This window comes from Acanthochromis polyacanthus, chromosome 6, assembly GCF_021347895.1.
Source record: "Acanthochromis polyacanthus isolate Apoly-LR-REF ecotype Palm Island chromosome 6, KAUST_Apoly_ChrSc, whole genome shotgun sequence".
Classification (NCBI taxonomy): domain Eukaryota; kingdom Metazoa; phylum Chordata; class Actinopteri; family Pomacentridae; genus Acanthochromis; species Acanthochromis polyacanthus.
The window spans coordinates 37,674,543-37,783,399 of record NC_067118.1 but is presented as its reverse complement, the minus strand read 5'-3'; the positions used below and the strand labels follow the sequence as shown (position 1 = coordinate 37,783,399).

The 108,857-nt window shown below is 40.4% G+C and overlaps 5 protein-coding genes across 6 annotated transcripts; 3 read left to right on the top strand and 2 right to left on the bottom strand.

Annotated features, from left to right (window-relative positions):
- Nucleotides 1-549: 549 nt before the first annotated feature.
- fignl2 (fidgetin like 2) lies at nucleotides 550-16,993 on the top strand. The gene is given in 12 exon segments (XM_051949134.1): nucleotides 550-2,037; nucleotides 13,765-14,349; nucleotides 14,352-14,684; nucleotides 14,687-14,972; nucleotides 14,974-15,094; nucleotides 15,096-15,134; nucleotides 15,136-15,362; nucleotides 15,364-15,441; nucleotides 15,443-15,510; nucleotides 15,513-15,668; nucleotides 15,671-15,769; nucleotides 15,772-16,993. Coding segments are annotated over 12 exon segments (2,082 nt in total). The 5' UTR covers nucleotides 550-2,012; the 3' UTR covers nucleotides 15,837-16,993.
- Nucleotides 16,994-31,095: 14,102 nt separating this feature from the next.
- Nucleotides 31,096-78,651, top strand: stat6 (signal transducer and activator of transcription 6, interleukin-4 induced). 2 transcript variants are annotated; one of them, XM_022205215.2, is made up of 22 exons: nucleotides 31,098-31,789; nucleotides 48,480-48,625; nucleotides 49,031-49,175; nucleotides 52,644-52,724; nucleotides 54,222-54,381; nucleotides 56,430-56,530; nucleotides 58,248-58,396; nucleotides 59,471-59,587; nucleotides 59,713-59,880; nucleotides 61,623-61,710; nucleotides 61,796-61,918; nucleotides 62,157-62,249; nucleotides 62,468-62,671; nucleotides 62,745-62,839; nucleotides 62,935-63,068; nucleotides 64,359-64,508; nucleotides 64,611-64,671; nucleotides 64,764-64,823; nucleotides 65,800-65,865; nucleotides 75,391-75,456; nucleotides 76,868-76,945; nucleotides 77,050-78,651. In XM_022205215.2, the coding sequence occupies exons 2-22, from the start codon at nucleotides 48,492-48,494 to the stop codon at nucleotides 77,111-77,113; spliced, it is 2,337 nt and encodes a 778-aa protein (XP_022060907.1). In that variant the 5' UTR covers nucleotides 31,098-31,789; nucleotides 48,480-48,491; the 3' UTR covers nucleotides 77,114-78,651. The 2 variants fall into 2 exon arrangements, with proteins under 2 accessions (XP_022060908.1, XP_022060907.1); XM_022205216.2 differs by lacking the exon at nucleotides 65,800-65,865 and having other exon boundaries at nucleotides 31,096-31,789.
- A 292-nt stretch (nucleotides 78,652-78,943) lies between these two features.
- Nucleotides 78,944-88,737, bottom strand: mipa (major intrinsic protein of lens fiber a). Its single transcript, XM_022205217.2, has 5 exons — nucleotides 88,172-88,737; nucleotides 82,235-87,419; nucleotides 81,782-81,946; nucleotides 81,610-81,690; nucleotides 78,944-81,516 (listed from the first exon to the last, which is right to left on the bottom strand). The coding sequence occupies exons 2-5, from the start codon at nucleotides 82,592-82,594 to the stop codon at nucleotides 81,331-81,333; spliced, it is 792 nt and encodes a 263-aa protein (XP_022060909.1). The 5' UTR covers nucleotides 82,595-87,419; nucleotides 88,172-88,737; the 3' UTR covers nucleotides 78,944-81,330.
- Nucleotides 88,738-88,852: 115 nt separating this feature from the next.
- On the bottom strand, nucleotides 88,853-92,849 carry LOC110958606 (prostaglandin E synthase 3-like). Its single transcript, XM_022205214.2, has 8 exons — nucleotides 92,613-92,849; nucleotides 91,629-91,742; nucleotides 91,426-91,495; nucleotides 91,245-91,343; nucleotides 90,867-90,956; nucleotides 90,725-90,781; nucleotides 90,588-90,615; nucleotides 88,853-89,827 (listed from the first exon to the last, which is right to left on the bottom strand). Coding segments are annotated over exons 1-8 (480 nt in total). The 5' UTR covers nucleotides 92,615-92,849; the 3' UTR covers nucleotides 88,853-89,807.
- Nucleotides 92,850-100,051: 7,202 nt separating this feature from the next.
- On the top strand, nucleotides 100,052-107,796 carry dtx3 (deltex E3 ubiquitin ligase 3). Its single transcript, XM_022205212.2, has 5 exons — nucleotides 100,052-100,561; nucleotides 100,787-100,827; nucleotides 101,338-102,140; nucleotides 105,400-105,617; nucleotides 105,846-107,796. The coding sequence occupies exons 2-5, from the start codon at nucleotides 100,815-100,817 to the stop codon at nucleotides 105,919-105,921; spliced, it is 1,110 nt and encodes a 369-aa protein (XP_022060904.1). The 5' UTR covers nucleotides 100,052-100,561; nucleotides 100,787-100,814; the 3' UTR covers nucleotides 105,922-107,796.
- The last annotated feature ends 1,061 nt before the right edge of the window (nucleotides 107,797-108,857 follow it).

Below are 108,857 nucleotides of genomic sequence, written 5' to 3'. Positions count from 1 at the left end.
TAATAGGCGATCAAGCAGCATGTGTAGAACATGTAGAGAGTCCAGGTTTTGCGTCTGTTGGAGTTTAGAGATTTAGATTCAGAAATTCATTCATTGCATTGCGGAACTGTTCAGTTATGAAGCATGGACTGATTTGAAGAACTTTTATAGCTTGACTTGTGTGTTATCTTACTAATGACATGGATTGAATCAGGATCAAAAAATACTTCATTGTGACGTCCCCAGTGAGGATAAAGCGGTTTATAGAGAATGAATGGATGGACGTCCCGAGTGCCAATATACGGCTGTCGAATGCCAAATTTAGAACGTCGTGTTGGTCATATATCCTCACACAATGAGTAGCGGCACTGAGCACACTGCCAGTCAGCAGCATTTCAGTCAAAGCTAAGAAACTCATTTTTGACGAATATTTAGGCTGCTTTCCGAATCATACTTTTTCTTTAACCTTTAGATACCTAATTCAGCTGCCCTCTCAAATTACGTACTGTTTCATGCATATACATGGTACTTCACTATAATATAGTGCCTTAAACTTTGACCAAATCCTCTGTCTGTCTGTGACTTAAGTTTGTTTATACTCGTGTGAGACGCTTATGTGGCGCAACTACGCAGAGGATTGTAGGTCAGAATGGTCAAAAAGCATGCTGGCTTGCACAGTGCAAAGTGCAAGTAGACGTAGCAGGACATGCTGGTCTTTTTGGCGTAGTGCGTTTGACATGCTGTGTTTTGGAACATATACAAAGTTCATATGTAATCTTCTATTATAGATTAACTGAAACGTATTTATCTTTGTTGCAAAAACCAGTCATGAGTTTTGATTCTTTCATTGATTTATTTTAGGTCTTTTGGATATAATACAAAATCGATTGGGTCAAAAATATACATTCAGCAACTTGAATTATCAGTTTTGAGGTGAAAATGGCCAAACCACATTTAACCAAATATTAGAACTGCTGCCAACATATCCATGGTCTTTACAAGTGTATGTAAACTATAGCTACTGGAATGCAGGCTAAATTTGATGTGATTTATTGGGGCGCTAATGGAAGCAGATGTCGTGGTTCAAGTAAATCATGTTGTGTATTTAGTGCCAGCCCGATGCTTTTTTCCCCCCAAATTATAAGTTGTTCAAAAGCTCGACCAACCATGTTGAGTTTGTGTTTCTGCATCCTTGCTGTTGATCTGCCTGCCATAGTCTGGTAACGTATTCTATCTTGGATCAGGGCTTTGCAGTGACTGGACTGCTGGGGGCGCAGGTTTGTGGTTGAGGTAGCTGTTAATCAGTACATACCTTTCAAACCGGCTGGCTGCTAGCTAAACCACATTGTCTTGTTTTGTATTTGTCATTGTGTTAAATACACAAGATGTGATGTGTGGGTGTGGCAGCTTTGGAATTGTTGGAAGGCGCCTTTGAGACGGAGGTGAGTAACAAATGGATTATGTAACTGTTAGTGCAGCATTCCTCCCCTCCTGCAACTTAGTAATTAATTAAGCAGTGTAATTACTTTTTAACTAGTAATTGATTCCATTTTTGTAGCATCATCTGTTTTGGTCAGTCAGAGAGGGAATAAGATTCCCCCCTCGGCGTGTTCTCACCACAATCTGACTGCTGTTGATCTTTCTTAATCCTCCGGGCTCAAACCAAACTTGCACTGGTCAGTTCCCTCCAACCAAAAAACTCTCTCCCCGCTGTCCTCTGTGTCCAGGCTTCAGTTTGAGTCTCCTTCAGAGGATGATTGGTCAGTCCTCCTCCGTCCATACCGCCCTCCCCTCATTCTCTCTCTCTCTACCTACTACTTTAAGCATAAAGAGAGAGAAGGAGGGGAGGCAAAGGGGGATGGGAGATCAGTGGGGGAGGGTAGCTGAGTCCTCACTCTGTTGTCACTGGCCAGAGAGAGAGAGGGAGGGAGGGAGAGAGAGTAGAGTTGTGTCCCATATGTGGGAAAAAAAGCATAGCAGTGCACACACGGGTCTGGTCTGCTCCAGGGATTATCGTACCGCTTTCTGATCTGATGGAGGACATGCAGGCATGGATAGGTAAGGCTGTCTTCTCTGCATCTATGTGTTGATCCGCTGTCAAAGCCCGCTGCTCTCCCTGCTGTTTGACTCTCCAAGTTGGAGGAGGACCAGACAGCTCTCTCCTCTCTCTTTTTTTTTTTTAATTTATTTTTTGGCCGTGAGAGAATTGCCCTGAGAAAACCAGCACTCCTAACGTTGCTTTCTCCCCCCTCAGCCTCCCTCTGAACTGTGCTGTGTTTGTTTTAAGTGGAAGCTGTGGTTTGCTGCTGTAGTGTAAGTTAGTTATTCGGGGCTGAGCGATAAAAGTTGGCTGTCAGTTGGAGCGGAGGGGGGGGGTCGTGGTCGGTAGGAGACTGTTGGTGCCCAGAGACAGCCGTGTGCTCATTGCGTAATTTCTGCTCCATGTGAACGGTACATGAGTGGATGTAAATTGGTTGCTGCCTTGTTTGTTTATATGCAGAAAGACTGCTACCACAGCAATAGGACTGCATTAAGCAAAACATTAGTGGTTAAAAAGTTATTTTACATATTTGAGAGTGTATGATAAACATTGTATGATTGTCGGCACGTTTCCATATTTTAAAAACTAGAATGCTGTTTCAACAGTCAGATTTTTTTCTTCTGTAAACATTGTGGATTAAAACTGCTTTATCACAAATGAATACAGTAGGGAAAAAAATACCTTTTTCATGCACTTGTTTAATCTCATGGACTTGCTCAGAGAGGTGCTTCATATTAGAATCAAACAATCGAAAATGGAAGATTAAACTTAATCTGTGCGTGATTAAAATGTGACATTTACAACTCAAACCAGAACAGAGATTTACCGTGTTTCAGTTTGCCTTATCTTTGAGAACTGACAAGCACGCTTGAATTAATTGCTTTTCTGCGTTTCTAAAAAAAGTACCATTTCGGTCTTTAATGCAACCAAATCAGAGGGTATATTTGTTAAGGTGAGACTTTGTCGTGGCAGGAAACATTTTTCTCCTATGCACAGCTCCAAAAGCATTTAGGCTCCTAATAATGAGGTCTTTATTGCCCCAGTGCACAGAGCAATGGTATGCATGAGTCTTTTTGTGAGGCAGATTTAGAAAGCCCTCTTTAGAGCTGGACGCAGCTTCACAATCAGCTTAATGCCTGCCTATAATGAATGCCCTTGTGTGCCTCAGTTTGGCAGGCTGTGTGTGTATGTGTGTGTGAGTGTGAATTCTGTTTTTGTTACACTGATAGGCTTCTCAGGTTGGTCAGTAATTCTATCATTCTCTGGTTCAGTTCTGCTCGGCGTGTTTGTGTTTCCGTGCGAGTTTTGCCAGAAAGGCTTGGTTGACATGCGGGTGTTTGTCCAGACATTGTGCAGCAGCCAGTAACTGCCTCAACCTCTTTTCTCTATATCTCTTTTTTCTCTCTCTCTCAGGGTTGTTCTGTTGTCAGTGCAAGCTCATGCCAGTGATGGACTACAGCCGGACGGGCGCTAACCTTAGCTGGCACTCACAAAACAGCATTCCTCTTTACTGAGACCAGCTCCACAGAATGCTGAGTCCCATTGTCCCCTATAGTGAGTACACTATACCCTTCTTTCTCTCTATCCTACACACAAAACAGCTGCACTTGACTTAGTTGGACTTTGCCTGAATCAATAAGCCTCCAGTCCAAAAATAGGCAGCAGGAGTGGACACTGTGCTCTGTGGTTTGCAAACCGAATGTGAAAAAAAAAACAAAAAAACACAGGTGACTGAAAATCAGCCTCCGTGCAGAAACTTGACTTTTTCCTTGACGTGCACTGTGGAAACGCTAAACCCCGGGCACTGGCCCTGTCTGAATGTTTCATCAGCAGGCGGAAGACACAGATGGGGGTGGGGGGGGGGGGGGCAGAGGGAGGTTGGAGGGCTGATGGTTTAAGCTGCAGAAACCCCTCTGTTCTGCAAGTGTCAATTTACCAATACAGCTCAGGACTTACCACCGCACATGCTGCCTCCTGCTCTCCCTCCTTTTTCTCCTTCTTTCTCTTCACTCCCTCCAGTGCTGACCTAATAACTGACGTGTCCAGTGTTGCCCCCCCCCCCCCCCCCCCCCCTTTTGCACCCTCCCACCAGGTTTCATTTGAGTCCAGTGCTCTGGCTCTCCAAAACAGCATTGTTTGCCGGCCAGCATGGGGCTGCCTCCGTGGCCTCAGCCTCGAGAGCCCCTTTTTCCCAGCTCTTTAACCCGCCTCAAAGGAGCATTATTGGCATGACAGTTGCAAGAAAAGAGGGAGAAGTCAAACTGAATGGTTAATTTAAAAAGTATGACTTCGAAATTGTTTATAGAAACGTCGGGTTGTGTTTTTTCAGCCTTTACATAAAAGGGTTGCGGAGGCAACTGTGTGGGTGTGTGACTTCAAACCGGACAGAACAGCTTTATTAAAGCATCACAAGCAGATGTTTGACAGTAATCAAGACTCTTTGTTTGCTTTTTTGTAAATACCCCTCTTGAAATGGCCAAATACATAGCTGACCTCTTGTGTTGTTATGAAACATGTCCTCTCACAAGTGGTTGATTTAGCGCCAGTTCTCACAGAATGTTTTTTTCCCATTAAGGGATATTTATAGCTACAAATCCAATTAGGCTGAGTTGTTCAGATAACACTGAAAAATCATTATTTCAAGAATGTGCATATATGTTTGTGCTACCTCCAAACCAGGACCTGTTTAGCTGGTCGTTCCATCAGCTCCCTGTACCCTGCTGGTCCATCCTCAATGCTCTCTGTGCCGCTAAAGTGGACGCACGTCCAAGAATGTCACAGACTGCTGGTGGAATAGTTAGCATGCCTTCAGAGACGGCACACTGCTGGTCCTTCATGGGAATCTTTCAGTACGCTACGCACTAGCCTTTGTGTGTGATTTGCTTTTATGATCGAGGCACACAATGCTGGCTTTCATCTTCTCTGTTCAACAGCTCGATGGATTTCCGTGTGCACGGTGGCTCTGTTCTGCAGTGTTTCTGCAGGTCTGAGATAGTTTCAGAACAGCCTGCTAGTGCATATATTATGTAGACAGAGGGATCGTATGAGCACGCACAGCAGTGTTAGATAGTCACGCCGTTTACTCTCAGATCAGTGACACAAACACACCTCTGTGCTTGCTGGTGACACTGCAGCTCACTGTCTTTTAGTTAAAGACATAATTCTGCTGAGCACAATCAAACTGTGAGGGACTCTGCGTATGTGCAGGACATGCGAAGACTCTCACCTCCATGTTGGAATCCCCTCTGTGGGAATGTACAGCATTCCTGCTTCCTAACGTTACTTCTGACTCTTGCTTTAGGCATTTCTGTTCCTGCATGTAATCGAGTCTCAGTTTATAAATGCACACAAGATGTTATACAGTTAGGACAAACGCACAACAGCGCTCTTTGTTCTTTGTTATCAGGGCTACTCCCATTTATCTAGTGTCAAGGATTCAGATGTTAGACGTTCAGCCGTGGTGTGCGTCTCATTCTTCCTTGGCGTGTCCGGCCTTGGTCCTCGTCTCCGGCCAGTCCAGAGCGCTTCAGGCTGGGGTGAACGGCTATGACCGAACCTGAGAAGAAACCTGAGAGAGATTCCAGGGGCCATAGATACTCCTGGAGGGATTTGGTGCAAAGAATCTGTAATCTGCACTTCAAACACACTCCTAAATCAGTCCCAGGCCGCCAACCCAGGAGTGCCCTAACTCTTGTTGCTGGGGGCCCCCACTGGTGCAGCGATACCTTTTCTTTTAAAACAACGCACAGACGCACACACAGAGCGACTACACACAAGAGTCCAGATCTGGCAGTTTTTATAGCTCTCCTCTGACTGACCCCTCTCCTTTCTCTCTCCGGCTCTGTTTTTATGTTTTGTGTGAGTGTCTTTGTGAATGACTCTTGCTAAGTCATGGAGCGGTTTGTATGGAGAAAAAAGAAGTGGGTCTCATTCTGGTCCCTGAAGGAGCAGGTTGGAGGGCCATGCCAGCGTCTCGCCCTATTGTAGGCAGAGTGGTATGAGTGGTGCAGTAGAGGGAGCCTGTGAGGCCCTTGAGTAAACACACAGCCCGCTAAAGTGTGTGTGAATAAGTGCTAGGATCATTAGTGTGGGTGTGAATGGGCTCTAATTAGCCTCCAGTGTGTGTGAGGTTGTGTGTGTGTGTGTGTATGTGTGTGTATGTTTGCATGCATCTGCATCCACAAGAAAAGAAGGTTAGGGACCCAAGGCCCCGAGAGTCCACGGGCTATGTGCTCTGTATCTCCAAGGGTTTATCAGCTCATTAAGGAGACCTCCGCTCCCATTAAGGGTCCAATTAAGAGGCAGGGTGGTGAGGCTCATTTGGATGGTTACAAAACACTTCAATGGATTCCTGAGCCAGCAGAATTCAGATCTTGACAATGCGACGCGTCTTTCACACCCAGCACAGCTAATTAGTAAATGACTATACTTGAGAAGCAACATATTTTTTTAATCGTTATGCCGTTACGCGTTTGTGTTGCAGTGATCATAAAATGCATCGGCAGGGAGGAGAGTGTTGACCGTTGAATACACTGAGCTTCTTCTAATTTGTGCGTGTACTAACAGAAAACAACAAATCCCAGAGCTGTCCATGTGCTGAGAGTATAAGCTGGGAGCACAGCGAGGCCAGGGGATTTGGACAGAATGGGGGGAATGCAACATGCTCACTGGGAATGGGGGAAATAAGGGGAGGTGGAGAAGCAGAGATAGAAGGAGATTGGATGGAGAAAAGCTAGATCTGAAGAGGAGGAGATAGAGCGAGTGAGAGATTGGGTGAGTGAGACAGATGGAAGGGGTGATTGGTCATCACAGAGCCTTAGGACAGCTGTTCTTTGATATATTAGTGGACACAATGACCTAAAGCCAGCCTGCAGTCACAGAAAATAGGGACCCTGTTTTTCTTGAAGCGAAAGAAAAGGGGGGGGAGGTTGGACAGGCTTCTGCCATTTGTGGACGTGCGTTAGCAGGCACGGGGGATGGGGGAGTTGTTTCTAAAATTACGAGCATGAAGTGACGCATCCAGCAATTATTCCGGAGGCTTTTCTAGTTTTGGAGAGTGCTGTAAAATGAGCACACTGTCAGATGGGACTTTGCCTTTTTGCTGCACTGTCATTAACGATTCTAAACACGTTTGTCAATTAATCAATGTTGAGCGAACGCCATCAAGTAGTTTGGCTGCTGTTGCTCTCCATCCACTTTGCAAAATAACAACTCTGAATGACAGAATATTAATCTGCTGCTGACGAATTGCAGATTTATTGCATTATTTTGGCGTTTTTTTGGTTTTGTTGTTGATTGGTTTTGAATGGTAGTCGTCATTTATTGTTTTATTGCACACAAGAGCAGCATGATTTTATATTTCACTTTCGGAATACATAGCAGAAATTTGTCATACTGTCCTTTTCTTGTAATAAAACAATATTAGCTCCACATGCCGACAAAACCTCTTCTGACAGCTGGCCTGGAACATTCCCAGAGGAGGATGAAACAAAAAATAGAGTAAGTCAAACTGTCATTCTGATACATGGAATACAGATAGCTCTATCCACGGAAAGGCGAAAGTACGCAGATAGGGAGAGAGAGAGGGACTCACTCCCAGAACATCCCTCAATGCCACTGCAGGAGATGGGCTCCTTCCTCCTGGGACTGGACTGGTGAAGCGTGTTTGAAAAGAGCTGCGTCTGCTCACGCCACGGGCAGCAGGTGTGAAAACTCCCCACCAGATCTCCCGCACTCTTCTGTTATTACATCTTTTTAGGGCCATGAAAGCGAGAGCAGATGAGCCAGAGGGTGCGACAGGCAAAACAAGAGTGCGGGATTGTGTTTCTTTTGAGTGACAGCAGGCCCGTGACTAACGCATAGATTTATAATAATTTTCTCTCGCAATGTCCAATTATGCATGGCTGATATATGATGATCCCCGCTGTCCTCCGTGCACATTATCCCTGTCTTAAGGTGGTTTGGCAAGGGCCTACAGGACTGACCTTGCACTTCCTTTAACAGCTTTTTGGCAATACCCCACACGAGAACAGAACCTCTGCGGGGTGGAGTGTAGCACAGCATCCGTAATCCACCATTTGTGTGAGGAATTTATCATCGTTTTTCACTATGTTTTAGTGCAAACTTTGCAGGAGCTAATAAAATGTGTGTTTCACACAAAAGTGAGAAAACATCCAAAGACAATTTGCGACTGTCTCCACCGGCCGCGCTGTGAAATGCGGCCAGCCTCTCAGATTGGTGTTTTTACGACAGGCCGGTGGTATGCAGCGACATATAGCCGAGAAAGAATGTCCTGCTTGATATTAGTGTCATAAATCGCAGTGAACTTGAGAACAGTGGACTTGAGCGGCTCGAAATGACGAATCAAGAAAACAAACATAAATGACAGATTGTGAGTTGCTTCCTTGTTTTCGCAATGAACTGGAGATCATTTATTTCCTGTTCAAAGCAGCTTATTGGATGTGTTTTTCTAAAATGAGCAGTTGAGTTGAAAGATTCCTCAAGAAAGAGAGATGAGCCGTTTTACATATTTATGACCGTCATGCCGGAGTTTGATCCAATAACTCATTGATCAGCTTGTGCTTGCTGAATACATAGCGCCCGATGCAGTCGTCAGAGCATCAACTTTGTGATTTATCAGCACAAATATAGTGTCCGTCACACTCTGCCCTTCTCTCTGTGCTGTGTCTGTGTGCTTTGGATTGTAACTACATCCTTTTCGAGCGTTCTTCTTTAAAGTGGCAGTTTATTTTGTTAAAATTGGATCTCTGACATGCCGACCGCAACAGCCTGAGCAGCATTCTCAAGCAATTTACCTGTGCTCTCTCTCAGCTTTTTCTTTAGAAGTACGTACCTGTTCGTGTTGACATTTTTTTTCCACCTTATATTCTTTACTCCGAGGTCGAACAGACCAAATGACCCTTTGATTATGACAGCCTTTAAGGTGATTTATATAAAGCAGAAAGAAAATGTCATGACTTTCCAGGCAGCTTTTTAGTTCTGCAGCACATTCTTTTCTTTTTAAATGAGCAACCGTCTGTACCGTTCTGTTTCTTAAAGCATGTTGCTCTACCTGATTCGTGCCTCTGTGTGGAGGTGTATGATGGAGTGGTTGTGGATGAGGGTGGAGCTCAGCCCTGAATAGAAGCCTGATTGGATTGATCCACAGCCCTCTTGTTTACAAGCGGCCTCTTCACAATCGGCACAGTTTAATAGCGCGCCGTCCCAGAAGGCTTGTTGCGTCCGTGTTCGTTTTGTTCCTCGGGGCAAGGAAAACAAAAGTGCTGGGAAGGGAGAAGGGGGAAAGCAACCTCAGGGGAGCTGTGAAACGGCACCGGAGCCCTCCGTCTCAGCGCTTCCTGCCAAGATAGCGTTTCACCTCACCCACTGATGCTTCTTTTATAGGAAACCACAACACAGTCCAAAGCAATACCAGCCTTTATGGGCCAAAAGCGACTTCAGTTTCACCCAGCCAGCGGGAGACTCGGTAACTTTATGGGTGGCATATTTGAGGACAGAAATCACAATACCCCCCACACACTCCCTCTAAGCCATAAGTGGATCTAATTTTAATTTTAGGGCCTTCTCAAAGTAAAGCTGCTGAAGAGAACCGTGCCACCGTCTTCATCACGCACTTCTACAATAGGATGCGGCTCACACAGGTCCCTCAATAAATCCCAGGCTGACACAAAAGCTGTCAGTGAACTGCTGCTGAATAGATTAATAAGATTTCCATAATTAGACAGGCCCCTGACAATAGGATCCTTCAGGCTTTGTCTCAGGGCCAACTGGATTGTCCGATCCACGCACGTCTGCTGCACGGTCGTCCGCCACAATGGCCGCACAGACAGTAAGGCGGTCAGCAGAAGAACATCTGTCTCTCCTGGGGCCAAGAGCACACAGACGCACAAACAGTGGGAAGTTTCGTGTGCATACATAGAAGGTTGTTATCAACCGCCCCGCAGCCCGTAAAGCCGTCGGTCAATAGAGGCGCAATCCCATCACATATTTATGTCTACTTAACTTGATCATCACCACAAATTGAACACCGCAGCTGATAAATGATAAAAATCTATTAAATATTTAACCATTCCCAGTGTGTTAGATGACCTAGCAGCTTAAATATATTATTGACATTAGAAAGAAAAGCTTCCAGAAACACTTGAATAAACAGGATCTCCATTTTCAAACATAGGCCAACTATCCATTCTTCATAAATGTGTTTTATATATCCATCTCTAATATGAGTAAATTAGAGTTTATGAGGCTGGAAAAGAAAATGCCACAGTATTGGAGGTGCATCATGATATGAAGAGTTCATTTGCAAAAACAGGTAAGTCCGTTTTATAAATTTTCAGAAAACTCATTTTTTTTATTGTTTCTTGAGATAATAATATAATAACACTAATAATTTATTTTTTCTCTATTTTGTCATTTATTTTTCTGAGTCAAATCCACTCAACTTCACTTTGATTGTTATCTCAAGTAAACAATAAAATAAAAAGTTTTCAGAAAATTTATAAAAACGGACTTATCTGTTTTTGCAAATGAACTCTTCAAATATAAGTTGCAACCTTCTCAAAATTCACAAACTGTGTTCGCAGCATATTGTCTCGTTTCTGTTCAGTAAAGGGATAATTTGGATCTAGCGTCGCACTAAAGCGTACATCCAAGTTAATCTAATGACTGCACTGCTGTCCACACTATGCTCACATTGTCCTGATTTCCTACTTCTAATCTTAGCTTTCTTCCCGTCCCTCCAGTGAATTAATCTACGTGATGGCACTGATTTAAGCAGAAGTGTAAATTAGAGCTTGCTCAGTTCATTGTGGAGCGCCCCTGCTCTAAAAACCACAATCTAGCAGAAGGCAAGATCTGATTACAGGGAAAGGGCTAAACTGCATTTCAACTCTGCTGTTTTCATCAGGGCTGAATGGGCGCCTTATCGCTCATCTAACTCGGTGAAAACACAGCAAGAACTGCGGTGTAATTTACGTTCTTTAAAGGACTTATTGAAAGTAAGAACTCTCAGATTTGTCAGTGAGTTGTTTTCTGCAGGTACGGGCAGCTGGTCATTACAGCGGTCAGGGGGGTAGTGTACGACTCGGTGCTGCTCTGATGATGGAGTGGATAGCAGTTAGCCCGCCTCACTGAGTCCTCTAATGTCTGCTCCAGTCCGCTTAGAAAGGACGAAGCGCCTGCTGTCCACTCTTTCCCCTCCCTCCCTCCATTGCTGCCTTCTTCCATCCCTCCCTCCCCGCTGCAGGTTTTTATGAGCTCCCCTGGGCTCTCATCCATCTCTGTCACACACAGGCCCCATTATTGGGGCTGCTCACAAACTGGTTGGGCTGCAGATGGGAAGGGCCTACAGGACATATATGGTTTCTGCCACCCGGACAAAGACCTGCGAGTCCAAAAAAAAAAAAAAAAAAAGAAAGCGGTCATCTGGGTGTGGACAAGCCAATATCTTCAGCATGTTTGCAAAAAATCCAAGTGAACAGAGTGTGAATGTTCTTGTACATCTTGCTGCAGTGGGTGTGTGTTGCTGTGTGGGCTGGCTGGAGCTTAGGGAAGTACTTGAACTGGTTTGGCCACTGGGAACTTAAGGCAGTGCATTTGAATATGAAGGACATGATAATCCAATGGCCATCTGGTCTGCTGGTCTCATCTGACTGAATAAACAACGAGCGTAATCTGAAAACACACATGGGGAGGTTTGGAAATAGGGACGAGAAGGAGGCCAAAGTTTAGGAGTGAGGCGGCGGAGCAGAATCTCAGGGCTGTGGATATTGAGATTTGATTTTAAATGGCAATAACAATCCTGGCTCCACACACACAGACGGCCATGAATAATGAATCATCAGGCGTCCGCTGAAGAAAAAGGCAGACAGGGCAGTCAGAGAATGCCTTTGCCATATTCCTTTTTCCCTCTTACCTCCCTGTTTCTGGTTGGAGTAATCCTCACCTCGGGGTAAATTGTGACAGTTCAATAATGCCAAGCTATGTGTGGAATGTCAAGCTAATGCCTCAGCAAGAGGCAGCGCTGCTCTTCATGAAATAGACAATTCTGGAGCCATAATATTGAAAGATCTATCTCTCGAGCTATCTCTATCTCACTCCTTCTCTCTCATATAAATATATAGATATATAGAGAGATAAAGCTCTATAGACATATAGATATATTTGGTTTTCAGCTGCTGGTTGTGTGCATCTTGTACTGAAAAATGAGAGCATTGCATCTTTTTGTTCTCTCTTCTGTTAACTCAGCGATGATCAATCAGACCTCAACCAGTGCTGAAGTCAGCCAGAGGAGCAGACATTCCACTTTCCCAATGTTCCATAGGAGACTGTGCTGATGAATAGCACACTATGCTGCATTTCCAACACCCCACCACCCCCTTCTTTCTTTCTCACTCTCTCCACACCACTGTCCACACACACACACACACACACACACACACACACCCTCCTTCACTTCACCCTCCCTGTGTCCGGCCAGCCACTGGGGCTTTGCAGCTCTGGTGTACGGTGGGTGGGTGTGTTGGTGGGTGGTAGGTGGGGGTGCAGGGCGGAAAGAGCAGGCATTCAGAGCAACATGCACACGGAGATAACAATAGCTCCTCTGGGAGACCTGCAGATGCTCGCAGTACGGGGAATAGTAGAGGGATCTTATCGCCAACATAAGCCGGGAAACTGCGAAACAACACATCCAACTCACTGATCTGCTTTCACTCGCTTTCTTTCTGCAGCTTTCTCTTTCCCTCTTCCATCCACCCCCGCCCCTCTACCTTCCTCTCTGTCTTTGGGAAATTTGACCCGCTTGATGCATGATGGAAACACTGAAAAAGACTCTTTCACAAACAGAAGAAAGGCCGTTTCTTGTCGCTGGCTGTGAGGAGAGGTGTGGTTCAGACCATGTGTCTCTGTACACATGATCATGACAGAAACAGTCGTCTGATTTACGGCTCCGTATTCAGATGTTGTAAAGCGCTGCTGCTGTTTGTGGAGGTAAAGAAGTAGTGCTGTTGTTATTGTAGCATGTTGATATGGATCTCAATATCACACCTACTGAGCACAAAACGATACCAATATGTAAAAATAGTTCTGCGATTAAGTTTTTTTCCTTGAACATAAACAATTTCCTTTTTTTTCTTTCACACTGTGAAGAAAGCACAAGCTGATACATGTTGGTGTGTTTTTTATGCCTCTAGCCCACTATAACAAAGGCTTTTTGTGTCTGGACGGGGCTTTTCCATGCCTTTTTTGGGGGGTTATAATTTTTCTGCCTTCCTTTACCCCTTTGATGTGCAGTGTGGGTTAGGAGATACAGATTTTCCATTGGCTGTGGGTCACTTTTGACCCATGTTGTGCATCAAATGGTTAAAGCCCAAGTTTTGCAGAGAGCATTTACTTCAAAATGAAGTTTTATGTTAACATTGAAAGAGTAATTTCACTTGAAAATTAAAAAAATAATAATTTGTGTGATTTTTTTTTTTTTTTTTTTTAGCGATATTGGCAACCTTGGAACATGAAATGCTCTTCAAGGTAAAGAAAACGCTTTGAAAAGTAAAGCTGATGCATTTGAGACGTGACAAATATTCTTTAAAGTAGAGAAAGAAAACATCTCCTCTCCGATCATAATAGTCCAGAAGCAATTGCCAGAGATGTTATGTGGCCATAAATGGATTTATGTCATGACTAGAAGAAGATTATAACTTGGTTTCTTTGTGTGTTTTTTTTGCCAGGCCTGTTAAAGATGCACTGGAACCCTGAGCATGCCCAGCCCCTCAGCCAGTGGCCTGAGCAGCACCTGGACGTCTCCTCCACCACCTCCTCTCCGGCCCATAAATCAGAATTCTACTCTGGACGCGGCCGCGGCTCCTACAACTACGCCTGGGCCAACGACGACATCTCGGCCCTCACCGCCTCCAACTTGTTGAAGCGCTACGCTGAGAAGTACGCGGGTGTGCTGGACTCACCGTACGACCGGCCTCCTGCTGTGGGCACTTACCCAGAGCCGGGGGCCTTCGGGGGCCTCAACGGCCAGAAGACTGAGCCGGAACCTTGGCCGCTAACGCACAGCACTGACGCCTCCTATCCCCTGGTGCCCCCTGGAGGCCACGACAGCCACCCGGGCTCCAAGACTGTCCCCACGTCCACAGGCCCTCCGGGGGTTGGCACTGTGTCGGTGGTGAACAGTAACCTCTCAGACTCTGGCTACAGTGGCAGCAGCTCCTGCAGCGGTTCCAGCGAATACCCCTCGAGCTACAATGGCACCTATCTCTCCTCAGGGTTCTGTCCGCAACCCAGTGCAGCACTTCCCCCCGCCTCCTCCACACTCTCCAGTCCACCCCTACTCTAGTGCCCAGCTACAGCCCCACCACACCGGTCTATAACTACCCCCCAAGCACGTACCCTCCCCAGACCAGCCTCGCTCCCAGCTACAGCCACCCCTCTGCAACTTACCTGCCCTCAGGTCTACCAGCCCCTACTCCGGTTCCCACCAGACCCACAGTGGTAGGAGGCAGCTACAGTTACCAGAGCACCAACCTCGGTACGTCTGAGTCCGGAGGCACATTAAAAAGAAAAGCGTTTGAGATGAGTGTAGAGGAGGATGACAGCGGGGACAGGTCTCGGTACAGAAAATACAGTTATGAGCCCTTAAAGCTGGGGGAAACTCACCCTATAGCGTGAATGACAAAACAGAGTGCAGAGGAAATGGCTACAGCAGTTCAGGCAGCACAGACCCTCAAACCTTTAAGTCCAGCAAGCCCTCCTCCCAGCCCCTGGTGTCTCCTCAGTTTGGGGCAGGGGAGTACAGCCCTCCAGCAGGCATGACGGGGGAGAACGGGGTGTCGGAGCAGGGCTTCACCCAGCAGCAGCAGCAGCAGCAGCAGCAGCAGCAGCGCTCCCAGGCCCTCAAACGCCCTCCATTAGGTTCTTCAACTGTTGAGGACTATGAAGAGCCCAGACCCGCGACTGTTAGACCTCGTCAACGGGGAGTTATTAGACTGCAGCCCTGCACTGGGCTGGGGCGAGCTGGCTGGGCTCACCCATGTCAAGGCTGCCCTGGAGGCAGGACCTGCTGTGGCCCGTGTTGAGGCCCAGTCCCAGTGATGCGGCCACCAAGAACCGTCCTGCTGTTTGGCCCAAGAGGAGGGGGAAAGAAGACACTTACTCGTTCGCTGGCCTCTCAGTTGGGGGCTTCCTTCTACCGCTTGAGTGGAGCCATGCTGGCCTCTAAAGGGAAGCCGGAGGCAGAGCACATTCTGGGGTCTCTGTTGCAGGTGGCGGCGGCTCGGCAGCCCTCAGTGGTGCTGCTGAGCCAGGTGGAGGCCATGGAGGGAGGAGGGGCTGAGTCAGATACTGCTGACCACCCTGGAAAAGCCCAGGTGGGGACCACAGGTCTTGGTGATTCTCGTATTGCTACGGAAGGCCAGATCTGCTGCAAGAAGCCGTTCACCGGAGCTTTGCCAAGCGGTATCACGTCGGCCACCGGATGGGGGATGCGCAGGCAGGTGCTGCTCGCAGGCGCTGCTGCAGGCGCTGTCGCCTCAAGGCTGCAGCCTGAGCGAGAGGGAGTTGGGCGCCGTGCTGCAGCGCACTGAGGGCTTCTCAGTGTGGGAGCTGCTGCAGCTCAGCCAGCAGGCGCCTCTCCTCAGCCTCCTCCCCAGCTGGAGGCCATGCACGGCCTCACCCCATCCTCCAAACCCCCAGACTTCACAGACTTTGAGAATGCCTTCTGCAAGGTCGGCCACACACCACCACAAAAGAACTGGACACTTGTATAGAGTGGAGCAAGATGTATAGCCACTGAGAAGGCAGCCGGTCTCTGCACTCGGACTGCACCGCCGACCCCTGTCTTTGCTTCGACTTCGCAAGCCTCTGGGAATGTTTTGTCGTTGTTTTGTAATTACAGATTATGCAGCCAAAAGAGCTAGAGAAGCTTGACGGTACAGGAGAGCTGACAGAGTTGTTTCACTGGCAGAAGCATGCCCAGGGTGTGCTGTTTTTGTTTTGCTATGAATTACCTGCAATATTTTATTTTCCCAAAGAGAAGAAAGATGAATTGGCCTTGCTGAGTGGGTTAGCGTCTCAGTCGTTTGGCCAATGGGAAAATCAGATATTAGCTATTTGGATGCTCTCAGAGATCCTGATTAGCCTTGCGTCCAGGACAAAATTCAATTATTTGTTGCTAGGTGACGTGGTCCAAGATTATGGATAATCAGGGTTTGGAAAATCCCCCCTTGGCTGCTACTCTCAGGATCCTATTTATTACCAGTCCACTTCCATGTTATCCTAATGTTGGTTTAGTCATTGGATTGCCATTAATCATTCAGTACAAAGGGCTTGGATCAGCAACATTTCAGCCAGCCACCGTTTTTGACCAAAAAACTCGTTTAAACCAAATACATAATCAGCAGTTTACTGGTAAATTTCTCAACAAGGACTGGACCTCCAAATCACAAAGTAATACTCCTTATAGCTTTTAACCAAATCAGAACACAACAGCTTCTCCTGACTTTTCTGAAGAAAAGTGTGTAGAATTCTAACCAGATGAGCTGTTTAAATGAAATCTTGCTGTTACACTGACAACACGTTGATTATAGAAATACATATTAAACTCACCTGTGGCGCCATGTTCACACTTAACACGGTACAATTCACTGTCAACTTAGGTTATTATCAGTCACATTCCACATCGCCGGCAGTTTTCCTTGAGAACCCCACGGTCAGATCGACTCTTTCCCACCTCGTGCACCAGCTTCTCCTACAGCATGTCTGTTTTCTCTATTTCACGTACTCCTTTTGTTTTCATAGCGTGTAGTCTTGTTTGAAATGCTCAGGAAGAATTTCTTTACCTCAGAAATTTGAAATAAAGAATGTATGTAATCTTAGGGTCTTAGGAGAGTGGCGAGATAACGGAGCGAGGAGAAACCTGACAGTAACACCCCGCCGCAGCTGGCTTTTACCTCGGGAAGAGAAACTGAATATGCTACAAAGCAGTAACATTGAATGTAATCAGGTATTCAAAAGGATATTTGATGCCATAAATCCATGTATTATTATATATGAATATATAAATATGTTTCTTTCTGTTCTTTTATCCTTTGTTTTTATTGTAGTTTTTGTGGAGTGATGATTGTCTTAAAGAAAAACGCTATGTAGAAACAGAAAATATTCCTTTTTTGTTGGACAAACGCTCCGTGTTATCCAGTGTTTACATATTGCATGCCCGCTCTTCTAGAAAATGTAAATACAACAATCGGCACTGACGGTGAACATTTGAGCACAAAAATACCATCCAGAATATAAAAAAAACCCAACACAGATGAAAACAACAAAGAAAAGAAGTTTTAGCTTTTAAGAAATCCCAAAGCCTAATGATTCACGTTCATGTTGTGGATGAACCCAACATGGAGACAATCCAAAAACAACAAAAATCCAGCTCCTTTCCCAGCTGTTCCACAGTTCTGCTTTAACAAGCTGGAAAAAGCCGGTCACAGGCCTGTATGTGTTCGACTGTTGCCATGGTCCTGAGGAGGAATACACAGAATGATGTAATATTTCCTACCGTCCTCCCTCCCGCCCTCCTTCCTGCCCCTCATCATTCTTTTTCTCTTTTTCCCTCCCCAATGTAATCTCGTTAGATTGGACTGCCCCCTGGCCACAAGCCCTAGTGGCCATGTGGCGTTGTATCTTCTCCCCGCCCCCCTTCTCTCCCTCTGCCCCTCATACCGATTCCTCCGGAGTGGAAGTGGTCTGATTGATGTCCGGCAATCCTATATCGCGCTGCAGCCTCCCCTCTCCAGCTGGTGGCTTCAGTCACGCCGTACAGCCGGATCAATCAGAGTCAGCCCCACCGTGCATACTGATCGCTGTCTCAGAAAAGGAAAAAAAAAAAACACATTTACAAATTACAGAACGAGCCCTGCCTCCAGCGAGATAACTCCGCCGATTATTCACGTGTAATTACAGGAATGGAATAAGAACGAAGAGCTACGACGTTTGGATTCCTTGCCCCCTCTGCTCCCGACAGTTTGTCCAACAAAACGAGCTTTTATTTTGTACGTTTTTTCGATCTGTTATCGCAGTAACTTTGTTCTCGGTTATTGTACATTTTCTGTAACCATTTCTACCTCATTTTTGCGGCATATTGTACATGAAAGTATTTATTTCATGTCTTTTTTGATGTCTGTTTTAAAAATGATAATAATGTTCTTGAACTGTAATAGTCTACCTCAGAAAAGACTGTATTTTAAGAGAAGAGTATCACACAATATTAAACAGAATTTGTCAATATTGCACTGCGCTTATTTCTTTGTTGTTGTTGTTTTACTTCTTATTTCACCAGCAAAGAGGCTGCAGTTGACCAGAGTGCATAAATTACATAAGGGTGGTGGTCAGCATAGATTACATCATTAGGTTGTGGATTTCTTGTAAAATCAGCTTTAGGAGATTTTTCTGGTCAGCAGATGAGGAAACAGGAACACAGTGATTCAAGTTAACCCTCCTGTCGTCCTGCAGGTCAAAATTGACCCGATTTAAAGTTTGAAAATGTGGATAAAAGAAAATGTTTTGACAGTCAAACTTCTGATGTCCACATTTTCAACATTTTTGGAAAATCTTTAATCATTTTTGGTGGAAAAAAAGAAAAGTTAAAAATGTTTCTTAACATTCAGGCAAAAAAATTGGCTTGAATGTTCTTCAAGAAAATAGAAGTTTTACTGACATGTATGTAATCACTTTACGATTTATTTTTTAGGATTTTTTTTGAAAATTTTTACTCATTTTTAAAAAAATATTTACAAGAATTTTCTTGCCAAATTTGGGGGATTTTTCAAAATAAAACTTTCGAGAGAAAATTTTAAGAATGTCCACATTTTCAGCATTTTTGAGAAATCTTTGAACATTTTTTGGTGTGAAAAGAAAATGTTAAAAATATTTCTTTAAGAGCAATTACAAAAAAAGATTTTTGTGAATGTTCTTCAAGAAAATAGAAGTTTTACTGATATGTATGTGATCACTTTAGATATTTTTAGGACTTTTTTGGAAGATTTTTTTACAAAGTTTTTGAAAATATTTGCAAGAATTTTCTTGCCAAATTTGGGGAACTTTTAAAACTAAAACTCTTAAGGAAAACTTTTAAGGAATTACTGGAATTTTCATCCTGAAGGTTTTGCAAATTTTCAGAAATTTGGGGCATTTTTTTGCTGAATTTTTATTTTTTTTCAGACGAAGAAGTAATATTTTTTGGTGCCCTTAACAGGAGGGTTAAATTAGAAACACGCATTTTTGCAGATTTGTGGGCCGGACAATAAAAAGGAATGAAAACCATGTGTGTGTTTTGGGTCTCTGCACCGCACGTACATGTGTTTTTGTGTGTGTTTTGTGTCTCTGCACTGCACGTATGTGGTTTGTGTGTGTTTTGTGTCTGCACTGCACGTACATGTGCTTTTATGTGTTTTTGGGTCTCTGCACTGCACGTACATGTGTTTTTGTGTGTGTTTTGGTCTCTGCACTGCACGTACATGTGTTTTTGTGTGTGTTTTGTCTCTGCACTTGCACGTACATGTGTTTTGTGTGTGTTGTTTGTGTTGTGTGTGTGTGTGTACGTACATGTGTGTGTGTGTTTTGTGTCTCTGCACTGCACATATGTGGTTTTGTGTGTGTTTTGTGTATCTGCACTGCACTTACATGTGCTTTTATGTGTGTTTTGGGTCTCTGCACTGCACGTACATGTGTTTTTGTGTGTGTTTTGTGTCTCTGCAATGCACTTACATGTGTTTTATGTGTGTTTTGTGTCTCTGCACTGCACTTACATGTGTTTTATGTGTGTTTTGTGTCTCTGCACTGCACGTACATGTGTTTTTGTGTGTGTTTTGGGTCCCTGCATTGCATGTACATGTGTTTTTGTGTGTGTTTTGTGTCTCTGCACTGCACGTACATGTGTTTTTGTGTGTGTTTTGGGTCTCTGTACTGCACTTACATGTGTTTTATGTGTGTTTTGGGTCTCTGCACTGCACGTACATGTGTTTTTGTGTGTGTTTTGTGTCTCTGCACTGCACATACATGTGTTTTTGTGTGTGTTGCAGCATCCCCACCCCTGAGGCTTCAGGCCCGGCACCAGAGCACAGAGGTCCTTCATCCCTGTCACTGTCTGTAAACAACAGCTCGTCCCAGCGGCCTGCCCTGCGCTATTTCTGGCCTTTTCCTGACATCTTTCAAAGCCTCAAAAGTAGCCGAGAGAAGACGTAAATTTGAGCAAAGAAGTGAAAGTTCTTGGTCGGAAGCTTGAAACAGGATCCGTTCCTCCTCAGTTATGGATAGCGGTGTCAAAGCCTAGTTCGAAACATCTGTGACTGAATCCCCCCAGAACGCCGGAGCCAGTTAATGACAAGAGTAATTAATTGTCTAATAATGATGCATAGCTCTGTTATAAGCACAACCTTGTGCAGGAGCCGCCCTTCATCCTCCGGTGAAGGATAATCGTTTCTGCAGCTGTTTGGAAATTATTTTCCTATCTTTTCTCATCATAAACTCAATAGTAATGTGTGGAAGAAAATAACCTCAGAGGTAGAACAGACCAAGTGGAAATGAGACTTTAGAGTATCAGAAGTGTGTTTAACTCTTACATTTCGCTAAATTAAAATATAAACTACAAATCATAGATGTCTGCTGAAGTCAGAACTAAACATGTTTTTGTTTTAGCAGCACCACTGTAAAAAATGTTTGTAATTTTACAGTGAAAACTGTCACAGAAAAGTGTGTTTTTTAGATATTTTTCTCTTGGAAAAATACTTTATCTGAGTCCTGCATAGTTTTTAATGGAAAAATGCCGTAATATGTATAAGAATGCTGTAATTTTTTGCGTTTAATTCTCAAAAAATGCAGTTTTTCCCCAGTTAAATGCACAAATTGTTGTACCGATAATGGAAACATGCTGCAATATTTATAAGAGGTAACATGGCAATTTCTGCATTTATTACATCAAATTGATGTACTTTTATGTTAATAATGGACATATGCTTTAATATTTAGGACAGCTTCAAGTGCAATTTTTGCTAAAAAATATTCCTAATTATGTTAAATACACTAAATGTTGTGCTGATGATGGAAAAATGCTGCAATATTTATAATAAGTTACACAAACCTTATTTTATATGGTATTTTCATGTAAATTTTTCACATTTTGAAAGGTTAAAACCACTTTTCTTACAGAAAAATATGGAATGAAGCACATTTATAAACCTAAAATCAACAATATCAAGACATTTATTTTATTTTATTTTGTGGTTCACTGTAAAAAAAAAAATTCATACATTTTACAGTGAAAATTGTCAAACTGTGATGGTAAAAATCTATAAACTCTAAAACAGTTTGATGCAGTTTATTTAACACTGAATCAAACTGTGATTTTTAGATTTTTTTTCTCTTGAAAAAATACATTTCCCGACTCCTGCACAGTTTTTAATGGAAAAATATTGAAACGTGTATCACACAATTGTAATTTTTGCATTTAATTCTCGAAAACAATACAATTTTCATTCTTTAGTTACAATTTTTGTTGCTAAAAATACAGATATTTAATGTTAAATACACTAAATGTTGTGCTGATGATGGAAAAATGCTGCAATATTTATAATAAGTTGGACAAACTTTATTTTTTATGGTATTTTCATGTTAATTTTCACACTCTGAAAAGTAAAAGCTTTTTTTTTAAAGTAGAATATATAATGAAGCACATTTTTAACCCTAAAATCAACAGCATCAATACATTTCTTTACCTTAAATGTGTAAAATGTTTTACTGTAATTTTGTGGTAGCATTCTGGCCACCACAGGAATTTTACCATAAAAACAACTTCTTCTTCTTTTTTTACAGTGCAGCCACAAATGAAAGGTTTTATACCTGCATCATAATCATATTGCTGTAAAGCTATTTGTGCTTATTAGTCCAAACGCTCAACACTATCAGCTGTCTTCTATCTAGAAACACTTCCATACTCTCACACGTCATGCGAGTCTCTTTCCAAACACCACTTTGTCCTTTTTCGTCCTAAAACGAGTCCTCTTGTCCTCCAAGAAGTCAATCATTTTCTTTCTCCCTGCTGATTGGAGGTAATTAGCCGAGCAGAGTTTGTAATTGGATAATAAAGGATGCTAATGAGTTGCTGTCCTATTTACTCATACTGTGGCGGGGAATCGCAGGACACAGTTTCCTCGCTGTGATGCAGCTCCAGTCTATCAAACGCACATTTAAGAGTAATTAAAAGACATGTTAATTATCAGAGTGATTAGCTGGATTTATCAATTATGGTTATATCAGATTAAATGGCACCCATAATCTGATTATATCAAATGCAGCTAATTATAGAAGCTTCTAATTGTTCCGTTATACTGATGCATGAGCCCACAGTTATTGTGTTTGCGCCATTATATTTTATTATATGATATACTTTATTATACTATTTATTTTACGCTGATGTCACATGTAGGTGCATCCAGTTTAACCCGACAATTTTCTACTATGTCTTCTAATTTTTCACTGCAGTTATAAAATCCTGCACCACCATGGAAACGGCACAACTAGAGCTCAAGAATGTATTTTGTTCAGTCTGACACAGTTTTAATTCCATAAATAATTTGTGGGGGAAAGGAAAGTTACTTGCTTCACAAGAATTGAAAAAGTGGTCAAAAGTGTTACCATAACTGCCTCTATATACTGCAGATATTTTATTACTTACATTTTTTTTCCTTGTATCCACATTTGTCTTCCATCTGCTCCGTGTGAACACAGCCTGCAGTTCAGTCCAGGTCAGCTGAGAACTCTTTGAATCTTGAGTCACGGCTTCATTTTATTCTGTTTTTCTTAACAGAATCTGGTGAAAGCAAGGAGTTCAGTTTGTGAAACTTTGTGGAATAAAGTGATTTTGATCAAATATAATGATATGTTCAAGAACCGTCAGAAAAGCGAAAATCTGCCAGCTCTGTTTTTAGAGTTTCTGGCTGAAAAATGATGTAATATTGCCGATTTTTAAATTCAGGATGCCTTTACATGTCTTCCTTGAGGATGAGGGGGTTAAACATCCGATTTTTTATGATTCATTCACAGCGTGGAGCGTGTGCTTCATTCAGAGCCACCTTGACTAAAAACTTGAATGTCATTTATGGTAACCAACCTTCATAAAAGAAAAGGGCATTCTCTGAATCTCATTTCACACGGACACAGCCCTCCTCCTCGCTACCTTTACCGGAGCTGCCAGCCTTCCATTGTCCGGGCCTTGATACTGACAAGGTTGACATCAGAGGAGAGCTCTGACACGGGGTGAGTTAGGACTGCCAGCTGTTAGCAATCAAGTCTATTTTGAAGTCAGGGACACACAGAGGCCCCAGGGCCAAAGCAGCAACGAGCCCAGCCCCTCACCACCCCCAACTCAGCCTACAACCTCCAAGCCCCCTGGTACCACAGATAGCCAGCACATCTGTATTGGTTCCAGATGTTGCAGGCCTTGCAGCAGAGAGCCCTTTACCTAAGAGCACCCCGAAAAATGGTGACAGACATGAACAGAGCCCGATAACGCAGCGAGGAAAAGAGCTGAAGAACAGTGTGCCAGACCTGGAACAAATGAAGCGCCAACGTCTGGGATAAAACTGAAGCAGCCATTGTGTTTCTTAATTCAAATGTTTCCCATGCATTACTCAGACTGCTGTCCTTGAGGAAGGCGGAGCTGCAGAAAGTGATAGAGAAAGTGTTTGCTCTACAGATTACCTTCTGAGTGTGTTGGTTCTTTTTTCTGGAAGGCAAATCTGTCATCACAGATACGGACCTGAATACGTAACCGTCCTGTTGTCCTCATTTAAGGCACGGAAAAATATTGTTTCCTTGTCTGAAAAAAATCCAAAAATTTCAACAAAAAAATTCCCCAAATTTCTGAAAATTTGCAAAACCTCCAGGAAGAAAATTCCAATAATTGCTTAAAAGTTTCCCTTAAAAGTTTTATTTAAAAAAAAAAACAAATGTGGCAAGAAAATTCTCGTGAATATTTTCAAAAAATTTGTAAAAATCTTCCAAAAAAAAAAAAAAATCCCAAAAATATCTAAAATGATTCCATATATATTTCAGTAAAACTTCTAATATTTCATTCACAAAAAATCAACCAAAATCCAGCGAAATTCGCTGGATTTTGGTTGATTTTTTTTTTGTGAATGTTCTTAAAGAAACATTTTAACATTTCTTTATTTTCCACCAAAAAAATGTTCAAAGATTTCCCAAAAATGTTGAAGAAGTTTCACTGTGAAAATATATTCTTTTTTCGACATTTTCAACTTTAAAACGGATCAATTTTGACCCGCAGGACGACACGAGGGTTAAGAGGCGAACATCAGGCTTCCAAAATGCAGCAGCTTTGAGGAGAGCAAGTAGGAGAGAAGAACAGAGAACATGAATTATTATCATTACATAAAGTTTGCAGCTTCAGCCCACACAGACAAGCTGATCTGAAATCTATATCAGGTAAGAAAAACAGGAGGCACAATGGCAACTTCTCAGGTCAGCAGAAAGGAGAATGATCAAAAACCGGGGCAGCTGCGTTGTTTCAGCGTTAGTCAATCAAAGCTCTCAGGAAATTGGATCCGACAAGTGGAATGTCCCGGTAAAAAGCCCTGGCCTGCCCCCTCTCACATGACTTAAATGTGATCACTGAATAAATAAATAGTAAATAGGTGTACAGGAGAATGAACAGATAGATGTTTAGAGGAGTTTAAACAGAGCGACAGCAGCAGACACTGATAGAAACCGATCAGATGGTTCACATGACAGTTTTCTGCAATGTTACATTTATTTGTGTTGGAAAGAGTGTAGATGATGTGTGGTGTTGCTATGATGACGCCTATCCAAACAGAGACCAGAACATGATGAAGATGGCAGGTTAAAGCAGGTCTATACTCCCCTCATGTGGCCAATCCAGGAAATGAACCCAAGAAAAGACTCTACATAAAACCACGTGATTTTTGAGCGATTTATTTTGTTGTAAACTTCCTTTAAAATATATATATATATATATTCAAGGTTCTTTTAAAGAGGTTCTTTAGTGACTGATGGAATCCGATTTTTCACCACCTACTCATATGACTTGTAGCTCATTAATTACAAAAGACTTCCATGCCTAGAGGTGTAAATGGTTGTGAAACTTCCAGGTAAGGGATGACTCTGTTTGTTTATGGAGGTGGAACGCTCTTCGGAGAGACCTCAAAATGCCATTGTAAGTAGCTGGTAATTGGTGTGGTGGACCCTCCTCTGTTTACAGCTGGTGTTCTGGTTGGACTTACCGTAGAAGAGTACATCAAGAAGTTCTCAGGCTCACCAGAAAACGTCACAGAAGAAGATTGTTCTGGCGTTATTTTTCAGCTCGATCTCCTTTACTCCAGTGCACCTGTTCTGTTGATGTCCAATCACATCCAGATGCTTCTCAAAAGCATGCGTGACTACACTATCACTCTAAAATGATGGCTACACAAGTGGGATTTCAGTTTGGAAATAGATAAAAGTCAGACTGTGCAGGTGGAACTACAGCATCCAGCTCAGAGCTTTCTTCTTCATTTTCTTTGATTGCTTCAAACATTTAAGTTTTATTAGACAGTGATATAATAGTTCACAGTTATTCCCCCAAAATGGGAGTCAGGCAGTATTATTGTATGATGCATTACATGTCTCCGGTATTTACTGTTTTAGTGAGAATTTTGAAGGCCTCTCTGGTCATTGATTAATCTAACAGTTTTTGTTTTATCGGATGCAGACTGCAGGTGGGTCAGTATATCATTACGAGACTTTTGTGTTATCGCTGACAGGTATCATAGTTGACATTTTTGCTGTTTTCAGGCCTAAAATCAACATGGCCGCCTATAACCAAACACCACATGGCATTTTTATAGAACATTCTTCTAAATATTATATATACAATTGAGTAAAACTGAAATTAAGAGTTATTTTAAAAGATATTTTAGTAAACATGTTGACATGCCATAAATCCACACTTGACTCACACACTATATTAAATAACTCAGAAAGCCTTGGAGTCTTTTCTTCAGGAGGAAATGACATCATGTGGAGCAGGTCATGTGATCTGGAATTAACACACTTCCTAGAGAGGTGTTTTTGTGATGGGTAACTTAGTGGAAAGTGATTTCTAGGACACAGATATAATTTATTTTCCATATAAATTTGATATATTGCCAAAAAAGAAATATCTGTCATGATTATCTCAACTGAATAAATCAAAACAATTTCTGCATAAGCTCATTTTATTATTGTTTAGCTCATTAGAAGGTGGTTGTTGTTAAATTGGGATGGTTATTTAGTCGACATTTTAGTGACATCCAGCCATTTTTTTTATTAATAAGTGATTGTTTCCATAATAGGTAATTATGGAATTTGTACAGACATGATCATAATGAACTTTTTTTTTACTTTTAATAAAAATGTATGCAAGTTATATCCTATGGACTTCAAAAATCCTCAATATATATTAACCCAGGTATAAGGCTGCTATTGGCCGTGCTTTAATGCAGTTTCCTCCTCCCCCTCTGCTACCAATGTTTTAAAATCCCTGTCACTGTGAGAAACAACAACAACAACCTCCAGGTAGTTTTTCTGAGGATTTGAATTGTGCAGTAAAGCAGCCTTGCCTCTTTTTATGAATGAATTTGCCATTTTAATGACAGCTTTTGCCTCTGAAAAAATTACAGCCAAAACAATTCCCTCTGTAGCTCTGCCTAATATGGTTGTGATGGTTTTAAGAAACACAAACAGGCCATAACAGTATTAGCTGCTGAAGAATGGCTTTGGCAATGCAAAAATAAACTCCTAAAAAACTCATCTCTCTATCAAAGTTGCATATTCATGAGTTTATTCCATGAGAATAATTCCTTCCAACTTTAAAATGACAAAGATGTAACCCCCACACTGTTGCTTCCTCTAGAAAATGCAGATCTATGCAGCCCCTCTCTCTCTCTTCATACATCCATCACCACTCACTGCCATAAACTGGATTTAAAAGATGGAAGCAGCTACACCCACTGACTCATGGACAAGTGTTTTGAAGCCTCGACTTCGGCCTTTTCCACAAAGACTGAGGGCTGGATCTGACTCAGAGCTTACTGTCGCTGTGCACAGTGATGCAGTATTTTAACAAGCCTTTGTTGTCATAAATAAATTTTTACAGCACAGTGAAATGTTGTTTAATGCCCTTTCCATCACAAGGCAGCCCCACCCAAAACATACCCTGCTTTATTCTCTTACTTCTTTTAAATGGGACCATGATTCACAAATTAAACATCATTCTGTATTGAATGATGTTGCTTTTTTCTGCTTTTATTATTTTTATATGATGTTGTTGTATTGATTTGTTTTAAAATCTCTTATTGTGTTTAAATCTGATTGTCTACATTTGCTTCTCTGGTCTTTTGTCTTTGTTTGGCCTTATCAGCTTTTTGTTATGCGATGGTCTTCTTGTGTATCCTTCTTTTTTGCCCTGTCTGTAAAGCAACTGTAGTTGTTATTGTTCTAAAAAACACAACAACTAAGACCACAAACTAATGAGAATCTTTTGTCTGAGGCCACCAATTAAATAGAAAGTATGACTGATTTCTCACAGACTTCAATACAATCTGGACTTGATTTTGCCACCGGAGGAGTCGCCCCCTGCTGGTCATTAGAAAGAATGAAGGATTACAGCACTTCCATGCTGGCTGCACTTTAGAGGCCTGGAGGTTATGTTTATCTGTTATGTAAAGTCTTTGACAGCAGCCGGAGCACAGCCGTTCACCTGTGACTAAACAAAAAGTCAAGAAAGAATAATGTTATTTACCACATGTACAACTGATGTATAAAGAAATCACAGTGATCATCAATCATTCTGACCACACAATAAGTAAACAGGTGCTCACATTAAGTAGTCCTATGAGTGTCAGCCTACTCTATCCATTATCACCACAAACACAATAACAAAACATGATCAGAAACACCACTGCAGATTAAAGGTGGAAATACTCAGTCATGACTGCTGACTTCATTAATCATATGTCTATCAGTGTGACGACCCTCCACCTGGACACCAGCTGGGTCTGTTCCAGTCGTCACCTGATTGAGCCACACCCACGATCTAGTGGCTCAGGTGCTCTTAATCTGGCCCACTTCCATTCAAACTGGCTCTGTGACAGGAGCTGCTGCCGTGCGGCGCTCCAGCAGCATGATTCTGGGTTTTGGGTTGGGTTTCTAAGGCCCATTTGGTTGTTTTGTGTGGCAATAAACCGTTTGTAGTCACCACACCATTGCGGAGTCCTGGTTTTGTTGCGACTTTTGGAGCAGAGTTGTAACAATCAGCATAAACGAATATATTTTAAAAAAACTTAAGGTTTGTATATATACACTACCATTCAAAAGTTTGGGGTCAACCAGGCAATTTCATGTTTTACAGGAAAATTCATGTACTAACATAACTGCACAAGGGTTTTCTAATCATTAATTAGCCTTTCAACACCATTAGCTAACACAATGTAGCATTAGAACACAGGAAATATTCCTCTGTACCCCTATGGAGATATTCTATTAAAATAAATAAATCAGCCGTTTCCAGCTAGGAAAGTCATTTACCACATTAACAATGTCTACACTGGATTTATCATTAATTTAATGTTATCTTCATTGAAAAAAAAATTCTTTCAATATATATATATATATATATACACTGCTCAAAAAAAAATAAAGGGAACACTAAAGTAACACACTGTAGCTCTGAATGAATGAAATATTTTTATTGAATACTTTATTCTTTCTATAGTTGAATGTGCTGACAACAAAATCACACAAAAATTATCAATGAAAATCAAATGAATCAACCCATGGAGGTCTGGATTTGGAGTTATGCTCAAAATTAAAGTGGAAAAAACACACTACAGGCTGATCTAACTTTGATGCAATGTCCTTTAAACAAGTCAAAATGAGGCTCAGTAGTGTGTGTGGCCTCCGCGTGCCTGTATGACCTCCCTACAACACCTGGGCATGCTCCTGATGAGGCAGTGGATGTTCTCCTGAGGGATCTCCTGCCAGACCTGGACTAAAGCATCCGCCAACTCCTGAACAGTCTGTGGTGCAACTTGACGTCGGTGGATGGAGCGAGACATGATGTCCCAGATGTGCTCAATTGGATTCAGGTCTGGGGAACGGGTGGGCCAGTCCATAACATCAATGCCTTCGTGTTGCAGGAACTGCGGACACACTCCAGCCACATGAGGTCTAGCATTGTCTTGCATTAAGAGGAACCCAGGGCCAACCGCACCAGCATATGGTGTCACAAGGGGTCTGAGGATCTCATCTCGGTACCTAATGGCAGTCAGGCTACCTCTGGCGAGCACATGGAGGGCTGTGCGGCCCTCCAAAGAAATGCCACCCCACACCATGACTGACCCACTGCCAAACTGGCCATGCTGGATGATGTTGCAGGCAGCAGAACGTTCTCCACGGCGTCTCCAGACTGTCACATGTGCTCAGTGTGAACCTGCTTTCATCTGTGAAGAGCACAGGGCACCAGTGGCGAATTTGCCAATCTTGGTGTTCCCTGCAAATGCCAAACGTCCTGCACGGTGTTGGGCTGTAAGCACAACCTCCACCTGTGGACGTCGGGCCCTCATACCACCCTCATGGAGTCTGTTTCTGACTGTTTGAGCAGACACATGCACATTTGTGGCCTGCTGGAGCTCATTTTGCAGGGATCTGTCAGTGCTCCTCCTGTTCCTTCTTGCACAAAGAAGGAGGTATCAGTCCTGCTGCTGGGTTGTTGCCCTCCCACGGCCTTCTCCACGTCTCCTGATGTACTGGCCTGTCTCCTGGTAGCACCTCCATGCTCTGACAGACACAGCAAACCTTCTTGCCACAGTTCGCATTGATGTGCCATCCTGGATGAGCTGCACTACCTGAGCCACTTCTGTGGGTTGTAGACTCCATCTCATGCTACCACTAGAGTGAAAGCACCACCAGCATTCAAAAGTGACCAAAACATCAGCCAGAAAGCATCGGAACTGAGAAGTGGTCTGTGGTCACCACCTGCAGAACCACTCCTTTATTGGGTGTGTCTTGCCAGTTGCCTATAATTTCCACCTGTTGTCTAATCCATTTGCACAACAGCATGTGAAATTGATTGTCAATCAGTGTTGCTTCCTAAGTGGACAGTTCGATTTCACAGAAGTGTGGTTGACTTGGAGTTACATTGTGTTGTTTGTGTTCCCTTTATTTTTTGAGCAGTGTATATATATATATATATATATATACACACACACAAACACACATATATGTATATATACTTTTTTTTTTTTTTACAAAATTGTCCTTTTGAATGAGTGCTGTCATGAGTTTGAGTTGGAAAAAGATCTTTTATTCAAGTAGAAGTCACAATACAGAGTAGACAGTGTATACAAATGTAAAAGATACTCATAATAAAGTTTTTTAAAAAAACTATATTTAAAAGTTCTACTTCAGTAAAAGTACATACTGTAAGTGTTAGAAGCAAAATGCCGTCAAATACCGAAATAAAAGAAATTCCTCGTGGAATTTTAGCTGCTGCAGATGGATTCATTAAATGTTATCTTTATTGGGGGAAAACTGCATTTCTTTCAAAAATGAGGACATTTCTAAGTGACCCCAAATACTATATATATATATATATATATATATATATATATATATATAGTCCATCTAGCTAGCTAGCATTGAATTATTTTATTTATAGTTAATTATAATTATATTTAACAAGCTTGTTACGGGTTTTGTATGTGAAATCCTAATTTGATAGTAAATATTCTACAACTCAGGAAGTACAATGTGCAATACTTGTTTCTGGATTGTGATTTGATTCTACTCCAATCTACCGTTAGTAAACAACTGAGACAAAAACAAGATGTATTGATGTGTTTGTTTATGAGACACCAGAAACAACTTCACAGAATTTAAAAAAAAAAGAAGAAAGGTGAAAAGCTGCTGGATTGTTTGGCCAGCTATGTCTCGGTGAGTGCCGTTGGGAAGCTGTCCTCCTCAGAGCCGCTGCCAGCCGCAGATATGGTATCATGTGTCTCCGCAGAGGCTTACTGGAAGCTGCTGAATGTCGTGAAATGACTCAACATTACTCCGCCTACGACTCGTTCTGTGGAAGTTCACCAAGCCCACTGGTTGTAGTTTCTGTTTTCACGGACAGATAAACGCTCGGAGCCCTGGTGCTGCGTTCACGGTCTAAAGCGGCTTCCCGAGGCTGCAGAGCGCACGGAGCCTGGTCCAAAAGGTGCGCGTTAAACCAACACCAAAGCTCATCCACAGTCACCTCATGAGAGCACAGCAGCCCTGATGTGTGTCACCATTACGAACAGTCATGTGTGGACTTGAACGTGACGGCAGGAAATCAAACTACTCCTCCGCTTCGTGGCCAATCGTGCGCAACAGGGAAGTGAGTCCAACCTACTTTCTGCGTTGCTGAAAGTTGTCTGCGCCCTGTGGGATCTGCTTGGAGCTCAAAGTGCACCTTTATTCTCTTCTTCGGGTTTATTTGACGGTAAATGTCCCAGCTTTCAAGCGGAAAACATCAACGTTCAACTCGGTGATGGAGGCAGGAAGGGTTCAGTAGGCTGCTGGTGCCAGGCGGAGAAGTTGTTGAGGTAGAACGAGGAGGAAGACACGACGACCACAGCGGTTTTTCAATGTGTTGAAATCTCTGTCTAACTGAAGGTAAGATTAAATGTCTGTTTTTAAATCTTTACTTGTGTTTGTCAGTGAAACCCTTCAGGCCTGCAGCTCCGGAGGCCCTCATAGATGAATGCGTAAAGACTCATGCTGTCATGTTTTGGTGCGAAAACAACACACTGTTGCAGCGTGAATGTTGGCCTAAAACACAACCTGGTAGTATACCTGTAATAATACTGCGTTTGTACAAACCATAATAGTTACTTTGTTGATTTATTTTTCTATTTTGAGCACTTGTAAATAAACTTCTGATGTGGTTTTCCATCTTATTACGCGAAAGTGGAAGGAAGTTAAACACAGAACGAATATTGCCTTTATCACGTTCGTCCCTCCCTCCATAACCTAGATTCCACTGTTCCTAGAAACCTCTTACAGCTGAATGCAGTTTATGTGGCATTAAGACTAATGCTGGATAGAAGTAGTCAGGATCTAATATTGTTGGAAGTCCAGTTTATTGAATATTAGAGTGTCTTTAGATGTAATTACCATCAAATCCCGGGAAAATAGAATATGTTATGAAACTTTATGAGCCATCCTCAAAGAAAACAAACTGTATGTGAGTTTGTATTCAGCCGCACCACAACATGCTGCTCCTGACAATGCCTGAGTGTGTGTTGACACAGTAAATGCAGGCCAAGCTTCAAATCCGTGGGTTACATAAACTAGCGGGGACACTCCTGGGAAGCAGATGGACTGAATCTACCCTGAAAATGATCCAAATTCTAAAATACTGGCCGCCTTCCTCTGCTGAGAACAATAATAGCTCAGTGACGAGGCGCCAGGGCTGCCTAGCAGTCCTGGAAAGATCCTCAGTGCTGTTGTGCCTCACGATAGAGGAAGACGGAAGTGTCTGGCTTTCTCTTTCAGATGAAGGCCTATCAGATCGTCTGATTTCTATCAGTGTTGTTGCCGGTGATTGAATTCAGCAAAGACACTTTAACATTTTAACACATTAACCACACGGACATGTTTGCACCGTTGATAATTCTCATCTCAGAGGTGTTTTGTGTTCAGTTTATTGTGTTTATTTCTGTCTAAAATGCCTGCCTCAGTGTTAGAGGAGGAATCTGTCTTCTGTGGCATTCTTCTTTTCACAGCCTGTTGAAAAGCTATTTTTTTGTTTAACCCTTGTGTGGGTCAAAATTGACCCGTTTTATTGTTTGAAACTGTGGAAAAAGAAAGATTTTCACAGTAAAGTTTCCGATGTCCACATATTCAAAAGAAATGTTAAAATTGTTTCTTAAGAACATTCACAAAAGTATTTTATGTGAATGTTCTTATTTGCAAGAACTTTCTTGCCAATTTTTTATTTTTTTTAATAAGACGTCGAAGGGAAACTTTTTAAGATTATTGAATTTTTTTCTTCCTGATGGTTTTGGAAATTTTCAGAAATTTGGGGATTTTTTTGCAGATTTTTTTTTTTTTTTTTCAGATAAGGAAACTGTTTTTTTTTGTGCCCGTAAATGAAGACAACAGAGGGTTAATTTTATTTGGTCAGGATTGAGAATGTTTTTTGTTACACATGTACTAGAGGGTGCTTTTGATGATCTCACTCATTTAGGGAAGTTTAGCCTCACTTATCTGGCAAAGGGTGATTGGGCATTTGACTTCAGCAAAAAAAAAAAAAAACCCTCTGTGTGAAAACCCCTGGTTGGCCGTAGAGGTGAGAAAGGCTCAAACTGGTGCATAGATTATGTGCTTCTTCATGTGAAGAGTGTTTTGTGAATGGGGATGGTTAGGAGCTGATCTGGGAGCAGATTTAAAGGAAACTTTCCTCTGTTCTCTTGAAACTGTCTCACAAGATTCAACTGTAAATTAAAAAATCTAATTTATACTGACGGACGACAGTCTTTAATATTCTATATTTCTCTTTTTAAATGATGCCTGTGTCTCTGTTCTGTTTTAAATATCATGAAATCTCATTGTTGATTAGTAAATTACTCTCATAATTAGTGTTCAGTTTGGTTTCAGAAACAAAACCAACTCTAAAAGCGAAACGTGACAACTGTCGATTTCCATTGAAAACGACAGAAAAGCTCCACACATTTAGGAAAAATGATTTAGATGATTTACATTACTATGTTTTTTACTCTGAGTAGAATAAATTCTTTAACACTTAAATGAAGAAACCGTGCAATCAGATGATTTCTACTCTGGTATTTACTGATGTTTTGCCCTTTTTAAAACATTACAGAATAAATGATTAACAGAAAGAAAGGATCATTTACAGATCAGTGTATCATGGACATATTCGGTAGTCGCTACCATATTTTTCAAGACTGTCGGTGATAAACATCTCCTTTGTTTGCCGTTTTATTGTTTTATGATGCCAACAAGGCCACAATAATAGGATGTAATGCACCTCCTTATTTTTCTTGTCATATTATTGGAATTTCCGAGTTATAAATCAAACGCTTTGTGTATAGCTTAAAGCATTTACACTACAATCACCACATTGAACTCTGAGACTACCAGCGGAAATTACCAGTTGTGTTCTGACTTCCCATTCTCCAGTGACATCAGTTACTCAGCCTGGCATGTAATTCATCTCTTGGCAGATATGATCATATATGGTGAAGTGAACAGAAGCTCTTCTGATTGTTATGATGTTTTTTTCCCCCCGTTTCAGTCGTAAATCTTAGTCCAGACCTTTATTCGCAGTGTCTTCCCTGATTGACATGGAAAGTTCCGCTTTTATTGAGCTCATCAATGTCCTCTGAGATTTATAGACCCTTTAATGACCCACGTCACGAATGACGTCACAGCTTTAGCTGGAGGCAAAAGAGGAAGCCCGCGGCCGTGACTGAAAGGCGAAAGACTGAGGGACTAGGCTCTATCATCTTTTCTAAAATGTCGTCCTGCTGTGTTTTTGGATGCCATAATAGGAGGAATGACATTGGCGAACGCAAATTAAAATTTTATAGGATTCCACCGAACACTCGTGCTCAGAGGGAACGAAGACAGTTGTGGTTAAATGCACTGAGGCGAAAATACTGGACAGAGACGGTCAGCTGCAGTCAATTCCAGCCATTTTCAGTACAAAAAATCGCTAATATTCTATTTGTAAATAAAAAATATGACAAGAAATACAGGGAATATTGGACGCGCATTGCGAGGTGCATTTCCTTGAAAACGACCTATTGGTGGATTTTATACCGACTTCAAGACATGTTTTGGACAAAATAGTTTACTGGCTTGTGTCGTCTGGATGTCCAAGGTTGGATTATGGCCGTTTTTTGTGGAATATTTTCATCTGTGTGTAATAATGAACCCGGAAATGTGAGTCGCGCTGTGTACGTTAAAGCCGTGTACAGAGAAAGAATGGATGGATATTCGTTATTTGTCGGACAAATGTGTTTATATTACCCGCTGTGGTAATCACATCTGAAAGTGGTTTATACCGGCGGATTCATGAGAATCTAAGCTTTCCATCGGCGTATAGTGTTTGTATAATCGCGTTTGCAGCCTTCGGACATTCTTTAAATTCCTATGCAAATTAGTAGGTGTACCGCCAACGGTACACTGAGGTTTAACGGGTTAAAAATGCTCGAGTTTGCAGCGCAAACTCCCAGCGCAAACTATATACTCCCAGTCCTGCTTGACTTCTCGCTCCGCTTTTGCCTCCAGCATAAGCCCCACCCACAAAAAAACATCACAATGTTTGTAAACAAATAAAGGGTCTATTTGGGGAATATAAATAAAACTGAATCAGTTTGACAGGTTTCTTTAGGGACAGTGTATCCCTGAAACGGTGCCACTTTTGAACACATACAAACAAAAACAGGAACTGATATTCCTCAAGGAACAGACTTTTTTCCACTTGCCACAGATGCGTTTGTCAGATCAGCGTAAAACGTCTTTTTTATTCTCTTTTTGTTTGGATTCACTCAGGAAATGAGCAGATAATGAAGTAAGTGCAACAAAATCTTTAAGCATCAAAGGATAACAATAAAAATACTTTAGTAATATAAGGAAGGAAAAAGCAAATACATCCTGATCAGGAGAGGAAAGAAATAAGAAGATGCAAACATAAAGATTTTCAAGATCACACTTTTCCATGTACACTACCATTAAAAAGTTTGGGGTCACTCAGGCAATTTCATGTTTTCCATGAAAACTCACACTTTTATTCATGAGCTAACATAACTGCACAAAGGTTTACTAATCATCAGTTAGCTTTTCAACACCGTTAGCTAACAGAATGTAACATTAGAACACAGGAGTGATGGTTGCTGGAAATGTTCCTCTGTACCCCTATGGAGATATTCCATTAAAAATCAGCCATTTCCAGCTAGAATAGTCATTTACCACATTAACAATGTCTACACTGGATTGCTGATTGATTTAATGTCATCTTCATTGAAAAAAAAAGCTTTCTTTCAAAAATAGGGACATTTCTACGTGACCTCAAGGTTTTGAGCCGTAGAAGACGGTCAGTGAATGATGTGAGTGCTGTCATGAGTTTGAATTGGAAAAAGATCCTTTATTCTAGTAGAAGTACCAATACAGACGTGTAAAAATACTCATAATGAAGTGAAAACAAAAGTCCAATTTCAGTAAAAGTACATACTGTAATTGTTAGCAGCAAAATTCCGTCAAGGTGTTGAAATAAAAGAGTCTCATGTTGGTGTTTTAGCTGCTGTAGATGGAGCAACTTTGAGCAACTTTAGATCCAGATTTACTGACAGTCACAACACATGAAGGAGGGGTTGTCAGCGGGAGAGGAAAGAAGAAAAAACTAAGTCCCGATACACAAATGTGCTTCAGTTCTTTAATTTTTGGTGAGATATTGGATCATTACTGAAATGAAATCATGTGAGACGCTTAGAGAAGTTTAGAAATCACTGTTTGATGGAGTTGTTGGCAACTCATCAGAAATGGAATCCCTGCTTTTTGTAAGATCTCAAAACCAAAACCAAAACATAGGAAACCGCTTGTTTATTCTTCAGCAATGTATTTTAAAAGCTTGTTCTATTATCAGTTGTGTAAAATTTTCATCTTACAATGAACCAAAGCTGTCAAATAAACATAGTAGTGTACAAAAGCATGGTGCTTCCCTCTGAAATGTAGTCAGGTGGAAGCATACAGGAGCATCAAATGGAAGTATAAGCATATCAAAACTTCACTTAAGTACAGTACTTGACTAAATGTACTCAGTAACTTTCCACCACTGTTCAGAAGTTTCAGGCTTTAGTCACTTTTGAGTGTAACGACGTTTGTGTCTGCAGCCTTTAAAATTAGAAATAGATGTCAATCAGTGTTCACACTGACCGCAGGACTCCTTAGTCTAAAGGGGATTTCTACCTGCGGGACATTTTCCAAAACTTTCTGAACTTTTAGCCAGCAAGGACCATTATATACCAGAATAAAGTAGGAATGATGATTTGAGCATGAAGTCATGCATTGTACCTCCAGTATATGCATTGAATTTCCAAACAGAAGCCTGATTTGAATCAAGATTTAGTTCAGTGTTATTCCATGTTGATTGAGAAATGCATGTCCCAAATCAAAACTGAAACTCCTCTGATGCATCGCTTCACTTGACATTTGTCTTTTATCAGAAGTCACAGCGGAAAACAGACCGTGAACATGTGGAAAGGGAGAAGAATGATTTGAGAGTTTGTCAGTGTTCCCCGAGCTGTTGTTGATTCTTGAGGCTGACCTGGAACGAGGGGAGGAACTTGCAAGGCCTGGAAAGCTTGAATTATTCCCATAAGAGATGTTTCATGCAGGAGAGAATGTCTGGGAGGCTTTTCTGCACCATGTTTGTATGTTCTTGACATCCGCTGATGAGGGCTTGACGGAGCAGCTCTGTGCACAGGTGGCCTCATGGTTTATGTTGAACACAGCCAAAGATATTTTGTGATGTGAACACACAGAATGAAGACCTTTGGAGCAGAATATTTCACAGTGGAAAAATGGACTTTGTCACTGCAGTTAGCTGGACAAATGTTGTTCGTTCCAGTCGTTGTATCATTGCCAACAGATGAAATCTTTAATAAAAAATGACCTTAGACTGAGCACAGGCATGTGCTATGTATGTGTACGTTATGTACAGATACCGAATCATGTGAGCTAAATATATAGCAGGCGGCGGGAACTGATGGGACTCAGAAACACCCCCACAATTTAATCAGTTGTTCCATGTATGATTTCCGTCAGATAAGTGCTGATAAGTCCTCAGCGGTGGATTTGTAGAAGGATTGCAATCATGTGATCGACAGCAGGCAGCTGACGTAGCGTTCACTTGTTGTCATGGTTACAGTGACGCCGTGCTGCTATCTCACAGTGATACAGAAATCTGTAAGAAATCCATGGATCCAGACTATAAGCTGCATCACTGCCAAAATCTAATCACTTGGTCCTTGTGTCATTTCTGACCTTCCATGAAAATTTCATCCAAATCCATTAGTCCGTTTTTGAGACAAATAGACCGACATTAAACTTGATTTAAGTAGCTGATTCAACACTCAGCTGTAGATTAATTAAACTCATCGTTTTCTGCCAGAAGATCTAAAATCAGAAACTGGTTTTTAGAAATAAAAATAAAAATGAGGCATTTTTAGGTTGAATTGATTTGAAAGTATCGTCGCTTCAGTGCTTCCATTGATTTACTAGAAAAGATTCCACTAAATCTCTGTCTAATATCTTACAGTGTGTTGCTTGTAAGCATTAGGAGAAGTGGGCAGCGAGTGAAAGCCTGAATGAGACGCCTGACACAATGTTCAGATGCTGCTGTGGATGGGCAGCAACAATGTGGATTTAAATAATAAATGCGCTGCTGATTGCTTCTCTTTCTTGCCTGTTACTCATGCAGTTCTCCAGGAAACAGTTCCTCATTATGTGATGTAAGAGCTGCATGTTGATCAGGAGGTTCAGAGGCACAACAGCATCCTATCTGTGATACAAAAATCTGCTGTGTTCATGTGAAACTGATCTGGCAGAATATTCCTGCATGTTAGAACCAGAAATGTAAGTTTTGTCATTTGGCAGGCAGAGAAACGCCAGTAAATCTACAGCTGTGGCCTCTTTCTGTGTTAGTTGCCTCGTCATTGTTTGGAAGAACAGCTTCGGTGTCGCACCAAGTCTTTTACAGAGGCAGTGTTCAGTTACACTTATGAAACTAGGAAATTGCTCCTCAGCATAATCAACCAAAAATATATTGCCCTTGAGACTATGAGGTGAAGGATTAGATAGTTTAACTCATATTAGAGGAATGTTTGCCACAGGCAGCCAGCGTGTCAATCTAAACCATGGGTCTCAAACTCGCGGCCCGTGGGACGATATTTTGTGGCTCTCTACTTGAGATCAAAGTTCAGCATTGGTGCGGCCCGCCCACTTTTGTCATACACTTCCGCGTAGTTCATAAGACAGCACTTTGATAAAATGTCAAAGAACAGTGACAAAGTGCCACGAGCTGGTCTCAAACTCACGACCGCCGCACCGAAGGCAAGAGCTCAACCTGTTGAGCTAGCGGTGATAGAAGCTAATAAGTCTATCTGCCGACTTGTTCGGTGTCACACATGCCGTGGCCTTTCACCTAATATACAGTGGTCGCTCCTCTGTGGCGGGGATAAGGTTCCTGAATCCCCCGCGACTTTAAATTTATTTTGATGCGCAGCGATCGGACCTCTATGTGAAATGGACAAAGCAAGATGCTGAGCTGCTAAACACGAGACGGAGGAGACTCCTGCTGTGGTCCCTGAGCCAATCAGAGCCCAGCGCTGTATTTATTTCGATTGAATATTATTTTAATATATTTTAATTATTATTTTTTATATTATTTTCAATTTGTTAGGCTAGAAAATGCTTATTTTTCCGGAGAAATATTTAAATAATAAACAAATAAAAATACATATACCGCAAAATAGCTCAGGCTCATGACATTCCGGTGGCGTCAGGTCTCTGGCAGCCAGGAGTAGGCAAGAGAAGCCTGTGTTCTGAAGAACAGGTCATGTTCTGAAAAAATGTTCATGTTCAGCAGAATCATTCACATTCTGAAGAAACCGTCATGTTGAAGAACTGTTATTGATAAAGAAGAAGATTGGATCAGTTGTACTTTTCTTTGGAATACTTGAAACTTGTTTTTGTGGAATACTTGATGCAGCCCAGCCTCACTCTGATTCTACCTTCAGTGGCCCCCAAGTAAGTTGAGTTTGAGACCCCTGATCTAAACAGTGTCTAGAGCTGAGAGCTTCACTCCTCTTTACCTGTTTGTACGTTCTTGGCTGTGTTTGCTGTGAACGCCCACATAAATATGACAGAGGTATATCCTGTATGCTTGCCGGGGCTTGTCGGTTGAAGATCCCACATGGTTTCTTGTTATTATAAACTTGAAGGTGTAAACTTACACTGTTAAGATATGAAGGTTACTCTGTCACTTATCAGGTTCTTTAAGGAGCGCAGCCCTTTACAACAAATGTAGCTGTATTAACATTTACTATAACTAGACAGTTCTTAATATAAATCTCTTTGACTGAGCCTGAACGTCTTCAGTAACAAATGAGCTGCTCTTGTGTCACAAGTTTACTTTTTCCTTAAAAACACACCTGAGTCAATATATAATTGAGGGATTTTTGAAGTCCATAGGATGTATCTTGCTTACATTTTTGTTAAAAGTAAAAATGAAAAAGGTTTTATGTTCGTTATGATCATGTCTTTGCAAATTTCATACCGGTAATTATTTATTATGGAAACAATCACTTATGAGTAAAAAATGATTGGATATCACTAAAATGTCAACTAAATAACCGTCCCAGTTTAATAACCCTTTAAGCTGCAGTCAATTCCAGCCATTTTCAGTACAAAAAAATTGCTAATATTCTATTTTTAAATTTAAAAAAATGACCAAAAATACAGGGAATATTGGACGCACATCGCGAGGTGCATTTCCTTGAAAATGACCGATTCGTGGATTTTATACCGACTTCAAGACATGTTTTGGACAAAATAGTTTACTGGCTTGTGTCGTCTGGATGTAAAAGGTTGGATTATGGCCGTTTTTTGTGGAATATTTTCATCTGTGTGTAATAATGAACCCGGAAATGTGAGTCGCGCTGTGTGCGTTGAAGCCGTGTACAGAGAAAGGATGGATGGATATTCGTTTTTTTCGGACAAATGTGTTTTTCTCACCCGCTGTGGTAATCACATCTGAAAGTGGTTTATACCGGCGGATTCATGAGAATCTAAGCTTTCCATCGGCGTATAGTGTTTGTATAATCGCGTTTGCAGCCTTCGGACATTCTTTAAATTCCTATGCAAATTAGTAAGTGTACCGCCGGCGGTACACTGAAGTTTAAGGGGATAACAACCACCTTCTAATGAGCTAAACAATAATAAAATGAGCTTGTTCAGAATTAGTTTTGATTATGTTCTTTTTTATTAAGTTGAGATAATCATGACAGATATTTCTTTTTTGGCAATATATCACATTTTATATGGAAAATAGCAAATCGTACCTGTGTCCGAGACTTTCTACTAAATTCCTCATCACAAAACACCTCTCAAGGAAGTGTGTTAATTCCAGATCACATGACCTGCTCCACATGATGTCATTTCCTCCTGAAGAAAAGACTGGCAAGACTCCAAGGCTTTCTGACTTATTTAATGATAAGTGTGTGAGTCAAGTGTGGATTTATGGCATGTCAACAGGTTTACTACAATATCTTTAGAAATAACTTTCAATCTCAATTTCACTCAGTTATATATATAATATTTAGAATAATCTTTGTGTGAAAATGCCTTGTGGTGTTTGGTTATAGGCGGCCATGTTGATTTTAGGCCTGAAAACAGCAAAAACATCAACTATGATGCCTGTCAACTATGTTAGAAAAGGTCCTGCAATTATATTACCCAGCTGAAAACTTTGCATTAGTTACGTAGCCGTTTGAAAAAATGGAGGGCAATAACTGGATTCACATGTGACTTGTGTTTTTCACCAGGTGTTGCGCAACGTTAGATTCCTTCAGTCAGATGTAACAGTTCCAGAGTTGTTTCCTGCTGCCCATGAAATGTCATGAATCACTATGAGGAGTTCACTGATTATTTGTCTTAGTCCACTTCCATTTCAAAGAGCTAGTGCTTAACCCTCCTATCATCCTGCAGGTCAAATTGACCCGTTTTAAAGTTTTAAAAATGTGGAAAAAAAAAATTATATATTATATATTTGTGTATATATATATATATATATATATATATATATATATATATATATATATATATATGTATATATTCACAGTGAAAACTTCCATATTTTCAAATTTTTTTAGGAAATTTTTGAACATTTTTTGGTGGAAAAAAAACGAATTAAAAAATGTTTACGAACATTCAAAAAAATCAACCAAAATCCAATGAATTTCACTGTCAAATTTGGGGATTTTGTATTTTAAAAAAAAGCATTTTTAGGGAAACTTTTCAGGAATTGTCTTCCTGAAGATTTTGCAAATTTTTATAAATTTGGGGAAATTTTTTCTGAATTTCTGGACTTTTTTCAGACAAGGCAACAACATTTTTTGGTAAGGACAACACGAGGGTTATATTGAAGCAGCCTGACAACATATCTCTTGTGAACGTCAGCTCACACCGACAATAGAACAAAACAACTCAAAACTGAAAACAAAATACTTGAAAGATGCAGGTGGAATTTTTTTACTGTCAGTCAGGAATCAAGGTATTGGCCGTTTGACCTTTACGCTACCTCAGAACAATGGTGAAGTGTCAGTAGAGTGGTAACACTGAAGGGAGCGCTCCACATGTATGAAGCTGATGAAGCTCACAGAATACACTCGCTGCCAGCAACAGCTGTAAAGCCTGACCCATCAAAACGTAGCCAGAAAATTCAAATTTTTTGGAATTGCCATGTCTAGCACTCCTTTTAACAAAATCAAAAAACAATTTGCCATATCATTTTGTTTATGATGTATTGTTTGTATCATATATGATACATCAGGCTTTTGGGGTAACTTTTTGCTTACAACAATATCCAGGAAAACTCCACTTGCTCCAGTCTATTATTAGCATTGAGTGATCTCAAACACTTCATAACAAAAAATAATATAATAATAGATAAAATAAAAAGAAAGAACAAAACAACAAACTTCAGGAATCTTTTTCTCCATCTCCCAGTAGATTCTCACACTGAACATACACACGTGGACAAAATTGTTGGTACCCCTCAGTTAAAGAAGGAAAAACCCACAATTCTCACTGAAATCACTTGAAACTCACAAAAGTAACAATAAATAAAAATTTATTGAAAATTAAATAATCAAAATCAGCCATCACTTTTGAATTGTTGATTAACATAATTATTTAAAAAAACAAACTAATGAAATAGGGCTGGACAAAAATGATGGTACCCATAACTTAATATTTTGTTGCACAACCTTTTGAGGCAATCACTGCAATTAAACGATTTCTGTATTTGTCAATGAGCGTTCTGCAGCTGTCAACAGGTATTTTGGCCCACTCCTCATGAGCAAACAGCTCCAGTTGTCTCAGGTTTGATGGGTGTCTTCTCCAAATGGCATGTTTCAGCTCCTTCCACATATGTTCAAAGGGATTCAGATCTGGGCTCATAGAAGGCCACTTTAGAATAGTCCAACGCTTTTCTCTCAGCCATTCTTGGGTGTTTTTGGCTGTGTGTTTTGGATGGTTGTCCTGTTGGAAGACCCATGACCTGCGACTGAGACCAAGCTTTCTGACACTAGGCAGCACATTTCTCTCCAGAATGCCTTGATAGTCTTCAGATTTCATCGTACCTTGCACACTTTCAAGACACCCTGTGCCAGATGCAGCAAAGCAGCCCCAAAACATTACTGAGCCTCCTCCATGTTTCACCGTAGGGACAGTGTTCTTTTCTTCGTATGCTTGGTTTTTGAGTCTATGAACATAGAGTTGATGTGCCTTACCAAAAAGCTCCAGTTTGGTCTCATCTGTCCAAAGGACATTCTCCCAGAAGCTTTGTGGCTTGTCAACATGCATTTTTGCAAATTCCAGTCTCGCTTTTATATGAGTTTTTTTCAGCAGTGGTGTCCTCCTTGGTCGTCTCCCATGAAGTCCACTTTGGCTCAAACAACGACGAATGGTGCGATCTGACACTGATGTACCTTGGCCTTGGAGTTCACCTTTAATTTCTTTGGAGGTTGCTCTGGGCTCTTTGGATACAATTCCAACGATCCGTCTCTTCAATTTGTCATCAATTTTCCTCTTGCGGCCACGTCCAGGGAGGTTGGCTACTGTCCCGTGGGTCTTGAACTTCTGAATAATATGAGCCACTGTTGTCACAGGAACTTCAAGCTGTTTAGAGATGGTCTTATAGCCTTTACCTTTAAGATGTTTGTCTATAATTTTTTTTCGGATGTCCTGGGACAATTCTCTCCTTCGCTTTCTGTTGTCCATGTTCAGTGTGGTACACACCTTTTCACCAAACAGCAGGGTGACTACTTGTCTCCCTTTAAATAGGCAGACTGACTGATTATGAGTTTGGAAACACCTGTGATGTCAATTAAATGACACACCTGAGTTAATCATGTCACTCTGGTCAAATAGTTTTCAATCTTTTATAGAGGTACCATCATTTTTGTCCAGCCCTATTTCATTAGTTTGTTTTTTTAAATAATTATGTTAATCAACAATTCAAAAGTAATGGCTGTTTTTGATTATTTAATTTTCAATAAATTTTTATTTATTGTTACTTTTGTGAGTTTCAAGTGATTTCAGTGAGAATTGTGGGTTTTTCCTTCTTTAACTGAGGGGTACCAACAATTTTGTCCACGTGTGTATGTACTAATCCCCCATGTATGTATTTATTTTTCTCTCTTCTTTGTCTAGTCATTTTGACATCTAAAAATTGGTCAGTACAGTATAGCGATTATGATTTCAGAGTAATTGTTATTGTACAAATACTCAAAATGCATTTGAAGATGGCATTTTATTCATTAATTAAGTACCAAAGTGGTGTGTTAATTACATTTGCACTTTAATTTCTTTTTGTCTGTTCTTCCTCTAGTCTTTTTGACATATAAAAATAAGTCAATAAAATACAGCGATTCTGATTTCAGAGAAACTGTTATTGTAAAAATACTCAAAATGCATTTGAAGATGGCCTTTCATTCCTTCATTAAATTAATTAAATAATTAAAATAGTATGTGTTTGTATTTTTACAGGTATAATGTAGATTACATTACAAAAATGGTATATGACAATTCAGGAAAAAAGGTACGTTATAATCCTGTTGTATCATATATGATACAGATAATTTAACATGGTTTAACTGAAACATAAACAATGGATTACTTAGTAAATATGCATTCTTTCAATGCAGAAACTACTTATTTAAAAAAATTAGTAACAATTTAGATGTTATTGTTACCTTTATTTTTTGAAAATTAGCAATGATTTTCTTGAAAAACGTGCATGGACGATTTTATGAAAGCAGCCATTTTGAAAAGGGGCAAAATACGACTTCAGCTGCCAGTAGTGGAATGATAATTCACAAGGGGGCAGAAAACATGTCTCAGGATACATACAAAACGTTTTTAAGGAAACAACTTATCATAATGATGAGATAGAGGTCTCAGAAACTCATGTATCATATATGATACAAACGGCTTTACAGGGTTAAGACTCTGTGTCTCCACGGCTGCACTGCACATGTTTTCCAGATGTGTGCTTGGCATACATCCAGGTAGTTTTTCCTTGTCGCCCACAAATCCTGTAAGAAAGACCACAGCCAAGAATGAGCCTATCTGCTAACCTGTGTTGACGTGTAAATGAAGTAGCAGCAGCTTGATTTTGGAGGTGCTTTGATTTGTTCAGTTCATACCCAGCAGGAAATCCAGAAATCCCATGTCACGTCTGTTATTTCCTGTTTGTTTTTCTGTTTGCAGACTAAGTCCCGCTTTGTCTGATTTGCCACACCAACATGGAACGCATGAATTGATACACACACATAGTTCTAAAATAAAACTAGGTGAGCCCTCAGTAGAGGGCAGAACCACGCCCTCTGCTGCCGAAAACCCTGTCCTGCCTATTCAAATGATGCAATATGTATCAATTTTGATCATCGTACGTATCTCCCTCCCTACTTGATCTGCTGACCTGTAACTCCACAACTGAGCAGGGGATCTTAGACTGATTTTCAGTGCCAAGTTTGATTATCCTGACTTCAGCGGTTGCAGAGATATCGGACCGGACATAGCCACATACATACATACACACGTGGACAAAATTGTTGGTACCCCTCAGTTAAAGAAGGAAAAACCCACAATTCTCACTGAAATCACTTGAAACTCACAAAAGTAACAATAAATAAAAATTTATTGAAAATTAAATAATCAAAAACAGCCATTACTTTTGAATTGTTGATTAGCATAATTATTTAAAAAAACAAACTAATGAAACAGGCCTGGACAAAAATGATGGTACCTCTATAAAAGATTGAAAACTATTTGACCAGAGTGACATGATTAACTCAGGTGTGTCATTTAATTGACATCACAGGTGTTTCCAAACTCATAATCAGTCAGTCTGCCTATTTAAAGGGAGACAAGTAGTCACCCTGCTGTTTGGTGAAAAGGTGTGTACCACACTGAACATGGACAACAGAAAGCGAAGGAGAGAATTGTCCCAGGACATCCGAAAAAAAATTATAGACAAACATCTTAAAGGTAAAGGCTATAAGACCATCTCTAAACAGCTTGAAGTTCCTGTGACAACAGTGGCTCATATTATTCAGAAGTTCAAGACCCACGGGACAGTAGCCAACCTCCCTGGACGTGGCCGCAAGAGGAAAATTGATGACAAATTGAAGAGACGGATCGTTGGAATTGTATCCAAAGAGCCCAGAGCAACCTCCAAAGAAATTAAAGGTGAACTCCAAGGCCAAGGTACATCAGTGTCAGATCGCACCATTCGTCGTTGTTTGAGCCAAAGTGGACTTCATGGGAGACGACCAAGGAGGACACCACTGCTGAAAAAAACTCATAAAAAAGCGAGACTGGAATTTGCAAAAATGCATGTTGACAAGCCACAAAGCTTCTGGGAGAATGTCCTTTGGACAGATGAGACCAAACTGGAGCTTTTTGGTAAGGCACATCAACTCTATGTTCATAGACTCAAAAACCAAGCATACGAAGAAAAGAACACTGTCCCTACGGTGAAACATGGAGGAGGCTCAGTAATGTTTTGGGGCTGCTTTGCTGCGTCTGGCACAGGGTGTCTTGAAAGTGTGCAAGGTACGATGAAATCTGAAGACTATCAAGGCATTCTGGAGAGAAATGTGCTGCCTAGTGTCAGAAAGCTTGGTCTCAGTCGCAGGTCATGGGTCTTCCAACAGGACAACCATCCAAAACACACAGCCAAAAACACCCAAGAATGGCTGAGAGAAAAGCGTTGGACTATTCTAAAGTGGCCTTCTATGAGCCCAGATCTGAATCCCATTGAACATATGTGGAAGGAGCTGAAACATGCCATTTGGAGAAGACCCCCATCAAACCTGAGACAACTGGAGCTGTTTGCTCATGAGGAGTGGGCCAAAATACCTGTTGACAGCTGCAGAACGCTCATTGACAAATACAGAAATCGTTTAATTGCAGTGATTGCCTCAAAAGGTTGTGCAACAAAATATTAAGTTATGGGTGCCATCATTTTTGTCCAGCCCTATTTCATTAGTTTGTTTTTTTAATAATTATGTTAATCAACAATTCAAAAGTGATGGCTGATTTTGATTATTTAATTTTCAATAAATTTTTATTTATTGTTACTTTTGTGAGTTTCAAGTGATTTCAGTGAGAATTGTGGGTTTTTCCTTCTTTAACTGAGGGGTACCAACAATTTTGTCCACGTGTGTACATACATACTTACTTACCCAGCCAGATACCGCACCGAATGCAATAACCCTGCCGAGGTACCCGTCGGGCGTGGTTAACTACGTATTTGTTAGCCTTTTTACCCCCTTGACGCCTATTGCTGCGAATACTAAAATAGCCAGACCTACAGAGTACAAAAATGTGCTACTATCCAAATATTTCAAGAGCTCACTGCATGGGAACATACTATAGTAAAATGCAACAACACAAATTCATTGTTAAACTAATATTCTGCCTCTATAATCATGATTGTGATGGTCACTGTGTCTGATTAGGCTCTGCACAAGAGTTTCCGATGAAGACTTAACACGCCCTCAAACAGACTGCAGCCGAAATAGCGTATCCATTCCACCAATGCCAGTTTGTGCATATTCAGTAACGTACCTCGGAGCCTTTTGCAAGCTCCGGTTTCTCGTAGGACCGATCAGAGTGGGACCTAATTATTAAATATCTGTAATTATTATTATATATCTGTTCTATGTGTAATAGATAAATTAACAATCTCCACTTATTTTAGAATCAGCTGGAAAGCAAAACCCACAAAAATGTTTTTTATTTAACTGTAAATAAATTCAGGCGTCAAGGAGTTAACATTGTGTATCTCTGTGGGAAATATTGTGTTTATGCCAGAGAACCAGAAACAGCGAAGGGAGGTTGGAAAGCATCTGGAATAAGTCCTGCCTTATTTCTTGACACCAGTTAACTGTTTATTCTACATTCTCTGTTTAGTGCCGCTGTATTTTAAGTGAGTAAATAAACTGCAGAGACATGACATTAACGCTCTCTGACTGCGTTTACTTTGTAGCCCTGCTTGATCATGGCCCAGTGGATACACATGTACCAGATGCTGCAGTGTCTGCCTGATGAGACAGTCAACAGCCTTTATCCTCCATCCACCTTCCCCATCGAAGTCCGACATTATGGAGCTGATTGGATCGAGAGCCAAAGATGGTAGGAGACGAGCGCACGCACATACTGTACTTAAAAACATACAGTACCAGTCAAAAGTTTGGATACAACTTCTCATTCAATGCTTTTTATTTATTTGTATTATTTTCTTCATTGTAGATTAATACTGAAGGTTAACACTTTTGTGTTTACAACATAAAACCATGTATTTTATAGCTTTGATGTCTTCAGTATTAATCTACAATGTAGAAAATAACTGCATAAAAACATAGCATGAGAACGTGTGTCCAAACTTTTGACTGGTAATGCACATGCACGTGCTTCCATATAGTTCTGCATGTTGTTCCTTGTAGCATATTGCAACATCTTGCAGGTGCATGGCCTTGTACGTGTGGATCTATAGCTATGTATAGGTGTGGACATTTATGTGTGTGTGTGTGTTCACAGGGAGGACTTTTCTCTGGAAAAGATGGATCAGGAGAGCAAGGCTCAGACTCTCCTGGAACAAACCGTCAGCATGCTGCAGACAATCGCTCAGCAGAAAACCGACGTAGTGGAGAGGATGAAGCTGATGCAGATCAGCAGGAACATGGTAGGAGGACTGCATTAATCACAAGCTCTCAGAATGGGATTTGTGTTCCTCCCCGCATCCCTGAGGAGATGCTAAAAGACAGTGATTCAGTCTCAGTCTCCATCACAAGACCTAAACCCTCATAGACTTAACTGACTTATTGTCAATTCAGAAGTGCTCCAGATGGTGGAAAAAGAAGGAACTGGACTCACTGTCTTGACAGCACATGTTACTTAGAGACAGCACTTCATCTTTAAAAAATTAATATATTTAGACTCAGATCAGTCGATCACTCTCTATTTATGACATAATGTTTCTGCATTTTAGCAAACTACCAGAAATCAGATGTTAGGGAATTCTGTTGAGGGACGAATGAGGAGGCAGATTCAGAGACGCTCTGGAAACTCAGATGGCTTATGTTGAGAATAATGTTTACTGATATCAGGAGAAGTGATACGAGCAACACAGCAATGTGAGCACATATAAGGAGTTCTACTTAGATTACAAATATGGAGACAGCTTATCTGCTCAGGAACACCAAACTAAACAACATGTAATCTTAACCAAGTCATGTTTTTCCTACAGCAGTTCCCCCTCTCTCATATATCTTCTTTTGCAGCATCTGCCTTTCTCAGGGTCATATTAGGAACAGAGAGGGCCTGGATGTGCTCCCAGTGTCAGTTTGGGAGAAGCAAATAGGAACAGAGGTCAAAGGTGATCACACACAGGATAATTTGAGGGGACCTATAGGATCTACAACTTGATTTAAGGTGACTGTAATTGACAGATGCAACCTGCATGATATCTTGGGATGTCTTCAGCTAACAGGAAATACCTCAATAAGGGGAAACAGAGTCATTTCCCTTCACATCAGGACAGCCTTGAACATCTGTAAAAAAAAAAAAAATGGACGTTTGCCTGAAAATACAAACAGTTCTACTTCTATGGAATAAAAGACAGTGAGCAGCCAGACGTTGCTGCTCACAGATGAACTTCCAAGTGGATCTTCTTCCCTCCATTCTTCATGCTTGATTTATGTACACTTTGTGGGGACAGGCACAGTCATGTTTATGCATCTCCAACAACACTGTAAACTATGGGCAAGTCCCAGAGGAAAATATGCATTAGAGCAATGAGGCACTTAATGATTTGGCAGTTTTAAGTTCACTTTAAGTAGGAATTTGCGTGAGTCCATGAGTTTGGATACTGGGATTGAGCCAGTGTCGCTTTGCAGCTCTAGAGCAGCTTACATTCAGTTTCTTAGCAGGTTTAACTAACAGAGACAACGGACAAAGCAGAGGACAAAAGGCTTTTTGTTTTTTTTTGTAAAATGGGAAGTATTGTGTTTCTCATGAGAAATGTGTTTGTGGGACTGTAGCTGTGGGTGAGAAGTGCCCACAACTTCCTTTAGGTTATTTCTTGTGAACTTCAAGCAATTCTTCCTCACATTTTTTCACCACCGTTGGCTCCTTCTTACTGCGGTTGAAAATCTTGCACCTCTGATGGAAACTGCACATGGTTCGAAGAGGCTGCTAAGAAAATTCAGATTCTTTGATTATTTGTTTAACCCCTTAGTCCCTACGGCCCCCGCCGGCGGGGGCTGTAGGGACTAAGAGTAGGTGCCTCACAAACAGGGCTCAGGGACTAAGGGGTTAATTTAAAAAAAAAGGGGTAAAAACCTGGAATCAGCATGTTCAACATTTATCCAAGTGCCCACAGATGTTAACAATACTGGAGAAAAATGGTGACTCTTCATGCTACACATATTTTACTACTTACATACATCCATACATGTGTGCTATTTGCCTGCAGTTCAGCTGAGTTCTGCAGAATTTTTATGACACAAATGTTTGTGACATCTGTCGGTGATTTCTTCCCGTTTGTGCTGAGAAGCGCAGAACCTTTAGTTTTTCTATAGAATCCGTTTAGAAGAAGCTGTTTTGGGCACATTTTCAAATGAAACGTGTAACAAATCGATTTTGGTTAAATATGTGGGCCGGTAGCCGCTTGTGGGGAATGTCAATCATTGTTCCAGTTCCAAAGAAAGGCAACCTTCCTATATGTGACGACTGCAGGGGTATCAGCCTTACCCAGATTGATGCCAAGATCTAAAATCAGATGATCCTCAACAGAATTAGACCAGTCATTGACGACCTACTCCGCCCGGATCAAAATGGATTTAGGAAATCTTGCTCAACTACTGTGCACATCCTAGATCTTAGAAGAATTGTTGAGGAGATATTAAACCACAAGACAGAAGCAAATCTGGTTGTCATTGATTTCAAGAAGGCATTGACTCAACTGACGGAAACAAAATGTTCCAAATTCTACTGGCATATGGAATCCATCTTCCTGTTGTTGAAGCAATCAAAGTTATGTGTGTCAACACTTCTGCGATAGTCAACACTCCTGTGGGCAACACAGATATCTTCTCTATAGACACTGGAATACTCCAAGGAGACCCTCAGACTCGGAGGAATGCAATCTTGCCCTCGATGGTCTGACCCTAAAGTGTCGTCAAAGTAGAAGACACCCTGAAGAAGTCCTCCCAGAACTTGCATTCACAGATGACTTCGCCTTCCTGGAAAACACTCTCAGTGAAGCAGAAGACCTTCTGAATCAGGTAGAGCGAGACACAAGACAGATTGGACTCTTCCTGAAGTTTATGCACCTTAACCCAACACCTGAGGAGACATTGCATGCAATAGATGGGTCAGAAAGTGAAAAAAGTTGATGATTTTCTATATCTTGGTGGCTTCACCAACACAGCACATAATATAGAAACAAAACTGGTAAAGGTTGGGGAGAATTAAACTCTTTGTCAAAAATATGGGGATATATCTCCAATTAAAACGACACCAAAATGAAAATATTCAAGACGTCGGTGGAATCCATCTTGCTCGATGGATCTGACTTCTGGTCGATAACAAAGACACCCTCAAAAAGAATTGATTGGACTTCTGCTAGAATGCTCCGGATGGTACAAAGCATTCCTGGAAATCACGCCTCATCAACAAGTCACTATATGGTCCACATCCATGCTTGTTAACCATCGTTAGGCAACATACACTAGCCCTGGATGTACTATCAGAACATTAGGGAGGTCCTAGAAGAAGACACTGGTCTGTAAGGCAAAGAACTTTTGACTGCAATGCCAGACAGAGGGAGCTGGATGAAGAACTTTATTCATGTCACTGATTCCGTTGGATGCAGTTGACTAACTGACTTATTAAATACTCTGATTTTAATATTAAATTGGGTCACTTTTTTCAAGGGAACCACAGCTGAAAGTTGGAAAGTTGGAAAGTTCTACAATTCCTCCATAAATAAATGAATAAATGGTGTAATTTTGAATTGTGCCAACCTGCTGTAACATCATTTTAGGCTAGGAATGGATTTTTGTGTGACATCGACTGAATAAATGTTTGCATACTAGCAGCTGCACGGTGGTTTTATGCAGTTTTGATGTGACGCGTGCTTCTTTTACAGGCGATGTTTCAGCCGCAGCCTCTGCAGTTTGTAGTAATGGTCAGAGACATCCTCAGGAAGGAAAGGGTTCTGATCAGTGCGGTAAGATTGTTTTAACATCCCATCTACGCTTAACCAAAGCCTTAATCGTAATAAGTTGTATTTCCTGTCACTATTGTCACTGTGTCATTACAAACACACAGATTAACAGGAAAATGTTGCAACTCTGTCGTCAGATTTACCAGCAGCACTCTGAAATCTGTCCTTTGGTGATCCAAGTAGGAAACAGTGTTCAAAGTTTGTCAGTATGTGAGTTTATAGTTATATTTCTGGTATATCTAAAAGTTTCTATGTCAGATTTAATGACATAAAACAAGACAGTCATTGTTTTGTTGTTGTAAAAACAAATCGAGATGACTAAAACTAAGCAAACATGTTATGAAAAGGCTAAAATGAACTCTGAAGTCCTACAAATCAGAGCACTCTTGAATGTGCCAGTAGCAATAGGTTTGTAACAGTTCTGGCTGACAGTTGCATTGCCAGTGATAACTCAGCATTTTTAAGGTTCATAAAGAACCCTGATCTACTGCCTTCAGTTCATTGAGCAAGTGTTTCCACTTTCAGTTTTTAATCTTTTCCATTCTTCACTGAAATGATCTGCCTGAAACACGCTGGTTTAAAAGAATGCTTGGTACAAAGACAGTTGGAGTTATTACTCAGCCCAGCAAGAACACGACACGTGACTTACGTTTCCCCTAGATCAGGGGTCGGCAACCCGCGGCTCCGGAGCCGCATGCGTCTCTTTCAGCCCTCTGTTGTGGCTCCCTGTAACTTTGGAAAAGAAATTGTTCTGCCTTTCAGGCGCGTTTAATGTAGAGAATTTTATTGTGAAATTACCGCTCTTATTTTGACGTGTCACTCCACCGGATGTGCTGCTGGTTTTTCCCCTGGGACACGAGAGCGCAATGCTAACATTACGTAACATATGAGGTCCAAGAGCAAAAATGGCATTAACCAAGTAAGATAAATATTAGTGGAAGGACACAATTAAAAAAATGAATCTATCTAATTAGAGGCTTTGTAATTAATTAATCACGACTGATTAACAAGGGCATAGAGGTACAAAAAAAAAAAAAAGCGATATATCCAGTGTTATCTTCATTTGAAATGCCAAAAGGATTTTGCGGCTCCCGGTGTTTTCTTTTCTGTGGGGAACGGGTCGAAATGGCTCTTTGAGTGTTAAAGGTTGCCGACCCCTGCCCGAGATGATCGTCTTTTAGCAGAAACCTTGTTAGAATCAAAAGTGCAGAAACAGAAGCTGCTGATGCCTAATTCCACATACGTTAAATGGTTTTATTTGGAGGGGAAAAGTGAACAAATGAAATCTTACAAAATGGTCACCATCCTGTTTACATCCTTTAAGCCCCAAATCATGGGAAGCATAGTTTAAAACTTGGTTGGGGAGGCTTTTGAGGGTTGTACATGTACATACTTAGTCATGTTTATTTGTTTTCTGAATCATTTCAACAATTCATAAACCAATTTTTGAACCAGAACTGATGTCTTGTGAGTGTGTTTAATGCAGTTTTGTGTCTGCAGAACAACGCTCCGCAGTACCAGATGTACCCGAGCAGAGACAACATGCAGGACGTGGAGCATCTGGGTGTGAAGGTGCTGGAGGTCCAGGAGATCCGGAAGAAGATGCATCAGCTGCAAGAAGAGCTGAACTGGGAGAGGCAGAACTATGAGAGCTTACAAGGTGACATTTATTTATCCTGTAGCTCTCCTGAGTTAAAAGCATCGTATTTAATCACTGTTTTTTCCATCACAGCGCTTCCATTTTGCAGCATCATCATCTAACACGTTTTTCTTCCCCCTGTAGCTCTTCTGGTGTCACATCAGAATGTGTACATATCCACATGGAAACTTACCATGCCTGGTATATTTTCTTATACTAGGGGTGTTAAACATGTGGCCCGCGGGCCAAAACCCTCCCATCAGAGGGTCAGATCTGGCCCGCGGGATGTGAAAATCAAAAGACATTACCTGCAAATTGTAAATTTGTAAAACTATAAATTTAAAATATTTCTTCATCATGACAAGTTGTTTTGATCATAAAGTAAAATACTAGATTGCTCGTTGTTCTTTTGTCACTTTGTGTCTCATTTTTGTAAAATTTTGTCTTGCTTTTGTTGTTTTTTGTGGTTTTTTGTCTGGCTTTTGTCGTTTGTCTCCCATTTTTGTCGTTTTGTGTTTCCTTGTTGTCTCCCTTGTGTTTTTGTCTTATTTTTGTCATTCTGTGTTTTACTTTAGTTATTTTTTGTGTATCGTTTTGTGTTTTATTTTATCTCGCTTGTGCTGTTTTGTTTCTCGCTTTTGTCATTTTCGTCTTGTTTGTGTCGTTTGTCTTATTTTTAATTCAATTTTTGCCGTTTGTCCATTTTTTTGTCGCTTTGCAACTTTTTTGTCTAATTTTTTTGTCTCTTTCTTTGTTTTGTTTTGTGTCGTTTGTCTCATTTTTTGTCGTTTTGTGTCTCATTTGTGTCATATTTTGTCCTGTTTTTTGTCTGACTTTTGTTGTTTTGATCATAAAGTAAAATACTGTATCATTTACTTCCAGATACCTGTGTCTACATGTTGTGTTCTTGTGTAGACACTCTGTGATCTGTAAGTTGTAATGTGTAAATGACAGACTGAGGGATAATGTTGCTGAAATTGAATTTATTTTTCTAAAGAAATTTCAGGTTGTTCATAATGTTTTATAAAAAGATAATTCCTTAAATCTGAACATTGTTACACTAAAACAAAGTAAAAAATTTGCAGTTGTTGTTATTTGTAGAGTACTATGCTGTGATTTTACTGATCCGGATCACTAGAGATCAAACTGGGCTGAATGTGGCACCCCTGTGTTATACCATATATTGTTTATCTTACCTTACCTTACATGCACACAGACACCCTCATGCACACATACAGGGTGAACACAGATTCCTTCAGTATCACGCTGCGAACACTCTGCCAACACTCACAGTGACGAAACAGCGGCTTACATAAGACCCGTACCACCAACGGAATTTTCAGATGTTTTAGTTCCTCTTTTTAAAAGAATAAATCATTGTTTACTCTTCTTTCTTTCTGTTTAGTTTTCTCAGTTTTTTTCAACCATTTCTTTTTCATTTATTTGGTGTTTTAGAAACCTACACAAGGGATGATTTAGCTGAATTCAGGACTGTATCACTCCATGCTTACTACAGTGTCACATGCAGCATTTTTCAGATGCACTTTGGGAACTGGTGCAGTTTTCACTATTCTCCCTCATGTCAAATACTGTAAATATGGCTTCATTGCTTTTTTTGTTGTTGGAGAATCCCTCATTTTACTCAGTATTTATGTATTAATGGTGAGCTCCACTGTTTAGAAATAGAAGAAATAGATATGTGTGTAGTATTAGAGGATCAACGAAGAAGATGCCTGTTTCGATGTGATGTTCTTTATTTCCTTACCACGCTTGTTCTATTTTGTGTATCTTTGCTTTTCATCTCTCTGTCTGGCCTTGTGTATCCTGGATGTTTTGCTGAAATGCTGTTCAGTCAAACCTGTTTTATTGGTCAGAGTTTTATAACATGTTTTATTCCCCTGTGTTAACTTTTAGGATATTTACATTCCTGTAAATCATCCAGTAAATAAACAAACCAGTTGTTCATGTGTTTATTTATCCCTCTGCTGCACTGAGACCTTTTGACTATTTAAGGCAAAGTGGTAGTACAGAAAGGACTCAACTTATTGTGTATCTTGGTGTTTTAACAGGACCATTCCAGCAGAATGGACTGGATTCAGCACGACCAGAAATCCAGAAGCTCCAGAACCACATCCAGCAGCTGGAGTTCAATGTGAACTCGATGGCCACGGTGAGCGAGCGGCTACAGCTTTCAGTGCAAACTTTAATGGCACCTAAGGGGCTCGACACACGGGAAGCGACAGTTGAGGGGGGAATGCGAAAGTCATCGCAACAGGAGATAGATTCAACACACGGTGCGCGATACTTGGCAGCGGCAGGCGACGGCGACACACGGCGCGCTGTGCAAAAGCACAGATAGCTTGTCTCCCTCACTTCTGATCGGCTGTGAAATTGGAGGGATTTTTTACATTTTCAAAGATTTTCATGACAGAAAAGCATAAAGATGATGAGCCAGAAGATATTGCTTGATTTAGCTGAAATTTTACTATTGACATTGGCTTATAAAAGTTTACCCTGGCACCAACCAACTCCCATGCAGCAGCTTTTTTATTCATATAACGATAGTCATTAAGGGAAGGATCATAAAGACTCGGGAAGTCAATTGCAATGTTGAAAAAGGGCTGAAAACAATTGTTGAAAACCGGAGCGGACCATTAATGTATCGGAGCAGACTGCACTGTGTAACATGCTGTAAGCTCATTGGTCAGTGAGTGAAACTCTCGCTGATTGGACGACAGCGACAAAAGTTGAACATTTTTCAACTTTCTTGTATCGCGTCGCAAGCCAGCGGGTGCTCGTCTACGTGGACGCGCGCGAAATTTCACATGCACGAATGTCGCAGTCGCGTTGTTGGGAGGGGGAAAGCGATGTTCGTCTCGTCGCACAGCAGCCATAGAAAATGAATGGAGCGCGACTGTTGTCGCTTCCCGTGTGTCGAGCCCCTAAGTCAGTTATTTTCATGTAAAGTTCTGAAGACATAATTGTTGCACATCATCCCTCACCGTAGACATATACCAAACGCATTTACCCCACAAATGAGCTTGATGTTGTTCAGTTCTACTTTTCGAGTTGCTGGATTTTACTTCACCCTCTGAACCCCAAAACCCATCCATAATCATCTAAATTACACCATTTATCAAAGATGGAAACTGTAAAAACACAGAGAACTTTTGTTTTTACTTTCCGATGGGCTTCGAATTACTCATCTATGAGGTGCTGGAAACCTAACAAAATCTAATCAGAAAATCTGGATATTTCATCAAAAATCACCTTTTTCTGCTTGCCCCATTTAAAAAAATTGCCAAAAATAAGTCGCCTATAAGAACCAAATTCTGTAAAGCATAAAAAATGATGTGCTGCAGGCTGTGTTTACACTGTGAAAACAAATTCAAAATGGAAAATATCTATTGTATGTAGAGTCAGACCTTTTATTCCCAGTGTTGGGGTCAAATGATAAAATGTTAATTCTTATAACTTTTCCTCTTTTCTATTTTTATGATCAGTGGCATTATAACTGTGTCAGACTGAACAGTTTATATTGACTTTTATTGCAGTGAAAATCAGACCACAGTGAGTTAAAATGGGACAAATAAACAACTGACGTGGTCAGCTTATTTAAATGTGTCTCTGAGCTGTTTTATGTACGAATACTAGCTGTAGCATTTTCTATACTTTACTGTTTTGATAACTAGTTAATTGTTTTCAGTAAATAATCAAATTATGATGGCAAAAATGAGCAGATTTTTTTTTTCCAGTCAACTTTAATTCCATTAGTTTTGTATGAAATCGTGTTTGTCGTGATGATCCTGTGGTGTGTTTGTGTGAGGTTCATTGTTGTGTTTGACCATGTGTTTTGGTGTAATGTGTTTGGATGTTGGGTGTTGTAGAAGCGTTTCCAGCTGCTGAAGGACTGCGTGGACTGTTTGGACCTCTGTCAGAGCCGACTCATCACCCGGCTGAAGGACTGGAGGTGGGAGCAGCACAAGGCAGCCATCGGACATCCCTTCGATGACAACCTCATCCCCCTGCAGAACTGGTGAGATGCACTGCGCGCTGCTTTATCGTTTTTAGAATGACTTAAATAAAGATTGCACTCACATTTGAGCCAGTTGGGGGTGTTTCTTTTGCTGCTGTCACATTTTTAGTCATTGTAGGTTCATTTTTCACTCCAATATAAAGTCATGTATTCTCAGAATAATAGCTTGGGTCTTCTCTGTTCTGCTCTGTGATTGTGTTCACACATTTTAAACAGCTGGCTTTTTTGTGATACATTACAAAAATGTCTCAAAATTTGTCAAAAACGATGTAAAACATGTCCTAAATGACTCAAAAAATTGTCAAAATTACTCAAAAAATGCTCAATATCACAAAAATGTGTCCAAAAATGATTTGAAACTTCTACAAAATGACCCAAAATGGTTCCCAAATAACTTCAAGCACGTCCTAAATTGCTCAGAAATGGTCAAAATACTGTAAAACTCGTCCAAAATACCTTAAAACATGTCCTGAATGACTCAAAAATGGTTATAAATACTTGTAAATGTCCAGAATAACCTAAAACTTATCTTAATTTACTCAAAAATTGTCGAAATTGATTTAATACATGTCCTATATGACTGAAAAATTGTCAAAATTACTCAAAAAAAATGCTCAATATCACTTAAAATGTGTCTTTTTCTTCACTGGCCTGTCAAATAAAGCCAAAAAATAACTTTAAAAAAAGCTAGCCATGGCTAGTTTTCAAAACTCACACATTTTACAGTCGAGTATTTGTGCTAAATGATGATAAATCCATTTCTTGGAATGCTTTTTACCACTAACAGCCAAAGAACCATATATAGTGATGTCACTGACCTTGAATTTCAACATGAAAATGTAAAATTTTTAAAAATGTCACAAAAGTAAAAAAAAAGTCTTATGTCCGCCAATGACACTCTGGGGTTGAAATTTTGAATTTCCAAATATTTCAGTGAGTGCCTTTTAAAGGATTAAGCTTGAAGATTGAGGACTTAAGTCATTCTTGGGCAAACACATGGTACTGAAATGATCGACTCTAATGTTTTTTTGTGTTTTCCTGGTTTGGCTAATTGTGTCTTTCTTTATAAACTAGGTGTGAGCAGCTGCTTGGGATGAACGGGAACCTGAGACAAGAGCTGATGTTGATCGGGGAACGGACCTTAGACCTCCAGGAAAGACTGGGCCAGCTTCTGCAGGTCCTGATTCAGAGGTAGTGCAGTCACAGTCACATCTTCCTTTTTACGTTGTAAGAGAAACCGAATCTGTGCAACTCAAACTGCAGCATACTAAGCAGGAGGCACTTTTCCTAATTGATGGAACTTCCGCCTCTTTCAGCTCTCTTGTAGTGGACAAGCAGCCCCCTCAGGTCATTAAGACTCAGTCGAAGTTCTCCACGACTGTGCGATATCTGCTGGGGGAGAAAGTAGCTCCCGGGAAGCCTGTGGTGCTGAAGGCGCAAATCATTAATGAGCTGCAGGCCAGAAACCTGGGCAGCGTACCAGGGTGAGTCACTCATCCTGCACCACATGGAGGGCTGCACGCTGGCAGGGAGGAGGAAGGAACAGTGCACATTGCTAAGACTCTAACTCACTGATTTTAATTAGTTTTCGTGGTATTAAGCAGTTTCTATGCGTCTATTCCGGTAACAGCCACAGTTGGAGGTAGTGTTTGTCCAACCATCCCAACGTAAGAGGAGTGTTTGGAAGTCATTTAATCAGATTTGACACAAACATCCACTCAGAGTCCAGGGAGAATTCACTAGAATTTATTGCAGAGATCACTGTGACCTTGCAAGACATGTTTTTAGACCATAACTCAAGAGTTTATATTGCAATTATGACTAAATATGACTCAAATAATAGAATACAATGACAGAAGGTGAGCAGACTCATTCACTGTGGCATCATAATGTTCTATAAAAATGCTTTCCCTGCCGTTGTTCAACACCACAGCTCAGGAACAGAAGGAGAGATTGTGACCATATTTCACAATTGATCGGACACTGAATTGATGATACTAATTTTGGGTGTCCGCCTTGAAACTGTGGTGATCGTTTTCCACATTTTAGGATTTGCAGCTTCTTTGCAACAGCCTCTACATTTCAGTGTCACAGCTCCAACTTTGCGTTCTGTCAAAATCAGCGTTTGTCGCCAAGAACATACAGGGAACGTGACTCTTTCTTTTGTTTCTGTCAGTGGACTTGCCATAGATATATGATGTCAGTCTGGACAGTCATGGATGCAAACTGCAACTTGTGCAGCTTGACTGGTTTACAGAGATGCCAAAGAATTCTATAGGAGCTGATGTATGGGTGATAATTTAGAGAGCAAACCTGCACTTCAAAACACAAAATTATTACAGTGTTTACTACGTCACAATAAACTGAAACGCAGATAATGTCAAACATGCAGTTGATTTAGTTAGTAAAACTGTCATTTACACACTTAGGCCAAAAGTCAGAGCAAGCTTAACTGTACAGTTACTATCCTAAACTCACATTAGATCTGTGTTATGTCACTCCGTCTGGCTATTGAACAGCAAAAGATCTGAGTTTGTTGTGGTTGTTTGAAGGCAACACGTTGAAGTGAGCTTTTAATGATTTTTGTTCTGACAAGATTAATAAAAGACACAGAACTTCTTCATTCTAGGACATTTCTGCTATTTAAACTGGCTTTTTATTACAAATACAGGGGGTCCTTCACTTACGCCGGAGTTCTATTCCTACAGTGGGACGTAGTCGATTTTCACCGGAAGTCGGAACTGCAGTGAAAATGTAAACCAAGCCGTTCCGTGCATCACGATATCAATCAGTTTACAGTATTTGTACAACTACAGTAACAACAAACAGTCAGTAGCTCACACTGAAGCACAACTCGGCAGGAAAATACCGACGAGAATGTAAACTGTCAGTCTGACTTACACTTGGGAGCCATAATAAAGTCAGCAAATGTAGCATAATCCAATGTGAACAAAGCCACGCGACTACTGTATTTACAGCATTCATCTGCTCTGCTCGCCAGCTAGTTCCACTGAACCAGTTCAGACGTATTGACGAAACGCGGTACGTTAGACCGAGGACCGGAATTAATTCTGACATAACGGCGAAACAACGTAAGTCGAGGACGACGTAAACCGAGGACCTCCTGCACAAATGAGAATTGTTCGATCTTGTGTTGCTTAGTGTCTCGTAAATTGTCGCGTCAGTAAATCAGATCTAGGTTAACACACTGACACTGACTCTGCAGGGATAATGTTGGGGAGCTGATCAACAACTCGGCCATCCTTGAACACAACACAGCCAGCAAGAGCACATGTGCCACCTTCAGAAACATGGTAGGTCATGTCTTCATTGACTGCCCCGTGTTCGATGATTGCTCTGCCTTTGTAACTCATTTAAACTCTTATTTTCATTCAACAGTCCATCAAGAAAATCAAGAGAGCAGACAGGAAAGGATCAGAGTCTGTGACCGAGGAGAAATTTGCCCTTCTGTTCTCCACAGAGATCACCATCACAGGCTGCGACACTCCTTACAGGATACAGGTCCGGGATGCCATTGTTATGCGTGATTTGAACTGTTTTTGTACATCCTGTTCCTCAGAATGAATCTTGATGATGGACATATGTTCTTTATTGTTTTACATTACATTGAGCACAGTTGCATTTGACCTCCTGGCATTTTATTAGTCAGCTTTCCTGTGCTTAATTGTTGTGATTCAAAATAAACATTCTCAGTGGGAACGGAGCTTCAGCAAACGTAACATGATGTCCTTGATCTTAGATGATCTCTCAGCCGGTGGTCGTCATCGTTCACGGCAGCCAAGACAACAACGCTGTGGCCACCATCATATGGGACTGTGCATTTTCTGAACGAGTAAGTTTAAAATGATTATTTCCTTTACCTGGAAAACGTACACTAATGTGCACACAAGCTCTGTAGACTTGGACAAGCGTCCTGTTTGTTGGGCTTTTTGCTTGAAACGAACCCAGTCTGAAGTCGACATCAGCGACTGTAGTGGATTTCTGCTTCATCTTCCTCTCACATCTTTGTAAAAGCGTATCAGTGTTGAGCCTTTTTGTCGTTGCCATCAGGACAGAGTTCCCTTCGTGGTGCCGGAGCGTGTGCCCTGGAGGATGATGTACAGCACCCTCAACAGTAAATTTACCTCTGAGGTACAGACGCAACATAATCTGGACAACTACAACCAGCACTTCTTGGCCCAGAAGATATTTGACAAGCCCGACTTTGCTGAAGACTTCAGCAACATGATGGTTTCCTGGGGCCAGTTTAATAAGGTACACATAAATCCTCTTGCACAGACTTTCGCTGACTGACGTACAAATCTGACGGTGCGTTTCGACCTCACAGGAGGTGCTCCCGGGGCGACCCTTCACTTTCTGGCAGTGGTTTGAGGGAGTGATGGAACTAACCAAGAAACACCTGAAGACCTACTGGAGCGAAGGGTGAAAAGATCCCGCTGATGTTTCAGGAGTTAATGTTTAGCAGCTTGTGAGAGTCTGATTTAATGACAAGTGTTTTTAATGTTTTGTTCCACCAGGCTGATATTCGGTTTCATTGGGAAGCAACATCTGCACCTGATTCTCAAAGACAGGCCCAATGGGACGTTCCTTCTTCGCTTTAGTGACTCTGAGATAGGAGGCATCACCATCGCTTATGTGTCTGCTACTGAAAGTAAGTGTTGGTGTGGCACCAGTTAGAGTTGGATTAAGTTTAGCTACATTTTTTGATATAAATTCTTCTTTTTCTTCTTTGGACTGTGATGATGTGAAGGGACACCCAGGAAAACCAGTGTTGACGTCATCTAGAGGGAAATTACACAGCCTGCCTTTTGTTTCTGTTTGTCAGTGGACTTAAACACACGACGTCATCTTGTGCCTACATTTAAACAGTATTTTTTATCGTAACATCACTGAAATAGATTTTGACATTATGTCTTTTAATGGACTTGTTACATTGTTGGACAGATACTGTTTTAACCATCTGAACCCCGAACAACAAAATTATCCCATTTAAAAATGAAATAATAGCTTGACTTTCTGACAGTCCTTTAACTACTCATCTGTGACATGCTGTTCACCTGGAAAAACATCCAATTCCAAGCTTTTCATTGGGAGACGTAATTAAAATCACCTAATTCTACAGAAATTGCTAAAAACATTTACAATACCCACTTTTTGTAAAACAAATAAAAATGTTGCACTCATCGGTGCCACCATGAAGCCTTTAATGACTCAGCTGCGATCAACAGTCACATGACAGAAAATTAGGAACGTTTTGGCTGCAATTAGAGGAGACAAGTATGGAAACTAATTCAAAAAGTAAGAAGCTGTGGGGCAATACAGCTTTTTCAAATATTGCTAACACGGGTGGACATTTGGAAAAACGTTGTACCTTTTAATATACAGCTGTACCATTTTTTAAATAATAAATAAACAATACAACAACAACAATTTAAACGACGACAAATTCAACAACAACAATTTCAGTAGTACATTTCCACTGATTTGTGGCACTTTAACTATGATATGCTGCACAGAACACACATTTCAGTCTCTCTACTCCTAGACATGGTTGTGCTGTTTCCAGAGAGGTTCAGGACTTCACATTGTGGTGAAAAATGAGCCCACAGGGAGTAAAAACGTCACAGGAGCAAAACTCGCCCAGCTTGGGGTTCAAAGGTTTAAAGGGAGGGGGATACATTTTAGATTTAGAACTTTTGGAAATGGCTCTAATCAATAGGCATTGATATTATGATTGATATTAGAAATACCAATTTATTTTCTATATTTTCTAGCCCTTCATAGTGCTAGTATCACACATGGTAGTAAAAAAATAGTAATCCTAATAAGAGTAGCAACAATATGTCATCAGCAGTCTTGCTCTTCTCTTTTTACTGCTTTTCTTTCTTTTTTATACAAACACGGTTCTACAGATGTGCTGACAAACTTTTTTTCCTTCCAGACGGGGGACAGAAAATCCAGAACATCCAGCCTTTCACCAAGAGGGATCTTGAGATCCGTAGCCTCGGCGACCGCATCCGGGACATCAGCGGCATCACGTACCTGTATCCCGATTTTCCTAAACATGACGTTTTCAAAAAATACTACTCGGGTAATGGTCTTTGTGCGCAGTCAGCTGTATGTTCTTACGTTTAAGCTCAAACAAGCAGCTAGCAGATGCAGTTCTTTATTTTTTTTCTCCTTTTTCAAACAGAGCCTCAAGTGCCCTCCGTCTTGGGCTACATCCCTGTGTCCCTCCATACTAAAGTCGGCATGTAAGGAGCTGTTTATTACACCGAACTATGTCAGTGCAAGTAATTTTAATGAAAATATCCAGAAAGGAAACATGTTGTTTATTTGTGTGCAGGGATACCACGCTTATGGGTCCTAATATGGCTCCTCATGCTGAAAACTCTCACTTCTCTGTGTAAGTGTCACTTCTACTCATTTCTCTCATTGACTTTATTTCTTATTTAGGTTGTACTTCAGTATTCCGAGCATGGTAGCTGTGTTGTAGATGTTATTTAACAGGGGTGTCACATTCATTTTACTTTAAAACTTTGTGGACAACATTTGTCTGTCAGGTTACTCAAAACTGGAAATGCTGGCATGTCAAAGTGAATTTTATGAAAAGTTAAAAGTTTAAGCGTAGATTTAGAAAATGTTCCTGATGTCATGGCACATTACAGATGAACAAGCAAAGAGCCAATGGAAAGCTTCACATTCAATTATAGTTTATGATTTTGCAGTTTCTGGCTTTGATAAATGGTGCCATTTTCTTTCTTTCTTTCTTTCTTTCTTTCTTTCTTTCTTTCTTTCTTTCTTTCTTTCTTTCTTTCTTTCTTTAAACAACAGGTCTCTCAATCCCTCCAGGGGGTTAAACTGCATTTAAACAGTTTCATTCATTCATGTTGCGTGGTGCTGTCCTTCAATCTCTGCACATTTGACTTTGACCTGTGATCTTCTCTATGATAACCACAGGAACCTTTAGGATAGTTAACAAGTTTCAGACTTGAAGGTATCGAAGGCTCTCAAACGTTTGCTGTTATAAATTTAGAAATGTAAAGTTCGTATTTCAACTCTTTCGGTCATATTTATGCAGTGATTTGAGATAAAAGCATTTCTTTTTATTCACAAAAAAATAAATGTTCCAATATTCTCCTGAAGCAGCCTCTGTTATTCCAGTTACACTTTATGACGCCTCTCATTTTGTCTCTTGCTAAAGCCATGTAATGCAAGTGATAATAATCTAAGCCGGCATTTATTGCACATTACACACCCTTTTTAAATATCAGTGTTGGTTTTTTGTCAAGAAAAATATTCAAAGATACTGTTGCAATAGATGAGTTGTTCCACTTTTTTCAATTTTTTCTTTTACTGAATTGGACTTTGGTTATGTGCAGGGATACATCGGCCCTGGGTGCTAATCTGGCACCCCTCAATGAAAACCATACCAGTGCCTTTCTAGGGTGAGCATCACTTCTACACATTTCTCTTTATTCGTCCTTCAGCAGGAACTTTGTGTCTGCACATTTAGGTTTGACTGTCACCTCCAGGATGCCCACAGGAGCCTTTAAGACAGTCAAACAAATGCTTAAAATTGCATATTTTAGGGCAAAAAACAAATTCTCAGTATGCGGTCCAAAATGTGGACAAAAACGTCATAATTTAGTATGTCGTCCAAAATGTGACAAAAATGTCACTGTTTAGGTGCCCGTATAGCTCAACAGGTTAAGTGGGCGACTAATGTACAGGAACTGGTCTCTGATGCAGCAGCCTGGGTTCGATTCCTGCTCGTGGCTCTTCACTGCATGTCTTCTCCCCCATTTCCTGTGTCTACAACTGTCCAAATAAAAAACAAAATACTTTAAAAATGTCATAGTTTAGTATGTGGTCCAAAATGTGGAAAAAAACGGCATAGTTTAGTATGTGGACAAAAACATCATAGTTTAGTATGTCGTCCAAAATGTGACAAAAACATCATAGTTTAGTATGTGGTCCAAAATGTAACAAAATTGTCACAGTTCAGTATGTGGTCCAAAATGTGGACAAAAGCGTCATAGTTTAGTATGTCATCCAACAAATTTGAACAAGGTGTCCAGATAGCTCAACTGGTTAAGAAGGTGATTTATAAACAGAACTGTGTAAGAGGCGCAGGTTTGATTCCAGCTCGTGAGCCTTTACTGCATGGGTTTCCTGTTTTCCTTTCTATCCTTGGCGGAGGTCTGCACTCTCTGAGTGCTTTTCTAGTTTCGTATGTCGTCCAAAATGTGGACAAAAACGTCATAGTTTAGTGTGTGGTCCAAAATGTCACAAAATTGTCATAGTTTAGTATGTCGTCCAAAATGTGGACAAAAACGTCATACTTTATTATGTCTTCCAAAATGTGGACAAAAACGTCATAGTTTAGTATGTCATCCAACAAATTTGAGCAAGGTGTCCAGATAGCTCAACTGGTTAAGACGGTGATTTATAACCAGAACTGCGTCAGAGACGCAGGTTCGATTCCAGCTCGTGATCCTTTACTGCATGGGTTTCCTGTTTTCCTTTATATCCTTGACGGAGGTCTGCACTCTCTGAGTGCTTTTCTAGTTTCATATGTCGTCCAAAATGTGGACAAAAACGTCATAGTTTAGTATGAGGTCCAAAATGTAACAAAATTGTCATAGTTTAGTATGTGGTCCAAAATATGACAAAAACGTCATAGTTTAGTATGTGGTCCAAAATACGACAAAAACATCATAGTTTAGTATGTCGTCCAACAAATTTGAGCAAGGTGTCCAGATAGCTCAAGTGGTTAAGAAGGTGATTTGTAAACAGAACTGTGTCCGAGATGCAGGTTCCATTCTAGCTCATGATCCTTTACTGCATGGGTTTCCTGTCTTCCTCTCTATCCTTGGCGGAGGTCTGCACTCTCTGAGTGCTTATCCAGTTTAGTATGTGGTCCAAAATGTGGACAAAAACGTCATAGTTCAGTATGTGGACAAAAACGTCATAGTTTAGTATGTCGTCCAAAATGGGAAAAAACGTCATAGTTTAGTATGTGGTCCAAAATGTGGACAAAAACGTCATAGTTTAGTATGTCATCCAACAAATTTGAGCAAGGTGTCCAGATAGCTCAACTGGTTAAGACGGTGATTTATAACCAGAACTGCGTCAGAGACGCAGGTTCGATTCCAGCTCGTGATCCTTTACTGCATGGGTTTCCTGTTTTCCTTTATATCCTTGACGGAGGTCTGCACTCTCTGAGTGCTTTTCTAGTTTAGTGTGTCATCCAAAATGTGGACAAAAACGTCATAGTTTAGTATGTGGTCCAAAATGGGAAAAAAACGTCATAGTTTAGCATGTGGTTCAAAATGTAGACAAAAGCGTCATAGTATGTGGTCCAAAATGTGGACAAAAACGTCATAGTTTAGGATGTGGTCCAAAATGTGGACAAAAACGTCATAGTTTAGGATGTGGTCCAAAATGTGGACAAAAACGTTATAGTTTAGTATGTGGTCCAAAATGTGGACAAAAACGTTATAGTTTAGTATGTGGTTCAAAATGTGGACAAAAACGTCATAGTTTAGTATGTCGTCCAAAATGTGACAAAAACGTCATAGTTTAGGATGTGGTCCAAAATGTGACAAAAACGTCATAGTTTAGGATGTGGTCCAAAATGTGGACAAAAACGTCATAGTTTAGTATGTCGTCCAAAATGTGGACAAAAACGTCATAGTTTAGTATGTGGTCCAAAATGTGGAAAAAAATGTCATAGTTTAGTTATGTGGTCCAAAATGGGACAAAAACGTCATAGTTTAGTATGTGGTCCAAAATGTAACAAAATTGTCATAGTTTAGTATGTGGTTGCCTGGGGACCAGACAGCCTTTATATTGTGTATTACAAATACACATAAAGTCAGTCTGGAACTGCTCCATTGAACCAAATCTAGCCCAGAGGCGGGACTACCAATCACAGCTTGAATTGGAGAGAGCCAATCAGCGTAACGCATGTGTGACGCAATCACTAAGCGACCTAACAACTGCCTTTCCGCCATGATATTTTGTAGTTTTAACAGCTTCCTTCGCCGTACAGGGGTCCTGAGGAAAATCAAAGCTCTCCCTTTCAACAGTGGAGGGCAGCATTACGCATTCTATCGTACAGCCTGCCGGAATTAAAAGAAGAAGAAGAAGAAGTAGTCCAAACAGTTATGGCGACCAGTTTTAAGGACAAATTCAGCCCGTGCAAAACAGAGGAAAGCGCACGAGAGAAACCTCGCTCTGTTGCGGTCGCCATTTCGTTTGTATACGGGAGGTGCACAGGTGTTAGATGGGTAATCTCGGCCCTGAAGATGACGCATCGCTAACTCCCGCCTCTGGTGCTCTGATTGGTTCGGTCTGATCTGCTCGGAGCTTGACAACCTGTCAAAATGTGTCAATGGAGGAGGGCTAGACCGTATTCCCGTATATCCCTTATAACGGGAATACAAAGTCTAGCTAAGCTAGGCTAAGTATGTGGTCCAAAATGTAACAATATTGTCATAGTTTAGTATGTGGTCCAAAATGTGACAAAAACGTCATAGTTTAGTATGTGGTCCAAAATGTGGACAAAAACGTCATAGTTTAGTATGTGGTCCAAAATGTGACAAAAACGTCATAGTTTAGTATGTGGTCCAAAATGTGACAAAAACGTCATAGTTTAGTATGTGGTCCAAAATGTGACAAAAACGTCATAGTTTAGTATGTGGTCCAAAATACGACAAAAACATCATAGTTTAGTATGTCGTCCAACAAATTTGAGCAAGGTGTCCAGATAGCTCAAGTGGTTAAGAAGGTGATTTGTAAACAGAACTGTGTCCGAGATGCAGGTTCGATTCCAGCTCATGATCCTTTACTGCATGGGTTTCCTGTTTTCCTCTTTATTCTTGGCGGAGGTCTGCACTCTCTGAGTGCTTTTCTAGTTTAGTGTGTCATCCAAAATGTGGACAAAAACGTCATAGTTTAGTGTGTGGTCCGAAAATGTGGACAAAAACGTCATAGTTTAGTATGTGGTCCAAAATGTGGACAAAAACGTCATAGTTTAGTATGTCGTCCAAAATATGACAAAAACGTCATAGTTTAGTATGTTGTCCAACAAATTGAAGCAAGGTGTCCGGATAGCTCAACTGGTTAAGAAGGTGATTTATAAACAGAACTGCGTCAGAGACGCAGGTTCAATTCCAGCTCCTGGTCCTTTATTGTATGGGTTTCCTGTTTTCCTTTCTATCCTTGGCGGAGGTCTGCACTCTCTGAGTGCTTTTCTGGTTTCGTATGTCGTCCAAAATGTGGACAAAACATCATAGTTTAGTATGTGGTCCAAAATGTGGACAAAAACGTCATAGTTTAGTGTGTGGTCCAAAAATGTGGACAAAAACGTCATAGTTTAGTATGTGGTCCAAAATGTGGACAAAAACGTCATAGTTTAGTATATCGTCCAAAATATGACAAAAACGTCATAGTTTATTATGTCGTCCAAAATGTGGACAAAAACGTCATAGTTTAGTGTGTGGTCCGAAAATGTGGACAAAAACGTCATAGTTTAGTATGTGGTCCAAAATATGACAAAAACGTCATAGTTTAGTATGTGGTCCAAAATATGACAAAAACGTCATAGTTTAGTATGTTGTCCAACAAATTGAAGCAAGGTGTCCGGATAGCTCAACTGGTTAAGAAGGTGATTTATAAACAGAACTGTGTCAGAGACGCAGGTTCGATTCCAGCTCCTGGTCCTTTACTGCATGGGTTTCCAGTTTTCCTTTCTATCCTTGGCGGAGGTCTGCACTCTCTGAGTGCTTTTCCAGTTTCGTATGTGGTCCAAAATGTGGACAAAAACATCATAGTTTAGTATGTGGTCCAAAATGTGGACAAAAACGTCATAGTTTAGTGTGTGGTCCAAAATGTGGACAAAAACGTCATAGTTTAGTGTGTGGTCCAAAATGTGGACAAAAACGTCATAGTTTAGTATGTCGTCCAAAATATGACAAAAACGTCTTCGTTTAGTATGTGGTCCAAAATATGACAAAAACGTCATAGTTTAGTATGTCGTCCAAAATGTGGACAAAAACGTCATAGTTTAGTATGAGGTCCAAAATATGACAAAAACGTCTTCGTTTAGTATGAGGTCCAAAATGTGACAAAAACGTCATAGTTTAGTATGTGGTCCAAAATATGACAAAAACGTCATAATTTAGTATGTCGTCCAAAATGTGGACAAAAACGTCATAGTTTAGTATGTCGTCCAAAATATGACAAAAACGTCATAGTTTAGTATGTGGTCCAAAATGTGACAAAAACGTCATAGTTTAGTATGTGGTCCAAAATATGACAAAAACGTCATAGTTTAGTATGTCGTCCAAAATGTGGACAAAAACGTCATAGTTTAGTATGTGGTCCAAAATATGACAAAAACGTCATAGTTTAGTATGTCGTCCAAAATGTGGACAAAAACGTCATAGTTTAGTATGTGGTCCAAAATGTGACAAAAACATCATAGTTTAGTATGTCGTCCAAAATGTGACAAAAACATCATAGTTTAGTATGTGGTCCAAAATATGACAAAAATGTCTTCGTTTAGTATGTGGTCCAAAATATGACAAAAACGTCATAGTTTAGTATGTCGTCCAAAATGTGACAAAAACGTCATAGTTTAGTATGTGGTCCAAAATGTGACAAAAACATCATAGTTTAGTGTGTCGTCCAACAAATTTGAGCAAGGTGTCCAGATAGCTCAAGTGGTTAAGAAGGTGATTTATAAACAGAACTGTGTCTGAGATGCAGCTTCGATTCCAGCTCGTGATCCTTTACTGCATGGGTTTCCTGTTTTCCTCTCTATCCTTGGTGGAGGTCTGCACTCTCTGAGTGCTTTTCCAGTTTAGTATGTGGTCCAAAATGTGGACAAAAACGTCATAGTTTAGTGTGTGGTCCAAAAATGTGGAAAAAACGTCATAGTTTAGTATATGGGCCAAAATGTGGACAAAAACGTCATAGTTTAGTATGTGGTTCAAAATGTGGACAAAAACGTCATAGTTTAGGATGTGGTTCAAAATGTGGACAAAAACGTCATAGTTTAGGATGTGGTTCAAAATGTAGACAAAAGCGTCATAGGATGTGGTCCAAAATGTGGACAAAAACGTCATAGTTTAGGATGTGGTCCAAAATGTGGACAAAACGTTATAGTTTAGTATGTGGTCCAAAATGTGGACAAAAACGTCATAGTTTAGGATGTGGTCCAAAATGTGGACAAAAACGTCATAGTTTAGTATGTCGTCCAAAATGTGGACAAAAACGTCATAGTTTAGGATGTGGTCCAAAATGGGACAAAAACGTCATAGTTTAGTATGTGGTCCAAAATGTAACAAAATTGTCATAGTTTAGTATGTGGTTGCCTGGGGACCAGACAGCCTTTATATTGTGTATTACAAATACACATAAAGTTAGTCTGGAACTGCTCCATTGAACCAAATCTAGCCCAGAGGCGGGACTACCAATCACAGCTTGAATTGGAGAGAGCCAATCAGCGTAACGCATGTGTGACGCAATCACTAAGCGACCTAACAACTGCCTTTCCGCCATGATATTTTGTAGTTTTAACAGCTTCCTTCGCCGTACAGGGGTCCTGAGGAAAATCAAAGCTCTCCCTTTCAACAGTGGAGGGCAGCATTACGCATTCTATCGTACAGCCTGCCGGAATTAAAAGAAGAAGAAGAAGAAGTAGTCCAAACAGTTATGGCGACCAGTTTTAAGGACAAATTCAGCCCGTGCAAAACAGAGGAAAGCGCACGAGAGAAACCTCGCTCTGTTGCGGTCGCCATTTCGTTTGTATGCGGGAGGTGCACAGGTGTTAGATGGGTAATCTCGGCCCTGAAGATGACGCATCGCTAACTCCTGCCTCTGGTGCTCTGATTGGTTCGGTCTGATCTGCTCGGAGCTTGACAACCTGTCAAAATGTGTCAATGGAGGAGGGCTAGACCGTATTCCCGTATATCCCTTATAACGGGAATACAAAGTCTAGCTAAGCTAGGCTAAGTATGTGGTCCAAAATGTGACAAAAACGTCATAGTTTAGTATGTGGTCCAAAATGTGGACAAAAACGTCATAGGTTAGTATGTGGTCCAAAATATGACAAAAACGTCATAGTTTAGTATGTGGTCCAAAATACGACAAAAACATCATAGTTTAGTATGTCGTCCAACAAATTTGAGCAAGGTGTCCAGATAGCTCAAGTGGTTAAGAAGGTGATTTGTAAACAGAACTGTGTCCGAGATGCAGGTTTGATTCCAGCTCGTGATCCTTTACTGCATGGGTTTCCTGTTTTCCTCTTTATTCTTGGCGGAGGTCTGCACTCTCTGAGTGCTTTTCTAGTTTAGTGTGTCATCCAAAATGTGGACAAAAACGTCATAGTTTAGTGTGTGGTCCGAAAATGTGGACAAAAACGTCATAGTTTAGTATGTGGTCCAAAATATGACAAAAACGTCATAGTTTAGTATGTGGTCCAAAATATGACAAAAACGTCATAGTTTAGTATGTGGTCCAAAATATGACAAAAACGTCATAGTTTAGTATGTGGTTCAAAATATGACAAAAACGTCATAGTTTAGTATGTTGTCCAACAAATTGAAGCAAGGTGTCCGGATAGCTCAACTGGTTAAGAAGGTGATTTATAAACAGAACTGTGTCAGAGACGCAGGTTCAATTCCAGCTCCTGGTCCTTTACTGCATGGGTTTCCAGTTTTCCTTTCTATCCTTGGCGGAGGTCTGCACTCTCTGAGTGCTTTTCCAGTTTCGTATGTGGTCCAAAATGTGGACAAAAACATCATAGTTTAGTATGTGGACAAAAACGTCATAGTTTAGTGTGTGGTCCAAAAATGTGGACAAAAACGTCATAGTTTAGTATGTCATCCAAAATATGACAAAAATGTCATAGTTTAGTATGTGGTCCAAAATGTGGACAAAAACGTCATAGTTTAGTATGTCGTCCAAAATATGACAAAAACGTCTTCGTTTAGTATGTGGTCCAAAATATGACAAAAACGTTATAGTTTAGTATGTCGTCCAAAATGTGGACAAAAACGTCATAGTTTAGTATGAGGTCCAAAATATGACAAAAACGTCTTCGTTTAGTATGAGGTCCAAAATGTGACAAAAACGTCATAGTTTAGTATGTGGTCCAAAATATGACAAAAACGTCATAGTTTAGTATGTCGTCCAAAATGTGGACAAAAACGTCATAGTTTAGTATGTGGTCCAAAATATGACAAAAACGTCTTCGTTTAGTATGTGGTCCAAAATGTGACAAAAACGTCATAGTTTAGTATGTGGTCCAAAATATGACAAAAACGTCATAGTTTAGTATGTCGTCCAAAATGTGGACAAAAACGTCATAGTTTAGTATGTCGTCCAAAATATGACAAAAACGTCTTCGTTTAGTATGTGGTCCAAAATATGACAAAAACGTCATAGTTTAGTATGTCGTCCAAAATGTGACAAAAACGTCATAGTTTAGTATGTGGTCCAAAATATGACAAAAACGTCATAGTTTAGTATGTCGTCCAAAATATGACAAAAACGTCATAGTTTAGTATGTGGTCCAAAATATGACAAAAACGTCATAGTTTAGTATGTCGTCCAAAATATGACAAAAACTTCATAGTTTAGTATGTCGTCCAAAATATGACAAAAACGTCATAGTTTAGTATGTTGTCCAAAATGTGGACAAAAACGTCATAGTTTAGCATGTCGTCCAAAATGTGACAAAAACGTCATAGTTTAGCATGTCGTCCAAAATGTGACAAAAACGTCATAGTTTAGTATGTCGTCCAAAATGTGGACAAAAACGTCATAGTTTAGTATGTCGTCCAAAATGTGACAAAAACGTCATAGTTTAGCATGTCGTCCAAAATGTGACAAAAACGTCATAGTTTAGTATGTCGTCCAAAATGTGACAAAAACGTCATAGTTTAGTATGTCGTCCAAAATGTGACAAAAACGTCATAGTTTAGCATGTCGTCCAAAATGTGACAAAAACGTCATAGTTTAGCATGTCGTCCAAAATGTGACAAAAACGTCATAGTTTAGTATGTGGTCCAAAATGTGACAAAAACGTCATAGTTTAGTATGTCGTCCAAAATGTGACAAAAACGTCATAGTTTAGCATGTCGTCCAAAATGTGACAAAAACGTCATAGTTTAGTATGTGGTCCAAAATGTGACAAAAACGTCATAGTTTAGTATGTCGTCCAAAATGTGACAAAAACGTCATAGTTTAGCATGTCGTCCAAAATGTGACAAAAACGTCATAGTTTAGCATGTCGTCCAAAATGTGACAAAAACGTCATAGTTTAGTATGTCGTCCAAAATGTGGACAAAAACGTCATAGTTTAGTATGTGGTCCAAACTGTGTAAAAAAACGTCATATTTTTGTATGTCGTCCAAACTGTGGACAAAAATGTCATAGTTTACAAAATTATAAAAAAGAGACACAAAGAAACTGCAAAAAGATTCATAACTGAAATCAGACAAATTGACTTTCATGACAATCAAAATTACAAAAATAGACACAAACCATCTGCAAGGAGACATCAAATAACAGCAATCAGACACAAAATGATTACACCATGAGAGAACCTGACTAAAAATAGACACATCAACTACAATGAGAGGAGAAATGACTAAGAACAGACACAAAACATCTATGACAGGCTAAACAACCACAATAAAACACAAAACAACAACTACACAGGAGATTGTGTAGGTCTGTGCATTCCGGTTCGTCTATGACAGGAAGGGATGAAAAATCTTCTCAGTATCTAACTTTGATATGCAGAGATGAGTTCTTAGTGGTTAAATTTATCCTTAGTGAGAGACTTTTTTCTCTAATTTTAGAGGTCTCTCCAATTTAAATATTTTTGTTGGTATAAGTAGACAGGTAATGTTGTGTTGTGCTGCTTTTACTGACTTGTCTTTGGTTATGTGCAGGGATGCCACGCCCTCGCCTCCCAATATGGCTCCTCTAAATGAAAACTCTCACATGGGCTTCAACGTGTAAGTGTCACTTCCACACCTTTCTCTTTTTCACTTCATTTTCACATCACCTGCTCACCTTGTCAGCATCAACTTGCATAAAATGGCACAAAGTATAAAAATATCTGAGCTGATTCAAGATAAATCACATTTCTCTTTAGTCTCAGTCAAGGACAAATACACTGCCTGGCCAAAAAGAAGCTGCCACCTAGATTTAACTACGCAAATAAGTAAGAGTCTTCCATTGGATAATTACTGCAGTGGTGAATACTTTCAGCTGCAACAACTTATTTAACCCTAGCTGATGCAGTGAGGAGCTCCTCATTTCTTAAACAAGCGTGTTGGAAGACATATCCTGTAGTCATGGAAAGGATGTTAATCTGTCTCACAAGGGTGAAATTATTGGCCTGCATCAAGCAAAGAAAACAACTAAGGATATTTCTGAAACTGCTAAAGTCAGGTTAAGAACCATCCAACGCATTATTAAAACCTGGAAGAATAGTGGAGAACCATCATCTTCCAAGAACAAATATGATCGGTCATGTGGTCTGATGAGTCCAGATTTACCCTGTTCCACAGTGATGGGAGCATCAAGGTAAGAAAAGAGGCAGATGAAGTGATGTCCTCATCATGGCTAGTGTCTACCAGCCTGTGGGGGTTAGGGTTATGATCTGGGGTTGGTCAGGTTCAGCAACGTTATGTTCCCAAAGAATGAGGTCAGCTGAATATACAGAATGAGCAGGTCTTTCCATCAGTGGAGTTTTTCTTCCTTGATGTTCATGGATATGTTCCAAGATGATGATGCCAGGATTCATGGGCTCACACTGTGAATGAGTGGATCAGGGAGCATGAGATGGATTGTCCTCCACAGAGTCCAAACCTCAGCCCCATTGAAAATCTTTGGAATGTTCTGGAGAAGGCTTTGCGCAGCAATCCGACTCTCCCATCATCAATATAAGATCTTGGTAGAAAATTAATACAGCTTTGGACAGAAATAAATGCTGTGACAGTGCAGAAGCTTATTGAAACGATGCCACAGTGAATGAATGCTGTTCTCAGAGATAGAGGCAATCCAACAAAATATTAGAATGTGCAACTTTTGATTTTTTTAAAATAAAGCAGTTGTAATAATGAGATTCAGTAAATAGTAATAAAGCCATTAGTGACTCAGCTGTGACTCACAGACATGTACTTGGCTGAGCTGCAGGCAGTGTTTACACCGTGCAGAAACAGGCAGGGAAACTAAATGTTACGTCTCAAACTTCTGTTCCCATGTTTTCCAGTATTGGTAACACCTTGGGACAATGAGAAATGTGTTACACATATTGACTCCAAATCTTCCTTTTTAAAAAAAAACAACAACAAAATAACTAACTAAAAGAAATTCAGTTTTTGTTGTTGTGTTTATTAATTTAACTACTGTTTCTTGCAGGCATACATTCCCGTCACCGTTCAACTCACCGGAGATTCCTTCAGACATAATTGAATCTCCCACTACCCCTCACCACATGTAAGTTTTCCCCCTGATGTCTGTACATGAAATCCACTGCCTTATGTTATTTTTTCCAAAACTAGCTTTAAACAGGAGGTAACTGTGTTCGTGTGTCTTTCCAGTCCTGAGGGGACCGATATGGACATAGACTTGGAAAGCATTATTAAGACGTTACAAAGCGACTGAAGCCTCATCTGCCTTACCTTCACGTGATGGACGTGCCCTCGTCTGTGCAAAGTCTCTTCTTTCGACACCTACACTTTCATGTACTTTTGAGTTAAAACTCCGGGAGACAAATTTGATTTCTGTGGGACTCAACGTGCTGAGCTGATGCTGCGAGAAAGCAGGAAGTCATTTCAAGGACAAAATGAAACTGAGAACAAACGAGAAGGAAAAGGCTGTCGTAACATCAGCGTCTCCTTGCGCTCGTCTCCGGGAGCCTTTTGTTTCCCTCACCTGGTGGTCGGTTTGTCAGTGTTGACTTCTTTTACTTACTTTGCCTCTGTAGAGCAGTAGAAGCAGGTTGCTGTAGAGATTACAGTGCTCTTTCAACAACAAGCATGGAATATGTTGTATGTTGTCCTCTGTGCTTGCTGTATATTTTTTTAAGTGAAGATGAATCAAGCATATTTCAATAGTATTTCCATACTGTGTATAACCTCAGTCACAGCGTATTGTACACTCAGTGATACTCGGTATGTATGGTGGCTAATCAGTTACGTGTCAAGCAGAGTTTTTGGCCCTTATTTGTTCTATGCTACGATAAAAATTAGGAACACAAAGGAAACAATAAGCTTTTCCATCACTGTTAACTGTGAAATTATCCCACACATATTTACAATGTTTTTACACGTACACAAGGCGTAGACTTAGACTTACAGAAGTGGTGACGGTGGTGGGTAAGGCTTATATAACTGGCTTATATTATTTCTCTATCAATGAAACAGTCATTTGTGTTTTCTTTTATATGTACATACTTACAGCAAGCTTTCGTTGGTTAATTTTAGTCAGTATTTTGTATGTTTATTCTTTCTCAACTACTTAATGGTGAAAATATAAATTTTATTTCTCATTTTGATGCCCTGATGCAGAAAGAAACACACACAAAAAAGACACGCGAGTGATGAAACTGTGATTTTAAAAAAACTAAAAGTATATTCCCTATATGCTGAAACAAAAATTCTAAACTTTAATTTTATTTTTTTATTGTTGTAGTGTTGATTTAAAGGGGGAGTCTGGACAGAGATAGTTTATTTTTTACAAAACTGGCGCTGTGTGTGAGGAATTATTGATTGTATTTGTCAGTGTCTATTGACATTGCGTATTCCACCTTTAAGTATCGCATAACATGTATATTTACAGTTTTGATGTTTTTGGGATATGGTTTTAAAGATTAAATAGAAACTAGAGTAAAGCACCTCTGCAGTTATTAGGAAACATCACAGTAAAGAACAATATTACTCTCAAATTGGTCCTGGGCGTCTTTCAAATCATACTCCTCATAAACTAACTTTTGTTTTTATAGCAGGCTTTGCACTATCTACCATCACTGTCAGCATCATGCATGTAATAATATAACAGTGTGTTGGATGTTTCATGTTCCATATACCCTTATTCAACCTTTTATAACTCGTAGACTGACTTTGGATAAGCAAACCTGATGCTACTACTACAATTCATCTTTCACTGTGGTGACAATTAAAACCTCAGTTTTTCTCAAAATATCCAAAATATTTGTGTGAATTTATTTACAAGAAATTGCTCATTTTCCTCATGTCAAGATTCACTAATATCACAGCTCTTAGTGTCAAATGTGAAATCGCTGCACATGGAGGATTATTTCCTCACAGACAGATGAATTGCAACCTTCACTGCCCGTGTGGCATCACAGATATAACCTCATCTGATTCCTTTATGTAAATGGTTCTAGGTTCAGGTGTCAGAAGTGTAATATGTCACACATAACTCTTGGATGCATGTATGATTTTCTTGTTCAGTTACATGCAAATGTAGGTCTGTCTTGTCTGGAACCATCTATTTATTTTTCTACATTGAGTCTAAAAGAAAACAGACAAAAAGGAATTGAAAACTTTTTCAGATTTTTTTTGACATATAAAAATAATGAATCAATGGCATTTTGATTGGGAAGGTATGCCTGTTACCATGAAGGCTGTCCATTGAATCAAAGCATATTGATGTGTAACAAAACTGGCATCACTTCCATAATCCATCAGCCAAAGAGGAGACATTGTGTCACTAGCATGTCATACTTCCTGTCCATCCAGTTTCAACAATCATGAAATGTGTTTTTTTTTTTTAAAAAAGAAAACTTTACACTGTACATCACAAAGCTTTTCCATTAGAAAACAAATTCTAATTTCAACATGTCATTAAAATGTAATTTCTACTCAACCACTGCCAGGGAAATCACACGGGGGAAAAAAAGGTTATGTAGAAGAAGCAGAAAGAGAATCAGCTTACATGTCTGGTTCAACAACTGCTCGGGTGAAATTTGTAAAACACTAAGTTATCTCAGCGGGCCTGTCCCCTTCCCTCCATCCCAGCAGCTGTGGATGTCCCCTCATTAGAGCAGAACAAGATGGCTGCCTCGTAAACAAAGGGAGGAGGTAGGGTGAGTGAAGGAGGGATGGAGGAGGGAGGGGACGCCAGGCCAGTTCAACCTCAAAGTTCATTCTCTCTGGTGTAGACTGTCTGAAAATGAAGGTGTACGTCTACCACCCTGAACAAACACACTAAAGATTTCCTGGCGATGACCTTCGCTCTTCTCCCAAATATCAAAGAGGTCCTTGTCCAGTGAAACTATCTCACTCCCAAAGAGCCGCCCAGCTCAGTCCAGAAAAGAGAAGGTGTTTGCCAACACCAGCAAGAAGCCATCACACCTCATGCACTCTTTCATGTCTAACCTTGAGTTGATGTACAAAGACCCTTCAGTCATGTCAAACAACACAATTCAACTAGAAAACGCTTGTTCCTTGTGACAGCTTGTCAGGTTTGCTCTCTTTGTTTTTCCATGGCAGGCACGCAAAAGTAAAAGCAAACCAAATATTACACACCTGTACACGAATCTGTGAGAAATGCTGCTCTAAAGCTTTGGCGACAAACTTCTGTCAGTAACCCAACACAAATACTGTATAAGTTGTTAAAAGGAGGTACAAACCTGCAGATCTCCCACAAAGGGGCACAGATTTGGGCGTAAAATTATCATTTTAAGTACCTTCATTAACGACTGAGCTCAGAAAAGACCAAGTAGTTTTGTGTGGTTTTGTTTATTTAAATGAGTGTGTGTGTGTGTGTGTGTGTGTGTGTGTGTGTGTGTGTGTGTGTGTGTGTGTGTGTGTGTGTGTGTGTGTGTGTTTGTGCGTCACTAGATGAGACACAGACTCTGAACTTTTTGATTTTAGCTTTAAGACGTGACTCAGATGTGTAGATTATTTCAATGTCACATAAAAATGGGATCACTCTAAACATGGAATTGGTTGAATTTGTGTATTAAACTTTTGCAGTATCAGTGAGGGCAATGAAAAGGCAGCATCTTTCCCTAAAATAAGCTTGCATGATAAACCAAAAATAAATAAAATAAAATAAAATCATGATACAGACAAAAGGATTGTGGCAATGAAAAGAGAAAAATAAAAATGATCACTTAAAACAAGCACGCAAGCATACACATGCGCACAGACATGCATGCACACTCACACACTCAGTTCTCTCTCTCGCTGTCAAACACACACATACAACTAAAAAAAGGGGAAAAAAAGAGAAGCCAAATAAATACCGGTAAAGTACAACACCTACATGTAATTTACCCAAAGTTCATGAAACAAAACAAACAAAGAGCGAGATCAAAATGGATCAAAATGGAAAAGCATGCAGAAGTCCACTGCTCTACTGTAGCTTCACTCCTAGCAGACTACAAAATAGGGAGAAAAAACAGAAAGAGAGAGAAAAAGGGAGGGAAAGATCGAGATAGCGGCCCCTGTCCTGAGCAGTTAAAGCCACCTGGTCAGCCGGAAGGGGCTGACTCCCCACACCACAGGGCGCAGGGTGCTTCCTTCAGTGGCAAGTCTTCTTCTAACCCATCATCTTTGTCCTGCATTCCGAGGGGGGAAGAGGAGGATGGAGGATGGGCAGAGGTGAGATCAGGAGAGGCGATCAGGGCTGTGGGCGCCCCTTCACTGTGATGCAGTAGGTCCAGTTCTGGATGCAGAACGAAGGGTAACAAAGGTTTCGGGGGCATCTGTGTTAGCATGTGTGGAGGCGGAGAGGAGGTATGTGTGCAAAAACAGTGTGTGGGCTGAGGATGCACCAGGAACTGAGGGTGCAGGGTGAGGCGTGACGGGTGAGGGGTAGGGGGGTCAGAAAGCCGATCTCCTGCTCCAGGCTTATAGGGCCTGTGTCTTGAGCTCGATGGGCTCTCCTCTTGTCTCCTGCTGGCCTTCTGCCTCCGGGGGCCGAGTGCCCTTCAGTGTGGCGAGCCTCTCAGAGAGGCCGCGCATGCGAGGGAACAGCATGAAGTCGTAGAGCAGGGCACCCATGGCGCCGCCGATCATCGGCCCCACCCAGTACACCTGGCAGAAAACACAGGGAGGCGTTCCTGAGTCTGAGGACGTCACATTAATACTGAAATAATTCCTAGTGTGAAGTATTTACAGTTATCTTACCCAGTGGTTGACAAAGTTCCTGACCAGGACAGCCGGGGCGAAAGACCTTGCTGGGTTCATACCTGCTCCGGTGTAGTACATCTAGGAAACAGACACAAACAGAAGTTCATATGTATATGTGATATGATACATAGAGCAAGTTTTTACAGTTTGATTTTGTGTTGGTTCTTACCCCGAGAAGATGCCCCACGAGCACAGAGAAGCCGATGGCTAAAGCAGCAGAGCCCAGGCGTCCGTTGCGCCTCTCATCTGTCACTGCGAAGATGCAGACAACGAGCTGGAGGGTGAGGAAAACCTCCATCGTAGTGGCCATACCAAGGCTGATGCCGGGCTGCAGCTGAATATGAAGAAAAAGAAAGAGAGATGAAATGAAGGCTGCAAGCCAATCAGTTCAAAACACACATGCAGAGTTTAAAATTTTATGTAGAATTGCTGTAACTGCTGTATCTGTATTCACAGATATGCATTTTCATTGTCTCAATTTAGTCTCGTGTACATATGGATTTTACATAGTATAATCCACTGTTAATATTACACTTAGTAAGTGAAAAATGTAAATCTGCAGCCAGAGCTGGTATGTTTAACTGCAGTAATTTATTATTTGAGTGACTGAAGGTGATCTTACCGTGTTCAGTGCCAGGTTGCCCCTCATGTTGCTGGGTGTGACCCCGTAGAGCACAGCAGCACCAGCCAGCGCTCCGAGACACTGAGCCATGATGTAGAAGAAAGCACGGAATAGGGACATCTGAGAACCAATCAGGTAGGCGAAGGTGACGGCCGGGTTGATGTGTCCTCCGCTGATGTGGCCGATGGACTGGATGAATGTGGCAGCCGCCAGCCCAAAGCAAAAGGCAACGTGAAGAACATTGTGCGGCCCGGTGGTCCAGCGGAGGGCCGCCCCGAGCCCAAAGAACACAAAGAACATGGTGCCGTAGAACTCGGCGAACACTGCTCGCCAGAACGACATGGACCTGAACTCCCACATGGTGGCAAAAGGTCAAAAAGCAGCTTCTAAAACAGTGGAGGGAGGAAAAGGAAAACTAACTAATCAACTAAAAAAAAGAAGCTGCTTCTCCACAGCAACAACTGTGTCTGTGACCAAAAAACACAGAGCAAGAGACAAAAATCTGCCCTCAAACAGAAACTGCCTCTCTAAAGCTAAATGCAACGACACGTAACCTGCTCAACATGTAACTCTCATGTGAATTCTCTGCTGCTCTGCCTTCTGAACTCTGATTTCTGTCATAGAGAGCTCCTGAGTGGAGCAGTGCGCCAGTCTCTGTGCATCTATGTAATGCCAACCCCGCTGGTTGTTAGTAGTAGAACATGGATAGACAAACGTTAAGCATGTCCTGCAGACATTCAGCCTCTTTACCAGAGCAGGGGGAGCTCGGAGGCCTTTTTATAACACCCCAGGTCCACCGAAGTGCCACCGAGACCAGGGGAGGGGTCAGTGCACAATGCCACAAATCAAAACAAAGTCATTTAACCCTTCTTTTGCTCTGACCTCCCTCAGCTCAGAGAGAAACCAGCAAACCGGGAATAACAGGCTGCAAATTTAATAAGCACAGAAATAATTAAGAAATGTGTGTTTAATCATATGTGGTTAATCATCTGCTAAATAAAGATGTTTAAGAGCATCACGCTGGATGTTTTCCAGCCTTTTAGAGGTTCAACTACACCTCTGGTTTTACTGGAGGAGGTTTAAATGAAGCACCTAAGCACCTCCAAAAGCCTGACTGAAACATTAACCAGGAGAAGAGGGGAAAAAACACCACCTAGAGCAACTCAAAGTGTGAAACCCCCTCTTGAGAAACTGCAACCCTTTAAATAGAAAAGCAGTGGGTGAAAATCAGTAAGAGGGAAGTGGAGTGCATTAAACTTTTACATCGCTTCCAGTAATGTTGATATTTTCACAAGCACAGCAATTAATATGATTACAGTGTCATTTTCTCAGTGATTTCCCATCATTTGCCTTTGATGACCTCACATTCACTCTAATCAAAACCGCGACCCATGAAGCTCGAGCAATTTCTCAATTTCTCCCACTTGTGATCTGGATTCGTACAAATTAGGTTTGTGGCAGCAGAACTGATTAGGCAGAGTTTTACATTGTGTGCGGTGGATTGGTTTGGAGGCTCAGGTTGGATAAAGCAGTGGAAAATCCACGGCTGGAGAGGAAGAGGGGAGAGCAGGCCTGGCATTGATCATCTGCACTGGAGCATCATGCTGACCAGGGCAGCCAAAGGGACGGCTGTGGTGCTCTGAAAGGATTATGCTGAGCTCGCTGCCTTTCTCCTTTCATGCATGGAAACAAAACGCTGGCAGCCACAGTTTCTGCTCGTTTCTATGATCCGATTGTGTTGCTGTCAGTACTGAAAGTGTGTGTTTGCTGTTCCATAGATAGATAGATAGATAGATAGATAGATAGATACCCTTTGTGCTGTAGATATCCTAGAGTTCGGCGGATGTCAAGAGAAAATACGTTTGTAATTTACATGTCCCAAAAATTAGTTATCTTTTTAAGTTCTGTTTCATATGATGGACAGTTTTTGAGGTTTGCAGATGAAAATAACAATACAAACAGTGATAAATTGTGCTGTTCTGACCCTGACAGTTTATTACTATAATTTGCCAGTGGGCGCATCTCTATTGTGATGAGTGTTATGCCCTTCTCATGACTCCCTAAGCCCCCCATTATGGGTTTAAGCCCACAGTTTAGTTGTACAGGGGGCGGGTGTTGAAAAGGTGCTTGCATTGTGTTTTCCTGTTCTCTAGGTCCAGACTGCTGACACATACATAACATGCAGCTTCTAAACATCTCACTCTGGATTAGAAGCTCTGGCCTGCGTTCACCACACAGTGGTCAAAACATGTACTGCAGAGGTTCACTTTAAAGTTTACACAGCATAAACTATAAAAAAAATATCCTCAGTGTATTTCATTCAGATGATCCATTGACAAAACACACTTTCATTTTAGGAACTTCTGAAACCACTGAATGGGGATCTTTTCAACAACAAGTAATTTCCCTTCAGGGATCAATACAGTATTTCTGATTCTGACCTCAGTGACAATCTACTGTGGTTAATGAACCAGATACAGCCTTTACTAACAGATAATTACTTTCAATACCATAAATCCAATAATAGCTACACAGTAACTCCCTGAACTAGTTCTGTGTTTGTGCTGTATTTACATTGTAAAATTACAGCATAAGGGAATTCCAGGTTTGCACTTCCCTTTTAGTAGTGCAGAGGAGCTGGAAGCCCCTAAAACACCCCAGTGTGAGGTTAAGAGAAGTACACTGCAGTGAATCATTGCACAGTGGTCACAGTGACATTTCACATTTCCATGGAAATGGGTTCTAGAATAACTCCTGAACAAACTTTGATTCTCTTTCCTGTTTTTGTGATGCTCCTCGGCGACCCTAGTAATCGTAATGTTTTTTGAGCAACACACCATACTATGATGTTTTTACAATGATGGTTCCACGATGGAACCAATTTGACATGTTCAGGCGTTCTTTGTGTGAAAACTCAGAGATTTCAGGTATCAGAAGATGGTTTTCAACTTTCTTTAACTTTCTGCTTCAACTTAAAACTAAATTTACTTTACTAAGCCAGCCCTCTGGACTTCCAGTAAGCTGTGTTCCTATTGGCTGTCCAGGTGGCTGCTTGGTGTTATCAGGAACACCTGAGCAGCTCAGTGTCTTCCTGCTTTATGTCTGCAGTCAAACATTTACTCTGTTTCTCTTCACTGAACTGGGTTTGGCTTCATTGCTTTAGTTTGTTCTTTAGGAGTTGCCTTGCAGCTTCCAGCAGTAAAATTGTCTTTAATGTGTTTTTTGGTGTGTTTTAGGGCTTTGTACTGGATAGTTGTCTTGGTAAATGTGGTTCTTCGGCCACAGTTAGCACATGGTGCTAATGTGTGCAGTGATTAGTGGATTTGGTGCAGCTGAGTTGTATCTTTATCTTGGCTGTATTGAGTCTTTAGAGGTTTTTGGTCAGACACATTCTGTTTCTCTGGTAGGCTGCAGGAGACTTCAGTGTTTGGTTTGTGCTAGTTTGGTTTTGTACGGTTTCATTTGGATGACTATCTTGAGGCCCCTCCATGTGGTTTAGTGAGGTTTTCTGGAACAGTTCTACAAAGCAACCTGCAGCAGAAGAGACTTTGAGAGTTTTTAGGAAGTTCTGGAGACCAGACTTTAGAGCAGCAGAAACATTTCAGTAGTTTGAGCAGGAGAAGGTGCGCTTCAGAGTAGAAATGAGAAGGAAACTTCTTGACCCGTGTGGTGAGGTCCTGTACCAAGAGTTTAAGCAGGTTGTGAAGAGTCTGTAGTTCTTTGGTCTGAAAGCACCAGAAGAATGGACTCATTAAAGGAGAAAACTGGAGATATTGTTGGTTCTTCTGTCGCTCTGCAGTTTCCTTAGACTGAATATCAAGTTTCTATTTTAAATGATTTTCTGTGTGAGCCCAAAAAGACTTCAATGAACTCCCTTCATCCCCTGGACACAACATATTTTATGTTAAATCTTTTTTTTTAATTTTTTTTAATGTTTTTGAGTTTTAATTGTGTTTTTTTCTCTTTGTGTAGTTTTGTCATCTGTGTGAACGGTTCTAAACAAATAATGTTGAATTGATAAACTGAATAACTGACTAACTCATGATTGTAACAACAGAAGTATTTTCATTGTGATTTAAGGGTTTTTCATTTTTAAGGTTGGGGTTAAAATATTGACAGAAAAAAAATTAAGAAGCAATTTAATACAATAAAACTTTTAAAAGAAAATTAAACATTAAATACAATTAAATTATATCAGACAAAATATTTATAATTAAACAGAAGATACTAAACATGTAATTATGAAATGGTATGTTTTTTTTAAACAAATATTAAGCATTAAAGATGAAATATTTCAAAGAATTAAACATTTAAAAAGACAAATCATTTAATTAAAAAATTAAACATTTAATTAGAAAATTAAATCTTAAAGAAAATAAAACTTTAAATAGGAATTAAACAGAAAATACAATGAAACATTTAAAAAGAAAATTAAACATTAAAAGGTAATAAAACATTTAAAAAGAAAAACCTGAAAGATTTAAAGTTAAACATTGGGGAAAAAAAAGGAAACTTTTCAAACAAGCCAAGCCGTGAGTCGCTCAGGGCGATAAGAAGAGAGACAACCAAGTGGAAGGTAGCAGGATTGAGTCCCACCATGGGCAATTTTCTTTATTTCTTTGTCTAAGTTTTTCAAAAAGTTTAAGCAAGGTCTGGTCTTGAACCAGCAACCTGCAGCTCTATAGGAAAACCCTTAACTCACTGAGTTACAGATCAGATAAACTCCATCTTCTTTTGAAGAGGCCCTCAGATGCTGCAATCTCTGACCTTAAGGAAGAACTGCTACTTTCACTCTGTAACGAGACGGCGGTTATTTTAAAGACCCAGCTCCTGGTGGCTTTGAGTGAAAATTTAACATCCATCAAAACAGAACTGCAGACAGTTAAATCTGAGCTGTTTGTCAGTATTTCAAACATCAAGTCCGACCCGGGTGACTTAAAGCATGCTGTGGGTGAAACGGAAACTTCAGTCTCCACATCACCAACAACATCGTCACACTCCAAAGCAGAGCACCTGTCTGCTCAACATAGAATAATAAACTGTTGTTCTGTCCTTCTGTAAGTGAAAGTGAAACAGGAAGTGGTTCACTGAGGATATCGTCTATTCAGTCTCCTTCTTCACAACTAGATGAGGTTTTCCTTTTGTTGGCTTCACTCAGAAGATCCTCATAGTCAACATGAGACACCTGAGATGATGAGAGACATCACAGCATCAGCATCAACAGCAGAGGTTCATTTTAAAGTATCCCTGGAGAGATTTCCTGTCATATCTTCCAAGCACTAAAAGACAGAAAGGCCTGTCGTCGCTTTAGCTTTAGGAGAGAGGATTTTATTATCCAGCTTATCTGTGGTGCAATTTAAACGTAATAACTGTAGCGTTCATCATTACTTTGGACACATTCTGGGAGGTTATTTTTCTAATCTACACTGCAGGAATACGTACTACAACATGTTAATCAGTCATTAAACAATGTTAACGACTAGAGAGTAGATTTACTGTTTTCTCCAGCTTAACTTCAGACTCAGCAGATATTCAGGACTACTGACAACACAGAACCTTAACCTTAATGTTTTAAACACAGTTAGGTTTTCTAAACCTCACATTAATGTGAACCAGCGTCTCCACTGATAGTTTTATTAACTAAATGCACCACATTACACTAACACAACTCACTTCAGCTGTTTACATGAAACACAACACAAACACCGTTAGCTTAATGCTACGTTAGCTCTAATCAGGCTACTACTGAGCAGCTAGCTCGGTTAGCATCGCTAACATTGAAGCTAATATTTACTGGATGCCAACTTTCTTCTCTGGTCAATACACACAGAAATAAACTCCACCAACATCTGGAGTGTATGGCACACATTATATCTAACACTACAGCTGCATATAAAATGCACTAAAAGCGGCACCGAGAAGAAGATAAACACTTACCGACCAATCAGAGTCCTTTCGGTGTCTGCTGGTAGAATCAGCCGAAGGTAGAAAACTGGTTAAAATAAGCCAACAGGCAGAAAAACTGTTTGTGGAAGAGGTTCTGCTGCTCCACCGATAAATAAACCAACAATTATTATATCAGAATTAATCCAAACGAGGAGAGCAGAGTCTCGGCGGCCTCCTCCTCCATAGGACCTGTCAATTATTCCAGACCGGGCTGTCAATCAAGTAACCCCGTCCCCTGGCTTTGCAAAACTTTTAACGCTCTATATAAAAAAAAAAAGGGATTTAAGAGCTACAGGTTGCTGCAGCTGTTACTCCTCTCAATATTGGCCTTTGAAAGACTCCTCCCTAATGGAAGTCCACAGCAGGAGTTCTGTGTAAAAATGCATTGTGAAGCTGTAGCTGAAATTTCAATGAAGTCTGTCATTGCAGAATTGAGATCTTTTCCCAAAGATATTTTAATTTCTGTATCAAATTTACTTGTGACATTACCAGAGCTCACCATGGAAACAGAGCACTGTGAAAACCTCAGATTCGCTTCAGCTGAACTTTAGAGAACATCTTTACACAGATCAGGGATTGTTGAGTTTGTGCTTCGTTTGGTTACAAGTGAACTGTTAGAAAGGCTTCGCTTTGTGGCCAGTATGGGCAGGAGAACAATTACAGTGACCAGTATTTCTTCAATGTTCAAGTTTATTAGAAATGTTTACCCACAGCATAAGACAAACGCAAAGGATTTTAAACACGTTGAGTCAAACACACAAGCCTCCAAAGCATTTTTCTGGTGTATATGGTAAACATTTAGAACCTGTTAGAACTGTTTGGGTAAGTCTTGGTAGACTAGAAAGGACTTATGCCATCACCTCAGTACGTATATGGAAGAAAATTAATTTTTATACCTGCTACAATGTCAATGTGTATACTGGCATAGAGAAACAAGCTCACCTTTGTAAAGGCATGACTATGTGAAAATATTGTACCACTCCATTAGCATAATCTCAACATAAGCTTTAAGTTGCACAAGCATATCTGTTTATTTTAAATGCTGAAACATCGTTAAAAAATGAAATTTTTGTTAAATATTTGCAGATGTTGGCATACATCGGGAACAAAAAAAAAACATTTCAAGCGGACCTTCTTTTTAAATTAACAAACAAAATAAGTGCAATTTACAATAAAAACATTAAAGGGGAAAAATCTGTCATTTAAAAAATCTACTTTTTTGGAAAATAGGCATTTTAAGTTGTTTTGTTCATTAGAAATCACAACGTTCAATACATACTCTGACATCGCAAAAAAAAAAAAAAAAAAAACAGAGAGAGAGAGAAGGTGTAAGACATCAGCACATCCCATCACAGTCGTTTAAGTCAATGAACAATAACATTTTTCATTTTAACAGAATTGTCCATGCAGAACAAAACAGCAAAGCACAGCACTGTATGTCGCTATGGATCTCTGTGCATGTCTGTATCCAACAGTCACTCCCTGTCACTCCCTTGAGGGGTTCCGCTTTGGAAACTGCGTAGAGAGATTAGGATCTTCTCCAATGTGGCTGCCAACTCATGTCTAGCCTGTCTTCAACCGACTTATAACTTGCTTTATTAACTATTGAGGTGGCATCCGTGTTTGCCTACTCAAGGTCGGGCATTTCTGAAACACAAGAGGTGAAAATGTATGAGTGAGAAAGTGGTTAAAAGTGGAACCACCCACTATTGAGGAAAGGATTGATATTGCACAAGAGGTTTACATTATGGAAAAGTTGACATTTTCCCTGAAAGTGCAAAAAGAGAAGTTCTACAAGATCTGGACTAAATGGACTGAGTATGTAATAGCCATAAAGCATGATTTTACTTGAATGTACTCAGTTAGATATAGGGTTTTTTTGTCAATTTTTTTTTTTAAATTAAGTTATTTAAATTTGTTTCTTTTAAATGTTGTGAAGAGGACTACAAATGGCTGGCTCCCCTGTTCTGTTGTTCTTCTGCATCAAAAAAGAGTGATATAAAGAAAGAACATATTGGAAAGACAGCATAGTCTTTGCTGCTGTAAATAAGACATGTTTGGAATTGTAATAATTTTCCTTTTCAATTCAAATAAAAAGAGAATTAAAAAAAACAAAAGAAACTGTGTGAGCATGTGATCAGTTGAGTCACTATCATCAGCAAAATTATGTCAAATGGTTAAAATGACGACAAACAAAAGTGATGGCACAAATACAGATTTAGCTCCATAAATCAGCCATATTTTAACTATTATCTGGATGTAATGGGCTACAATATGCCATGTGTGGACCATCTCTTACTCACTATTTACCATTTTTTATAATAAAATCATGAAATAAAATGATTTCTTGGGAACTAAAGACTACAGATTACAAATTACAAGACAGTTCTTTTGTATAAATACTTACTTTCATCATCGCTGTCTGCAGAATCATGCTGCAAAACAAAGCAAAAGCAAAACTTAAAATTGTTCATGTGCTGTTTAGCCTTGATAAAACCTTCTAATAAAAATCTGAACTGTATAAAAGAAGAACTTAAACTGTACCACGTCATCTGCTCCATCTAAATCTGGTAGATCATCCCCTCCCATGCTGTTCATCATCTGGTGAAATGCACAGGAGACAACCAACATGTCAACATATCTGAACGTACCCACTCATCAAACATCACATGTTCAGCATCCTTACCTCTGAGAATTTGTCAAAACTTGACAAATCTTCATCCGAGTCATCTTCCCAGTCTTTCCAATTATTGAAATCCACACTCAGCCAGTTGCACTAAGAGAAGGTGGATTCAAGGGTTTCAATAACATTTACCATCTAATCAACTTATTCAAAACATTAATATTTGCTTAGCTCACGGGCTAAGCAAATATTACCATTCCCTCTTGAGCATTCCATGTTTTTACTCACAATTACCAAAATAAGGCCGTCAGATGTCATATTTATCAAAACACAGATCAGATGAAAGACAGATCTATTCAAAGACTGATTGTCAGTATCTGATTTGTACGGTCAAGTGCTTCATATGTATATACTGACAAATCTGTTTTCAGAATGAGTTACCTTTGTCTTGTCTTTGGTAAGTCGTGGCCATGACTTCCCAGGCTCTACTTTTCGTAAACAACACAACACAGACCGGTCTGTGCGTCTGTGTTTGGATTCCTGTGTGTCAGAAAGAGCATCTGATGAAAGTTTTGATGGCCCTGAGAAGCACAGCAGAACTGTAAGTATGTGACAAACTTACTTTAGGGTCAATCTCCCCGAAAAGTTCCACTGTATTCTGGTGTTTGATATCATCTGTTCCACTGACACAGCTAAACGAAATGAAAAGAGGTAATATTTATTCAGGGTTCACTTCAATAAAGCATCTTAAGGTTTTCTTTAGGATGCTTCTTTGAAATATTGATTGCAAATTTAATAACCATTGAACAATCTGTTAATGCTTACCTGAAATCTAGTTTTGACTTGTTGAAATTTACTTGCACATCTCTACTGTCCTCCAAACAGAACTCTATATATACAGAGTCTCGTCTATCATACCACTTAGCTGTTGCAGGCTGCCTGATGAAAACGAGTAGAAAGAGGAAATAAGTGACACAGGCAATCACTTCATACTTTCTCTATGCAGGAACTGAGCACCCTGCCGGTTAATATTAGGGCGTTTATTGCTAATGTGGCCCACGTGTATAGGCTGCTGTACATTTGAGGTCACGTTTGAGTCATGTTGTGGAAGGCGTCACTCATTCATTCCAAATTAGCATGAGAGCTTCTCAAGTATCCTTCATGTCACTGCCTAAAACTCACAACAATTCACCAAGAAGACCTTAACAATGAGCTTTTTATCCTCGCTCATGCACCTGCAAACAGTATAGTACACATAGTACACAAGCTAAATCTTAAAACAGATTATCATACTGAGAGGGAGAAGGGTAATAGCACATTAAAGGTAAGCTGTGCAGTTATTAAGGAGTGAGCCACTTGATAAAGAGTATTTTTTTTAATTGGAAAACGGGCAGCTTCAGTATTACTGACAAGTCTCTGGAGGTTGGCGTTAGCTCAAGTTAGCTTAAAGTGAAATCTTTCGAGCATGACACCATGCTTTTTCAGGGCTAACCTTATCCTTGGCATGTTGGCTGACATTAGCCTGCTGGCTAACGATAATTGAGCTCCTGCAAGGCGCGTAAACAAAACGTTGCCAGTTTAGGCGCGGTGGTGCCACGTTTTATGACTAGAGAAAGTTATCTGATATTTTATTTAGCGGTGCAGTTTTTGTCTTGACAGTCCCTAAGCATGGCTACACCGCTAGTGCTAACTCGTGTGCTAGCTCAGTTAGCTACCGTTAGCTAGTTGATCCGCATTATACCACACTGACAAGGCTGGTGGCTAGTTAGCTGCGAGCGTCAACGACCACAAAGTAAAAACCAGACTTACATCTTCACTGCTTTTAGCAACTCCCTCGTCGGACAACGATATGGACAACGGTGTTACCCAGCAGCAATGCCCGGCAAAACTGATGACTGAAACCTAAACAGTTAATTCTAAGGTTTACAACAGATGCACTGGAGTCCCTCCAAACATCGCGTGTTTTCCCCGTTCTCCCGTGACGTGCCTGCTCTGAGCGTGGGCACGGAGCTCCGCAGGCCGGAGCCGCTGGAGATCGTTCTAGAAAGACGGATCCGATCCAGAGCAGCGCAAGAGCTCCACCAGCAGAGCAGCTCGACGAAACACCGAGGAACTGTCACAGAGAACACACCTTTCAAAACTCCTCTGTGAAAGTTTTTGAAATTGCTCGAGAAATGTTTTTATTTACAGTTTCTTGATCTTACTAACTTTTGCTTTTTCACTGTCTTCCTAGTCAGATTTTATTTTTTGATACGAGCTTTGTAGCTTTATTTATTGATCTGATCTGTTGACCTACTTCCTGTGACATGTAATTGTGCAATAAAAAAATGACCACTCCTTTATACATTTTCTTTCTATTTTTCACATTGTACTGTGTATTTTTTATAACACTCTATTTTACTCTATTTTGGACTCTTGTGACATTATATTTATTGTAAATACCAACATTTTTTTTGCAAATTTCTGACTCTGCATGAGTACATTGTTTCTTATCTATCTGTATGTAATATGTAAGCTATTTGATACATTGAATTTCCCCAAAGGAATGGTCTATCTATCTATCTATCTATCTATCTATCTATCTATCTATCTATCTATCTATCTATCTGAGTGCTTTATATGTGTTTTTATTTTATTCTTATGTCTATTCTTATATAGCTTGTCTTTTGCTTCTGATTTTCTTTTAATTTTATTTTTAACTTTTATTTATTTTTACAAAGATGACTTTGGAAAAACTCACAAGAATTCCAATTTACCTGAACTGTAATGTTATAGTGCAAACGGCAGTAAATTCTATTCTATTTTATTTCATTCTTTTCTATTCTGGAAAGAAAAGTTTATTAGGCTATTATTATTATTATTATTATTACACTGAGCAAAAATGCCAACACAATTATCTTTTTTTTTCCTGACTTACAAAGTTAAAAAACGTGACTTCTGTTGTTATGGCTGCAAAAGTTTTGTCAAATATGCACAAAAAGTTTATGAGCAGTTCACCTGGTGACATATTCTTGACTGCAGTAATCCACATCCTAATCATGTGTATTTAAAGGACAATGATTAGATAGTGTGACTAGTATCTCGACACTCCTTGAACCAGTGACTATAAAAAGCCTTAGCTTTGTTCAAATGAAACAACATCAAGACGAGTAGAGACAGATGACAACGTGCTGTTGGCATATCAGTTAGGGCCTCAGCCAGGCATTTGAATGTCCCCACTTTCACCATTTGTCATCTAAGAAATCTTTCCAGAGAGCATGACAGAAAGTCTACCTCATAACAGTGCAATGGACAATATGATCTTGTCTCCCAAAATGTCCATCAAGTTACTTTCCTCATAAAAAAAAAAAATTGATGCGAATTGTTAACTAGAATAATTGAAACTATATTTGTAGGGATATCCGATATTTGCATTTTTGCCAATAACCGAGATGTCGATATTGTCCAACTCTCAATTTCCGATATGAATCGATACCAATATATGTGGGCTATTTAACTAATTTATAATTCCAAACCACAGAAATATTGTTAGTCAGGCACAGCAAGCTTGTCACTGCAGCCACACTTGTTTACACGCTTCATGACGCAGTTTGATGATGTCATCATTCATAAGCCGGTAAATGCAGGCGAAATCCAGGCATTATTTTATTGGTTTTCATGATAGGCAAACAAATCCGATAACGATATTGACCGATGTTACATTTGCCAATATTGGACATTCATATTTATTTATTATTACCTGAGGCATAATGTGAAACTGCTGGCAGGTCTCTGAATGGTATCACCTGCATCACGTGCTCCTTCAGAAAAAGCTTGTTTATGTGCAGAATTTTCTGCAGTTGCAGATTTCATCAGTCAGTCATAGTGGTCTTCAGTCAGTGTTGCCTTCATTGTCTTAGTATGAAGCTGGTTTCTTCTGTCCTGGTTGAGTCCGTGATGAGAATATTAGCTTTTTATGAGATTATTCATGTGCCCTCTTCACTCCCCATCCAAATATGTACTAATTCTACTTCTACTTAACCACTGCCTCTATTAAGGGATCGTGGTCATGGTGACACTGTTGTGAGATTCTCCATAAACACTGTTTAAGGGCAGCATAAATTAGACTAAGACCGCAGGAGACTGTAAGTGTAAAATTAAGTTAAAGGCAGTCACCAGTCAAAAACAAATCTTCTCATTTATGAAATATACTTTGACAGTATTATTGGAAAGGCAAAGGACTGAGGGAATTTCTGCATTTAGAGATGATGAAAAAGACACAGGATTCTGGCTTGTGGTTATTTTTTCAGTGGAGATGAGCACAGATACAGTGGTGGAAGCCAAAGCATCTCCTTCACAGCTTGCTTCTCAGCCTGCGTATTAACAGATGCCTCTCTAGCATTGCTGTTGGCTACAAACTCAGAGTGAAGCTTAGCTTTATCAGTTCACGTCCCCATAGGAATAGAGGATGTCAGAAGCACCTGCTGCTGTGGTGTTTGACTTCTTGTGGTTTCCTTTGTGGGCCAAAGTACTCAAGGAGCAGAAAATCACATGGAAACTGACAGATGACTTTAAAGGCAGAGGAGGGGGGAGCTCTAGCTGATGTCACTTTGGGAGCTGCTTCAAGCAGTTGGACTTGGATAACAGAGGAGATAGGCTGAGAGGCAGCATCACCAGCATGAGGCTTGGCAGCTGCATAAAGCACAAATGGAACAATAGCCAATGCATGAAAAAAAGAGAACAGCACAGTCAGATGAGTGGGAAACGTTCACAGTGGACTCAGCCACGGATGACACTGATGATAACTTAAATAGATTAACAATGCCATGCAGAAGCTGCAGAATGTGTGGGACAGGAGAGGTGAAGTTAGAGTGGATGGAATGAAAATATTTGAAAGAATAGGGGTGTGATTCAGGCAGGAATGACACATTAGACATGTATGATGCAGAGGAGAATGAGATAGCAGTCGGTTAGTGGTGACAATTCTTTGTCTCCAGTTTTGTTGGATGCTGATTAGCTAAAAGGAGGGGCAGATCTTATGGGGGTAGAGAAGAAAGACACAGTGAAGATGAGGAACTGGATGTAGTTAACAGACGGGAGAACAGACCATACCATCACTTGTCGGATAATATTAACTATAAGGGCCAGTCTTGTGCATTTACTCTCTTCTCTTATACTTAGTATCAGCAATGAATATTATAGAACTCATATGAACCAATCTAGCAGCTGGCATCAGTCTCTCGATTAAACATTTTCACCTATCCACTTTTTTAAACTGCTACATATCATTAAAAATCCATGCTATTGCCCTCTAAAGATTCCACAAGTGCCCTAAAGCCACTGAAGTCAGTAGCTTTACAATCAGCTAATCTCATTAATTAGTCATTATTAAAGAACAGAAAGTCATCAGTGAAATCTGAATTACCTCCAGGAGCTTTTCTGCAGCTGCAGTGTGATTTGAATAGGAAATGAACAATAGCTAGCTGTGCTGCTGAGTCTTTCTATCTCACTCTCTGGCAGAAACAAAGCCATAATTTGGATGCATTGTTGTGATCTTAAAACCTAATTTCCTTTCCTCACTGTGGTCCAGTCGACTAATTTTCGCCTCCTGCCCTGATTGTCATAACGCCGCCGAGTTTCACAATTGTATTGCTGAAAGTCTGGCTGTGTTTTAGATGGCACAAATGTAACCAAAAGGAAAAACTGGATCAAACTGACTATGAAAACACGGCACATAACAGTGCCTACACATGTCTTTGTATAAGGCCTACAGCTTTGATTACATGCTCATAATGGTTTGTCAATCATACCAGCTCTAATCTGAAATGTGCATTTGATACTCAGAGCATTCTACTATTATTTTCCTACCAAAAATTATTTCTGTTGTTCTAGAATCTCTTTACCATTTATTATGTAGCATCTAACAGAGACACAACACTGTGACTATGCAAGACAAATCCTTGAGCTGCTCCGTTACCAGTGAATAATGGAACAACCCTGTGGACTTTATGCCTGAGGCTATGGGGGCTGTAGCAGGATATGGTGACATTTGAAACAATTCTTTTGATGTGATATCTTGTAAAAGACACAGTTAGTCACGTGGTAGAATGTATGCTGAATTTTTAATCAAAATCAAAGCTCAAACCATCACGATGAATTTAGAATAATAAGGAAGCAGCTGAAATATAACAATATGAGCATTCATTCAACAGAAATAATAAGAAAACTGCTTAATCAGATTTTTTTGGGAAGTGATGTGAAATATATTGCGTGATGCTGCTGACCTAAGCTGCTTAAACTGGTTGATCCAAAGTCTTTGGCCCCCGACAGCCAGAGCTAACGGTCACATCAGCAAAACCTAAATCTAACCAAAAACCAAAATAGTGATGGGAAACAGATTAGATCGTGGTTTCAGTGAACGTTTTGCTGGTGAATTTTCCTCCAGCTGCAGTCTGGAGGGGGATTTCTATGGCCTTGTGTTCACAGTTATTTAATTGGAAAAACTGATTTACCCTTTGCACTTTTTCTTATCAAAACCGAAAACAAGAATCACAGAAATACTGGTTCCTACAGGTCTGATAATGACTGACCCACAACAAGCATCTTAGTAGGAATTACAAAAAAATAGGTTTGTGAAATTCTTACTTACCATTTGAAGGTGTTGAGACATATTGTCAGTTATTACCTCTGCCAAGGAGGTTATGTGACACCTGGCGTTTGTGTGTCTGTCTGACTGTTAGCAAGATAACTCAAAAACGCCTGGGCAGATTCAGATGAAATTTTGAGGGGATGTAGACTATGGTAAGAGGAAGAGCTGATTTAATTTTGGTGGCAATCCGGAAAGGATCCTGGATTCTGGATTACTTTGAATTTTTTAGTATGTTTTAGTATGTGGTCCAAAATAGGACAAAAACATCATAGGTTAGTATGTCGTCCAACAAATTGGAGCAAGGTGTCCAGATAGCTCAACTGGTTAAGAAGGTGATTCGTAAACAGAACTGTGTCAGAGACACAGGTTCGATTCCAGCTCATGATCCTTTACTGCATGGGTTTCCTGTTTTCCTCTCTATCCTTGGCGGAGGTCTTTACTCTCTGAGTGCTTTTCTAGTTTAAAGATGTGTTGCATCTGGAAATCTGCGAATCAGCAGAAAAACTAAGTGTTATATGAGGTCTGTAACATGACAACTAGGTCATGATTTACTGAAACCCAGGTTTACAGTCTCCGGAGGGAGACTGTGTTCATCTAGGGACAATTCCTGTGTTTGCTGTATTTTAACAGTCCCCATAAATGGATCTGATCCTTCCTGATTTCTTTTAGCTCGTTATTTGTTCATTTAAAGCAAACAAAGAGAGCAAACAGCAGCAACTGATTGAAAAATTTCCTGTAATACTGCATAGCTGTCAAGCTGTCATTTAAGGTATATCCCTGTGCAGTGTCCTGTGATACCCTGTGTTCATCTAAACCATAAATACCACCTTCTTGTGTACTTAGCACACGTACACACACTCACACACGCGCATATGTGGTTTATCCGACATCTTATTATCATCATCATCATAGTTTATCATTGTTGTAATTTCCGCTATATCCTAATTTAGTCAGGGTTTGTATCTGCGGCAGTTGTGTGCTCACAATAAATGGTGTGATTTTCCAACATTGGAGTTTCCCCAATGACATTTGTTTACTTATACATACTTCTTGTGCACATACTATATTGATATTCAATTATCATCATTTTACTAGCAGTATTAGTTCATTATTGTTTTAATTTCCGCTAGATTATAATTTAGCCAATAATTGTGTATGTGGCTGTTGTGTGCTCACAATAAAAGCTGTTATATTCCAACATTGGAGTGTGCAGTTACAAGAGATGACATTTGTATACTTAAACATACTTTTTGTGTCCATATTACACTGATAATATTAATAATAAGAAGAAGCAAAATAACAATAAGAAGAAGAAGAAGAAGAAGAAGAAGGAGAAGGAGAAGGAGAAGAAAAAGAATTGAACATTAATGATTCAATACTGACTTAATAAATGAAGACTGGGAATTATTATTATCCATAATATTAGTAGTATTGTAAGTTTGTGTGCTCACAATAAAGTGTAATATTCCAGCACTGGAGTGTGCAGTTTACCAAGATGACATATGGATCAATATATAATGACGGGTCTTTTTGTAGCATAATTGACATGTATCATAGTCGACATTTTTGTTGTTTTCAGGCCTAAAATCAACATGGCTGCCTATAACCAAACCCCACATGGCATTTTAACACAAAGACTCTTCTAAAATATTATATATACAATGGAGTAAAATTGAAATTGAAAGTTATTTGTAAAAATATTGTAGTAAACCTGTTGACATGCCATAAATCCACACTTGACTCACACACTACTTTATATTAAATAACTCAGAAAGCCTTGGAGTCTTTTCTTCAGGAGGAAATGACATCATGTGGAGCAGGTCATGTGATCTGGAATCAACACACTTCCTTGAGAGGCGTTTCTGTAACGGGGAACTTAGTTGAAAGTGATTTCACAATTTGTTGTTTTCCATCTAAAACTAGACATACTGCCAAAAAAAGAAATATGTCATGATTATCTCAACTTAATAAAAAGAACACAAATCAAAAATATTTTTGAATAAGCTCATTTTATTATTGTTTAGCTAATGGGAAGGTGGTTGTTATTAAATTGCTACGGTTATTTAGTTGACATTTTAGTGATATCCATTAATTTTTTATTAATAGGTGATTGTTTCCATAATAAATAATTACGGAATTTGTAAAGAAGTGATCACAATAAAAATAAAAACATTACTTTTTTTTACTTTTAATAAAAACGTATGCAAGACATATTCCATGGACTTCAAAAGTCCCTCAATTATATATTGAACCACATATTTCTTGTGCACATATTATATTGATATTCAATTAATAGCAGTAATTGAACATTAACGACTTAATATTTACAAATAAAAAGAAGACTGATAATAATAATAATAATTATTAGTAGTAGTAGTAGTGTTCGTTTATCATAGCTCTTCTATTAGGCCAGCATTTGTCCGTGGTGCGTTTGAGTGCTCGCCATAAAAACTGACAAACTCCAACATAGGAGTGGGTATTCCCTGGGTGGCGTGTAGGCTGGACTCTTGTGTGTACTTATGGATGCGTATAGAAAACAGTATTCCCGTTAAAGCTGCTCATCACGACAGAAGTATGATTCACGAGAGCATAAAAATACACAGACACGCATAAAAACACCAATTGTGAGCCAATCATGTCAGCTCAGTGACGAACTTCCTGGTCACATTTCTCTCGTAGGTCCCATTATTGTGGCGTGTTTTGCTGCCTTTACGGTCCGCAGAAAAAGGACAACACACGGGTGGAGGAGCGAGGAGTCAAGATGAGCAGGCAGAGCAGATTATCTGTGTGGGGAAGGCAGCCGCACAGCTAGCGTGGTCGGAGCCAGATAAGCGGAGTTACTACAAATGCTATTTACTGAGTGTGACGCCTAGCCCAAGGACGTACGAGCGGAGCAAACAAGAGGCGAGACTGAGGAGGCGCAGGGCTCGGATGGCATCAGCCAGGGCCGGGGGAAGGGCTGCCGAAGACCCGCACAGCTATGGGACGCGTTTGGGTACCATGTCCTGACTACAAAAGAGTAATTATCCGGCGATAAACTGCGGCGGCACGTCAGAAATAAAGGCCTCGGTGCTCTTTAATCCGGCCAGAAAACCTCCCTGACAGGCAGCGACGAGCTACGAGCAAAAGGGTGAGGTACAGAAGAAGTGATCAAATAAGAGGCGAAAAATTAAAGAAAATAAAAACACGCACTCGGATAAATGTTGACGCCAAATGTATGAAAGCTAATGTTGTGAAATCGCTGAATTTCCCTTCTCTGCTGCGGAGAATGGATCAGTGTAAATATCGGCGAGCAGCTGTGATAACGTTTGTTCCAGCCCTTCAGATTCTCTTCCTCTCTTTTTCTGTTCAACAGGACGCTTTATTCGCAATTGAAGGGATTTATGGGATCACAAGGTAAGATCTCAGCCCGGACCAGTGTCTCTCTGGTGTTTGCATGCGGCTGTCAGTGGGCTTTCATGTTGTCCGCCTGTGACAGGCTTTAGTTTCCTTTGTTTACAGTCTGAATCTCTGAACAGCTGATACGTCCTCAGCAATGCCGCGATACTGCCTGTTGTGTTTGTTTGCTGCGGCCGCTGCAAACAGCTGCTCAGCTACAGATATTAGATTTACTCTGACATGCATAAATACGCTGCAGATGCTGCTTTTTAATAACCACGTAGAGAAGAAAGTGAAGGCACCACGAGCCAGCAGAAACAAAAACACTCTTGTAGCCATGTCTGAGCAGAAGACAGCATCACTCCCCATAATGCATTTGTAAATCGCATTATGATCTAGTGCGTCACCTTAGAGTGTAACTTCTGTAACTAGGTTTATATCGAAACACACACGTCGTGGAGTGCACGATGTTCTGTTTTAATGCCTTTGTTCAAACACAGGATGACTTTTGTGTTCCTCTCCGTGCAGTTTCCTCTGATGAGATGAGTGTGCGTGCTGGCCAGGGCAGTGATGAGGTGCTGGTTTCACAGGCGGTGTGGGATTACCTGGCTGCAGCTGGGCGGCCCTGGCTCATTGACTTCCAGCACAAGCAGGGGATGAGCGCTGGCATCATTAGGCGAGGGGAGAGGGGGGGCTGCTGTGCCGTGAGGCTGCAGCCGGTGGACGGCTCCAGGAGCGCTGGAGCTGGGGTGATGGATGGACCCATCTCCAGCGAGACACGGAGAGCCTTCATTGACTTATGCCGCTGTGCCCGCAAAGAAATGAGCAAACAGGAGGGGGGATCCAAGAGGAAGAGGGCTCTGCTGCCCTGTGTGGGGGTCCTGGAACCCAATGGAGAGGGGAGCCTGCTTCAGCCTCCACCTCCCCAGCCTCGGCGTTCCCAAAGACAGCAGCAGAGGTTCAGGAAATCTGCTGATGAGGAGGCCTGCGCCATGCTCCACGAGGTGACCCACAGGAAGGACATGGACCCCAGCCTGGCTTCCCACAGCGAGGCAGAGGACAATAACACTTGTTCAATCTGCATGGGGGACATAGTGGAGAAGACCACCCTGGAGAAATGTGGCCATTCGTTCTGTCGCTCCTGCCTGGATCAAGCCTTTAAGGTGAAGAAAGCGTGTCCTGTGTGTCGGCTAGTGTACGGCCAGCTGATCGGGAATCAGCCGGCCAACGGTTCAATGATCGTAGAAAGAGATCCTGATCTGGAGCTTCCAGGCCATGAAGGCTATGGGTGTATCTGCATCATCTACAGCTTCCCTCCCGGCCTGCAGGCGGTGAGTAGACTTGAGAGCTCGGTGCAGATATAACGCATTAAGTGCAACTTATTGTCTATGGGTAAAGAAAACACTGCTCACTTTCTTGGATTAATAATACAGATCATTAATCACTTTCAAATAGATACACATTTAGGCATGAGAGTCTTAAGTCTGCTTCTGTAGACTGTATGAGGTTATTACTATGCACTCATTAGACTGTTTTAAACACTCCTGGCACTCTACTTGATCATATAACCTCCTCTCTTTCCCTGACTGATATCTAGTCAGCCAACAATTCAGTTATCTTTTAATATTAACCCTGTGCTGCATCCAACTCCCTAATTTCAAGTTTCCAGAGGGAAAAGTATCCAATTAAATGTACAACCTCAGATCTAACTGTCAACAGTCTTCACTACACAAACAAATCAAAACAACATCTCAGCTTGATCTCACTGAAAATAATGGTCTTTCAAAGCAATAGTACTGACTAAGGTTACTGCTCTTCAGTGGTGTCAACAGTGTGACTGTATCATTCATTTCTGTACAAGAAAAAGCAGTAAAACAGGCCTTCATTTGCAAATATAAGGTGGAAAACATAACCTCATATTTGCTATTTATTTCTACAACAAACTCCTCAGGGTTTGGGTAAATTTAGCTGAAATGTTTCAACAAGCTGTATCCTGGTGCTTCTTGGGGGACTTTTACCTTGAAGGTGCTATATGTAAGTATTTTCTTTTGAAAGTTCAGCTGCTCTGTGTGGGTCTGTTTCGTCTCGTGTTTTGCACGTTGGACATGTCACTGTTGTTGTGGTGGTACTACATGTCATTCAGCTGCCTCTCCGGTGAATCTGTTGTCCTGTAGATGGACAACTCCACCGTCTAAGACTGCAGATGGTGATGGTACTAGATTATACCTGTGGTTCTGCAATGAGCCTGGCATAGCGATAGATGAACCAGATCTCCACCTGGTGCAGGTTCTGGTTAAAGTGGCCCTCAGGTTGCAGCGGAGTGTGAAATAAGGACTGTAGTTACCAGCTGCAGTCAAAGATGGTGGAGTTTGAGTCTGATCACAGGATGAGACTCATCGGAGAGGCATCTAACGGACATCGACTACCAATACGATGGCAACCTATTCAGCCTACAGGTCCGGAAACATGAGCTGGTACGGGCAGGACTAGTCGTGACTGGACTTTCTAAATAAATAATTACATATAGCACATTTTAATGGGTACTCCAGTGAGTGAGGATTGCAACTTTAACTACATTTTCTCTAATTTGTTATTAAAATAATGAAGGATTCTACATTTCCTTTAACAAAACAAGCAGTATATGTTCTTAACTCTGCTTAGTAAAGGAAAACATCTTTCTAAACCCCATGACATGAGTTTGTACACAGACTTTCTGTTAAAAAGTTTCTGGTTTCCATATCAGTTTCCTTATACAATTACAATGATCGGACTTTGAACAGCAGACATGGATGTCATTCTATTTATACTACAAGGAAACAAGGGTGGGTCTGCTACTGCGTGTTATCGCCTCTCACACTGAACACAAAAAACACAGACCAGGCTCCTGTGGATGTTTCTGAAAGGCTGGCTGTGGCTTTGCACTTTCTACAAGATCTATCCTCTACTTACAGATTGGGCTGTGGTACTGTGTCAGTGATTATTCTTTAGGTATGTCACGTACTGAGGAATAGCCTGCAGCCAGAGTTTGCTGCCTTCCAGTTCCGAGTGCAGTGAGTGAACCACAGGATTTCTGGAGTATTTGGAACCTCCCACAGCCTCTAGGTGCCATCGATTAAAAAAAAAAAATGTACAAATCTATTCACCTCCAAAGTCTGGCAGCAACTACCTAAAGTACAAGTCTTTTAATGAGACTGTGGATAATATAAAAAGCTCCCTGCACAGGCTCTCCTTACAACAAGCATTCATTTGGTCGTCCTTGCATACAGTCCATTTGGTCACAAGTTTTGGGCTGCAGGCTGACATCCACAGAGGCGTCTGCACAGACCTACGCAGACTCAGGCTGTAGAATTTTATGCTGTGAGGGTCCTTCTCTATACGCAGATCCAGAAAGCATGAAATGCCCTCGACTGTGTAGTCTGTGACCCAATCCGAGTTAACATCTGATGACACCGTTACTGGTTTTCCTTCACAGACTTGTGAAACCCTCTGTCCACAGAAATCAATTTAAATAGCTGTTACTAAGTCAGAAATCCCCTGACAAATAAACTGACCTTTCTGAGAACAATTAAGTTCCCCTACCAGGAAATAGACACCGAGATCAGGTGTGAATGACCCATGCATGCTCTATGCACCAAAATGCACCACAGGCTACAGGATATCATTTCTGTTTGTGGCCATAGAATAGAATAGAATATCCTTTATGAGTCCCACAAGGGTAAATTTGCAAAGTGACGGTAATAAAATTCAAGGGAACACATCTATAAATTAAAGACATAATATATATATATACAACATAAATAAGAAAAATACACAGAAGGATACTAACAACACAAATTCAAAAATATATACACAAATGAATTGCACTTTGGTTTTTTGCACATGACAGTTTGCTAACTGTCCTTAAGTGAACGTGTTTGTGGTCTGTTGGGAGCAGTGTTGATTATAGAGTCTGATACCAGCAGGAACTATACAACTCGTCACTCACATTAGGTAAATAGGCTGACTCTGGACTCATTTTGTTTCACCTGCCAACAATGAACTCATATACCCTTCTTGAAATGACATTCAATAATGTGCAGTAACTACTTCCCTCTGTAATAATTACACTGTATATTTATATCATATTTTCCGAGTACAACGTACATTTTTACATTTTGTGCTTATACTTTTCCATTTACGTTTGCAGTTTTAGGACATATTTTTCTGCTCATGCTTACCTCATGTTTTTTCCACCACTTAAAATTCCACCACTTTGCATAGGAACAACTGTAACGTAAGCCAGTTCCCATTTCCAGTTATACAGGATAAATATAAACACCCATGCAAATACACTGCTCACAACAGCCTCATTCCAGTCACAAAGTTTATAGACCCACATAGAGACAGATAACCAAGCACACTCTCATTCACACTTTAGAGTCACCCATTAACCTCAGCGTGTCTTTGGACAGTGTGAGGGAGAACACCACACAAAAACATCCCAGGCTCGCTGTGAGGCAACACTGCTAACCACCAAGCAACTGTACAACCCAGCAAACCGACAGGAACCCTTATAAATTGATCCTGTTTTCACTCTTATGTCACAAACAGCCAGAACATCCCAACCCGGGCGTTCGGTATCCAGGAACAGACCGTGTGGCCTACCTCCCTGACAGCCCTGAGGGGAACCGTGTGCTGGGCCTGCTGCGTCGGGCCTTCGAACAGCGCCTTATTTTCACCATCGGTACCTCCATGACCACGGGCATGCAAAACGTCATCACCTGGAATGACATTCACCACAAGACCTCAATATGGGGCGGGCCGCGCTGGTACGTATTGGCTCTAACCGGAGGTAAAACACTGGTAATTTGATTCTGTAGTACCCTCAACAAGTCTGCTAAAAGGCGTGGAAGCTGAGCAAAGGGCTCAGTGAAGACTCAGATCTAATCCGCGTTTCCTGACAAGAAAATGTTATCAGTTGATGTCCTTGGATGAGTGGCACTAATGCTGCCTGGGATCACACAGGTGCACTGATGGCTTTTTATTTCTCTTTACAGTTTTGGCTACCCAGACCCCACTTACTTGGTGCGAGTGACAGAGGAGCTCAGAGAGAAAGGCATCACAGCGGACTGACGGCATGAAAACGACAGAATCTTCCTGGACTTTGCAAGACTTTTCGAGCGTCCTTGCAGTGGACATGACTCAGCTCCAGGTTGTGCTCTGAGACTGCCCGTCCCTTAAAAGATGGCTGAATACGAAGACCTCAGCAGACACGCGTCAAATGCTGCAGCAGAGCCCATATCACTCCACTACTTGTTCCTCTGTTTGTTCACTTTCCTCCAGATTTCAAATGATCCCAGTGCCACATGTGGAAGAAAATACTTTTGAGTGCAGTGCATTCTTGTATTACACAATCCTATTAATGTCAGTGCTGGCAATAGGACTGATATCTGATGCACTTATTTAAGAGCATTGTTGGAATTCATGGTACTTATATATTATTTAGGAAATCTAAGTTTAATGTTATGAAGACAGTTTGTGTTATATTAATGTTTATTTCTACCCTGGGGGTTACTTTATTTCTTACAAGCATACATCCTTGGTTGTGTCCAGTAATATTTGTTGAGCTAGTCTCTAATTTGATTGTTACTAATTACCTGTTGTAAGGATAGTACTTGGATCGTATGGCAGAATAGCACTGCTTCTATAAACAGAATTAATTTTCTGGAGTTATTGCAATCTAAAGCACTCACAGGCACTTTGGTAAGGGAGTCTGTTTTTTCAGTAAAGTATGAATAATAGTTTTTGCTTCCTCTCTGTGAAGAGTGCTCGGGGCAAACAGGTTTGCGCAGCCATCAGCTATTAGCTCAGTGGCTACAAGTTGATGTCAATTGCTTAGAACTCTTCATTTGTGTGTGACCGTCACCCCTCCGCCCTGTTCTTACTTACAAAAGAAGAATGTTAAATGATGTCTCATTGCAGCACCTTTTAAACATGCATTAGGACTTCCCACTGGTTTTTTTTCCATTGGTCACTCCTGTTATTTCCAAGATGTCTCCCAGGTGTTGAGCCCATTACCTCAGTTGTTAGTAATGTGCTCCTCTGATTACCAGATTTATGACGATGTCAAACACGAAGGGCATACAGACCACTTAAACCAAATCGAAGGCACAAAAGCTCTTTAAATATCTATGCCTCTGTCCCTGTCAAACTGGGAGATTTGCCTGCTAATCTTCTCATTTAAATGAGGTACCTGTTGTAAATTTGTTTATCTAAATAGATAATCCATGATACACAGCGAGAAAAATAACAAAAGAAAATGCTGCGGGAACAATAGATCTGATTTAGGGTGGGATACTGATCTCATTTTGTTGTGCCTTTCTTATATTCACTTTTGATAAAAATCAAGCATGAAGTTTCTGATGAATGGTTAGCAGTTTGGGCATATTTTGGTGTTATTTGATAGGTAAACAGCATTATGTTTGTAGCTATACTATCTGGCTTTTAGTACAAATACTACACCGTTTATGAAAATATGTATACTAATGTGTTATTAAATTAGCCTCTCCTTCATAAACATTCTTGTAGTCCAAATGCTGAAAAAAAACCCTCAGAACTGATAAACCCATATGTGTGAAAGTGCTTTGCTAAGTGCAGTAACCTGCTTGGCTAGTGACAAATATATCAGTAATTTGACTGGTCAGATCCATACATCGAATGCTTTTCTTATGTTTTCATCACCTTTGTATTTTAGTTAAGGGACCAACTGAAATATTTTTGGGACACAGGATTGTAGTTTACTAAAGCTACTGTGCAAACATTTCTATGCATTACATGACTGAAGAGGAGCCAGGAGAGCGGACAGTCGGAGAGATTACACATATTACAAATTGATTGTTAAGGAAACCTTTGAGTTTTGCTTTTCTAATTGTGTTGATTCGTACTTTGTTGATATTCAGAATAATGTGCTTTACATTTTAATACTTGAATAAAAAAAATTATGTTTGGGTTTGTGTTGGATATTCAATGTTGCGCTGAATAAACGAGGTGCATCACTGACGACTGAATCTGTAACTAGTGATGATTCGTTGGGGATGACTTCAGGTTGTCGCCTCTAAACAACCTTTGATCTGCACTCCTGCCCTGTGATATCCAAAGTTACTGCAACACCAGGATAATGAACTCTGCTGATCAACTGTAAGACATCTTATGGGCAAGATAATCTTTTGAAAATACTTATAGCTGAATTACATTGGACAGACAGAGCTGGGAGGAGTACACTGCAACAATCAGGCTTCTTGGTGAACCGAGGAATTTGTGGCTCTGCCTTCACTGTACTGCAGACAAACCCCACACAGCTCACCTCACGCCGAACCCGACAAAATCACTTCATTTATGTAGTCAGCATCTCGATGTCCTGACAGAATTAACAGCCCCCGCCGTCCAATAAAACGTCTGACACTCATCACAAGTAAAAATATGAAATATGGAACAGAACTTTTAGGAAAATTTAAATGCATTCAGAAAATGTCAGACAAGGGGAACGGACACTCAAACACACTCACAATATTGGCAAAAAGCATAAAAAATAGTTAATTAAACAAATCATGATTGACCTATGGGACACAAAACTACAACCCGGTCTCATACTTTGTGCAAGAACGGGCCTTTACAAAGCATGTTTGAAATATTTTGTAGAATATTTACAATTCATTTTCACAGAAGACATGTAAAAAATTATTTTCAAGCTTCATCGTACCAGTTTACACAGTACCAGTTAGGTCGATCAGTGCCAGGTAAATCTCTGTATTTCACAGTAAACTGGAGCTCTAAATTGGGTGTTAGAGCCCCAGCAATGATTGGTTTTCCAGAGCTGAGGAAAGAAAGGGGAGTGGAGTAGACTACACCAACCAGGAGTATACTGAAATATACTGTGTAAAAACCAAGGAAGTTTTTGATGCTTCAGATAAACCCCCCCAAAAAAAACTCAGCATTCAAAGAATTATAGACCAAAAGACAAAGCAATCAACATCAAGGCATGTTTTTTAAACATGTGTCAACTGTTTTTG

What these genes read in the sequence shown, in the direction of transcription:
- stat6 (XM_022205215.2), top strand. Translation starts at nt 48,492, where the DNA reads ATGGCCCAGTGGATACACATGTACCAGATGCTGCAGTGTCTGCCTGAT. An exon ending in GAACTATGAGAGCTTACAAG is followed by an intron (nt 54,382 to 56,429) that starts GTGACATTTATT and finishes GTGTTTTAACAG; the next exon opens with GACCATTCCAGCAGAATGGA. An exon ending in AAGACCTACTGGAGCGAAGG is followed by an intron (nt 62,840 to 62,934) that starts GTGAAAAGATCC and finishes TTGTTCCACCAG; the next exon opens with GCTGATATTCGGTTTCATTG.
- mipa (XM_022205217.2), bottom strand. Translation starts at nt 82,594, where the DNA reads ATGTGGGAGTTCAGGTCCATGTCGTTCTGGCGAGCAGTGTTCGCCGAG. An exon ending in GCAACCTGGCACTGAACACG is followed by an intron (nt 81,947 to 82,234) that starts GTAAGATCACCT and finishes CTTCATATTCAG; the next exon opens with CTGCAGCCCGGCATCAGCCT. An exon ending in TCGTGGGGCATCTTCTCGGG is followed by an intron (nt 81,691 to 81,781) that starts GTAAGAACCAAC and finishes TCTGTTTCCTAG; the next exon opens with ATGTACTACACCGGAGCAGG.
- LOC110958606 (XM_022205214.2), bottom strand. An exon ending in AAGTCAAAACTAGATTTCAG is followed by an intron (nt 91,496 to 91,628) that starts GTAAGCATTAAC and finishes CATTTCGTTTAG; the next exon opens with CTGTGTCAGTGGAACAGATG. An exon ending in TTACCAAAGACAAGACAAAG is followed by an intron (nt 90,957 to 91,244) that starts GTAACTCATTCT and finishes ACCTTCTCTTAG; the next exon opens with TGCAACTGGCTGAGTGTGGA.
- dtx3 (XM_022205212.2), top strand. An exon ending in TCCCTCCCGGCCTGCAGGCG is followed by an intron (nt 102,141 to 105,399) that starts GTGAGTAGACTT and finishes TGTCACAAACAG; the next exon opens with CCAGAACATCCCAACCCGGG. An exon ending in ATATGGGGCGGGCCGCGCTG is followed by an intron (nt 105,618 to 105,845) that starts GTACGTATTGGC and finishes TTCTCTTTACAG; the next exon opens with TTTTGGCTACCCAGACCCCA.